Raw genomic sequence first — 144,179 nt, 5'->3', positions numbered from 1 at the left:
GCAGACCTAGGCTTCAATCTAGGGCGTTGCTCCATCAGATCAAATAGTTAGGGCCTAAGAAGTCAACGCCAGAAGCATAAAATACAATATAAACACGACAGCTTTTATATCGTATATAATGTATATTTGCAAACAGTGTGAAAGTAATGGTCATTTCTACGTTCCGGGCAACCTAGGCTTCACTCTAGGCCGTAGCTCCACCACATCGAATAGCTGCGGCCTTAAAAATCAACGCCTGAAGCATAAAATACAATAAGAATACAACAGTTTTTTCATCATATAACAGGAATAATTGCAACAAGCGTGAAGGTAATGGTCATTTCTACGTTTCGGGCAATCTAGGCTTCACTCTAGGGCGTTGCTCCACCAGAGCGAATAGCTAGGGACTTAGACGTCAACGCCAGAAGCATGAAATACATTATAAATACAACAGCTTTTCCTTTGTATAAAACGAATAATTGCAACCAGTGTGAAAGTTATGGTCATTTCTACGTTCCGAGCAACCTAGGCTTCACTCTAGGGCGTTGCTCCACGAGATCGTATAGTTAGAGCCTTAGAAGTCAACGCCAGAAGCATAAAATACGATAAAGATGCAACAGTTTTTCATCGTAAAAGACGAATAAATGCAACCAGTGTGAAGGTTATGGTCATTTCTACATTCCGAGCAACCTAGGCTTCACTTCAGGGCGTTGCTCCACCAGATCGAATGGTTAGGGCCTTAGAACTCAACGCCAGGAGCACAAAATACAATAAAGATGCAACAGTTTTTACATCGTATAACAGGAATAATTGCAACCAGTGTGAAGGTAATGGTATGTTCTAAGTTCCGGGCAACCTAGTCTCCACTCTAGGCGGTGCTCCACCAGATCAAATAGTTAGGGCCTAAGAAGTCAACGCCAGAAGCATAAAATACAATATAAATACAACAGCTATTCCATCGTATATAATGTATATTTGCAAACAGTGTGCAAGTAATGGTCATTTCTACGTTCCGGGCAACCTAGGCTTCACTCTAGGGCGTTGCTCCACCAGATCCAGTAGCTAGGGACTTAGAATTCATCGCCAGAAGCATAAAATACAATAAAAATACAACAGCTTCTCCATCGTATAAAACGAATAATTGCAGCCAGTGTGAAAGTTATGGTCATTTCTACGTTCCGGGCAACCTAGGCTTCACTCTAGGCCGTAGCTCCACCACATCGAATAGCTCCGGCCTTAAAAATCAACGCCTGAAGCATAAAATACAATAAGAATACAACAGTTTTTTCATCACATAACAGGAATAATTGCAACAAGCGTGAACGTAATGGTCATTTCTACGTTCCGGGCAATCTAGGCTTCACTCTAGGGCGTTGCTCCACCAGATCGAATAGTTAGGGCCTTGGAAGTCAACGCCAGAAGCATAAAAAACAATATAAATACAACAGCTTTTCCATCGTATAAAACGAATAATTGCAACCAGTGTGAAAGTTATGGACATTTCTACATTCCGGGCAACCTAGTCTTCACTCTTGGGCGGTGCTCCACCAGATCAAATAGTTAGGGCCTAAGAAGTCAACGCCAGAAGTATAAAATACAATATAAATACAACAGCTATTCCATCGTATATAATGTATATTTGCAAACAGTGTGAAAGTAATGGTCATTTCTACGTTCCGGGCAACCTAGGCTTCACTCTAGGCCGTAGCTCCACCACATCGAATAGCTCCGGCCTTAGAAATCAACGCCTGAAGCATAAAATACAATAAGAATACAACAGTTTTTTCATCATATAACAGGAATAATTGCAACAAGCGAGAAGGTAATGGTCATTTCTACGTTCCGGGCGACCTAGGCTTCACTCTAGGGCGTTGCTCCACCAGAGCGTATAGTTAGGGCCTTAGAAGTCAACGCCACAAGCATAAAATACAATAAAAATACAACAGTTTTTCCATCGTATAACAGGAATAACTGCAGCCAGTTTGAAAGTACTGGACATTTCTACGTTCCGGGTAACCTTGGTGTCACTCTAGGGCGTTGCTCCACCAGATCGAATAGCTAGGGACTTAGAATTCAACGCCAGAAGGATAAAATACAAAATAAATACAACAGCTTTTCCATAGTATAAAACGAATAATTGCAACCAGTGTGAAAGTTACTGACATTTCTACATTCCGAGCAACATAGGCTTTACTCTAGGGCGATGCTCCACCAGATCGAATAGTTAGGGCCTTAGAAGTCAACGCCAGAAGCATGAAGTACAATATAAACACAACAGCTTCTCCATCGTATAAAACGAATAATTGCAACCAGTGTGAAAGTTATGGTCATTTCTACGCTCCGAGCAACCTAGGCTTCACTCTAGGGCGTTGCTCCACGGGATCGTATAGTTAGAGCCTTAGAAGTCAACGCCAGAAGCATAAAATACGTTAAAGATGCAACAGTTTTTCATCGTCAAAGACGAATAAATGCAACCAGTGTGAAGGTTATGGTCATTTCTACATTCCGAGCAACCTAGGCTTCACTTCAGGGCGTTGCTCCACCAGATCGAATGGTTAGGGCCTTAGAACTCAACGCCAGGAGCACAAAATACAATAAAAATACGACAGTTTTTCCAACGTATAACAGGAATAATTGCAACCAGTGTGAAAGTTATGGTCATTTCTACATTCCGGCCGACCTAGGCTTCAATCTAGGGCGTTGCTCCACCAGATCGAATAGTTAGGGCCTTAGAATTCAACGCCAGAAGCATAAAATACAATACAAATACAACAGTTTTGCCATCGTATAACAGGAATAATTCCAACCAATGTGAAGGTAATGGTCTTTTCTACGTTCCGGGCAACCTGGGTTTCACTCTAGGGCGTTGCTCCACCATATCGAATAGTTAGGGCCTTAGAAGTCAACGCCAGAAGCATAAAATACAATAAAAATACAACAGTTTTTCCATCGTATAACAGGAATAACTGCAGCCAGTGTGAAAGTACTGGTCATTTCTACGTTCCGGGTAACCTTGGTGTCACTCTAGGGCGTTGCTCCACCAGATCGAATAGCTAGGGACTTAGAATTCAACGCCAGAAGGATAAAATACAAAATAAATACAACAGCTTTTCCATAGTATAAAACGAATAATTGCAACCAGTGTGAAAGTTATGGACATTTCTACATTCCGAGCAACATAGGCTTTACTCTAGGGCGTTGCTCCACCAGATCGAATAGTTAGGGCCTTAGAAGTCAACGCCAGAAGCATGAAGTACAATATAAATACAACAGCTTCTCCATCGTATAAAACGAATAATCGCAGCCAGTGTGAAAGTTATGGTCATTTCTACGTTCCGGCCAACCTAGGCTTCAATCTAGGGCGTTGCTCCATCAGATCAAATAGTTAGGGCCTAAGAAGTCAACGCCAGAAGCATAAAATACAATTTAAGTACGACAGCTTTTATATCGTATATAATGTATATTTGCAAACAGTGTGAAAGTAATGGTCATTTCTACGTTCCGGGCAACCTAGGCTTCACTCTAGGCCGTAGCTCCACCACATCGAATAGCTCCGGCCTTAAAAATCAACGCCTGAAGCATAAAATACAATAACAATACAACAGTTTTTTCATCACATAACAAGAATAATTGCAACAAGCGTGAACGTAATGGTCATTTCTACGTTCCGGGCAATCTAGGCTTCACTCTAGGGCGTTGCTCCACCAGAGCGTATAGCTAGGGACTTAGACGTCAACGCCAGAAGCATGAAATACATTATAAATACAACAGCTTTTCCATCGTATAAAACGAATAATTGCAACCAGTGTGAAAGTTATGGTCATTTCTACGTTCCGAGCAACCTGGGATTCACTCTAGGGCGTTGCTCCACGAGATCGTATAGTTAGAGCCTTAGAAGTCAACGCCAGAAGCATAAAATACGATAAAGATGCAACAGTTTTTCATCGTAAAAAACGAATAATTGCAACCAGTGTGAAGGTTATGGTCATTTCCACATTCCGAGCAACCTAGGCTTCACTTCAGGGCGTTGCTCCACCAGATCGAATAGTTAGGGCCTAAGAACTCAACGCCAGGAGCATAAAATACAATAAAGATGCAACAGTTTTTACATCGCATAAAAGGAATAATTGCAACCAGTGTGAAGGTAATGCTATGTTCTAAGTTCCGGGCAATCTAGTCTCCACTCTAGGGCGGAGCTCCACCAGATCAAATAGTTAGGGCCTAAGAAGTCAACGCCAGAAGCACAAAATACAATATAAATACAACAGCTATTCCATCGTATATAATGTATATTTGCAAACAGTGTGAAAGTAATGGTCATTTCTACGTTCCGGGCAACCTAATCTTCACTCTAGGGCGTTGCTCCACCAGATCCAGTAGCTAGGGACTTAGAATTCAACGCCAGAAGCATAAAATACAATAAAAATACAACAGTTTTTCCAACGTATAACAGGAATAATTGCAACCAGTCTGAAAGTTATGGTCATTTCTACATTCCGGCCGACCTAGGCTTCAATCTAGGGCGTTGCTCCACCAGATCGAATAGTTAAGGCCTTAGAAGTCAACGCCAGAAGCATAAAATACAATACAAATACAACAGTTTTGCCATCGTATAACAGGAATAATTCCAACCAATGTGAAGGTTATGGTCTTTTCTACGTTCCGGGCAACCAACGCTTCACTCTATGGCGGTGTTCCACCAGATCGTATAGCTAGGGACTTAGACGTCAACGCCAGAAGCATAAAATACAATATAAATGCAACAGCTTTGCCATCGTATAAAGTGAATAATTGCAAACAGTGTGAAAGTTATGGTCCTATCTACGATCCGAGCTACCTAGGCTTCACAGTAGGGCGTTGCTCCACCAGATCGAATAGCTAGGGACTTAGAATTCAACGCCAAAAGCATAAAATACAATAAAAATACAACAGTTTTTCCATCGTATAACAGGAATAATTGCAACCAGTGTGATAGTAATGGTCATTTCTACGTTCCGGGCAACCTGTGTTTCACTCTAGGGCGTTGCTCCACCAGATCGAATCGTTAGGGCCTTAGAAGTCAACGCCAGAAGCATAAAATACAATAAAAATACAACAGTTTTTCCATCGTATAACAGGAATAACTGCAGCCAGTGTGAAAGTACTGGTCATTTCTACGTTCCGGGTAACCTTGGTGTCACTCTAGGGCGTTGCTCCACCAGATCGAATAGCTAGGGACTTAGAATTCAACGCCAGAAGGATAAAATTCAAAATAAATACAACAGCTTTTCCATAGTATAAAACGAATAATTGCAACCAGTGTGAAAGTTATGGACATTTCTACATTCCGAGCAACATAGGCTTTACTCTAGGGCGATGCTTCACCAGATCGAATAGTTAGGGCCTTAGAAGTCAACGCCAGAAGCATGAAGTACAATATAAATACAACAGCTTCTCCATCGTATAAAACGAATAATTGCAACCAGTGTGAAAGTTATGGTCATTTCTACGTTCCGGCCGACCTAGGCTTCAATCTAGGGCGTTGCTCCATCAGATCAAATAGTTTGGGCCTAAGAAGTCAACGCCAGAAGCATAAAATACAATGTAAATACGACAGCTTTTATATCGTGTATAATGTATATTTACAAACAGTGTGAAAGTAATGGTCATTTCTACGTTCCGGGCAACCTAGGCTTCACTCTAGGCCGTAGCTCCACCACATCGAATAGCTCCGGCCTTAAAAATCAACGCCTGAAGCATAAAATACAATAAGAATACAACAGTTTTTTCATGATATATCAGGAATAATTGCAACAAGCGTGAAGGTAAAGGTCATTTCTACGTTCCGGGCAATCTAGGCTTCACTCTAGGGCGCTGCTCCACCAGATCGAATAGTTAAGGCCTAAGAAGTCAACGCCAGAAGCATAAAATACAATATAAATACGACAGCTTTTATATCGTATATAATGTATTTTTGCAGACAGTGTGAAAGTAATGGTCATTTCTACGTTCCGGGCAACCTAGGCTTCACTCTAGGGCGTTGCTCCACCTGATCGAATAGCTAGGGACTTAGAATTCAACGCCAGAAGAATAAAATGCATTACAAGTACAACAGTTTTTCAATCGTATAAAATGAATAATTGCAAAAAGTGTGAAAGTAATGGTCATTTCTACGTTCCGGGCAGCCTAGGCTTCTCTCTAGGGCGCTGCTCCACCAGATCGAATAGTTAGGGCCTTAGCAGTGAGCGCCAGAAGCATAAAATACAATAAAGGTGCAACAGTTTTTCCACCGTATAAGAGGAATATCTGCAACCAATGTGAAAGTACTGGTCGTTTCAACGTTCCGGGTAACCTAGGTTTCACTCTAGGGCGTTGCTCCACCAGGTCGAATAGCTAGGGACTTAGAAGTCAACGCCAGAAGCATAAAATGCAATATAAATACAACAGTTCTTCCATCGTATAACAGGAGTAATTGCAACCAGTGTGAAAGTAATGGTCATTTCAACGTTCCGGGCAACCCAGGTTTCACTCTAGGGCGTTACTTCACCAGATCGAGTAGTTAGGGTGTTAGAAGTCAACGCCAGAAGCATAAAATACAATAAAGATGCAACAGTTTTTCCATCGTGTAAAACGAATAATTGCAACCAGTGTGAAAGTAATGGTCATTTCTACGTTCCGGGGAACCTAGGCTTCAGTGTAGGGCGTTCCTCCACCAGATCGAATAGTTAGGGACTTAGAATTCAACCCCAGAAGCCTAAAATACAATATAAATACAACAGTTTTTCCATCGTATAAAGCGAATAATTGCAACCAGTGTGAAAGTTATGGTCATTTCTACGATCCGGGCAAACTAGGCTTCACTCTAGTGCGTTGTGCCACCATATCGAATAGTTAGGGCCTAAGAAGCCAACGCCAGAAGCATGAAATACATTATAAATACAACAGCTTTTCCATCGTATAAAACGAATAATTGCAACCAGTGTGAAAGTTATGGTCATTTCTACGTTCCGAGCAACCTGGGATTCACTCTAGGGCGTTGCTCCACGAGATCGTATAGTTAGAGCCTTAGAAGTCAACGCCAGAAGCATAAAATACGATAAAGATGCAACAGTTTTTCATCGTAAAAAACGAATAATTGCAACCAGTGTGAAGGTTATGGTCATTTCCACATTCCGAGCAACCTAGGCTTCACTTCAGGGCGTTGCTCTACCAGATCGAATAGTTAGGGCCTAAGAACTCAACGCCAGGAGCATAAAATACAATAAAGATGCAACAGTTTTTACATCGCATAAAAGGAATAATTGCAACCAGTGTGAAGGTAATGCTATGTTCTAAGTTCCGGGCAATCTAGTCTCCACTCTAGGGCGGAGCTCCACCAGATCAAATAGTTAGGGCCTAAGAAGTCAACGCCAGAAGCACAAAATACAATATAAATACAACAGCTATTCCATCGTATATAATGTATATTTGCAAACAGTGTGAAAGTAATGGTCATTTCTACGTTCCGGGCAACCTAATCTTCACTCTAGGGCGTTGCTCCACCAGATCCAGTAGCTAGGGACTTAGAATTCAACGCCAGAAGCATAAAATACAATAAAAATACAACAGTTTTTCCAACGTATAACAGGAATAATTGCAACCAGTCTGAAAGTTATGGTCATTTCTACATTCCGGCCGACCTAGGCTTCAATCTAGGGCGTTGCTCCACCAGATCGAATAGTTAAGGCCTTAGACGTCAACGCCAGAAGCATAAAATACAATATAAATGCAACAGCTTTGCCATCGTATAAAGTGAATAATTGCAAACAGTGTGAAAGTAATGGTCCTATCTACGATCCGAGCTACCTAGGCTTCACAGTAGGGCGTTGCTCCACCAGATCGAATAGCTAGGGACTTAGAATTCAACGCCAAAAGCATAAAATACAATAAAAATACAACAGTTTTTCCATCGTATAACAGGAATAATTGCAACCAGTGTGATAGTAATGGTCATTTCTACGTTCCGGGCAACCTGTGTTTCACTCTAGGGCGTTGCTCCACCAGATCGAATCGTTAGGGCCTTAGAAGTCAACGCCAGAAGCATAAAATACAATAAAAATACAACAGTTTTTCCATCGTATAACAGGAATAACTGCAGCCAGTGTGAAAGTACTGGTCATTTCTACGTTCCGGGTAACCTTGGTGTCACTCTAGGGCGTTGCTCCACCAGATCGAATAGCTAGGGACTTAGAATTCAACGCCAGAAGGATAAAATTCAAAATAAATACAACAGCTTTTCCATAGTATAAAACGAATAATTGCAACCAGTGTGAAAGTTATGGACATTTCTACATTCCGAGCAACATAGGCTTTACTCTAGGGCGATGCTTCACCAGATCGAATAGTTAGGGCCTTAGAAGTCAACGCCAGAAGCATGAAGTACAATATAAATACAACAGCTTCTCCATCGTATAAAACGAATAATTGCAACCAGTGTGAAAGTTATGGTCATTTCTACGTTCCGGCCGACCTAGGCTTCAATCTAGGGCGTTGCTCCATCAGATCAAATAGTTTGGGCCTAAGAAGTCAACGCCAGAAGCATAAAATACAATATAAATACGACAGCTTTTATATCGTGTATAATGTATATTTGCAAACAGTGTGAAAGTAATGGTCATTTCTACGTTCCGGGCAACCTAGGCTTCACTCTAGGCCGTAGCTCCACCACATCGAATAGCTCCGGCCTTAAAAATCAACGCCTGAAGCATAAAATACAATGAGAATACAACAGTTTTTTCATGATATATCAGGAATAATTGCAACAAGCGTGAAGGTAAAGGTCATTTCTACGTTCCGGGCAATCTAGGCTTCACTCTAGGGCGCTGCTCCACCAGATCGAATAGTTAAGGCCTAAGAAGTCAACGCCAGAAGCATAAAATACAATATAAATACGACAGCTTTTATATCGTATATAATGTATTTTTGCAGACAGTGTGAAAGTAATGGTCATTTCTACGTTCCGGGCAACCTAGGCTTCACTCTAGGGCGTTGCTCCACCTGATCGAATAGCTAGGGACTTAGAATTCAACGCCAGAAGAATAAAATGCATTACAAGTACAACAGTTTTTCAATCGTATAAAATGAATAATTGCAAAAAGTGTGAAAGTAATGGTCATTTCTACGTTCCGGGCAGCCTAGGCTTCTCTCTAGGGCGCTGCTCCACCAGATCGTATAGCTAGGGACTTAGAAGTCAACGCCAGAAGCGTAAAATACGATAAAGATGCAACAGTTTTTCCATCGTATAAAACAAATAATTGCGGCCAGTGTGATAGTTATGGTCATTTCTACATTCCGAGCAACCTAGTCTTCAACCTAGGGCGTTGCTCCACCAGATCGAATAGTTAGGGCCTTAGCAGTGAGCGCCAGAAGCATAAAATACAATAAAGGTGCAACAGTTTTTCCACCGTATAAGAGGAATATCTGCAACCAATGTGAAAGTACTGGTCGTTTCAACGTTCCGGGTAACCTAGGTTTCACTCTAGGGCGTTGCTCCACCAGGTCGAATAGCTAGGGACTTAGAAGTCAACGCCAGAAGCATAAAATGCAATATAAATACAACAGTTCTTCCATCGTATAACAGGAGTAATTGCAACCAGTGTGAAAGTAATGGTCATTTCAACGTTCCGGGCAACCCAGGTTTCACTCTAGGGCGTTACTTCACCAGATCGAGTAGTTAGGGTCTTAGAAGTCAACGCCAGAAGCATAAAATACAATAAAGATGCAACAGTTTTTCCATCGTGTAAAACGAATAATTGCAACCAGTATGAATGTTATGGTCATTTCTACTTTCAGGGCAAACTAGGCTTCACTCTAGTGCGTTGTGCCTCCAGATCGAATAGTTAGGGCGTAAGAAGTCAACGCCAGAAGCATAAAATGCAATATAAATACAACAGTTTTTCCATCGTATAAAGCGAATAATTGCAACCAGTGTGAAAGTAATGGTCATTTCTACGTTCCGGGGAACCTAGGCTTCAGTGTAGGGCGTTCCTCCACCAGATCGAATAGTTAGGGACTTAGAATTCAACCCCAGAAGCCTAAAATACAATATAAATACAACAGTTTTTCCATCGTATAAAGCGAATAATTGCAACCAGTGTGAAAGTTATGGTCATTTCTACGATCCGAGCAAACTAGGCTTCACTCTAGTGCGTTGTGCCACCATATCGAATAGTTAGGGCCTAAGAAGCCAACGCCGGAAGCATAAAATACGATATAAGTACAACACTTTTTCCATCGTATAAAACGAATAATTGCAGCCAGTTTGAAAGTAATGGCCATTTCTACGTTTCGGGCAACGTAGGCTTCGCCCTAGGGCGTTGCTCCACCAGATCGTATAGATAGGGACTAAGAAGTCAACGCCAGAAGCATAAAATACTACAAAAATACAACAGTCCTTCCATTGTATAACAGGAATAATTGCAACCAGTATGAAAGTAATGGTCATTTCTACGTTCCGGGCAACCCAGACTCCACTCTAGGGCGTTGCTCCACCAGATCGAATAGTCAGGGCCTAAGAAGTCGACGGCAGGAGCATAAAATACAATATAAATACAACAGTCCTTCCATCGTATAACAGGAATAATTGCAACTAGTGTGAAAGTACTGGTCATTTCTACGTTCCGGGTAACCTAGGCTTCACTCTAGGGCGTTGCTCCACCAGATCGAATAGTTAGGGCCTAAGAAGTCAACGCCAGAAGCATAAAATACAATAAAAATAAAACAGTCTTTCCATTCCATAAAGCGAATAATGCAACCAGCGTGAAAGTTAAGGTCATTTCTACGTTCCGTGCAACCTAGGCTTCACTCCAGGGCGTTGGTCCACCAGACCGAATTGTTTGGACCTAAGAAGTCAACGCCAGAAGCATAAAATACAATATAAATACAACAGTTTTTCCATCGTATAAAGCGAGTAATTGCAACCAGTGTGAAAGTTATGGTCATTTCTACGATTCGGGCAAACTAGGCTTCACTCTAGTGCGTTGTGCCACCAGATCGAATAGTTAGCGCCTGGGAAGTCAACGCCCGAAGCAAAAAATACAATAAAAATACACAATCTTTCCACTGTATAACAGGAATAATTGCAACCAGTATGAAAGTAATGGTCATTTCTACATTCCGGGCAACCTAGGCTTGACTCTAGGGCGTTGCTCCACCAAATCGAATAGCTAGGGCCTTAGAAGTCAGCTCCCGAAACATAAAATACAATAAAAATACAACAGCTTTTCCATCGTATAACAGGAATAATTGCAACCAGTATGAAGGTACTGGTCATTTCTACGTTCCGGGTAACCTAGGCTTCACTCTAGGGCGTTGCGCCACCAGATCGAATAGTTAGGGCCTAAGAAGTCAACGCCAGAACCATAAAATACAATATAAATAGAACAGTTTTTCCATTGCATAAAGTGAATAATGCAGCCAGTGTGGAAGCTATGGTCATTTCTACGTTCCGTGCTACCTAGGCTTCACTCTGGGGCGTTGGTCCACCAGAAAGAATAGTTTGGACCTAAGAAGTCAACGCCAGAAACATAAAATACATTATAAACACAACAGTTTTTCCATCGTATAATGCGAATAATTGCAACCAGTGTGAAAGTGATGGTCATTTCTACGGTCCGGGCAACCTAGGCTTCAGTCTAGGGCGTTGCTCCACCAGATCGAATATTAGGGCCTAAGAAGTCAACGCCAGAACCATAAAATACAATATAAATATAACAGTTTTTCCATTGCGTAAAGCGAATAATGCAACCAGTGTGAAAGTTACGGTCATTTCTACGTTCCGTGCAACCTATGCTTCACTCTAGGGCGTTAGTCCACCAGACCGAATAGTTTGGACCTAAGAAGTCGACGGCAGAAGCATAAAATACAATATAAATACAACAGTCCTTCCATCGTATAACAGGAATAATTGCAACCAGTGTGAAAGTTATGGTCATTTCTACGATCCGGGCAAACTAGGCTTCACTCTAGTGCGTTGTGCCACCAGATCGAATAGTTAGGGCTTAAGAAGACAACGCCAGAAGGTTAAAATACAATAAAAATGCAACAGTTTTTCCACCGTATGATACGAATAATTGCAACCAGTGTGAACGTAATGGTCATATCTGCGCTCCGGGCAACCTAGGCTTCACTCTAGGGCGCTGCTCCACCACAACGAATAGTTAGGGCCTTAGAAGTCAACGCCAGAAGAATAAAATACAATATAAATAGAACAGTTTTTCCATTGCGTAAAGCGAATAATGCAACCAGTGTGTAAGTTATGGTCATTTCTACGTTCCGTGCAACCTAGGCTTCACTCTAGGGCGTTGGTCCACCAGACCGAATAGTTTGGGCCTAAGAAGTCAACGCCAGGAACATAAAAGACGATATAAGTACAACAGTTTTTCCATCCTATAAAACGAATAATTGCAACCAGTTTGAAAGCAATGGCCATTTCTACGTTCCGGGCAACCTAGACTTCGCCCTAGGGCGTTGTTCCACCAGATCGAATAGTTAGGGCCTAAGAAGTCAACGCCAGAAGCATAAAATGCAATATAAATACAACAGTTTTTCCATCGTATAAAGCGAATAATTGCAACCAGTGTGAAAGTTATGGTCATTTCTACATTCCGGCCGACCTAGGCTTCACTCTAGGGCGTTGCACCACCAGATCGAATAGCTAGGGACTTAGAATTCAACGCCAGAAGCATAAAATACAATATAAGTTCAACAGTTTTTACATCGTATAAAAAGAATAATTGCAAACATTGTGAAAGTTATGGTCATTTCTAGATCGAGTAGCTAGGACCTTAGAAGGCGAAGCCAGAAGCAGAAAATACAATAAAAAGGCAACAGTTTTTTCATTGTATAGCATGAATAATTGCAACCAGTGTGACAGTAATGATCATTTCGGCGTTTCGGGCATCCTAGACTTAACTCTGAGGCATTGCTCCACCAGAGCGAATAGTTAGGGCCTAAGAAGTCAACGCCAGAGCCATAAAATACAATGCAAATACAACAGCTTTTCCATCCTATAAAACAAATAATTGCAACCAGTGTGAATGTTGTGGTCATTTCTACGTTTCGGGCAACCTAGTCTTCACTCTAGGGCGTTGCTCCACTGGATGGAATAGTTAGGGCCTTAGAAGCCAACGCCAGAAGCATAAAATACAATATAAATACAACAGTTTTTCCATCGTATAAAATGTATAATTGCAAACAGTGTGAAAGTAATGTTCATTTCTACGTTTCGGGCTACATAGGCTTCACTATTGGACGTTGCCCCACAAGATCGAATAGCTAGGACCTTAGAAGTCAACGCCAGGAGCATAAAATACAAAATAATTAGAACAGTTTTCCATTGTATAAAACGCATAATTGCAACCAGTGTGAAAGCTATGGTAATTTCTACGTTTCTGGCAACCTAGGCTTCACTCTGGGACGTTGCTCCACCAGATCGATTAGTTAGGGTCTTAGAAGTGAACGCCCGCGGCATAAAATACAAAATAAGTAGAACAGTTTTTCCATTGTTTATAACGAATAATTGCTACCAGTGTGAAATTTATGGTCGTTTCTACGTTCCGGGCAACCTAGGCTTAACCCTAGGGCGTTGTTCGACCAAATGGAATAGTTAGGGCCTAAGAAGTCAACGCCAGAAGCATAAAATACGATATAAATACAACAGCTTTTGCATCGTATAAAACGAGTAATTGCAACCTGTGTGACGGTTATGGTCATATCTACGTTCCGGGCAGCCTAGGCTTCACTGTGGGGCGTTATTCCACCAGATCGAATAGGTAGGGCCATACAAGTCAACGCCCGAAGCATAAAATACAATACATATACAACTGTTTTTCCATCGTATAGCAGGAATAATTGCAACCAGTGTGAAACTGATGGTCATTTCTGCGTTCCGGGCAACCTAGGCTTCACTGTAAGGAGTTGCTCCACGAGATCGAATAGCTAGGACCTTGGAAGTCAACGCCAGAAGCATAAAATACAGTAAAAATACAACAGCTTTTCCATCGTATAGCATGAATAATTGCAACCAGCGTGGAAGTAACGATCATTTCGACGTTTCGCTCAACCTAGGCTTCGCTCTACGGCGTTGCTCCACCACGTCGAATAGTTAGGGCCTTAGAAGTCAACGCCAGAAGCATAAAATAGAATATAAATACAACAGTTTTTCCATCCTATATAAAGAATAATTGCAACCAGTGTGAAAGTAATGGTCATTCCTACGCTTCGGGCAACATACGCTTCACTCTTGGACGTTGCCCCACGAGATCGAATAGCTAGGACCTTAGAAGTCAACTCCCGAAACAAAAATACAATAAAGATGCAACTGTTTTTCCATCGTATAACAGGAATAATTGCAACCAGTGTGAAAGCAACGGTCATTTCTACGTTCCGGGCAAACTAGGCTTCACTCTAGTGCGTTTGCCACCAGATCGAGTAGTTAGGGCCTAAGAAGTCAACGCCGGAAGCATATAATACGATATAAGTACGACATTTTTTCCATCGTATAAAACGAATAATTGCAACCCGTTTGAAAGTAATGGCCATTTCTACGTAGCGGGCAACGTAGGCTTCGCCCTAGGGCGTTGCTCCACCAGATCGAATAGCTAGCGACTTGGAGGTCAACTTCAGAAGCATAAAATACAATAAAAATGCAACAGACCTTCCATCGCATAACAGGAATAATTGCAACCAGTGTGAAAGTAATGGTCATTTCAACGTACCGGGCAACCTAGGCTTCGCTCTAGGGTGTTGCTCCACCAGATTTAATAGCTAGGGACTTGGAGGTCAGCGCCAGAAGCATAAAATATAATAAACACACAACAGTTGTTCCATCGTATAACAGGAATAATTGCAACCAGTGTGAAAGTAATGGGCATTTCTACGTTCCGTGCATACTAGGCTTCTCACTAGGGCGTTGCACCACCAGGTCGAATAGCTAGAGCCTTAGAAAACAACTCCAGACGCATAAGGTACAGTAAAGATACAACCGTTTTTGCATCTTATAAAAAGAATAATTGCAACCATTGTTAAAGTAATGGTCATTTCTACGCTCCGGGCAACATACCCTTCACCCATGGACGTTGCCCTACGAGATCGAATAGCTAGGACCTTAGAAGTCAACGCCTGAAACATAAAATACAATAAAAATACAACAGCTGTTCCATCGTATAACAGGAATAATTGCAACCAGTGTGATAGTACTGGTCATTTCTACGTTCCGGGTAACCTTGGCTTCACTCTAGGACGTTGATCCACCAGATCGAATAGTTAGGGCCTAAGAAGTCAACGCCAGAAGCATAAAATACTATAAAAATGCAGGAGTCCTTCCATCGTATACCAGGAATAAGTGCAACCAGTGTGAAAGTGATGGTCATTTCTACGTTCCGGGTAACCTTGGCTTCACTCTAGGGTGTTGATCCACCAGATGGAATAGTTAGGGCATAAGAAGTCAACGCCAGAAGCATAAAATATTATAAAAATACAACAGCTTTTCCATCGTATAAACCGAATAATTGCAACCAGTGTGAAAGTTATGGTCATATCTACGATCCGGGCAAACTAGGCTTCACTCTAGTGCGTTGTGCCACCAGATCGAATAGCTAGGGCCTAAGAAGTCAACGCCAGAAGCATAAAATACGATATAAGTACAACAGTTTTTCCATCGTATAAAACGAATAATTGCAACCAGTTTGAAAGTAATGGCCATTTCTACGTTCCGGGTAACCTAGGCTTCACTCTAGGGCGTTAGTCCACCAGATCGAATAGTTAGGGCCTTAGAAGTCAACGCCAGAAGCATGAAGTACAATATAAATACAACAGCTTTTCCATCGTATAAAACGAATAATTGCAACCAGTGTGAAAGTAATGGTCATTTCCACGTTCCGGGCAACATAAGCTTCACCCTTGGACGTTGCTCCACCAGGTCGAATACATAGGGCCTCAGAAGTTAACACCACAAGCATAAAACACAATATAAATACAACAGTTTTTCCATCGTACAACAGGAATAATTGCAACTAGTGGAAAGATATGGTCATTTCTACGTTCCGGGCAACCTAGGCTTCACACTAGGGCGTTGCTCCACCACATCGAATAGCCACGGCGTTAGAAGTCAACGTCAGAAGCATAAAATACAATATAAATATAACAGTTTTTCCATTGCATAAAGCGAATAATGCAACCAGTGTCAAAGTTATGGTCATTTCTACGTTCCGTGCAACCTAGGCTTCACACTAGGGCGTTGGTCCGCCAAACCGAATTGTTTGGACCTAAGAAGTCAACGCCAGAAATATAAAATACGATATAAGTACAACGGTTTTTCCATCGTATAAAACAAATAATTGCAACCAGTTTGAAAGTAATGGCCATTTCTACGTTCCGGGCAACCTAGGCTTCACTCTAGGGCGTTGCTCCACCAGATGGAATAGCTAGGGCCTTAGAAGTCAACGCCCGGAACATAAAATACATTAAATATACAACAGTTTTTCCATCGTATAACGGGAATAATTGCAACCAGTGTGAAGGTAATGGTCATTTCTACGTTCCGGGCAACCTAGGCTTCACTCTAGGGCGTTGCTCCACCAGATCAAATAGCTAGGGCCTTAGAAGTCAACGCCGAAACATAAAATACAATAAAAATACAACAGTTTTTCCATCGTATAACGGGAATAATTGCAACCTGTGTGAAAGTGATGGTCATTTCTACGTTCCGGGCAACCTAGGCTTCACTCTAGGGCGTTGGACCACCAGATCCAATAGTTAGGGCCTAAGAAGTCAACGCCAGAAGCATAAAATACAATAAAAATACAACAGCTTTTCCATCGTATAACAGGAATAATTGCAACCAGTGTGAAAGTACTGGTCATTTCTACGTTCCGGGTAACCTTGGCTTCACTCTAGGGCGTTGATCCACCAGATGGAATAGCTAGGGCCTTAGATGTCAACGCCCGGAACATAAAATACAATAAAAATACAACAGTTTTTCCATCGTATAGAGCGAATAATTGCAACCAGTGTGAAAGTACTGGTCATTTCTACGTTCCGGGTAACCTTGGCTTCACTCTAGGGCGTTGCTCCACCAGATGGAATAGCTAGGGCCTTAGAAGTCAACGCCCGAAATATAAAATACAATATAAATGCAACAGTTCTTCCATCGTATAAAGCGAATAATTGCAACCTGTGAGAAAGTTATGGTCATTTCTACGATCCGGGCAAAGGAGGCTTCACTCTAGTGCGGTGTGCCACCACAGCGAATAGCTAGGGCCTAAGAAGGCAACGCCAGAAGCATAAAATACTATAAAAATACAACAGTCCTTCCATCCTATAACAGGAATAAATGCAACCAGTGTGAAAGTAATGGTCATTTCTACGAACCGGGCAACCTAGGCTTCGCTCTAGGGTGTTGCTCCACCAGATTGAATAGCTAGGGACATAGAGGTCAGCGCCAGAAGCATAAAATATAATAAACATACAACAGTTGTTCCACCGTATAACAGGAATAGTTGCAACCAGTGAGAAAGTTATGGGCATTTCTACGTTCCGTGCAACCTAGGCTTCGCACTAGGGCGTTGCATTACCAGGTCGAATAGCTAGGGCTTAGAAAACAACTCCAGACGCATAAGATACAGTAAAAATACAACCGTTTTTCCGTCTTATAAAAAGAATAATTGCAACCATTGTGAAAGTAATGGTCATTTCTACGCTCCGGGCAACATACCCTTCACTCTTGGACGTTGCCCCACCAGATCGAATAGCTAGGGCCTAAGAAGTCAACGCCAGAAGCATAAAATACGATATAAGTACAACAGTTTTTCCATCGTATAAAACGAATAATTGCAACCAGTTTGAAAGTAATGGCCATTTCTACGTTCCGGTCAACCTAGGCTTCGCCCTAGGGCGTTGCTCCACCAGATCGAATAGCTAGGGTCTTGGAGGTCAACGCCAGAAGCATAAAATACAATAAAAATACAACAGTTTTTACATCGTATAACAGGAATAATTGCAACCAGTGTGAAAGTAATCGGCATTTCTACGTTCCGTGCAAGCTAGGCTTCACTCTATGGCGTTGCTCCACCAGATCCAATAGTTAGGGCCTAAGAAGTCAACGACAGAAGCATAAAATACTATAAAAATATAGCAGTCCTTCCATCGTATAACAGGAATAATTGCAACCAGTGTGAAAGTACTGGTCATTTCTACGTTCCGGGTAACCTTGGCTTCACTCTAGGGCGTTGATCCACCAGATCGAATAGTGTGGGCCTAAGAAGTCAACGCCAGAAGCATAAAATACTATAAAAATACAACAGTCCGTCCATCGTATAACAGGAATAATTGCAACCAGTGTGAAGGTAATGGTCATTTCTACGTTCCGGGCAACCTAGGCTTCACTCTAGGGCGTTGCTCCACCAGATGGAATAGCTAGGGCCTTAGAAGTCAACGCCCGAAACATAAAATACAATATAAATGCAACAGTTCTTCCATCGTATAAAGCGAATAATTGCAACCTGTGAGAAAGTTATGGTCATTTCTACGATCCGGGCAAAGGAGGCTTCACTCGAGTGCGGTGTGCCACCACAGCGAATAGCTAGGGCCTAAGAAGGCAACGCCAGAAGCATAAAATACTATAAAAATACAACAGTCCTTCCATCGTATAACAGGAATAATTGCAACCAGTGTGAAAGTAATGGTCATTTCTACGAACCGGGCAACCTAGGCTTCGCTCTAGGGTGTTGCTCCACCAGATAGAATAGCTAGGGACTTAGAGGTCAGCGCCAGAATCATAAAATATAATAAACATACAACAGTTGTTCCATCGTATAACAGGAATAGTTGCAACCAGTGAGAATGTAATGGGCATTTCTACGTTCCGTGCAACCTAGGCTTCGCACTAGGGCGTTGCACCACCAGGTCGAATAGCTAGGGCTTAGAAAACAACTCCAGACGCATAAGGTACAGTAAAAATACAACCGTTTTTCTGTCTTATAAAAAGAATAATTGCAACCATTGTGAAAGTAGTGGTCATTTCTACGCGCCGGGCAACATACCCTTCACTCCTGGACGTTGCCCCACGAGATCGAATAGCTAGGACCTTAGAAGTCAACGCCTGAAACATAAAATACAATAAAAATACATCAGTCGTTCCATCGTATAACAGGAATAATTGCAACCAGTGTGAAAGTACTGGTCATTTCTACGTTCCGGGCAACCTAGGCTTCACTCTAGGGCGTTGCTCCACCAGATCGAATAGCTAGGGCCTTAGAAGTCAACGCCGAAACATAAAATACAATAAAAATACAACATTTTTTCCATCCTATAACGGGAATAACTGCAACCAGTGTGAAAGTACTGGTCATTTCTACGTTCCGGGTAACCTTGGCTTCACTCTAGGGCGTTGATCCACCAGATCGAATAGTGTGGGCCTAAGAAGTGAACGCCAGAAGCATAAAATACTATAAAAATACAACAGTCCGTCCATCGTATAACAGGAATAATTGCAACCAGTGTGAAGGTAATGGTCATTTCTACGTTCCGGCAACCTAGGCTTCACTCTAGGGCGTTGCTCCACCAGATGGAATAGCTAGGGCCTTAGAAGTCAACGCCCGAAATATAAAATACAATATAAATGCAACAGTTCTTCCATCGTATAAAGCGAATAATTGCAACCTGTGAGAAAGTTATGGTCATTTCTACGATCCGGGCAAAGGAGGCTTCACTCTAGTGCGGTGTGCCACCACAGCGAATAGCTAGGGCCTAAGAAGGCAACGCCAGAAGCATAAAATACTATAAAAATACAACAGTCCTTCCATCGTATTACAGGAATAATTGCAACCAGTGTGAAGGTAATGATCATTTCTACGTTCCGGGCAACCTAGGCTTTCCCCTAGTTCGTTTCACCACCAGATCGGAAAGCTAGGGCCTCAGAAGTCAACGCCCGAAACATAAAATACACTAAAAATACAACAGTTTTTCCATCGTATAACGGGAACAGTTGCAACCAGTGTGAAAGTAATGGTCATTTCTACGCTCCGGGCAACATACCCTTCACTCTTGGACGTTGCCCCACCAGATCGAATAGCTAGGGCCTAAGAAGTCAACGCCAGAAGCATAAAATATGATATAAGTACAACAGTTTTTCCATCGTATAAAACGAATAATTGCAACCAGTTTGAAAGTAATGGCCATTTCTACGTTCCGGGCAACCTAGGCTTCGCCCTAGGGCGTTGCTCCACCAGATCGAATAGCTAGGGTCTTGGAGGTCAACGCCAGAAGCATAAAATACAATAAAAATACAACAGTTTTTACATCGTATAAGAGGAATAATTGCAACCAGTGTGAAAGTAATGGGCATTTCTACGTTCCGTGCAAGCTAGGCTTCACTCTATGGCGTTGCTCCACCAGATCGAATAGTTAGGGCCTAAGAAGTCAACGACAGAAGCATAAAATACTATAAAAATATAGCAGTCCTTCCATCGTATAACAGGAATAATTGCAACCAGTGTGAAGGTAATGGTCATTTCTACGTTCCGGGCAACCTAGGCTTCACTCTAGGGCGTTGCTCCACCAGATGGAATAGCTAGGGCCTTAGAAGTCAACGCCCGAAACATAAAATACAATATAAATCCAACAGTTCTTCCATCGTATAAAGCGAATAATTGCAACCTGTGAGAAAGTTATGGTCATTTCTACGATCCGGGCAAAGGAGGCTTCACTCTAGTGCGGTGTGCCACCACAGCGAATAGCTAGGGCCTAAGAAGGCAACGCCAGAAGCATAAAATACTATAAAAATACAACAGTCCTTCCATCGTATAACAGGAATAATTGCAACCAGTGTGAAAGTAATGGTCATTTCTACGAACCGGGCAACCTAGGCTTCGCTCTAGGGTGTTGCTCCACCAGATAGAATAGCTAGGGCTTAGAAAACAACTCCAGACGCATAAGATAAAGTAAAAATACAACCGTTTTTCCGTCTTATAAAAAGAATAATTGCAACCATTGTGAAAGTAATGGTCATTTCTACGCGCCGGGCAACATACCCTTCACCCTTGGACGTTGCCCCACGAGATCGAATAGCTAGGACCTTAGAAGTCAACGCCTGAAACATAAAATACAATAAAAATACAACAGTCGCTCCATCGTATAACAGGAATAATTGCAACCAGTGTGAAAGTACTGGTCATTTCTACGTTCCGGGCAACGTAGGCTTCACTCTAGGGCGTTGCTCCACCAGATCGAATAGCTAGGGCCTTAGAAGTCAACGCCGAAACATAAAATACAATAAAAATACAACAGTTTCTCCATCGTATAACGGGAATAATTGCGACCAGTGTGAAGGTAATGGTCATTTCTACGTTCCGTGCAACCCAGGCTCCACTCTAGGGCGTTGGTCCACCAGACCGAATAGTTAGGGCCTAAGAAGTCAGCGCCAGAAGCATAAAATACAATAAAAATACAACAGCTTTTCCATCGTATAACAGGAATAATTGCAACCAGTGTGAAAGTACTGCTCATCTCTACGTTCCGGGTAACCTTGGCTTCACTCTAGGGCGTTGTTCCACCAGATCGAATAGTGAGGGCCTAAGAAGTCAACGCCAGAAGCATAAAATGCTATAAAAATACAATAGTCCTTCCATCGTATAAAGCGAATAATTGCAACCAGTGTGAAAGTTATGGTCATTTCCACGATCCGGGCAAACTAGGCTTCAGTCTAGTGCGTTGTGCCACCAGATCGAATAGCTAGGGCCTAAGAAGTCAACGACAGATGCATAAAATACTATAAAAATATAGCAGTCCTTCCATCGTATAACAGGAATAATTGCAACCAGTGTGAAAGTACTGGTCATTCCTACGTTCCGGGTAACCTTGGCTTCACTCTAGGGCGTTGATCCACCAGATCGAATAGTGTGGGCCTAAGAAGTCCACGCCAGAAGCATAAAATACTATAAAAATACAACAGTCCGTCCATCGTGTAACAGGAATAATTGCAACCAGTGTGAAGGTAATGGTCATTTCTACGTTCCGGGCAACCTAGGCTTCACTCTAGGGCGTTGCTCCACCAGACGGAATAGCTAGGGCCTTAGAAGTCAACGCCCGAAACATAAAATACAATATAAATGCAACAGTTCTTCCATCGTATAAAGCGAATAATTGCAACCTGTGAGAAAGTTATGGTCATTTCTACGATCCGGGCAAAGGAGGCTTCACTCTAGTGCGGTGTGCCACCACAGCGAATAGCTAGGGCCTAAGAAGGCAACGCCTGAAGCATAAAATACTATAAAAATACAACAGTCCTTCCATCGTATAACAGGAATAATTGCAACCAGTGTGAAAGTAATGGTCATTTCTACGAACCGGGCAACCTAGGCTTCGCTCTAGGGTGTTGCTCCACCAGATAGAATAGCTAGGGACTTAGAGGTCAGCGCCAGAAGCATAAAATATAATAAACATACAACAGTTGTTCCATCGTATAACAGGAATAGTTGCAACCAGTGAGAATGTAATGGGCATTTCTACGTTCCGTGCAACCTAGGCTTCGCACTAGGGCGTTGCACCACCAGGTCGAATAGCTAGGGCTTAGAAAACAACACCAGACGCATAAGATACCGTAAAAATACAACCGTTTTTCCGTCTTATAAAAAGAATAATTGCAACCATTGTGAAAGTAATGGTCATTTCTACGCGCCCGGCAACATACCCTTCACCCTTGGACGTTGCCCCACGAGATCGAATAGCTAGGACCTTAGAAGTCAACGCCTGAAACATAAAATACAATAAAAATACACCAGTCGCTCCATCGTATAACAGGAATAATTGCAACCATTGTGAAGGTAATGGTCATTTCTACGTCCCGGGCAACCTAGGCTTCACTCTAGAGCGTTGCTCCACCAGATGGAATAGCTAGGGCCTTAGCTGTCAACGCCCGAAACATAAAATACAATAAAAATTCCAAATTTTTTCCAACGTATAACGGTAATAATTGCAACCAGTGTGAAGGTGATGGTCATTTCTACGTTCCGGGCAACCTAGGCTTCACTCTAGGGCTTTGGACCACCAGATGCAATAGTTAGGTCCTAAGAAGTCACCGCCAGAAGCATAAAATAGAATGAAAATACAACAGCTTTTCCATCGTATAACAGGAATAATTGCAACCAGTGTGAAGGTAATGGTCATTTCTACGTTCCGGGCAACATAGGCTTCACTCTAGGGCGTTGCTCCACCAGATGGAATAGGTAGGGCCTTAGAAGTCAACGCCCGAAACATAAAGTACAATATAAATACAACAGGTTTTCCATCGTATAACGGGAATAATTGCAACCAGTGTGAAAGTGATGGTCATTTCTACGTTCCGGGTTACCTTGGCATCACTCTAGGGCGATGATCCACCAGATCGAATAGTTAGGGCCTAAGAAGTCAACGCCAGAAGCATAAAATACTATAAAAATACAACAGTCCTTCCATCGTATAACAGGAATAATTGCAACCATTGTGAAGGTAATGGTCATTTCTACGTCCCGGGCAACCTAGGCTTCACTCTAGAGCGTTGCTCCACCAGATGGAATAGCTAGGGCCTTAGGTGTCAACGCCCGAAACATAAAATACAATAAAAATACAACAGTTTTTCCATCGTATAACGGTAATAATTGCAACCAGTGTGAAGGTGATGGTCATTTCTACGTTCCGGGCAACCTAGGCTTCACTCTAGGGCGTTGGACCACCAGATGCAATAGTTAGGGCCTAAGAAGTCACCGCCAGAAGTATAAAATAGAATGAAAATACAACAGCTTTTCCATCGTATAACAGGAATAATTGCAACCAGTGTGAAGGTAATGGTCATTTCTACGTTCCGGGCAACAGAGGCTTCATTCTAGGGCGTTGCTCCACCAGATGGAATAGCTAGGGCCTTAGAAGTCAACGCCCGAAACATAAAGTACAATATAAATACAACAGGTTTTCCATCGTATAACGGGAATAATTGCAACCAGTGTGAAAGTGATGGTCATTTCTACGTTCCGGGTTACCTTGGCATCACTCTAGGGCGTTGATCCACCAGATCGAATAGTTAGGGCCTAAGAAGTCAACGCCAGAAGCATAAAATACTATAAAAATACAACAGTCCTTCTATCGTATAACAGGAATAATTGCAACCAATGTGAAGGTAATGGTCATTTCTACGTTCCGGGCAACCTAGGCTTCACTCTAGGGCGTTGCTCCACCAGATCGAATAGCTAGGGCCTTAGAAGTCAACGCCGAAACATAAAATAGAATAAAAATACAACAGTTTTTCCATTGTATAACGGGAATAATTGCAAGCAGTGTGAAAGTGATGGTCATTTCTACGTTCCGGGCAACCTAGGCTTCACTCTAGTGCGTTGTGCCACCAGATCGAATAGTTAGGTCATAAGATGTCAACGCGAGAAGCATAAAATGCGATAGAAGTACAACAGCTTTTCCATCGTATAACAGGAATAATTGCAACCAATGTGAAACTACTGGTCATTTCTACGTTCCGGGTAACCTAGGCTTCACTCTAGGGCGTTGATCCACCAGATCGAATAGTTAGGGCCTAAGAAGTCAACGCCAGAAACATAAAATACTATAAAAATGCAGGAGTCCTTCCATCGTATAACAGGAATAATTGCAACCAGTGTAAAGGTAATGGTCATTTCTACGTTCCGGGCAACCTAGGCTTTACTCTAGTTCGTTGCTCCACCAGATCGAATAGCTAGGGCCTTAGAAGTCAACGCCCGAAACATAAAATACAATAAAAATACAACAGGTTTTCCATCGTATAAGAGGAATAATTGCAACCAGTGAGAAAGTTATGGTCATTTCTACGATCCGGGCAAAAGAGGCTTCACTCTAGTGCGGTGTGCCACCACAGCGAATAGCTAGGGCCTAAGAAGTCAACGGCAGAAGCATAAAATACTATAAAAATACAACAGTCCTTCCATCGTATAACTGGAATAATTGCAACCAGTGTGAAAGTAATGGTCATTTCTACGAACCGGGCAACCCAGGCTTCGCACTAGGGCGTTGCACCACCAGGTCGAATAGCTAGGACCTCAGAAAACAACTCCAGACGCATAAGATACAGTAAAAATACAACCGTTTTTCCATCTTATAAAAACAATAATTGCAACCATTGTGAAAGTAATGGTCATTTCTACGCGACGGGCAACATACCCTTCACTCTTGGACGTTGCCCCACGAGATCGAATAGCTAGGACCTTAGAAGTCAACGCCAGAAGCATAAAATACAATAAAAATACAACATCTTTTCCATCGTATAACAGGAATAATTGCAACCAGTGTGAAAGTACTGGTCACTTCTACGTTCCGGGTAACCTTGGCTTCACTCTAGGGCGTTGATCCACCAGATCGAATAGTGAGGGCCTAAGAAGTCAACGCCAGAAGCATAAAATACTATAAATACACAACAGTCGTTCCATCGTATAACAGGAATAATTGCGACCAGTGTGAAGGTAATGGTCATTTCTACGTTCCGTGCAACCTAGGCTCCACTCTAGGGTGTTGGTCCACCAGACCGAATAGTTAGGACCTATGAAGTCAACGCCAGAAGCATAAAATACAATATAAATGCAAGAGTTTTTACATCGTATAACGGGAATAATTGCAACCAGTGTGAATGTGATGGTCATTTCTACGTTCCGGGCAACCTAGGCTTCACTCTAGGGCGTTGGACCACCAGATCCAATAGTTAGGGCCTAAGAAGTCAACGCCAGAAGCATAAAATACAATAAAAATACAACAGCTTTTCCATCGTATAACAGGAATAATTGCAACCAGTGTGAAAGTACTGGTCATTTCTACGTTCCGGGTAACCTTGGCTTCACTATAGGGCGTTGATCCACCAGATGGAATAGCTAGGGCCTTAGATGTCAACGCCCGGAACATAAAATACAATAAAAATACAACAGTTTTTCCATCGTATAGAGCGAATAATTGCAACCAGTGTGAAAGTACTGGTCATTTCTACGTTCCGGGTAACCTTGGCTTCACTCTAGGGCGTTGATCCACCAGATAGAATAGTGAGAATAGGAAGTCAACGCCAGAAGCATAAAATACTATAAAAATGCAGGAGTCCTTCCATCGTATACCAGGAATAATTGCAACCAGTGTGAAAGTGATGGTCATTTCTACGTCCCGGGTAACCTTGGCTTCACTCTAGGGTGTTGATCCACCAGATGGAATAGTTAGGACATAAGAAGTCAACGCCAGAAGCATAAAATACTATAAAAATACAACAGTTTTTCCATCGTATAGAGCGAATAATTGCAACCAGTGTGAAAGTACTGGTCATTTCTACGTTCCGGGTAACCTTGGCTTCACTCTAGGGCGTTGATCCACCAGATAGAATAGTGAGGGCCTAGGAAGTCAACGCCAGAAGCATAAAATACTATAAATATACAACAGTCTTTCCATCGTATAACAGGAATAATTGCGACCAGTGTGAAGGTAATGGTCCTTTCTACGTTCCGTGCAACCTAGGCTCCACTCTAGGGCGTTGGTCCACCAGATAGAATAGCTAGGAACTTAGAGGTCAGCGCCAGAAGCATAAAATATAATAAACATACAACAGTTGTTCCATCGTATAACAGGAATAGTTGCAACCAGTGAGAAAGTAATGGTCATTTCTACGCGCCGGGCAACATACCCTTCACTCCTGGACGTTGCCCCACGAGATCGAATAGCTAGGACCTTAGAAGTCAACGCCTGAAACATAAAATACAATAAAAATACATCAGTCGTTCCATCGTATAACAGGAATAATTGCAACCAGTGTGAAAGTACTGGTCATTTCTACGTTCCGGGCAACCTAGGCTTCACTCTAGGGCGTTGCTCCACCAGATCGAATAGCTAGGGCCTTAGAAGTCAACGCCGAAACATAAAATACAATAAAAATACAACATTTTTTCCATCTTATAACGGGAATAATTGCAACCAGTGTGAAAGTACTGGTCATTTCTACGTTCCGGGTAACCTTGGCTTCACTCTAGGGCGTTGCTCCACCAGATGGAATAGCTAGGGCCTTAGAAGTCAACGCCCGAAATATAAAATACAATATAAATGCAACAGTTCTTCCATCGTATAAAGCGAATAATTGCAACCTGTGAGAAAGTTATGGTCATTTCTACGATCCGGGCAAAGGAGGCTTCACTCTAGTGCGGTGTGCCACCACAGCGAATAGCTAGGGCCTAAGAAGGCAACGCCAGAAGCATAAAATACTATAAAAATACAACAGTCCTTCCATCCTATAACAGGAATAAATGCAACCAGTGTGAAAGTAATGGTCATTTCTACGAACCGGGCAACCTAGGCTTCGCTCTAGGGTGTTGCTCCACCAGATTGAATAGCTAGGGACATAGAGGTCAGCGCCAGAAGCATAAAATATAATAAACATACAACAGTTGTTCCACCGTATAACAGGAATAGTTGCAACCAGTGAGAAAGTTATGGGCATTTCTACGTTCCGTGCAACCTAGGCTTCGCACTAGGGCGTTGCATTACCAGGTCGAATAGCTAGGGCTTAGAAAACAACTCCAGACGCATAAGATACAGTAAAAATACAACCGTTTTTCCGTCTTATAAAAAGAATAATTGCAACCATTGTGAAAGTAATGGTCATTTCTACGCTCCGGGCAACATACCCTTCACTCCTGGACGTTGCCCCACGAGATCGAATAGCTAGGACCTTAGAAGTCAACGCCTGAAACATAAAATACAATAAAAATACATCAGTCGTTCCATCGTATGACAGGAATAATTGCAACCAGTGTGAAAGTACTGGTCATTTCTACGTTCCGGGCAACCTAGGCTTCACTCTAGGGCGTTGCTCCACCAGATCGAATAGCTAGGGCCTTAGAAGTCAACGCCGAAACATAAAATACAATAAAAATACAACATTTTTTCCATCCTATAACGGGAATAACTGCAACCAGTGTGAAAGTACTGGTCATTTCTACGTTCCGGGTAACCTTGGCTTCACTCTAGGGCGTTGATCCACCAGATCGAATAGTGTGGGCCTAAGAAGTGAACGCCAGAAGCATAAAATACTATAAAAATACAACAGTCCGTCCATCGTATAACAGGAATAATTGCAACCAGTGTGAAGGTAATGGTCATTTCTACGTTCCGGCAACCTAGGCTTCACTCTAGGGCGTTGCTCCACCAGATGGAATAGCTAGGGCCTTAGAAGTCAACGCCCGAAATATAAAATACAATATAAATGCAACAGTTCTTCCATCGTATAAAGCGAATAATTGCAACCTGTGAGAAAGTTATGGTCATTTCTACGATCCGGGCAAAGGAGGCTTCACTCTAGTGCGGTGTGCCACCACAGCGAATAGCTAGGGCCTAAGAAGGCAACGCCAGAAGCATAAAATACTATAAAAATACAACAGTCCTTCCATCGTATTACAGGAATAATTGCAACCAGTGTGAAGGTAATGATCATTTCTACGTTCCGGGCAACCTAGGCTTTCCCCTAGTTCGTTTCACCACCAGATCGGAAAGCTAGGGCCTCAGAAGTCAACGCCCGAAACATAAAATACACTAAAAATACAACAGTTTTTCCATCGTATAACGGGAACAGTTGCAACCAGTGTGAAAGTAATGGTCATTTCTACGCTCCGGGCAACATACCCTTCACTCTTGGACGTTGCCCCACCAGATCGAATAGCTAGGGCCTAAGAAGTCAACGCCAGAAGCATAAAATATGATATAAGTACAACAGTTTTTCCATCGTATAAAACGAATAATTGCAACCAGTTTGAAAGTAATGGCCATTTCTACGTTCCGGGCAACCTAGGCTTCGCCCTAGGGCGTTGCTCCACCAGATCGAATAGCTAGGGTCTTGGAGGTCAACGCCAGAAGCATAAAATACAATAAAAATACAACAGTTTTTACATCGTATAAGAGGAATAATTGCAACCAGTGTGAAAGTAATGGGCATTTCTACGTTCCGTGCAAGCTAGGCTTCACTCTATGGCGTTGCTCCACCAGATCGAATAGTTAGGGCCTAAGAAGTCAACGACAGAAGCATAAAATACTATAAAAATATAGCAGTCCTTCCATCGTATAACAGGAATAATTGCAACCAGTGTGAAAGTACTGGTCATTTCTACGTTCCGGGTAACCTTGGCTTCACTCTACGGCGTTGATCCACCAGATCGAATAGTGTGGGCCTAAGAAGTCAACGCCAGAAGCATAAAATACTATAAAAATACAACAGTCCGTCCATCGTATAACAGGAATAATTGCAACCAGTGTGAAGGTAATGGTCATTTCTACGTTCCGGGCAACCTAGGCTTCACTCTAGGGCGTTGCTCCACCAGATGGAATAGCTAGGGCCTTAGAAGTCAACGCCCGAAACATAAAATACAATATAAATCCAACAGTTCTTCCATCGTATAAAGCGAATAATTGCAACCTGTGAGAAAGTTATGGTCATTTCTACGATCCGGGCAAAGGAGGCTTCACTCTAGTGCGGTGTGCCACCACAGCGAATAGCTAGGGCCTAAGAAGGCAACGCCAGAAGCATAAAATACTATAAAAATACAACAGTCCTTCCATCGTATAACAGGAATAATTGCAACCAGTGTGAAAGTAATGGTCATTTCTACGAACCGGGCAACCTAGGCTTCGCTCTAGGGTGTTGCTCCACCAGATAGAATAGCTAGGGCTTAGAAAACAACTCCAGACGCATAAGATAAAGTAAAAATACAACCGTTTTTCCGTCTTATAAAAAGAATAATTGCAACCATTGTGAAAGTAATGGTCATTTCTACGCGCCGGGCAACATACCCTTCACCCTTGGACGTTGCCCCACGAGATCGAATAGCTAGGACCTTAGAAGTCAACGCCTGAAACATAAAATACAATAAAAATACAACAGTCGCTCCATCGTATAACAGGAATAATTGCAACCAGTGTGAAAGTACTGGTCATTTCTACGTTCCGGGCAACGTAGGCTTCACTCTAGGGCGTTGCTCCACCAGATCGAATAGCTAGGGCCTTAGAAGTCAACGCCGAAACATAAAATACAATAAAAATACAACAGTTTCTCCATCGTATAACGGGAATAATTGCGACCAGTGTGAAGGTAATGGTCATTTCTACGTTCCGTGCAACCCAGGCTCCACTCTAGGGCGTTGGTCCACCAGACCGAATAGTTAGGACCTATGAAGTCAACGCCAGAAGCATAAAATACAATAAAAATACAACAGTTTTTCCATCGTATAACGGGAATAATTGCAATCAGTGTGAAAGTGATGGTCATTTCTGCGTTCCGGGCAACCTAGGCTTCACTCTAGGGCATTGGACCACCAGATCCAATAGTTAGGGCCTAAGAAGTCAGCGCCAGAAGCATAAAATACAATAAAAATACAACAGCTTTTCCATCGTATAACAGGAATAATTGCAACCAGTGTGAAAGTACTGCTCATCTCTACGTTCCGGGTAACCTTGGCTTCACTCTAGGGCGTTGTTCCACCAGATCGAATAGTGAGGGCCTAAGAAGTCAACGCCAGAAGCATAAAATGCTATAAAAATACAATAGTCCTTCCATCGTATAAAGCGAATAATTGCAACCAGTGTGAAAGTTATGGTCATTTCCACGATCCGGGCAAACTAGGCTTCACTCTAGTGCGGTGTGCCACCACAGCGAATAGCTAGGGCCTAAGAAGGCAACGCCTGAAGCATAAAATACTATAAAAATACAACAGTCCTTCCATCGTATAACAGGAATAATTGCAACCAGTGTGAAAGTAATGGTCATTTCTACGAACCGGGCAACCTAGGCTTCGCTCTAGGGTGTTGCTCCACCAGATAGAATAGCTAGGGACTTAGAGGTCAGCGCCAGAAGCATAAAATATAATAAACATACAACAGTTGTTCCATCGTATAACAGGAATAGTTGCAACCAGTGAGAATGTAATGGGCATTTCTACGTTCCGTGCAACCTAGGCTTCGCACTAGGGCGTTGCACCACCAGGTCGAATAGCTAGGGCTTAGAAAACAACACCAGACGCATAAGATACCGTAAAAATACAACCGTTTTTCCGTCTTATAAAAAGAATAATTGCAACCATTGTGAAAGTAATGGTCATTTCTACGCGCCGGGCAACATACCCTTCACCCTTGGACGTTGCCCCACGAGATCGAATAGCTAGGACCTTAGAAGTCAACGCCTGAAACATAAAATACAATAAAAATACACCAGTCGCTCCATCGTATAACAGGAATAATTGCAACCATTGTGAAGGTAATGGTCATTTCTACGTCCCGGGCAACCTAGGCTTCACTCTAGAGCGTTGCTCCACCAGATGGAAGAGCTAGGGCCTTAGCTGTCAACGCCCGAAACATAAAATACAATAAAAATTCCAAATTTTTTCCAACGTATAACGGTAATAATTGCAACCAGTGTGAAGGTGATGGTCATTTCTACGTTCCGGGCAACCTAGGCTTCACTCTAGGGCTTTGGACCACCAGATGCAATAGTTAGGTCCTAAGAAGTCACCGCCAGAAGCATAAAATAGAATGAAAATACAACAGCTTTTCCATCGTATAACAGGAATAATTGCAACCAGTGTGAAGGTAATGGTCATTTCTACGTTCCGGGCAACATAGGCTTCACTCTAGGGCGTTGCTCCACCAGATGGAATAGGTAGGGCCTTAGAAGTCAACGCCCGAAACATAAAGTACAATATAAATACAACAGGTTTTCCATCGTATAACGGGAATAATTGCAACCAGTGTGAAAGTGATGGTCATTTCTACGTTCCGGGTTACCTTGGCATCACTCTAGGGCGATGATCCACCAGATCGAATAGTTAGGGCCTAAGAAGTCAACGCCAGAAGCATAAAATACTATAAAAATACAACAGTCCTTCCATCGTATAACAGGAATAATTGCAACCATTGTGAAGGTAATGGTCATTTCTACGTCCCGGGCAACCTAGGCTTCACTCTAGAGCGTTGCTCCACCAGATGGAATAGCTAGGGCCTTAGGTGTCAACGCCCGAAACATAAAATACAATAAAAATACAACAGTTTTTCCATCGTATAACGGTAATAATTGCAACCAGTGTGAAGGTGATGGTCATTTCTACGTTCCGGGCAACCTAGGCTTCACTCTAGGGCGTTGGACCACCAGATGCAATAGTTAGGGCCTAAGAAGTCACCGCCAGAAGTATAAAATAGAATGAAAATACAACAGCTTTTCCATCGTATAACAGGAATAATTGCAACCAGTGTGAAGGTAATGGTCATTTCTACGTTCCGGGCAACAGAGGCTTCATTCTAGGGCGTTGCTCCACCAGATGGAATAGCTAGGGCCTTAGAAGTCAACGCCCGAAACATAAAGTACAATATAAATACAACAGGTTTTCCATCGTATAACGGGAATAATTGCAACCAGTGTGAAAGTGATGGTCATTTCTACGTTCCGGGTTACCTTGGCATCACTCTAGGGCGTTGATCCACCAGATCGAATAGTTAGGGCCTAAGAAGTCAACGCCAGAAGCATAAAATACTATAAAAATACAACAGTCCTTCTATCGTATAACAGGAATAATTGCAACCAATGTGAAGGTAATGGTCATTTCTACGTTCCGGGCAACCTAGGCTTCACTCTAGGGCGTTGCTCCACCAGATCGAATAGCTAGGGCCTTAGAAGTCAACGCCGAAACATAAAATAGAATAAAAATACAACAGTTTTTCCATTGTATAACGGGAATAATTGCAAGCAGTGTGAAAGTGATGGTCATTTCTACGTTCCGGGCAACCTAGGCTTCACTCTAGTGCGTTGTGCCACCAGATCGAATAGTTAGGTCATAAGATGTCAACGCGAGAAGCATAAAATGCGATAGAAGTACAACAGCTTTTCCATCGTATAACAGGAATAATTGCAACCAATGTGAAACTACTGGTCATTTCTACGTTCCGGGTAACCTAGGCTTCACTCTAGGGCGTTGATCCACCAGATCGAATAGTTAGGGCCTAAGAAGTCAACGCCAGAAACATAAAATACTATAAAAATGCAGGAGTCCTTCCATCGTATAACAGGAATAATTGCAACCAGTGTAAACGTAATGGTCATTTCTACGTTCCGGGCAACCTAGGCTTTACTCTAGTTCGTTGCTCCACCAGATCGAATAGCTAGGGCCTTAGAAGTCAACGCCCGAAACATAAAATACAATAAAAATACAACAGGTTTTCCATCGTATAAGAGGAATAATTGCAACCAGTGAGAAAGTTATGGTCATTTCTACGATCCGGGCAAAAGAGGCTTCACTCTAGTGCGGTGTGCCACCACAGCGAATAGCTAGGGCCTAAGAAGTCAACGGCAGAAGCATAAAATACTATAAAAATACAACAGTCCTTCCATCGTATAACTGGAATAATTGCAACCAGTGTGAAAGTAATGGTCATTTCTACGAACCGGGCAACCCAGGCTTCGCACTAGGGCGTTGCACCACCAGGTCGAATAGCTAGGACCTCAGAAAACAACTCCAGACGCATAAGATACAGTAAAAATACAACCGTTTTTCCATCTTATAAAAACAATAATTGCAACCATTGTGAAAGTAATGGTCATTTCTACGCGACGGGCAACATACCCTTCACTCTTGGACGTTGCCCCACGAGATCGAATAGCTAGGACCTTAGAAGTCAACGCCAGAAGCATAAAATACAATAAAAATACAACATCTTTTCCATCGTATAACAGGAATAATTGCAACCAGTGTGAAAGTACTGGTCACTTCTACGTTCCGGGTAACCTTGGCTTCACTCTAGGGCGTTGATCCACCAGATCGAATAGTGAGGGCCTAAGAAGTCAACGCCAGAAGCATAAAATACTATAAATACACAACAGTCGTTCCATCGTATAACAGGAATAATTGCGACCAGTGTGAAGGTAATGGTCATTTCTACGTTCCGTGCAACCTAGGCTCCACTCTAGGGTGTTGGTCCACCAGACCGAATAGTTAGGACCTATGAAGTCAACGCCAGAAGCATAAAATACAATATAAATGCAAGAGTTTTTACATCGTATAACGGGAATAATTGCAACCAGTGTGAATGTGATGGTCATTTCTACGTTCCGGGCAACCTAGGCTTCACTCTAGGGCGTTGGACCATCAGATCCAATAGTTAGGGCCTAAGAAGTCACCGCCAGAAGCATAAAATACAATGAAAATACAACAGCTTTTCCATCGTATTACAGGAATAATTGCAACCAGTGTGAAAGTACTGGTCATTTCCACGTTCGGGGTAACCTTGGCTTCACTCTAGGGCGTTGATCCACCAGATGGAATAGTTAGGGCCTAAGAAGTCAACGCCAGAAGCATAAAATACTATAAAAATACAACAGTCCTTCCATCGTATAACAGGAATAATTGCAACCTTTGTGAAGGCAATGGTCATTTCTACGTCCCGGGCAACCTAGGCTTCACTCTAGGGCGTTGCTCCACCAGATGGAATAGCTAGGGCCTTAGCTGTCAACGCCCGAAACATTAAATACAATAAAAATACAACAGTTTTTCCATCGTATAACGGGAATAATTGCAACCAGTGTGAAGGTGATGGTCATTTCTACGTTCCGGGCAACCTAGGCTTCACTCTAGGGCGTTGGACCACCAGATCCAATAGTTAGGGCCTAAGAAGTCACCGCCAGAAGCATAAAATAGAATGAAAATACAACAGTTTTTCCATCATATAACGGGAATAATTGCAACCATTCTGAAGGTAATGGTCATTTCTACGTCCCGGGCAACCTAGGCTTCACTCTAGGGCGATGGACCACCAGATCCAATAGTTAGGGCCTAAGAAGTCATCGCCAGAAGCATAAAATACAATAAAAATACAACAGTTTTTCCATCGTATAACGGTAATAATTGCAACCAGTGTGAAGGTGATGGTCATTTCTACGTTCCGGGCAACCTAGGCTTCACTCTAGGGCGTTGGACCACCAGATGCAATAGTTAGGGCCTAAGAAGTCACCGCCAGAAGCATAAAATAGAATGAAAATACAACAGCTTTTCCATCGTATAACAGGAATAATTGCAACCAGTGTGAAGGTAATGGTCATTTCTACGTTCCGGGCAACATAGGCTTCACTCTAGGGCGTTGCTCCACCAGATGGAATAGGTAGGGCCTTAGAAGTCAACGCCCGAAACATAAAGTACAATATAAATACAACAGGTTTTCCATCGTATAACGGGAATAATTGCAACCAGTGTGAAAGTGATGGTCATTTCTACGTTCCGGGTTACCTTGGCATCACTCTAGGGCGATGATCCACCAGATCGAATAGTTAGGGCCTAAGAAGTCACCGCCAGAAGCATAAAATAGAATGAAAATACAACAGCTTTTCCATCGTATAACAGGAATAATTGCAACCAGTGTGAAGGTAATGGTCATTTCTACGTTCCGGGCAACCTAGGCTTCACTCTAGGGCGTTGCTCCACCAGATCGAATAGCTAGGGCCTTAGAAGTCAACGCCGAAACATAAAATAGAATAAAAATACAACAGTTTTTCCATTGTATAACGGGAATAATTGCAAGCAGTGTGAAAGTGATGGTCATTTCTACGTTCCGGGCAACCTAGGCTTCACTCTAGTGCGTTGTGCCACCAGATCGAATAGTTAGGTCATAAGATGTCAACGCGAGAAGCATAAAATGCGATAGAAGTACAACAGCTTTTCCATCGTATAACAGGAATAATTGCAACCAATGTGAAACTACTGGTCATTTCTACGTTCCGGGTAACCTAGGCTTCACTCTAGGGCGTTGATCCACCAGATCGAATAGTTAGGGCCTAAGAAGTCAACGCCAGAAACATAAAATACTATAAAAATGCAGGAGTCCTTCCATCGTATAACAGGAATAATTGCAACCAGTGTAAAGGTAATGGTCATTTCTACGTTCCGGGCAACCTAGGCTTTACTCTAGTTCGTTGCTCCACCAGATCGAATAGCTAGGGCCTTAGAAGTCAACGCCCGAAACATAAAATACTATAAAAATACAACAGTCCTTCCATCGTATAACAGGAATAATTGCAACCAGTGTGAAAGTAATGGTCATTTCTACGAACCGGGCAACCCAGGCTTCGCACTAGGGCGTTGCACCACCAGGTCGAATAGCTAGGACCTCAGAAAACAACTCCAGACGCATAAGATACAGTAAAAATACAACCGTTTTTCCATCTTATAAAAACAATAATTGCAACCATTGTGAAAGTAATGGTCATTTCTACGCGACGGGCAACATACCCTTCACTCTTGGACGTTGCCCCACGAGATCGAATAGCTAGGACCTTAGAAGTCAACGCCAGAAGCATAAAATACAATAAAAATACAACATCTTTTCCATCGTATAACAGGAATAATTGCAACCAGTGTGAAAGTACTGGTCACTTCTACGTTCCGGGTAACCTTGGCTTCACTCTAGGGCGTTGATCCACCAGATCGAATAGTGAGGGCCTAAGAAGTCAACGCCAGAAGCATAAAATACTATAAATACACAACAGTCGTTCCATCGTATAACAGGAATAATTGCGACCAGTGTGAAGGTAATGGTCATTTCTACGTTCCGTGCAACCTAGGCTCCACTCTAGGGTGTTGGTCCACCAGACCGAATAGTTAGGACCTATGAAGTCAACGCCAGAAGCATAAAATACAATATAAATGCAAGAGTTTTTACATCGTATAACGGGAATAATTGCAACCAGTGTGAATGTGATGGTCATTTCTACGTTCCGGGCAACCTAGGCTTCACTCTAGGGCGTTGGACCATCAGATCCAATAGTTACGGCCTAAGAAGTCACCGCCAGAAGCATAAAATACAATGAAAATACAACAGCTTTTCCATCGTATTACAGGAATAATTGCAACCAGTGTGAAAGTACTGGTCATTTCCACGTTCGGGGTAACCTTGGCTTCACTCTAGGGCGTTGCTCCACCAGATCGAATAGCTAGGGCCTTAGAAGTCAACGCCGAAACATAAAATAGAATAAAAATACAACAGTTTTTCCATTGTATAACGGGAATAATTGCAAGCAGTGTGAAAGTGATGGTCATTTCTACGTTCCGGGCAACCTAGGCTCCACTCTAGGGTGTTGGTCCACCAGACCGAATAGTTAGGACCTATGAAGTCAACGCCAGAAGCATAAAATACAATATAAATGCAAGAGTTTTTACATCGTATAACGGGAATAATTGCAACCAGTGTGAATGTGATGGTCATTTCTACGTTCCGGGCAACCTAGGCTTCACTCTAGGGCGTTGGACCATCAGATCCAATAGTTACGGCCTAAGAAGTCACCGCCAGAAGCATAAAATACAATGAAAATACAACAGCTTTTCCATCGTATTACAGGAATAATTGCAACCAGTGTGAAAGTACTGGTCATTTCCACGTTCGGGGTAACCTTGGCTTCACTCTAGGGCGTTGATCCACCAGATGGAATATTTAGGGCCTAAGAAGTCAACGCCAGAAGCATAAAATACTATAAAAATACAACAGTCCTTCCATCGTATAACAGGAATAATTGCAACCTTTGTGAAGGCAATGGTCATTTCTACGTCCCGGGCAACCTAGGCTTCACTCTAGGGCGTTGCTCCACCAGATGGAATAGCTAGGGCCTTAGCTGTCAACGCCCGAAACATTAAATACAATAAAAATACAACAGTTTTTCCATCGTATAACGGGAATAATTGCAACCAGTGTGAAGGTGATGGTCATTTCTACGTTCCGGGCAACCTAGGCTTCACTCTAGGGCGTTGGACCACCAGATCCAATAGTTAGGGCCTAAGAAGTCACCGCCAGAAGCATAAAATAGAATGAAAATACAACAGCTTTTCCATCGTATAACAGGAATAATTGCAACCAGTGTGAAGGTAATGGTCATTTCTACGTTCCGGGCAACATAGGCTTCACTCTAGGGCGTTGCTCCACCAGATGGAATAGGTAGGGCCTTAGAAGTCAACGCCCGAAACATAAAGTACAATATAAATACAACAGGTTTTCCATCGTATAACGGGAATAATTGCAACCAGTGTGAAAGTGATGGTCATTTCTACGTTCCGGGTTACCTTGGCATCACTCTAGGGCGATGATCCACCAGATCGAATAGTTAGGGCCTAAGAAGTCACCGCCAGAAGCATAAAATAGAATGAAAATACAACAGCTTTTCCATCGTATAACAGGAATAATTGCAACCAGTGTGAAGGTAATGGTCATTTCTACGTTCCGGGCAACCTAGGCTTCACTCTAGGGCGTTGCTCCACCAGATCGAATAGCTAGGGCCTTAGAAGTCAACGCCGAAACATAAAATAGAATAAAAATACAACAGTTTTTCCATTGTATAACGGGAATAATTGCAAGCAGTGTGAAAGTGATGGTCATTTCTACGTTCCGGGCAACCTAGGCTTCACTCTAGTGCGTTGTGCCACCAGATCGAATAGTTAGGTCATAAGATGTCAACGCGAGAAGCATAAAATGCGATAGAAGTACAACAGCTTTTCCATCGTATAACAGGAATAATTGCAACCAATGTGAAACTACTGGTCATTTCTACGTTCCGGGTAACCTAGGCTTCACTCTAGGGCGTTGATCCACCAGATCGAATAGTTAGGGCCTAAGAAGTCAACGCCAGAAACATAAAATACTATAAAAATGCAGGAGTCCTTCCATCGTATAACAGGAATAATTGCAACCAGTGTAAAGGTAATGGTCATTTCTACGTTCCGGGCAGCCTAGGCTTTACTCTAGTTCGTTGCTCCACCAGATCGAATAGCTAGGGCCTTAGAAGTCAACGCCCGAAACATAAAATACAATAAAAATACAACAGGTTTTCCATCGTATAAGAGGAATAATTGCAACCAGTGAGAAAGTTATGGTCATTTCTACGATCCGGGCAAAAGAGGCTTCACTCTAGTGCGGTGTGCCACCACAGCGAATAGCTAGGGCCTAAGAAGTCAACGGCAGAAGCATAAAATACTATAAAAATATAGCAGTCCTTCCATCGTATAACAGGAATAATTGCAACCAGTGTGAAAGTACTGGTCATTTCTACGTTCCGGGTAACCTTGGCTTCACTCTAGGGCGTTGATCCACCAGATCGAATAGTGTGGGCCTAAGAAGTCAACGCCAGAAGCATAAAATACTATAAAAATACAACAGTCCGTCCATCGTATAACAGGAATAATTGCAACCAGTGTGAAAGTACTGGTCACTTCTACGTTCCGGGTAACCTTGGCTTCACTCTAGGGCGTTGATCCACCAGATCGAATAGTGAGGGCCTAAGAAGTCAACGCCAGAAGCATAAAATACTATAAATACACAACAGTCGTTCCATCGTATAACAGGAATAATTGCGACCAGTGTGAAGGTAATGGTCATTTCTACGTTCCGTGCAACCTAGGCTCCACTCTAGGGTGTTGGTCCACCAGACCGAATAGTTAGGACCTATGAAGTCAACGCCAGAAGCATAAAATACAATATAAATGCAAGAGTTTTTACATCGTATAACGGGAATAATTGCAACCAGTGTGAATGTGATGGTCATTTCTACGTTCCGGGCAACCTAGGCTTCACTCTAGGGCGTTGGACCATCAGATCCAATAGTTAGGGCCTAAGAAGTCACCGCCAGAAGCATAAAATACAATGAAAATACAACAGCTTTTCCATCGCATTACAGGAATAATTGCAACCAGTGTGAAAGTACTGGTCATTTCCACGTTCGGGGTAACCTTGGCTTCACTCTAAGGCGTTGATCCACCAGATGGAATAGTTAGGGCCTAAGAAGTCAACGCCAGAAGCATAAAATACTATAAAAATACAACAGTCCTTCCATCGTATAAAAGGAATAATTGCAGCCAGTGTGAAGGTAATGGTCATTTCTACGTTCCGGCAATCTAGGCTTCACTCTAGGGCGTTGCTCCACCAGATGGAATAGCTAGGGCCTAAGAAGTCAACGCCGGAAGCATAAAATACTATAAAAATATAACAGCCCTTCCATCGTATAACAGGAATAATTGCAACCAGTGTGAAAGTACTGGTCATTTCTACGTTCCGGGCAACCTAGGCTCTACTCTAGTTCGTTTCTCCACCAGATCGAATAGCTAGGGCCTTAGAAGTCAACGCCCGATACATAAAATACAATAAAAATACAACAGTTTTTCCATCGTATAAAGCGAATAATTGCAACCAGTGTGAAAGTTATGATCATTTCTACATTCCGGGCAAACTAGACATCACTCTAGTGCGTTGTGCCACCGGATCGAATAGATAGGGCCTAAGAAGTCAACGCCAGAATCATAAAATACGATAAAAAGACAACAGTCCTTCCATCGTATAACAGGAATCATTGCAACCATTGTGAAAGTAATGGTTATTTCTACGTTCCGGGCAACCTAGGCTTCACTCTAGGGCGTTGCTCCACCAGATCGAATAGTTAGGACCTATAAAGTCAACACCAGAAACATAAAATACGATATAAATGCAACAGTTTTTCCATCATATAAAGCGAATAATTGCAACCAGTGTGAAAGTAATGGTCATTTCTACATTCCGGGCAAACTAGACTCCACTCTAGTGCGTTGTGCCACCAGATGGAATAGTTAGGTCCTAAGAAGTCAACGCCAGAAGCATAAAATACGATATAAGTACAACAGGTTTTCCATCGTATAAAACGAATACTTGCAACTAGTGTGAAAGTAATGGCCATTTCTACGATCCAGGCAATATAGGCTTCGCCCTAGGGCGTTGAACACCAGATCGAATAGCTAGGGACTTGGAGGTCAACGCCAAGTGCATAAAATACAATAAAAATACAACAGTTTTTCCATCGTATAACGGGAATAATTGCAACCAGTGTGAAAGTACTGGTCAATTCTACGTTCCGGGTAACCTAGGTTTCACTCTAGGGCGTTGCTCCACCAGATGGAATAGCTAGGGCCTTAGAAGTCAACGCCCGAAGCATAAAATACAATATAAATGCAGCATTTTTTCCATCGTATAAAGCGAATAATTGCAACCAGTGTGAAAGTGATGGTCATTTCTACGTCCCGGGCAACCTAGGCTTCACTCTAGGGCGTTGCTCCACCAGATGGAATTGCTAGGGCCTTAGCAGTCAACGCCCGAAACATAAAATACAATAAAAATACAACAGTTTTTCCATCGTATAACGGGAATAATTGCAACCAGTGTGAAGGTCATGGTCACTTCTACGTTCCGGGCAACCTAGGCTTCACTCTAGGGCGTTGGACCACCAGATCCAATAGTTAGGGCCTAAGAAGTCACCGCCAGAAGCATAAAATAGAATGAAAATACAACAGCTTTTCCATCGTATAACAGGAATAATTGCAACCATTCTGAAGGTAATGGTCATTTCTACGTCCCGGGCAACCTAGGCTTCACTCTAGGGCGTTGCTCCACCAGATGGAATTGCTAGGGCCTTAGCAGTCAACGCCCGAAACATAAATTACAATAAAAATACAACAGTTTTTCCATCGTATAACGGGAATAATTGCAACCAGTGTGAAGGTCATGGTCACTTCTACGTTCCGGGCAACCTAGGCTTCACTCTAGGGCGTTGGACCACCAGATCCAATAGTTAGGGCCTAAGAAGTCACCGCCAGAAGCATAAAATAGAATGAAAATACAACAGCTTTTCCATCGTATAACAGGAATAATTGCAACCATTCTGAAGGTAATGGTCATTTCTACGTCCCGGGCAACCTAGGCTTCACTCTAGGGCGTTGCTCCACAAGATGGAATTGCTAGGGCCTTAGCAGTCAACGCCCGAAACATAAAATACAATAAAAATACAACAGTTTTTCCATCGTATAACGGGAATAATTGCAACCAGTGTGAAGGTCATGGTCACTTCTACGTTCCGGGCAACCTAGGCTTCACTCTAGGGCGTTGGACCACCAGATCCAATAGTTAGGGCCTAAGAAGTCACCGCCAGAAGCATAAAATAGAATGAAAATACAACAGCTTTTCCATCGTATAACAGGAATAATTGCAAGCATTGTGAAAGTAATGGTCATTTCTACGTTCCGGGCAACCTAGGCTTCACACTAGGGCGTTGCCCCACCAGACCGAATAGCTAGGGCCTTAGAAGTCATCGCCCGAAACATAAAATACAATAAAAATGCAACAGTTTTTCCATCGTATAAGGGGTATAATTGCAACCAGCGTGAAAGTCATGGTCATTTCTAGGTTCAGGGCAACCTAGGCTTCACTCTAGGGCGTTGGACCACCAGATCGAATAGTGAGGGCCTAAGAAGTCAACGCCAGAAGCATAAAATACTATAAAAATACAACAGTCCTTCCATCGTATAACAGGAATAACTGCAACCAGTGTGAAGGTAATGGTCATTTCTACGTTCCGGGCAACCTAGGCTTCACTCTCGGGCGTTGCTCCACCAGATGGAATAGCTAGGGCCTTAGAAGTCAACGCCCGAAACATAAAACACAATAAAAATACAACAGTTTTTCCATCGTATAACGGGAATAATTGCAACCACTGTGAAGGTGATGGTCATTTCTACGTTCCGGGCAACCTAGGCTTCACTCTAGGGCGTTGGACCACCAGATCCAATAGTTAGGGCCTAAGAAGTCACCGCCAGAAGCATAAAATACGATATAAATGCAACAGTTTTTCCATCATATAAAGCGAATAATTGCAACCAGTGTGAAAGTAATGGTCATTTCTACATTCCGGGCAAACTAGACTCCACTCTAGTGCGTTGTGCCACCAGATGGAATAGTTTGGTGCTAAGAAGTCAACGCCAGAAGCATAAAATACGATATAAGTACAACAGGTTTTCCATCGTATAAAACGAATACTTGCAACTAGTGTGAAAGTAATGGCCATTTCTACGATCCAGGCAATATAGGCTTCGCCCTAGGGCGTTGAACACCAGATCGAATAGCTAGGGACTTGGAGGTCAACGCCAAGTGCATAAAATACAATAAAAATACAACAGTTTTTCCATCGTATAACGGGAATAATTGCAACCAGTGTGAAAGTACTGGTCAATTCTACGTTCCGGGTAACCTAGGTTTCACTCTAGGGCGTTGCTCCACCAGATGGAATAGCTAGGGCCTTAGAAGTCAACGCCCGAAGCATAAAATACAATATAAATGCAGCATTTTTTCCATCGTATAAAGCGAATAATTGCTACCAGTGTGAAAGTTATGGTCATTTCTACGTTCCGGGCAACCTAGGCTTCACTCTAGGGCGTTGGACCACCAGATCCAATAGTTAGGGCCTAAGAAGTCACCGCCAGAAGCATAAAATACGATATAAATGCAACAGTTTTTCCATCATATAAAGCGAATAATTGCAACCAGTGTGAAAGTAATGGTCATTTCTACATTCCGGGCAAACTAGACTCCACTCTAGTGCGTTGTGCCACCAGATGGAATAGTTAGGTCCTAAGAAGTCAACGCCAGAAGCATAAAATACGATATAAGTACAACAGGTTTTCCATCGTATAAAACGAATACTTGCAACTAGTGTGAAAGTAATGGCCATTTCTACGATCCAGGCAATATAGGCTTCGCCCTAGGGCGTTGAACACCAGATCGAATAGCTAGGGACTTGGAGGTCAACGCCAAGTGCATAAAATACAATAAAAATACAACAGTTTTTCCATCGTATAACGGGAATAATTGCAACCAGTGTGAAAGTACTGGTCAATTCTACGTTCCGGGTAACCTAGGTTTCACTCTAGGGCGTTGCTCCACCAGATGGAATAGCTAGGGCCTTAGAAGTCAACGCCCGAAGCATAAAATACAATATAAATGCAGCATTTTTTCCATCGTATAAAGCGAATAATTGCTACCAGTGTGAAAGTTATGGTCATTTCTACGTTCCGGGCAACCTAGGCTTCGCCCTAGGGCGTTGCTGCACCATATCGAATAGCCAGCGTCTTGGTGGTAAACGCCAGAAGCATAAAATACAATAAAAATACAACAGTTTTTACATCGTATAACAGGAATAATTGCAACCAGTCTGAAAGTTATGGTCATTTCTACGATCCGGGCAACCTAGGCTTCACTCTACGGCGTAGGACCACCAGATCCAATAGTTAGGGCCTTAGAAGTCAACGCCCGAAGCATAAAATACAATAAAAATACAACAGTTCTTCCATCGTATAAAACGAATTATTGCAACCAGTTTGAAAGTAATGGCTATTTCTACGTTCCGGGCAACCTAGGCTTCGCTCTAGGTAGTTGCTCCACCAGATCGAATAGCCAGGGCCTAAGAAGTCAACGCCAGAATCATAAAATACGATAAAAAGACAACAGTCCTTCCATCTTATAAAAGGAATAATTGCAACCATTGTGAAAGTAATGGTCATTTCTACACTCGGGGCAACCTAGGCTTCACTCTAGGGCGTTGGTCCACCAGATGGAATAGCTAGGGCCTTAGAAGTCAACGCCAGAAACATAAAATACAATAAAAATACAACAGTTTTTCCATCGTATAAAGCGAATAATTGCAACCAGTGTGAAAGTTATGGTCATTTCTACATTCCGGGCAAACTAGACATCACTCTAGTGCGTTGTGCCACCGGATCGAATAGATAGGGCCTAAGAAGTCAACGCCAGAATCATAAAATACGATAAAAAGACAACAGTCCTTCCATCGTATAACAGGAATAATTGCAACCAGTGTGAAAGTACTGGTCATTTCCACGTTCCGGGTAACCTTGGCTTCACTCTAGGGCGTTGGTCCACCAGATGGAATAGTTAGGGCCTAAGAAGTCAACGCCAGAAGCATAAAATACTATAAAAATACAACAGTTTTTCCATCGTATAAAGCGAATAAGTGCAACCAGTGTGAAAGAAATGGTCATTTCTACGTACCGGGCAACCTAGGCTTCACTCTAGGGCGTTGCTCCACCAGATGGAATAGCTAGGGCCTAAGAAGTCATCGCCAGAAGTATAAAATACGATAAAAAGACAACAGTCCTTCCATCGTATAACAGGAATAATTGCAACCATTGTGAAAGTAATGGTCATTTCTACGCTCCGGGCAACCTATGCTTCACTCTAGGGCGTTGCTCCACCAGATGGAATAGCTGGGGCCCAAGAAGTCAACGCCATAAGCATAAAATACTATAAAAATACAACAGTCCTTCCATCGTATAACAGGAATAATTGCAACCAGTGTGAAGGTAATGGTCATTTCTACGTTCCGGGCAACCTAGGCTCTACTCTAGTTCGTTTCTCCACCAGATCGAATAGCTAGGGCCTTAGAAGTCAACGCCCGAAACATAAAATACAATAAAAATACAACAGTTTTTCCATCATATAAAGCGAATAATTGCAACCAGTATGAAGGTAATGGTCATTTCTACGTACCGGGCAACCTAGGCTTCGCTCTAGGGTGTTGCTCCACCAGACCGAATAGTTAGGACCTATGAAGTCAACGCCAGAAGCATAAAATACAATATAAATGCAACAGTTTTTCGATCGTATAAAGCGAATAATTGCAACCAGTGTGAAAGTTATGGTCATTTCTACATTCCGGGCAAACTAGACTTCTCTCTAGTGCGTTGTGCCACCAGATCGAATAGCTAGGGCCTAAGAAGGCAACGCCAGAATCATAAAATACGATAAAAAGGCAACAGTCCTTCCATCTTATAACAGGAATAATTGCAACCAGTGTGAAAGTGATGGTCATTTCTACACTCGGGGCAACCTAGGCTTCACTCTAGGGCGTTGCTCCACCAGATGGAATAGCTAGGGCCTTAGAAGTCAACGCCCGAAATATAAAATACAATAAAAATACAACAGATTTTCCATCGTATAACGGGAATGATTGCAAGCAGTGAGAAAGCGATGGTCATTTCTACTTTCCGGGCAACCTAGGCTTCACTCTAGGGCGATGGACCACCAGATCCAATAGTTAGGGCCTTAGAAGTCAATGCCCGAAGCATAAAATACAATAAAAATACAACAGTTTTTCCATCGTATAACAGGAATAATTGCAACCATTGTGAAAGTAATGGTCATTTCTACGCTCCGGGCAACATATCCTTCACCCTGGGACGTTGCCCAACGATATCGAATAGCTAGGACCTTAGAAGACAACGCCTGAAACATAAAATACAATAAAAATACAACAGTTTCTCCATCGTATAGCATGAATAGTTGCAACCAGTGTGAAACTAATGGCCATTTCCACATTTCGGGCAACCTAGGTTTGACTCTAGGGCGTTGCTCCACCAAATCGAATAGCTAGGGCCTTAGAAGTCAACGCCCGAAGCATAAAATACAATAAAAATTCAACAGCTTTTCCATCCTATAACAGAAATAATTGCAACCAGTGTGAAAGTACTGGTCATTTCTACGTTCCGGGTAACCTTGGCTTCACTCTAGGGCGTTGATCCACCTGATCGAATAGTTAGGGCCTAAGAAGTCAACGCCAGAAGCATAAAATACTATAAAAATACAACAGTCCTTCTATCGTATAACAGGAATAATTGCAACCAGTGTGAAGGTAATGGTCTATTCTACGTTCCGGGCAACCTAGGCTTCACACTAGTGCCTTGCTCCACCAGATCGAATAGCTAGGGCCTTAGAAGTCAACGCCCGAAGCATAAAATACAATAAAAATACAACAGTTTTTCCATCGTATAACGGGAATAATTGCAACCAGTGTGAAATTGATGGTCATTTCTACGTTCCGGGTAACCTTGGCTTCACTTTAGGGCGTTGATCCACCAGATCTAATAGGGAGGGCCTAAGAAGTCAACGCCAGAATCATAAAATACGATAAAAAGACAACAGTCCTTCCATCTTATAACAGGAATAATTGCAACCATTGTGAAAGTAATGGTCATTTCTACACTCGGGGCAACATAGGCTTCACTCTAGGGCGTTGCTCCACCAGATGGAATAGCTAGGGTCTTAGAAGTCAACGCCCGAAACATAAAATACAATAAAAATACAACAGTTTTTCCATCGTATAACGGGAATAATTGCAACCAGTTTGAAAGTAATGGCCATTTCTTCGTTCCGGGCAACCTAGGCTTCGCTCTAGGTAGTTGCTCCACCAGATCGAATAGCTAGGGCCTAAGAAGTCAACGCCAGAATCATAAAATACGATAAAAAGACAACAGTCCTTCCATCTTATAAAAGGAATAATTGCAACCATTGTGAAAGTAACGGTCATTTCTACACTGGGGGCAACCTAGGCTTCACTCTAGGGCGTTGGTCCACCAGATGGAATAGCTAGGGCCTTAGAAGTGAACGCCCGAAACATAAAATACAATAAAAATACAACAGTTTTTCCATCGTATAACTGGAATAATTGCAACCAGTGAGAAAGCGATGGTCATTTCTACGTTCCGGGCAACCTAGGCTTCACTCTAGGGCGACGGACCACCAGATCCAATAGTTAGGGCCTTAGAAGTCAATGCCCGAAGCATAAAATACAATAAAAATACAACAGTTTTTCCATCGTATAACAGGAATAATTGCAACCATTGTAAAAGTAATGGTCATTTCTACGCTGCGGGCAACATATCCTTCACCCTGGGACGTTGCCCCACGATATCGAATAGCTAGGACCTTAGAAGACAACGCCTGAAACATAAAATACAATAAAAATACAACAGTTTCTCCATCGTATAGCATGAATAATTGCAACCAGTGTGAAAGTAATGGCCATTTCCACATTTCGGGCAACCTAGGTTTGACTCTAGGGCGTTGCTCCACCAAATCGAATAGCTAGGGCCTTAGAAGTCAACGCCCGAAGCATAAAATACAATAAAAATTCAACAGCTTTTCCATCCTATAACAGGAATAATTGCAACCAGTGTGAGGGTAATGGTTTATTCTACGTTCCGGGCAACCTAGGCTTCACACTAGTGCGTTGCTCCACCAGATCGAATAGCTAGGGCCTTAGAAGTCAACGCCCGAAGCATAAAATACAATAAAGTACAACAGTTTTTCCATCCTATAACGGGAATAAGTGCAACCAGTGTGAAAGTGATGGTCATTTCTACGTTCCGGGCAACCTAGGCTTCACTCTACGGCGTTGGACCACCAGATCCAATACTTAGGGCCTAAGAAGTCAACGCCAGAAGCATAAAATACAATGAAAATACACCAGCTTTTCCATCGTATAACAGGAATAATTGCAACCAGTGTGAAGATACTGGTCATTTCTACGTTCCGGGTAACCTTGGCTTCACTCTAGGGCGTTGATCCACCAGATCGAATAGTTGGGGCCTAAGAAGTTAACGCCAGAAGCATAAACTACTAAAAAAATACAATAGTCCTTCTATCGTATAACAGGAATAATTGCAACCAGTGTGAAGGTAATGGTCATTTCTACGTACCGGGCAACATAGGCTTCGCTCCAGGGTGTTGCTCCACCAGACCGAATAGTTAGGACCTATGAAGTCAACGCCAGAAGCATAAAATACAATATAAATGCAACAGTTTTTTGATCGTATAACAGGAATAATTGCAACCATTGTGAAAGTAATGGTCATTTCTACGCTCCGGGCAACATATCCTTCACCCATGGACGTTGCCCCACGAGATCGAATAGCTAGGACCTTCGAAGACAACGCCTGAAACATAAAATACAATAAAAATACAACAGTTTCGCCATCGTATAGCATGAATAATTGCAACCAGTGTGAAATTAATGGCCATTTCCACATTTCGGGCAACCTAGGTTTGACTCTAGGGCGTTGCTCCACCAAATCGAATAGCTAGGGCCTTAGAAGTCAACGCCTGAAGCATAAAATACAATAAAAATTCAACAGCTTTTCCATCCTATAACGGGAATAAGTGCAACCAGTGTGAAAGTGATGGTCATTTCTACATTCCGGGCAAACTAGACTTCTCTCTAGTGCGTTGTTCCACCAGATCGAATAGCTAGGGCCTAAGAAGTCAACGCCAGAATCATAAAATACGATAAAAAGGCAACAATCCTTCCATCTTATAACAGGAATAAGTGCAACCAGTGTGAAAGTGATGGTCATTTCTACATTCCGGGCAAACTAGACTTCTCTCTAGTGCGTTGTTCCACCAGATCGAATAGTTAGGACCTATGAAGTCAACGCCAGAAGCATAAAATACAATATAAATGCAACAGTTTTTCGATCGTATAAAGCGAATAATTGCAACCAGTGCGAAAGTTATGGTCATTTCTACATTCCGGGCAAACTAGACTTCTCTCTAGTGCGTTGTTCCACCAGATCGAATAGCTAGGGCCTAAGAAGTCAACGCCAGAATCATAAAATACGATAAAAAGGCAACAATCCTTCCATCTTATAACAGGAATAATTGCAACCAGTGTCAAAGTAATGGCCATTTCTACACTCGGGGCAACCTATGCTTCACTCTAGGGCGTTGCTCCACCAGATGGAATAGCTAGGGCCTTAGAAGTCAACGCCCGAAACATAAAATACAATAAAAATACAACAGTTTTTCCATCGTATAACGGGAATAATTGCAACCAGTGAGAAAGCGATGGCCATTTCTACGTTCCGGGCAACCTAGGCTTCACTCTAGGGCGATGGACCACCTGATCCAATAGTTAGGGCCTTAGAAGTCAATGCCCGAAGCATAAAATACAATAAAAATGCAACAGTTTTTCCATCGTATAACAGGAATAATTGCAACCATTGTGAAAGTAATGGTCATTTCTACGCTCTGGGCAACATATCCTTCACCCTGGGACGTTGCCCCACGATATCGAATAGCTAGGACCTTATAAGACAACGCCTGAAACATAAAATACAATAAAAATACAACAGTTTCTCCATCGTATAGCATGAATAGTTGCAACCAGTGTGAAAGTAATGGCCATTTCCACATTTCGGGCAACCTAGGTTTGACTCTAGGGCGTTGTTCCACCAGATCCAATAGGTAGGGACTTAGAAGTCAACGCCCGAAACATAAAATACCATAAAAATACAACAGTTTTTCTATCGTATAACAGGAATAATTGCAACCAGTGTGAAAGTACTGGTCATTTCTACGTTCCGGGTAACCTTGGCTTCACTCTAGGGCGTTGATCCGCCAGATCGGTTAGCTAGGGCCTAAGAAGTCAACCCCAGAATCATAAAATACGATAAAAAGACAACAGTCCTTCCATCTTATAACAGGAATAATTGCAACCATTGTGAAAGTAACGGTCATTTCTACACTCGGGGCAACCTAGGCTTCACTCTAGGGCGTTGCTCCACCAGATGGAATAGCTAGGGCCTTAGAAGTCAACGCCCGAAACATAAAATACAATAAAAATACAACAGTTTTTCCATCGTATAACGGGAATAATTGCAACCAGTGAGAAAGCGATGGTCATTTCTACGTTCCGGGCAACCTAGGCTTCACTCTAGGGCGATGGACCACCAGATCCAATAGTTAGGGCCTTAGAAGTCAATGCCCGAAGCATAAAATACAATAAAAATACAACAGTTTTTCCATCGTATAACAGGAATAATTGCAACCATTGTGAAAGTAATGGTCATTTCTACGCTCCGGGCAACATATCCTTCACCCATGGCCGTTGCCCCACGAGATCGAATAGCTAGGACCTTAGAAGACAACGCCTGAAACATAAAATACAATAAAAATACAACAGTTTCTCGATCGTATAGCATGAATAATTGCAACCAGTGTGAAATTAATGGCCATTTCCACATTTCGGGCAACCTAGGTTTGACTCTAGGGCGTTGCTCCACCAAATCGAATAGCTAGGGCCTTAGAAGTCAACGCCAGAAGCATAAAATACAATAAAAATTCAACAGCTTTTCCATCCTATAACGGGAATAAGTGCAACCAGTGTGAAAGTGATGGTCATTTCTACGTTCCGGGCAACCTAGGCTTCACTCTAGGGCGTTGGACCACCAGATCCAATACTTAGGGCCTAAGAAGTCAACGCCAGAAGCATAAAATACAATGAAAATACACCAGCTTTTCCATCGTATAACAGGAATAATTGCAACCAGTGTGAAGGTACTGGTCATTTCTACGTTCCGGGTAACCTTGGCTTCACTCTAGGGCGTTGATCCGTCAGATCGAATAGTTGGGGCCTAAGAAGTTAACGCCAGAAGCATAAACTACTAAAAAAATACAATAGTCCTTCTATCGTATAACAGGAATAATTGCAACCAGTGTGAAGGTAATGGTCATTTCTACGTACCGGGCAACCTAGGCTTCGCTCTAGGGTGTTGCTCCACCAGACCGAATAGTTAGGACCTATGAAGTCAACGCCAGAAGCATAAAATACAATATAAATGCAACAGTTTTTCGATCGTATAAAGCGAATAATTGCAACCAGTGTGAAAGTTATGGTCATTTCTACGTTCCGGGTAACCTTGGCTTCACTCTAGGGCGTTGATCCACCTGATCGAATAGTTAGGGCCTAAGAAGTCAACGCCACAAGCATAAAATACTATAAAAATACAACAGTCCTTCTATCGTATAACAGGAATAATTGCAACCAGTGTGAAGGTAATGGTCTATTCTACGTTCCGGGCAACCTAGGCTTCACACTAGTGCGTTGCTCCACCAGATCGAATAGCTAGGGCCTTAGAAGTCAACGCCCGAAGCATAAAATACAATAAAAATACAACAGTTTTTCCATCGTATAACGGGAATAATTGCAACCAGTGTGAAATTGATGGTCATTTCTACGTTCCGGGTAACCTTGGCTTCACTCTAGGGCGTTGATCCACCAGATCGAATAGGGAGGGCCTAAGAAGTCAACGCCAGAAGCATAAAATACTATAAAAGTACAACAGTCCTTCCATCGTACATCAGGAATAGTTGCAACCAGTGTGAAGGTAATGGTCATTTCTACGTTCCGGGCAACCTAGGGTCCACTCTAGGGCGTTGTTCCACCAGATCCAATAGGTAGGGCCTTAGAAGTCAACGCCCGAAGCATAAAATACAATAAAAATACAACAGTTTTTCCATCGTATAACAGGAATAATTGCAACCAGTGTGAAAGTACTGGTCTTTTCTACGTTCCGGGTAACCTTGGCTTCACTCTAGGGCGTTGATCCACCAAATCGAATAGCTAGGGCCTTAGAAGTCAACGCCAGAATCATAAAATACGATAAAAAGACAACAGTCCTTCCATCTTATAACAGGAATAATTTCAACCATTGTGAAAGTAATGGTCATTTCTACACTCGGGGCAACCTAGGCTTCACTCTAGGGCGTTGCTCCACCAGATGGAATAGCTAGGGCCTTAGAAGTCAACGCCCGAAACATAAAATACAATAAAAATACTACAGTTTTTCCATCGTATAACGGGAATAATTGCAACCAGTGAGAAAGCGATGGTCATTTCTACGTTCCGGGCAACCTAGGCTTCACTCTAGGGCGTTGCTCCACCAGATCCAATAGGTAGGGCCTTAGAAGTCGACGCCCGAAGCATAAAATACAATAAAAATACAACAGTTTTTCCATCGTATAACAGGAATAATTGCAAGCAGTGTGAAGGTAATGGTCTATTCTACGTTCCGGGCAACCTAGGCTTCACACTAGTGCGTTGCTCCACCAGATCGAATAGCTAGGGCCTTAGAAGTCAACGCCCGAAGCATAAAATACAATAAAAATACAACAGTTTTTCCATCGTATAACGGGAATAATTGCAACCAGTGTGAAATTGATGGTCATTTCTACGTTCCGGGTAACCTTGGCTTCACTCTAGGGCGTTGATCCACCAGATCGAATAGGGAGGGCCTAAGAAGTCAACGCCAGAAGCATAAAATACTATAAAAGTACAACAGTCCTTCCATCGTACATCAGGAATAATTGCAACCAGTGTGAAGGTAATGGTCATTTCTACGTTCCGGGCAACCTAGGGTCCACTCTAGGGCGTTGGTCCACCAGATCCAATAGGTAGGGCCTTAGAAGTCAACGCCCGAAGCATAAAATACAATAAAAATACAACAGTTTTTCCATCGTATAACAGGAATAATTGCAACCAGTGTGAAAGTACTGGTCTTTTCTACGTTCCGGGTAACCTTGGCTTCACTCTAGGCCGTTGATCCACCAAATCGAATAGCTAGGGCCTTAGAAGTCAACGCCAGAATCATAAAATACGATAAAAAGACAACAGTCCTTCCATCTTATAACAGGAATAATTTCAACCATTGTGAAAGTAATGGTCATTTCTACACTCGGGGCAACCTAGGCTTCACTCTAGGGCGTTGCTCCACCAGATGGAATAGCTAGGGCCTTAGAAGTCAACGCCCGAAACATAAAATACAATAAAAATACAACAGTTTTTCCATCGTATAACGGGAATAATTGCAACCAGTGAGAAAGCGATGGTCATTTCTACGTTCCGGGCAACCTAGGCTTCACTCTAGGGCGTTGCTCCACCAGATCCAATAGGTAGGGCCTTAGAAGTCGACGCCCGAAGCATAAAATACAATCAAAAATACAACAGTTTTTCCATCGTATAACAGGAATAATTGCAAGCAGTGTGAAGGTAATGGTCTATTCTACGTTCCGGGCAACCTAGGCTTCACACTAGTGCGTTGCTCCACCAGATCGAATAGCTAGGGACTTAGAAGTCAACGCCCGAAGCATAAAATACAATAAAAATACAACAGTTTTTCCATCGTATAACAGGAATAATTGCAACCATTGTGAAGGTAATGGTCATTTCTACGCTCCGGGCAACATACCCTTCACCCTTGGACGTTGACCCACGAGATCGAATAGCTAGGACCTTAGAAGACAACGCCTGAAACATAAAATACAACAATTTCTCCATCGTATAGCATGAATAATTGCAACCAGTGTGAAAGTAATGGCCATTTCCACATTTCGGGCAACCTAGGTTTGACTCTAGGGCGTTGCTCCACCAAATCGAATAGCTAGGGCCTTAGAAGTCAACGCCCGAAGCATAAAATACAATAAAAATTCAACAGCTTTTCCATCCTATAACGGGAATAAGTGCAACCAGTGTGAAAGTGATGGTCATTTCTACGTTCCGGGCAACCTAGGCTTCACTCTAGGGCGTTGGACCACCAGATCCAATACTTAGGGCCTAAGAAGTCAACGCCAGAAGCATAAAATACAATGAAAATACACCAGCTTTTCCATCGTATAACAGGAATAATTGCAACCAGTGTGAAAGTACTGGTCTTTTCTACGTTCCGGGTAACCTTGGCTTCACTCTAGGGCGTTGATCCACCAGATCGATTAGCTAGGGCCTAAGAACTCAACGCCAGAATCATAAAATACGATAAAAAGACAACAGTCCTTCCATCTTATAACAGGAATAATTGCAACCATTGTGAGAGTAATGGTCATTTCTACACTCGGGGCAACCTAGGCTTCACTCTAGGTCGTTGCTCCACCAGATGGAATAGCTAGGGCCTTAGAAGTCAACGCCCGAAACATAAAATACAATAAAAATACAACAGTTTTTCCATCGTATAACAGGAATACTTGCAACCAGTGTGAAGGTAATGGTCTATTCTACGTTCCGGGCTACCTAGGCTTCACATTAGTGCGTTGCTCCACCAGATCGAATAGCTAGGGCCTTAGAAGTAAACGCCCGAAGCATAAAATACAATAAAAATACAACAGTTTTTCCATCGTATAACGGGAATAATTGCAACCATTGTGAAGGTAATGGTCATTTCTACGCTCCGGGCAACATACCCTTCACCCTTGGACGTTGCCCCACGAGATCGAATAGCTAGGACCTTAGAAGACAACGCCTGAAACATAAAATACAATAAAAATACAACAGTTTCTCCATCGTATAGCATGAATAATTGCAACCAGTGTGAAAGTAATGGCCATTTCCACATTTCGGGCAACCTAGGTTTGACTCTAGGGCGTTGCTCTGCCAAATCGAATAGCTAGGGCCTTAGAAGTCAACGCCCGAAGCATAAAATACAATAAAAATTCAACATCTTTTCCATCCTATAACGGGAATAAGTGCAACCAGTGTGAAAGTGATGGTCATTTCTACGTTCCGGGCAACCTAGGCTTCACTCTAGGGCGTTGGACCACCAGATCCAATACTTAGGGCCTAAGAAGTCAACGCCAGAAGCATAAAGTACAATGAAAATACACCAGCTTTTCCATCGTATAACAGGAATAATTGCAACCAGTGTGAAGGTAATGGTCATTTCTACGCTCCGGGCAACATACCCTTCACCCTTGGACGTTGCCCCACGAGATCGAATAGCTAGGACCTTAGAAGACAACGCCTGAAACATAAACTACAATAAAAATACAACAGTTTTTCCATCGTATAACGGGAATAATTGCAACCAGTGTGAAATTGATGGTCATTTCTACGTTCCGGGTAACCTTGGCTTCACTCTAGGGCGTTGATCCACCAGATCGAATAGGGAGGGCCTAAGAAGTCAACGCCAGAAGCATAAAATACTATAAAAGTACAACAGTCCTTCCATCGTACATCAGGAATAATTGCAACCAGTGTGAAGGTAATGGTCATTTCTACGTTCCGGGCAACCTAGGCTCCACTCTAGGGCGTTGTTCCACCAGATCCAATAGGTAGGGCCTTAGAAGTCAACGCCCGAAGCATAAAATACAATAAAAATACAACAGTTTTTCTATCGTATAGCAGGAATAATTGCAACCAGTGTGAAAGTACTGGTCATTTCTACATTCCGGGTAACCTTGGCTTCACTCTAGGGCGTTGATCCGCCAGATCGGTTAGCTAGGGCCTAAGAAGTCAACGCAAGAATCATAAAATACGATAAAAAGACAACAGTCCTTCCATCTTATAACAGGAATAATTGCAACCAGTGTGAAGGTAATGGTCATTTCTACGTTCCGGGGAACCGAGGCTTCACTCTAGGGCGTTGACCAACCAGATCGAATAGTTGGGGCGTAAGAAGTTAACGCCATAAGCATAAACTACTAAAAAAATACAATAGTCCTTCTATCGTATAACAGGAATAATTGCAACCAGTGTGAAAGTTATGGTCATTTCTACATTACGGGCAAACTAGACTTCTCTCTAGTGCGTTGTGCCACCAGATCGAATAGCTAGGGCCTAAGAAGTCAACGCCAGAATCATAAAATACGATAAAAAGGCAACAAGCCTTCCATCTTATAACAGGTATAATTGCAACCAGTGTGAAAGTAATGGTCATTTCTACACTCGGGGCAACCTAGGCTTCACTCTAGGGCGTTGCTCCACCAGATGGAATAGCTAGGGCCTTAGAAGTCAACGCCCGAAACATAAAATACAATAAAAATACAACAGTTTTTCCATCGTATAACGGGAATAATTGCAACCAGTGAGAAAGCGATGGTCATTTCTACGTTCCGGGCAACCTAGGTTTGACTCTAGGGCGTTGCTCCACCAAATCGAATAGCTAGGGCCTTAGAAGTCAACGCCCGAAGCATAAAATACAATAAAAATTCAACAGCTTTTCCATCCTATAACAGGAATAATTGCAATCAGTGTGAAGGTACTGGTCATTTCTACGTTCCGGGTAACCTTGGCTTCACTCTAGGGCGTTGATCCGCCAGATCGAATAGTTGGGGCCTAAGAAGTTAACGCCAGAAGCATAAACTACTAAAAAAATACAATAGTCCTTCTATCGTATAACAGGAATAATTGCAACCAGTGTGAAGGTAATGGTCATTTCTACGTACCGGGCAACCTAGGCTTCGCTCTAGGGTGTTGCTCCACCAGACCGAATAGTTAGGAACTATGAAGTCAACGCCAGAAGCATAAAATACAATATAAATGCAACAGTTTTTCGATCGTATAAAGCGAATAATTGCAACCAGTGTGAAAGTTATGGTCATTTCTACATTCCGGGCAAACTAGACTTCTCTCTAGTGCGTTGTTCCACCAGATCGAATAGCCAGGGCCTAAGAAGTCAACGCCAGAATCATAAAATACGATAAAAAGGCAACAATCCTTCCATCTTATAACAGGAATAATTGCAACCAGTGTGAAAGTAATGGTCATTTCTACCCTCGGGGCAACCTAGGCTTCACTCTAGGGCGTTGCTCCACCAGATGGAATAGCTAGGGCCTTAGAAGTCAACGCCCGAAACATAAAATACAATAAAAATACAACAGTTTTTCCATCGTATAACGGGAATAATTGCAACCAGTGAGAAAGCGATGGTCATTTCTACGTTCCGGGCAACCTAGGCTTCACTCTAGGGCGATGGACCACCAGATCCAATAGTTAGGGCCTTAGAAGTCAATGCCCGAAGCATAAAATGCAATAAAAATGCAACAGTTTTTCCATCGTATAACAGGAATAATTGCAACCATTGTGAAAGTAATGGTCATTTCTACGCTCCGGGCAACATATCCTTCACCCTGGGACGTTGCCCCACGATATCGAATAGCTAGGACCTTAGAAGACAACGCCTGAAACATAAAATACAATAAAAATACAACAGTTTCTCCATCGTATAGCATGAATAATTGCCACCAGTGTGAAAGTAATGGCCATTTCCACATTTCGGGCAACCTAGGTTTGACTCTAGGGCGTTGCTCTACCAAATCGAATAGCTAGGGCCTTAGAAGTCAACGCCCGAAGCATAAAATACAATAAAAATTCAACATCTTTTCCATCCTATAACGGGAATAAGTGCAACCAGTGTGAAAGTGATGGTCATTTCTACGTTCCGGGCAACCTAGGCTTCACTCTAGGGCGTTGGACCACCAGATCCAATACTTAGGGCCTAAGAAGTCAACGCCAGAAGCATAAAGTACAATGAAAATACACCAGCTTTTCCATCGTATAACAGGAATAATTGCAACCAGTGTGAAGGTACTGGTCATTTCTACGTTCCGGGTAACCTTGGCTTCACTCTAGGGCGTTGACCAACCAGATCGAATAGTTGGGGCGTAAGAAGTTAACGCCAGAAGCATAAACTACTAAAAAAATACAATAGTCCTTCTATCGTATAACAGGAATAATTGCAACCAGTGTGAAGGTAATGGTCTATTCTACGTTCCGGGCAACCTAGGCTTCACACTAGTGCGTTGCTCCACCAGATCGAATAGCTAGGGCCTTAGAAGTCAACGCCCGAAGCATAAACTACAATAAAAATACAACAGTTTTTCCATCGTATAACGGGAATAATTGCAACCAGTGTGAAATTGATGGTCATTTCTACGTTCCGGGTAACCTTGGCTTCACTCTAGGGCGTTGATCCACCAGATCGAATAGGGAGGGCCTAAGAAGTCAACGCCAGAAGCATAAAATACTATAAAAGTACAACAGTCCTTCCATCGTACATCAGGAATAATTGCAACCAGTGTGAAGGTAATGGTCATTTCTACGTTCCGGGCAACCTAGGCTCCACTCTAGGGCGTTGTTCCACCAGATCCAATAGGTAGGGCCTTAGAAGTCAACGCCCGAAGCATAAAATACAATAAAAATACAACAGTTTTTCTATCGTATAGCAGGAATAATTGCAACCAGTGTGAAAGTACTGGTCATTTCTACATTCCGGGTAACCTTGGCTTCACTCTAGGGCGGTGATCCGCCAGATCGGTTAGCTAGGGCCTAAGAAGTCAACGCAAGAATCATAAAATACGATAAAAAGACAACAGTCCTTCCATCTTATAACAGGAATAATTGCAACCAGTGTGAAGGTAATGGTCATTTCTACGTTCCGGGGAACCGAGGCTTCACTCTAGGGCGTTGACCAACCAGATCGAATAGTTGGGGCGTAAGAAGTTAACGCCATAAGCATAAACTACTAAAAAAATACAATAGTCCTTCTATCGTATAACAGGAATAATTGCAACCAGTGTGAAAGTTATGGTCATTTCTACATTACGGGCAAACTAGACTTCTCTCTAGTGCGTTGTGCCACCAGATCGAATAGCTAGGGCCTAAGAAGTCAACGCCAGAATCATAAAATACGATAAAAAGGCAACAAGCCTTCCATCTTATAACAGGTATAATTGCAACCAGTGTGAAAGTAATGGTCATTTCTACACTCGGGGCAACCTAGGCTTCACTCTAGGGCGTTGCTCCACCAGATGGAATAGCTAGGGCCTTAGAAGTCAACGCCCGAAACATAAAATACAATAAAAATACAACAGTTTTTCCATCGTATAACGGGAATAATTGCAACCAGTGAGAAAGCGATGGTCATTTCTACGTTCCGGGCAACCTAGGTTTGACTCTAGGGCGTTGCTCCACCAAATCGAATAGCTAGGGCCTTAGAAGTCAACGCCCGAAGCATAAAATACAATAAAAATTCAACAGCTTTTCCATCCTATAACAGGAATAATTGCAATCAGTGTGAAGGTACTGGTCATTTCTACGTTCCGGGTAACCTTGGCTTCACTCTAGGGCGTTGATCCGCCAGATCGAATAGTTGGGGCCTAAGAAGTTAACGCCAGAAGCATAAACTACTAAAAAAATACAATAGTCCTTCTATCGTATAACAGGAATAATTGCAACCAGTGTGAAGGTAATGGTCATTTCTACGTACCGGGCAACCTAGGCTTGGCTCTAGGGTGTTGCTCCACCAGACCGAATAGTTAGGAACTATGAAGTCAACGCCAGAAGCATAAAATACAATATAAATGCAACAGTTTTTCGATCGTATAAAGCGAATAATTGCAACCAGTGTGAAAGTTATGGTCATTTCTACATTCCGGGCAAACTAGACTTCTCTCTAGTGCGTTGTTCCACCATATCGAATAGCCAGGGCCTAAGAAGTCAACGCCAGAATCATAAAATACGATAAAAAGGCAACAATCCTTCCATCTTATAACAGGAATAATTGCAACCAGTGTGAAAGTAATGGTCATTTCTACCCTCGGGGCAATCTAGGCTTCACTCTAGGGCGTTACTCCACCAGATGGAATAGCTAGGGCCTTAGAAGTCAACGCCCGAAACATAAAATACAATAAAAATACAACAGTTTTTCCATCGTATAACGGGAATAATTGCAACCAGTGAGAAAGCGATGGTCATTTCTACGTTCCGGGCAACCTAGGCTTCACTCTAGGGCGATGGACCACCAGATCCAATAGTTAGGGCCTTAGAAGTCAATGCCCGAAGCATAAAATGCAATAAAAATGCAACAGTTTTTCCATCGTATAACAGGAATAATTGCAACCATTGTGAAAGTAATGGTCATTTCTACGCTCCGGGCAACATATCCTTCACCCTGGGACGTTGCCCCACGATATCGAATAGCTAGGACCTTAGAAGACAGCGCCTGAAACATAAAACACAATAAAAATACAACAGTTTCTCCATCGTATAGCATGAATAATTGCAACCAGTGTGAAAGTAATGGCCATTTCCACATTTCGGGCAACCTAGGTTTGACTCTAGGGCGTTGCTCCACCAAATCGAATAGCTAGGGCCTTAGAAGTCAACGCCCGAAGCATAAAATACAATAAAAATTCAACAGCTTTTCCATCCTATAACAGAAATAATTGCAACCAGTGTGAAAGTACTGGTCATTTCTACGTTCCGGGTAACCTTGGCTTCACTCTGGGCGTTGATCCACCTGATCGAATAGTTAGGGCCTAAGAAGTCAACGCCAGAAGCATAAAATACTATAAAAATACAACAGTCCTTCTATCGTATAAAAGGAATAATTGCAACCAGTGTGAAGGTAATGGTCTATTCTACGTTCCGGGCAACCTAGGCTTCACACTAGTGCGTTGCTCCACCAGATCGAATAGCTAGGGCCTTAGAAGTCAACGCCCGAAGCATAAAATACAATAAAAATACAACAGTTTTTCCATCGTATAACGGGAATAATTGCAACCAGTGTGAAATTGATGGTCATTTCTACGTTCCGGGTAACCTTGGCTTCACTCTAGGGCGTTGATCCACCAGATCGAATAGGGAGGGCCTAAGAAGTCAACGCCAGAAGCATAAAATACTATAAAAGTACAACAGTCCTTCCATCGTACATCAGGAATAATTGCAACCAGTGTGAAGGTAATGGTCATTTCTACGTTCCGGGCAACCTAGGGTCCACTCTAGGGCGTTGGTCCACCAGATCCAATAGGTAGGGCCTTAGAAGTCAACGCCCGAAGCATAAAATACAATAAAAATACAACAGTTTTTCCATCGTATAACAGGAATAATTGCAACCAGTGTGAAAGTACTGGTCTTTTCTACGTTCCGGGTAACCTTGGCTTCACTCTAGGGCGTTGATCCACCAAATCGAATAGCTAGGGCCTTAGAAGTCAACGCCAGAATCATAAAATACGATAAAAAGACAACAGTCCTTCCATCTTATAACAGGAATAATTTCAACCATTGTGAAAGTAATGGTCATTTCTACACTCGGGGCAACCTAGGCTTCACTCTAGGGCGTTGCTCCACCAGATGGAATAGCTAGGGCCTTAGAAGTCAACGCCCGAAACATAAAATACAATAAAAATACAACAGTTTTTCCATCGTATAACGGGAATAATTGCAACCAGTGAGAAAGCGATGGTCATTTCTACGTTCCGGGCAACCTAGGCTTCACTCTAGGGCGTTGCTCCACCAGATCCAATAGGTAGGGCCTTAGAAGTCGACGCCCGAAGCATAAAATACAATAAAAATACAACAGTTTTTCCATCGTATAACAGGAATAATTGCAAGCAGTGTGAAGGTAATGGTCTATTCTACGTTCCGGGCAACCTAGGCTTCACACTAGTGCGTTGCTCCACCAGATCGAATAGCTAGGGACTTAGAAGTCAACGCCCGAAGCATAAAATACAATAAAAATACAACAGTTTTTCCATCGTATAACAGGAATAATTGCAACCATTGTGAAGGTAATGGTCATTTCTACGCTCCGGGCAACATACCCTTCACCCTTGGACGTTGACCCACGAGATCGAATAGCTAGGACCTTAGAAGACAACGCCTGAAACATAAAATACAACAATTTCTCCATCGTATAGCATGAATAATTGCAACCAGTGTGAAAGTAATGGCCATTTCCACATTTCGGGCAACCTAGGTTTGACTCTAGGGCGTTGCTCCACCAAATCGAATAGCTAGGGCCTTAGAAGTCAACGCCCGAAGCATAAAATACAATAAAAATTCAACAGCTTTTCCATCCTATAACGGGAATAAGTGCAACCAGTGTGAAAGTGATGGTCATTTCTACGTTCCGGGCAACCTAGGCTTCACTCTAGGGCGTTGGACCACCAGATCCAATACTTAGGGCCTAAGAAGTCAACGCCAGAAGCATAAAATACAATGAAAATACACCAGCTTTTCCATCGTATAACAGGAATAATTGCAACCAGTGTGAAAGTACTGGTCTTTTCTACGTTCCGGGTAACCTTGGCTTCACTCTAGGGCGTTGATCCACCAGATCGATTAGCTAGGGCCTAAGAACTCAACGCCAGAATCATAAAATACGATAAAAAGACAACAGTCCTTCCATCTTATAACAGGAATAATTGCAACCATTGTGAGAGTAATGGTCATTTCTACACTCGGGGCAACCTAGGCTTCACTCTAGGTCGTTGCTCCACCAGATGGAATAGCTAGGGCCTTAGAAGTCAACGCCCGAAACATAAAATACAATAAAAATACAACAGTTTTTCCATCGTATAACAGGAATACTTGCAACCAGTGTGAAGGTAATGGTCTATTCTACGTTCCGGGCTACCTAGGCTTCACATTAGTGCGTTGCTCCACCAGATCGAATAGCTAGGGCCTTAGAAGTAAACGCCCGAAGCATAAAATACAATAAAAATACAACAGTTTTTCCATCGTATAACGGGAATAATTGCAACCATTGTGAAGGTAATGGTCATTTCTACGCTCCGGGCAACATACCCTTCACCCTTGGACGTTGCCCCACGAGATCGAATAGCTAGGACCTTAGAAGACAACGCCTGAAACATAAAATACAATAAAAATACAACAGTTTCTCCATCGTATAGCATGAATAATTGCAACCAGTGTGAAAGTAATGGCCATTTCCACATTTCGGGCAACCTAGGTTTGACTCTAGGGCGTTGCTCTGCCAAATCGAATAGCTAGGGCCTTAGAAGTCAACGCCCGAAGCATAAAATACAATAAAAATTCAACATCTTTTCCATCCTATAACGGGAATAAGTGCAACCAGTGTGAAAGTGATGGTCATTTCTACGTTCCGGGCAACCTAGGCTTCACTCTAGGGCGTTGGACCACCAGATCCAATACTTAGGGCCTAAGAAGTCAACGCCAGAAGCATAAAGTACAATGAAAATACACCAGCTTTTCCATCGTATAACAGGAATAATTGCAACCAGTGTGAAGGTAATGGTCATTTCTACGCTCCGGGCAACATACCCTTCACCCTTGGACGTTGCCCCACGAGATCGAATAGCTAGGACCTTAGAAGACAACGCCTGAAACATAAACTACAATAAAAATACAACAGTTTTTCCATCGTATAACGGGAATAATTGCAACCAGTGTGAAATTGATGGTCATTTCTACGTTCCGGGTAACCTTGGCTTCACTCTAGGGCGTTGATCCACCAGATCGAATAGGGAGGGCCTAAGAAGTCAACGCCAGAAGCATAAAATACTATAAAAGTACAACAGTCCTTCCATCGTACATCAGGAATAATTGCAACCAGTGTGAAGGTAATGGTCATTTCTACGTTCCGGGCAACCTAGGCTCCACTCTAGGGCGTTGTTCCACCAGATCCAATAGGTAGGGCCTTAGAAGTCAACGCCCGAAGCATAAAATACAATAAAAATACAACAGTTTTTCTATCGTATAGCAGGAATAATTGCAACCAGTGTGAAAGTACTGGTCATTTCTACATTCCGGGTAACCTTGGCTTCACTCTAGGGCGTTGATCCGCCAGATCGGTTAGCTAGGGCCTAAGAAGTCAACGCAAGAATCATAAAATACGATAAAAAGACAACAGTCCTTCCATCTTATAACAGGAATAATTGCAACCAGTGTGAAGGTAATGGTCATTTCTACGTTCCGGGGAACCGAGGCTTCACTCTAGGGCGTTGACCAACCAGATCGAATAGTTGGGGCGTAAGAAGTTAACGCCATAAGCATAAACTACTAAAAAAATACAATAGTCCTTCTATCGTATAACAGGAATAATTGCAACCAGTGTGAAAGTTATGGTCATTTCTACATTACGGGCAAACTAGACTTCTCTCTAGTGCGTTGTGCCACCAGATCGAATAGCTAGGGCCTAAGAAGTCAACGCCAGAATCATAAAATACGATAAAAAGGCAACAAGCCTTCCATCTTATAACAGGTATAATTGCAACCAGTGTGAAAGTAATGGTCATTTCTACACTCGGGGCAACCTAGGCTTCACTCTAGGGCGTTGCTCCACCAGATGGAATAGCTAGGGCCTTAGAAGTCAACGCCCGAAACATAAAATACAATAAAAATACAACAGTTTTTCCATCGTATAACGGGAATAATTGCAACCAGTGAGAAAGCGATGGTCATTTCTACGTTCCGGGCAACCTAGGTTTGACTCTAGGGCGTTGCTCCACCAAATCGAATAGCTAGGGCCTTAGAAGTCAACGCCCGAAGCATAAAATACAATAAAAATTCAACAGCTTTTCCATCCTATAACAGGAATAATTGCAATCAGTGTGAAGGTACTGGTCATTTCTACGTTCCGGGTAACCTTGGCTTCACTCTAGGGCGTTGATCCGCCAGATCGAATAGTTGGGGCCTAAGAAGTTAACGCCAGAAGCATAAACTACTAAAAAAATACAATAGTCCTTCTATCGTATAACAGGAATAATTGCAACCAGTGTGAAGGTAATGGTCATTTCTACGTACCGGGCAACCTAGGCTTCGCTCTAGGGTGTTGCTCCACCAGACCGAATAGTTAGGAACTATGAAGTCAACGCCAGAAGCATAAAATACAATATAAATGCAACAGTTTTTCGATCGTATAAAGCGAATAATTGCAACCAGTGTGAAAGTTATGGTCATTTCTACATTCCGGGCAAACTAGACTTCTCTCTAGTGCGTTGTTCCACCAGATCGAATAGCCAGGGCCTAAGAAGTCAACGCCAGAATCATAAAATACGATAAAAAGGCAACAATCCTTCCATCTTATAACAGGAATAATTGCAACCAGTGTGAAAGTAATGGTCATTTCTACCCTCGGGGCAACCTAGGCTTCACTCTAGGGCGTTGCTCCACCAGATGGAATAGCTAGGGCCTTAGAAGTCAACGCCCGAAACATAAAATACAATAAAAATACAACAGTTTTTCCATCGTATAACGGGAATAATTGCAACCAGTGAGAAAGCGATGGTCATTTCTACGTTCCGGGCAACCTAGGCTTCACTCTAGGGCGATGGACCACCAGATCCAATAGTTAGGGCCTTAGAAGTCAATGCCCGAAGCATAAAATGCAATAAAAATGCAACAGTTTTTCCATCGTATAACAGGAATAATTGCAACCATTGTGAAAGTAATGGTCATTTCTACGCTCCGGGCAACATATCCTTCACCCTGGGACGTTGCCCCACGATATCGAATAGCTAGGACCTTAGAAGACAACGCCTGAAACATAAAATACAATAAAAATACAACAGTTTCTCCATCGTATAGCATGAATAATTGCCACCAGTGTGAAAGTAATGGCCATTTCCACATTTCGGGCAACCTAGGTTTGACTCTAGGGCGTTGCTCTACCAAATCGAATAGCTAGGGCCTTAGAAGTCAACGCCCGAAGCATAAAATACAATAAAAATTCAACATCTTTTCCATCCTATAACGGGAATAAGTGCAACCAGTGTGAAAGTGATGGTCATTTCTACGTTCCGGGCAACCTAGGCTTCACTCTAGGGCGTTGGACCACCAGATCCAATACTTAGGGCCTAAGAAGTCAACGCCAGAAGCATAAAGTACAATGAAAATACACCAGCTTTTCCATCGTATAACAGGAATAATTGCAACCAGTGTGAAGGTACTGGTCATTTCTACGTTCCGGGTAACCTTGGCTTCACTCTAGGGCGTTGACCAACCAGATCGAATAGTTGGGGCGTAAGAAGTTAACGCCAGAAGCATAAACTACTAAAAAAATACAATAGTCCTTCTATCGTATAACAGGAATAATTGCAACCAGTGTGAAGGTAATGGTCTATTCTACGTTCCGGGCAACCTAGGCTTCACACTAGTGCGTTGCTCCACCAGATCGAATAGCTAGGGCCTTAGAAGTCAACGCCCGAAGCATAAACTACAATAAAAATACAACAGTTTTTCCATCGTATAACGGGAATAATTGCAACCAGTGTGAAATTGATGGTCATTTCTACGTTCCGGGTAACCTTGGCTTCACTCTAGGGCGTTGATCCACCAGATCGAATAGGGAGGGCCTAAGAAGTCAACGCCAGAAGCATAAAATACTATAAAAGTACAACAGTCCTTCCATCGTACATCAGGAATAATTGCAACCAGTGTGAAGGTAATGGTCATTTCTACGTTCCGGGCAACCTAGGCTCCACTCTAGGGCGTTGTTCCACCAGATCCAATAGGTAGGGCCTTAGAAGTCAACGCCCGAAGCATAAAATACAATAAAAATACAACAGTTTTTCTATCGTATAGCAGGAATAATTGCAACCAGTGTGAAAGTACTGGTCATTTCTACATTCCGGGTAACCTTGGCTTCACTCTAGGGCGGTGATCCGCCAGATCGGTTAGCTAGGGCCTAAGAAGTCAACGCAAGAATCATAAAATACGATAAAAAGACAACAGTCCTTCCATCTTATAACAGGAATAATTGCAACCAGTGTGAAGGTAATGGTCATTTCTACGTTCCGGGGAACCGAGGCTTCACTCTAGGGCGTTGACCAACCAGATCGAATAGTTGGGGCGTAAGAAGTTAACGCCATAAGCATAAACTACTAAAAAAATACAATAGTCCTTCTATCGTATAACAGGAATAATTGCAACCAGTGTGAAAGTTATGGTCATTTCTACATTACGGGCAAACTAGACTTCTCTCTAGTGCGTTGTGCCACCAGATCGAATAGCTAGGGCCTAAGAAGTCAACGCCAGAATCATAAAATACGATAAAAAGGCAACAAGCCTTCCATCTTATAACAGGTATAATTGCAACCAGTGTGAAAGTAATGGTCATTTCTACACTCGGGGCAACCTAGGCTTCACTCTAGGGCGTTGCTCCACCAGATGGAATAGCTAGGGCCTTAGAAGTCAACGCCCGAAACATAAAATACAATAAAAATACAACAGTTTTTCCATCGTATAACGGGAATAATTGCAACCAGTGAGAAAGCGATGGTCATTTCTACGTTCCGGGCAACCTAGGTTTGACTCTAGGGCGTTGCTCCACCAAATCGAATAGCTAGGGCCTTAGAAGTCAACGCCCGAAGCATAAAATACAATAAAAATTCAACAGCTTTTCCATCCTATAACAGGAATAATTGCAATCAGTGTGAAGGTACTGGTCATTTCTACGTTCCGGGTAACCTTGGCTTCACTCTAGGGCGTTGATCCGCCAGATCGAATAGTTGGGGCCTAAGAAGTTAACGCCAGAAGCATAAACTACTAAAAAAATACAATAGTCCTTCTATCGTATAACAGGAATAATTGCAACCAGTGTGAAGGTAATGGTCATTTCTACGTACCGGGCAACCTAGGCTTGGCTCTAGGGTGTTGCTCCACCAGACCGAATAGTTAGGAACTATGAAGTCAACGCCAGAAGCATAAAATACAATATAAATGCAACAGTTTTTCGATCGTATAAAGCGAATAATTGCAACCAGTGTGAAAGTTATGGTCATTTCTACATTCCGGGCAAACTAGACTTCTCTCTAGTGCGTTGTTCCACCATATCGAATAGCCAGGGCCTAAGAAGTCAACGCCAGAATCATAAAATACGATAAAAAGGCAACAATCCTTCCATCTTATAACAGGAATAATTGCAACCAGTGTGAAAGTAATGGTCATTTCTACCCTCGGGGCAATCTAGGCTTCACTCTAGGGCGTTACTCCACCAGATGGAATAGCTAGGGCCTTAGAAGTCAACGCCCGAAACATAAAATACAATAAAAATACAACAGTTTTTCCATCGTATAACGGGAATAATTGCAACCAGTGAGAAAGCGATGGTCATTTCTACGTTCCGGGCAACCTAGGCTTCACTCTAGGGCGATGGACCACCAGATCCAATAGTTAGGGCCTTAGAAGTCAATGCCCGAAGCATAAAATGCAATAAAAATGCAACAGTTTTTCCATCGTATAACAGGAATAATTGCAACCATTGTGAAAGTAATGGTCATTTCTACGCTCCGGGCAACATATCCTTCACCCTGGGACGTTGCCCCACGATATCGAATAGCTAGGACCTTAGAAGACAGCGCCTGAAACATAAAACACAATAAAAATACAACAGTTTCTCCATCGTATAGCATGAATAATTGCAACCAGTGTGAAAGTAATGGCCATTTCCACATTTCGGGCAACCTAGGTTTGACTCTAGGGCGTTGCTCCACCAAATCGAATAGCTAGGGCCTTAGAAGTCAACGCCCGAAGCATAAAATACAATAAAAATTCAACAGCTTTTCCATCCTATAACAGAAATAATTGCAACCAGTGTGAAAGTACTGGTCATTTCTACGTTCCGGGTAACCTTGGCTTCACTCTGGGCGTTGATCCACCTGATCGAATAGTTAGGGCCTAAGAAGTCAACGCCAGAAGCATAAAATACTATAAAAATACAACAGTCCTTCTATCGTATAACAGGAATAATTGCAACCAGTGTGAAGGTAATGGTCTATTCTACGTTCCGGGCAACCTAGGCTTCACACTAGTGCGTTGCTCCACCAGATCGAATAGCTAGGGCCTTAGAAGTCAACGCCCGAAGCATAAAATACAATAAAAATACAACAGTTTTTCCATCGTATAACGGGAATAATTGCAACCAGTGTGAAATTGATGGTCATTTCTACGTTCCGGGTAACCTTGGCTTCACTCTAGGGCGTTGATCCACCTGATCGAATAGTTAGGGCCTAAGAAGTCAACGCCAGAAGCATAAAATACTATAAAAATACAACAGTCCTTCTATCGTATAACAGGAATAATTGCAACCAGTGTGAAGGTAATGGTCTATTCTACGTTCCGGGCAACCTAGGCTTCACACTAGTGCGTTGCTCCACCAGATCGAATAGCTAGGGCCTTAGAAGTCAACGCCCGAAGCATAAAATACAATAAAAATACAACAGTTTTTCCATCGTATAACGGGAATAATTGCAACCAGTGTGAAATTGATGGTCATTTCTACGTTCCGGGTAACCTTGGCTTCACTCTAGGGCGTTGATCCACCAGATCGAATAGGGAAGGCCTAAGAAGTCAACGCCAGAAGCATAAAATACTATAAAAGTACAACAGTCCTTCCATCGTACATCAGGAATAATTGCAACCAGTGTGAAGGTAATGGTCATTTCTACGTTCCGGGCAACCTAGGCTCCACTCTAGGGCGTTGTTCCACCTGATCCAATAGGTAGGGCCTTAGAAGTCAACGCCCGAAGCATAAAATACAATAAAAATACAACAGTTTTTCCATCGTATAACAGGAATAATTGCAACCCGTGTGAAGGTACTGGTCTTTTCTACGTTCCGGGTAACCTTGGCTTCACTCTAGGGCGATGGACGACCAGATCCAATAGTTAGGGCCTTAGAAGTCAATGCCCGAAGCATAAAATACAATAAAAATACAACAGTTTTTCCATCGTATAACAGGAATAATTGCAACCATTGTGAAAGTAATGGTCATTTCTACGCTCAGGGCAACATATCCTTCACCCTGGGACGTTGCCCCACGATATCGAATAGCTAGGACCTTAGAAGACAACGCCTGAAACATAAAATACAATAAAAATACAACAGTTTCTCCATCGTATAGCATGAATAATTGCCACCAGTGTGAAAGTAATGGCCATTTCCACATTTCGGGCATCCTAGGTTTGACTCTAGGGCGTTGCTCCACCAAATCGAATAGCTAGGGCCTTAGAAGTCAACGCCCGGAGCATAAAATACAATAAAAATTCAACAGCTTTTCCATCCTATAAAAGAAATAATTGCAACCAGTGTGAAAGTACTGGTCATTTCTACGTTCCGGGTAACCTTGGCTTCACTCTAGGGCGTTGATCCACCTGATCGAATAGTTAGGGCCTAAGAAGTCAACGCCAGAAGCATAAAATACTATAAAAATACAACAGTCCTTCTATCGTATAACAGGAATAATTGCAACCAGTGTGAAGGTAATGGTCTATTCTACGTTCCGGGCAACCTAGGCTTCACACTAGTGCGTTGCTCCACCGGATCGAATAGCTAGGGCCTTAGAAGTCAACGCCCGAAGCATAAAATACAATAAAAATACAACAGTTTTTCCATCGTATAACGGGAATAATTGCAACCAGTGTGAAATTGATGGTCATTTCCACGTTCCGGGTAACCTTGGCTTCACTCTAGGGCGTTGATCCACCAGATCGGGTAGCTAGGGCCTAAGAAGTCAACGCCAGAAGCATAAAATACGATAAAAATACAACAGTCCTTCTATCGTATAACAGGAATAATTGCAACCAGTGTGAAGGTAATGGTCTATTCTACGTTCCGGGCAACCTAGGCTTCACACTAGTGCGTTGCTCCACCAGATCGAATAGCTAGGGCCTTAGAAGTCAACGCCCGAAGCATAAAATACAATAAAAATACAACACTTTTTCCATCGTATAACGGGAATAATTGCAACCAGTGTGAAATTGATGGTCATTTCTACGTTCCGGGTAACCTTGGCTTCACTCTAGGGCGTTGATCCACCAGATCGAATAGGGAGGGCCTAAGAAGTCAACGCCAGAATCATAAAATACGATAAAAAGACAACAGTCCTTCCATCTTATAACAGGAATAATTGCATTCATTGTGAAAGTAATGATCATTTCTACACTCGGGGCAACCTAGGCTTCACTCTAGGGCGTTGCTCCACCAGATGGAATAGCTAGGGCCTTAGAAGTCAACGCCCGAAACATAAAATACAATAAAAATACAACAGTTTTTCCATCGTATAACGGGAATAATTGCAACCAGTGAGAAAGCGATGGTCATTTCTACGTTCCGGGCAACCTAGGCTTCACTCTAGGGCGTTGGACCACCATATCCAATAGGTAGGGCCTTAGAAGTCAACGCCCGAGGCATAAAATACAATAAAAATACAACAGTTTTTCCATCGTATAACAGGAATAATTGCAACCAGTGTGAAAGTACTGGTCATTTCTACGTTCCGGGTAACCTTGGCTTCACTCTAGGGCGTTGATCCACCAGATCGAATAGTTGGGGCCTAAGAAGTTAACGCCAGAAGCATAAACTACTATAAAAATACAATAGTCCTTCTATCGTATGACAGGAATAATTGCAACCAGTGTGAAGGTAATGGTCATTTCTACGTACCGGGCAACCTAGGCTTCGCTCTAGGGTGTTGCTCCACCAGACCGAATAGTTAGGACCTATGAAGTCAACGCCAGAAGCATAAAATACAATATAAATGCAACAGTTTTTCTATCGTATAAAGCGAATAATTGCAACCAGTGTGAAAGTTATGGTCATTTCTACATTCCGGGCAAACGAGACTTCACTCTAGTGCGTTGTGCCACCAGATCGAATAGCTAGGGCCTAAGAAGTCAACGCCAGAATCATAAAATACGATTAAAAGACAACAGTCCTTCCATCTTATAGCAGGAATAATTGCAACCATTGTGAAAGTGATGGTCATTTCTACACTCGGGGCAACCTAGGCTTCACTCTAGGGCGTTGGTCCACCAGATGGAATAGCTAGGGCCTTAGAAGTCAACGCCCGAAACATAAAATACAATAAAAATACAACAGTTTTTCCATCGTATAACGGGAATAATTGCAACCAGTGAGAAAGCGATGGTCATTTCTACGTTCCGGGCAACCTAGGCTTCCCTCTAGGGCAATGGACCACCAGATCCAATAGGTAGGGCCTTAGAAGTCAACGCCCGAGGCATAAAATACAATAAAAATACAACAGTTTTTCCATCGTATAACAGGAATAATTGCAACCAGTGTGAAAGTACTGGTCATTTCTACGTTCCGGGTAACCTTGGCTTCACTCTAGGGCGTTGATCCACCAGATCGAATAGTTGGGGCCTAAGAAGTTAACGCCAGAAGCATAAACTACTATAAAAATACAATAGTCCTTCTATCGTATGACAGGAATAATTGCAACCAGTGTGAAGGTAATGGTCATTTCTACGTACCGGGCAACCTAGGCTTCGCTCTAGGGTGTTGCTCCACCAGACCGAATAGTTAGGACCTATGAAGTCAACGCCAGAAGCATAAAATACAATATAAATGCAACAGTTTTTCTATCGTATAAAGCGAATAATTGCAACCAGTGTGAAAGTTATGGTCATTTCTACATTCCGGGCAAACGAGACTTCACTCTAGTGCGTTGTGCCACCAGATCGAATAGCTAGGGCCTAAGAAGTCAACGCCAGAATCATAAAATACGATTAAAAGACAACAGTCCTTCCATCTTATAGCAGGAATAATTGCAACCATTGTGAAAGTGATGGTCATTTCTACACTCGGGGCAACCTAGGCTTCACTCTAGGGCGTTGGTCCACCAGATGGAATAGCTAGGGCCTTAGAAGTCAACGCCCGAAACATAAAATACAATAAAAATACAACAGTTTTTCCATCGTATAACGGGAATAATTGCAACCAGTGAGAAAGCGATGGTCATTTCTACGTTCCGGGCAACCTAGGCTTCCCTCTAGGGCAATGGACCACCAGATCCAATAGGTAGGGCCTTAGAAGTCAACGCCCGAGGCATAAAATACAATAAAAATACAACAGTTTTTCCATCGTATAACAGGAATAATTGCAACCAGTGTGAAAGTACTGGTCATTTCTACGTTCCGGGTAACCTTGGCTTCACTCTAGGGCGTTGATCCACCAGATCGAATAGTTGGGGCCTAAGAAGTTAACGCCAGAAGCATAAACTACTATAAAAATACAATAGTCCTTCTATCGTATGACAGGAATAATTGCAACCAGTGTGAAGGTAATGGTCATTTCTACGTACCGGGCAACCTAGGCTTCGCTCTAGGGTGTTGCTCCACCAGACCGAATAGTTAGGACCTATGAAGTCAACGCCAGAAGCATAAAATACAATATAAATGCAACAGTTTTTCTATCGTATAAAGCGAATAATTGCAACCAGTGTGAAAGTTATGGTCATTTCTACATTCCGGGCAAACGAGACTTCACTCTAGTGCGTTGTGCCACCAGATCGAATAGCTAGGGCCTAAGAAGTCAACGCCAGAATCATAAAATACGATTAAAAGACAACAGTCCTTCCATCTTATAGCAGGAATAATTGCAACCATTGTGAAAGTGATGGTCATTTCTACACTCGGGGCAACCTAGGCTTCACTCTAGGGCGTTGGTCCACCAGATGGAATAGCTAGGGCCTTAGAAGTCAACGCCCGAAACATAAAATACAATAAAAATACAACAGTTTTTCCATCGTATAACGGGAATAATTGCAACCAGTGAGAAAGCGATGGTCATTTCTACGTTCCGGGCAACCTAGGCTTCACTCTAGGGCGATGGACCACCAGATCCATTAGTTAGGGCCTTAGAAGTCAACGCCCGGAGCATAAAATACAATAAAAATACAACAGTTTTTCCATCGTATAACAGGAATAATTGCAACCATTGTGAAAGTAATGGTCATTTCTACGCTCCGGGCAACATACCCTTCACCCTTGGACGTTGCCCCACGAGATCGAATAGCTAGGACCTTAGAAGACAACGCCTGAAACATAAAATACAATAAAAATACAACAGTTTCTCCATCGTATAGCATGAATAATTGCAACCAGTGTGAAAGTAATGGCCATTTCCACATTTCGGGCAACCTAGGTTTGACTCTAGGGCGTTGCTCCACCAAATCGAATAGCTAGGGCCTTAGAAGTCATCGCCCGAAGCATAAAATACAATAAAAATTCAACAGCTTTTCCATCCTATAACGGGAATAATTGCAACCAGTGTGAAAGTGATGGTCATTTCTACGTTCCGGGCAACCTAGGCTTCACTCTAGGGCGTTGGATCACCAGATCCAATAGTTAGGGCCTAAGAAGTCAACGCCAGAAGCATAAAATACAATGAAAATACACCAGCTTTACCATCGTATAGCAGGAATAATTGCAACCAGTGTGAAGGTACTGGTCATTTCTACGTTCCGGGTAACCTTGGCTTCACTCTAGGGCGTTGATCCACCAGATCGAATAGTTGGGGCCTAAGATGTTAACGCCAGAAGCATAAACTACTAAAAAAATACAATAGTCCTTCTATCGTATAACAGGAATAATTGCAACCAGTGTGAAAGTTATGGTCATTTCTACATTACGGGCAAACTAGACTTCTCTCTAGTGCGTTGTGCCACCAGATCGAATAGCTAGGGCCTAAGAAGTCAACGCCAGAATCATAAAATACGATAAAAATGCAACAATCCTTCCATCTTAGAACAGGAATAATTGCAACCAGTGTGAAAGTTATGGTCATTTCTACACTCTGGGTGCAACCTAGTCTTCACTCTAGGGCGTTGCTCCACCAGATGGAATAGCTAGGGCCTTAGAAGTCAACGCCGGAAACATAAAATACAATAAAAATACAACAGTTGTTCCATCGTATAACGGGAATAATTGCAACCAGTGAGAAAGCGATGGTCATTTCTACGTTCCGGGCAACCTAGGCTTCACTCTAGGGCGATGGACCACCAGATCCAATAGTTAGGGCCTTAGAAGTCAATGCCCGAAGCATAAAATACAATAAAAATACAACAGTTTTTCCATCGTATAACAGGAATAATTGCAACCATTGTGAAAGTAATGGTCATTTCTACGTTCCGGGTAACCTTGGCTACACTCTAGGGCGTTGATCCACCAGATCGAATAGTTGGGGCCTAAGAAGTTAACGCCAGAAGCATAAACTACTATAAAAATACAATAGTCCTTCTATCGTATGACAGGAATAATTGCAACCAGTGTGAAGGTAATGGTCATTTCTACGTACCGGGCAACCTAGGCTTCGCTCTAGGGTGTTGCTCCACCAGACCGAATAGTTAGGACCTATGAAGTCAACGCCAGAAGCATAAAATACAATATAAATGCAACAGTTTTTCTATCGTATAAAGCGAATAATTGCAACCAGTGTGAAAGTTATGGTCATTTCTACATTCCGTGCAAACGAGACTTCACTCTAGTGCGTTGTGCCACCAGATCGAATAGCTAGGGCCTAAGAAGTCAACGCCAGAATCATAAAATACGATTAAAAGACAACAGTCCTTCCATCTTATAGCAGGAATAATTGCAACCATTGTGAAAGTGATGGTCATTTCTACTCTCGGGGCAACCTAGGCTTCACTCTAGGGCGTTGGTTCACCAGATGGAATAGCTAGGGCCTTAGAAGTCAACGCCCGAAACATAAAATACAATAAAAATACAACAGTTTTTCCATCGTATAACGGGAATAATTGCAACCAGTGAGAAAGCGATGGTCATTTCTACGTTCCGGGCAACCTAGGCTTCACTCTAGGGCGATGGACCACCAGATCCGTTAGTTAGGGCCTTAGAAGTCAACGCCCGGAGCATAAAATACAATAAAAATACAACAGGTTTTCCATCGTATAACAGGAATAATTGCAACCATTGTGAAAGTAATGGTCATTTCTACGCTCCGGACAACATACCCTTCACCCTTGGACGTTGCCCCACGAGATCGAATAGCTAGGACCTTAGAAGACAACGCCTGAAACATAAAATACAATAAAAATACAACAGTTTCTCCATCGTATAGCATGAATAATTGCAACCAGTGTGAAAGTGATGGTCATTTCTACGTTCCGGGCAACCTAGGCTTCACTCTAGGGCGTTGGATCACCAGATCCAATAGTTAGGGCCTAAGAAGTCAACGCCAGAAGCATAAAATACAATGAAAATACACCAGCTTTACCATCGTATAGCAGGAATAATTGCAACCAGTGTGAAGGTACTGGTCATTTCTACGTTCCGGGTAACCTTGGCTTCACTCTAGGGCGTTGATCCACCAGATCGAATAGTTGGGGCCTAAGATGTTAACGCCAGAAGCATAAACTACTATAAAAATACAATAGTCCTTCTATCGTATAACAGGAATAATTGCAACCAGTGTGAAGGTAATGGACATTTCTACGTACCGGGCAACCTAGGCTTCGCTCTAGGGTGTTGCTCCACCAGACCGAATAGTTAGGACCTATGAAGTCAACGCCAGAAGCATAAAATACAATATAAATGCAACAGTTTTTCGATCGTATAAAGCGAATAATTGCAACCAGTGTGAAAGTTATGGTCATTTCTACATTCCGGGCAAACTAGACTTCTCTCTAGTGCGTTGTGCCACCAGATCGAATAGTTAGGGCCTAAGAAGTCAACGCCAGAATCATAAAATACGATAAAAAGGCAACAGTTTTTCCATCGTATAACGGGAATAATTGCAACCAGTGAGAAAGCGATGGTCATTTCTACGTTCCGGGCAACCTAGGCTTCACTCTAGGGCGTTGATCCACCTGATCGAATAGTTAGGGCCTAAGAAGTCAACGCTAGAAGCATAAAATACTATAAAAATACAACAGTCCTTCTATCGTATAACAGGAATAATTGCAACCAGTGTGAAGGTAATGGTCTATTCTACGTTCCGGGCAACCTAGGCTTCACACTAGTGCGTTGCTCCACCAGATCGAATAGCTAGGGCCTTAGAAGTCAACGCCCGAAGTATAAAATACAATAAAAATACAACAGTTTTTCCATCGCATAACGGGAATAATTGCAACCAGTGTGAAAGTGATGGTTATTTCTACGTTCCGGGTAACCTTGGCTTCACTCTAGGGCGTTGATCCACCAGATCGAATAGGGAGGGCCTAAGAAGTCAACGCCAGAAGCATAAAATACTATAAAAACACAACAGTTTTTCCATCGTATAAAGCGAATAATTGCAACCAGTGTGAAAGTTCTGGTCATTTCTATGTTCTGGGTAACCTTGGCTTCACTCTAGAACGTTGATCCACCAGGTCGTATAGTTAGTGCCTAAGAAGTCAACGCCAGAAGCATAATATACTATAAAAATACATCAGTCCTTCCATCGTATAACAGGAATAATTGCAACCAGTGTGAAGGTAATGGTCCTTTCTACGTTCCGAGGATCCTAGGCATTACTCTAGTTCGTTTCCCCACCAGATGGGACAGCTAGGGCCTTAGAAGTCAGCGGCCGAATCATAAAATACAATAAAAATACAACAGTTTTTCCATCGTATAACGGGAATAATTGCAACCAGTGTGAAGGTGATGGTCATTTCTACGCTCTGGGCACCATAGCCTTCACTTTTGGACGTTGCGCCACGAGATCGAATAGCTAGGACCTTAGAATTCAACGCCAGTAGCATAAAATACAATATAAATACAACAGTTTTTCCTTCCTATAGCAGGAATAATTGCAACCAATGAGAAAGTAATGGTCATTTCTACGTTCCGGGCAACCTAGGCTTCACTCTAGCGTGTTGATCCACCAGATCGAACAGTTAGGGCCTCAGAAGTCAACGCCCGAAGCATTAAACACAATATAAATACAACAGCTTTTCCATCGTGTTAAACGAATAATTGCAACCTTTGTGAAAGTTAAGGTTATTTCTACGTTCCGGGCAACCTACGCTTCATTCTAGGCCGTTGCTCCACCACATCGAGTAGCTACGGCCTTAGTCGTCAACGCCAGGAGCATAAAATACAATGTAAATACAGCAGTTTCTCCATCGTATAAAACGAATAATTGCAACCAGCGCGAAAGTTATGGTCATTTCTACGTTTCGAGCAACCTAGGCTTCACTCTAGGGCGCTGCCACACCAAATCGAATAGTTACGGCCTTAGAAGACATCGCCAGAATCATAAAATACAATATAAGTACAACAGTTTTTCCATCGTATAGCAGGAATAATTGCAACCAATGTGAAAGTAATGGTCATTTCTACGTTCCAAGCAACATAGGCCTCACTGTAGGGCGTTGCTCCACCCCGTCAAATAGCAACGACCTTAGAAGACAACGCCTGAAGCATAAAATACAATAAAAATACAACAGTTTTTCCATCGTATAACAGGAATAATTGCAACCAGTGTGAAAGATATGGTCATTTCTACGTTCAAGGCAACCTGCACCTCACACTGCGGCGTTGCTGTATCACATCGAATAGTTAGCGCCTTTGAAGTCAATGACCGAAGCATAAGATACAAGATAAATACAACAGTCCTTCGATCGTATAACAGGAATAATTGCAACCAGCGTGAAAGTTATGGTCATTTCTACGCTTCGGGCTACCTAGGCTTCACTCTAGCGCGTTGCTCCACCAGATCGAACAGTTAGGGCCTCAGAAGTCAACGCCCGAAGCATAAAATACAATATAAATACAACAGCTTTTCCATCGTATTAAACGAATAATTGCAACCTTTGTGAAAGTTAAGGTTATTTCTATGTTCCGGGCAACCTACGCTTCATTCTAGGCCGTTGCTCCACCACATTGAGTAGCTACGGCCTTAGACGTCAACGCCAGGAGCATGCAATACAATGTAAATACAGCAGTTTCTCCATCGTATAAAACGAATAATTGCAACCAATGTGAAAGTAATGGTCATTTCTACGTTCCGAGCAACCTACGCTTCACTCTAGGGCGTTGCTACACCAGATCGAATAGTTACGGCCTTAGAAGTCAACGCCAGAAGCATAAAATACAATATAAGTACAACAGTTTTTCCATCGCATAGCAGGAATAATTGCAACCAATGTGAAAGTAATGGTCAATTCTACGTTCCGGGCAACCTAGGCTTCACTCTAGGGCGTTGCTCCATCACATCGAATATATACGGCCTTAGAAGTCAACGCCAGAAGCATCAAATACAATATAAATAAAACAGTTTTTCCATCGTATCAAATGAATAATTGCAAACAATGTGAAAGTAATGGTCATTTCTACGTTCCGGGCAACCTAGGCTTCACTCTAGGGCGTTGCTCCACCACGTCGAATAGCTGCGACCTTAGAAGACAACGCCTGAAGCATAAAATACCATAAAAATACTACAGTTTTTCCATCGTATAACAGGAATAATTGCAACCAGTGTGAACGATATTGCCATTTCTACGTTCCGGGCAACCTAGGCTTCACTCTAGGGCGTTGCTACACCAGACCGAATAGTTAGGGCCCAAGAAGTCATCGCCAGAAGCATGAAGTACAATATAAATACAACAGTTTTTCCATCGTATAAAACGAATAATTGCAACCAGCGTGAAAGTTATGGTTATTTCTACGTTTCGGGCAACCTAGGCTTCACTCTAGGGCGTTGCCACACCAAATCGAATAGTTACGGCCTTAGAAGTCAACGCCAGAAGCATAAAATACAATATAAGTACAACAGTTTTTCCATCGTATAACAGGAATAATCGCAACCAGTGTGAAGGATATGGTCATTTCTACGTTCCGGGCAACCTAGGCTTCACTCTAGGGCGTTGCTGCGCCAGATCGAATTGTTAGGGACTAAGAATTCAACGCCAGAAGCATAAAATATAATAAAAATACAACAGTCCTTCCATCGTGTTACAGGAGTAATTGCAACCAGCGTGAAATTTATGGTCATTTCTACGTTTCGGGCTACCTAGGCTTCACTCTAGGGCGTTGCTACACCAGGTCGAATAGTTACGGCCTTACAAGTCAACGCCAGAAGCATAAAATACAATATAAATACAACCGTTTTTCCTTCCTATAGCAGGAACAATTGCAACCAATGTGAAAGTGACGGTCATTTCTACGTTCCCGGCAACCTAGGCTTCACTCTAGGGCATTGCTCCACCAGATCGAATAGTTAGGGCCTAAGAAGTCGACGCCAGAAGCATAAAATACAAAATAAGTACAACCTGTTTTTCCATCGTATAGCTGGAATAATTGCAACCAATATGAAAGTAATGGTCATTTGTACGTTTCGGGCAACCTGCACCTCACACTGGGGCGTTGCTGTGCCACATCGAATAGTTAGGGCCTTAGAAGTCAATGACCGAAGCATAAAATACAATATAAGTACAACAGTTTTTCCATCGTATAGCAGGAGTAATTGCAACCAATGTGAAGGTAATGGTCATTTCTACGTTCCGGGCAACCTAGGCATCACTCTAGGGCGTTGCTCCACCACATCAAATAGATACGGCCTTAGAAGTCAACGCCAGAAGCATAAAATACAATATAAATAAAACAGTTTTTCCATCGTATATAATGAATAATTGCAAACAATGTGAAAGTAACGGTCATTTCTACGTTCCGGGCAATCTAGGCTTCACTCTAGGGCAATGCTCCGCCAGAACGAATAGTTAGGGCCTAAGAAGTCAACGCCAGAAACATAAAATACAATATAAATACAAAAGCTTTTCCATCGTATGAAACGAATAATTGCAAACATTGTGAAAGTACCGGTCATTTCTACGTTCCGGGCATCCTGAGATTCACTCTAGGGCGTTGCTGCACCAGATCGAATTGTTAGGGACTAAGAATTCAACGCCAGAATCATAAAATACAATATAAGTACAACAGTTTTTCCATCGTATAGCAGGAATAATTGCAACCAATGTGAAAGTACTAGTCATTTCTACGTTCAAGGCAACCTACGCTTCACTCTAGGGCATTGCTCCACCAGGTCGAATAGTTAGGGCCTAAGAAGTCAACGCCAGAATCATAAAATACAATACAAGTACAACAGCTTTTCCACTGTATAAAATGATTATTTGCAAACAGTGTGAAAGTAATGGTCAATTCTACATTCCGGGCAACCTAGGCTTCACTCTAGGGCGTTGCTCCACCACTTCGAATAGCTACGAACTTAGAGGACAACGCCTGAAACATAAAATACATTAAAAATACAATAGCTTTTCTATCGTATAACAGGAATAATTGCAACCAGTGTGAAAGATATGGTCATATCTACGTTCCGGGCATCCTAGGCTTCACTCTAGGGCGTTGCTGCACCAGATCGAATTGTTAGGAACTAAGAATTCAACGCCAGAAGCATAAAATACAATAGAAATACAACAGTCCTTCCATCGTATAGCAGGAATAATTGCAACCAGCGTGAAAGTTATGGTCATTTCTACGTTCCGGGTAACCTTGGCTTCACTCTAGGGCGTTGCTCCACCAGATCGAATAGCTACGGCCTAAGAAGTCAACGCCAGAAGCATAAAATACAATAAAAATACAACAGTTTTTCCATCGTATAACGGGAATAATTGCAACCAGTGAGAAAGCGATGGCCATTTCTACGTTCCGGGCAACCTAGGTTTGACTCTAGGGCGTTGCTCCACCAAATCGAATAGCTAGGGCCTTAGAAGTCAACGCCCGAAGCATAAAATACAATAAAAATTCAACAGCTTTTCCATCCTATAACAGAAATAATTGCAACCAGTGTGAAAGTACTGGTCATTTCTACGTTCCGGGTAACCTTGGCTTCACTCTAGGGCGTTGATCCACCTGGTCGAATAGTTAGGGCATAAGAAGTCAACGCCAGAAGCATAAAATACTATAAAAATACAACAGTCCTTCTATCGTATAACAGGAATAATTGCAACCATTGTGAAAGTAATGGTCATTTCTACACTCGGGGCAACCTAGGCTTCACTCTAGGGCGTTGCTCCACCAGATGGAATAGCTAGGGCCTTAGAAGTCAACGCCCGAAACATAAAATACAATAAAAATACAACAGTTTTTCCATCGTATAACGGGAATAATTGCAACCAGTGAGAAAGCGATGGTCATTTCTACGTTCCGGGCAACCTAGGCTTCACTCTAGGGCGTTGGACCACCAGATCCAATAGGTAGGGCCTTAGAAGTCAACGCCCGAAGCATAAAATACAATAAAAATACAACAGATTTTCCATCGTATAACAGGAATAATTGCAACCAGTGTGAAGGTAATGGTCTATTCTACGTTCCGGGCAACCTAGGCTTCACACTAGTGCGTTGCTCCACCAGATCGAATAGCTAGGGCCTTAGAAGTCAACGCCAGAATCATAAAATACGATAAAAAGGCAACAGCTTTTCCATCCTATAACAGAAATAATTGCAACCAGTGTGAAAGTACTGGTCATTTCTACGTTCCGGGTAACCTTGGCTTCACTCTAGGGCGTTGATCCACCTGGTCGAATAGTTAGGGCCTAAGAAGTCAACGCCAGAAGCATAAAATACTATAAAAATACAACAGTCCTTCTATCGTATAACAGGAATAATTGCAACCAGTGTGAAGGTACTGGTCATTTCTACGTTCCGGGTAACCTTGGCTTCACTCTAGGGCGTTGATCCGCCAGATCGAATAGTTGGGGCCTAAGAAGTTAACGCCAGAAGCATAAACTACTAAAAAAATACAATAGTCCTTCTATCGTATAACAGGAATAATTGCAACCAGTGTGAAGGTAATGGTCATTTCTACGTACCGGGCAACCTAGGCTTCGCTCTAGGGTGTTGCTCCACCAGACCGAATAGTTAGGACCTATGAAGTCAACGCCAGAAGCATAAAATACAATATAAATGCAACAGTTTTTCGATCGTATAAAGCGAATAATTGCAACCAGTGTGAAAGTTATGGTCATTTCTACATTCCGGGCAACCTAGGCTTCACTCTAGGGCGGTGGACCACCAGATCCAATAGCTAGGGCCTTAGAAGTCAACGCCCGAAGCATAAAATACAATAAAAGTTCAACAGCTTTTCCATCCTATAACAGAAATAATTGCAACCAGTGTGAAAGTACTGGTCATTTCTACGTTCCGGGTAACCTTGGCTTCACTCTAGGGCGTTGATCCACCTGATCGAATAGTTAGGGCCTAAGAAGTCAACGCCACAAGCATAAAATACTATAAAAATACAACAGTCCTTCTATCGTATAACAGGAATAATTGCAACCAGTGTGAAGGTAATGGTCTATTCTACGTTCCGGGCAACCTAGGCTTCACACTAGTGCGTTGCTCCACCAGATCGAATAGCTAGGGCCTTAGAAGTCAACGCCCGAAGCATAAAATACAATAAAAATACAACAGTTTTTCCATGGTATAACGGGAATAATTGCAACCAGTGTGAAATTGATGGTCATTTCTACGTTCCGGGTAACCTTGGCTTCACTCTAGGGCGTTGATCCACCAGATCGAATAGGGAGGGCCTAAGAAGTCAACGCCAGAAGCATAAAATACTATAAAAGTACAACAGTCCTTCCATCGTACATCAGGAATAATTGCAACCAGTGTGAAGGTAATGGTCATTTCTACGTTCCGGGCAACCTAGGGTCCACTCTAGGGCGTTGTTCCACCAGATCCAATAGGTAGGGCCTTAGAAGTCAACGCCCGAAGCATAAAATACAATAAAAATACAACAGTTTTTCCATCGTATAACAGGAATAATTGCAACCAGTGTGAAAGTACTGGTCTTTTCTACGTTCCGGGTAACCTTGGCTTCACTCTAGGGCGTTGATCCACCAAATCGAATAGCTAGGGCCTTAGAAGTCAACGCCAGAATCATAAAATACGATAAAAAGACAACAGTCCTTCCATCTTATAACAGGAATAATTTCAACCATTGTGAAAGTAATGGTCATTTCTACACTCGGGGCAACCTAGGCTTCACTCTAGGGCGTTGCTCCACCAGATGGAATAGCTAGGGCCTTAGAAGTCAACGCCCGAAACATAAAATACAATAAAAATACAACAGTTTTTCCATCGTATAACGGGAATAATTGCAACCATTGTGAAGGTAATGGTCATTTCTACGCTCCGGGCAACATACCCTTCACCCTTGGACGTTGCCCCACGAGATCGAATAGCTAGGACCTTAGAAGACAACGCCTGAAACATAAAATACAATAAAAATACAACAGTTTCTCCATCGTATAGCATGAATAATTGCAACCAGTGTGAAAGTAATGGCCATTTCCACATTTCGGGCAACCTAGGTTTGACTCTAGGGCGTTGCTCTGCCAAATCGAATAGCTAGGGCCTTAGAAGTCAACGCCCGAAGCATAAAATACAATAAAAATTCAACATCTTTTCCATCCTATAACGGGAATAAGTGCAACCAGTGTGAAAGTGATGGTCATTTCTACGTTCCGGGCAACCTAGGCTTCACTCTAGGGCGTTGGACCACCAGATCCAATACTTAGGGCCTAAGAAGTCAACGCCAGAAGCATAAAATACAATGAAAATACACCAGCTTTTCCATCGTATAACAGGAATAATTGCAACCAGTGTGAAGGTAATGGTCATTTCTACGTTCCGGGCAACCTAGGCTCCACTCTAGGGCGTTGTTCCACCTGATCCAATAGGTAGGGCCTTAGAAGTCAACGCCCGAAGCATAAAATACAATAAAAATACAACAGTTTTTCCATGGTATAACGGGAATAATTGCAACCAGTGTGAAATTGATGGTCATTTCTACGTTCCGGGTAACCTTGGCTTCACTCTAGGGCGTTGATCCACCAGATCGAATAGGGAGGGCCTAAGAAGTCAACGCCAGAAGCATAAAATACTATAAAAGTACAACAGTCCTTCCATCGTACATCAGGAATAATTGCAACCAGTGTGAAGGTAATGGTCATTTCTACGTTCCGGGCAACCTAGGGTCCACTCTAGGGCGTTGTTCCACCAGATCCAATAGCTAGGACCTTAGAAGACAACGCCTGAAACATAAAATACAATAAAAATACAACAGTTTCTCCATCGTATAGCATGAATAATTGCAACCAGTGTGAATGTAATGGCCATTTCCACATTTCGGGCAACCTAGGTTTGACTCTAGGGCGTTGATCCACCTGATCGAATAGTTAGGGCCTAAGAAGTCAACGCCACAAGCATAAAATACTATAAAAATACAACAGTCCTTCTATCGTATAACAGGAATAATTGCAACCAGTGTGAAGGTAATGGTCTATTCTACGTTCCGGGCAACCTAGGCTTCACACTAGTGCGTTGCTCCACCAGATCGAATAGCTAGGGCCTTAGAAGTCAACGCCCGAAGCATAAAATACAATAAAAATACAACAGTTTTTCCATCGTATAACGGGAATAATTGCAACCAGTGTGAAATTGATGGTCATTTCTACGTTCCGGGTAACCTTGGCTTCACTCTAGGGCGTTGATCCACCAGATCGAATAGGGAAGGCCTAAGAAGTCAACGCCAGAAGCATAAAATACTATAAAGGTACAACAGTCCTTCCATCGTACATCAGGAATAATTGCAACCAGTGTGAAGGTAATGGTCATTTCTACGTTCCGGGCAACCTAGGCTCCACTCTAGGGCGTTGTTCCACCTGATCCAATAGGTAGGGCCTTAGAAGTCAACGCCCGAAGCATAAAATACAATAAAAATACAACAGTTTTTCCATCGTATAACAGGAATAATTGCAACCAGTGTGAAAGTACTGGTCATTTCTACGTTCCGGGTAACCTTGGCTTCACTCTAGGGCGTTGATCCACCTGATCGAATAGTTAGGGCCTAAGAAGTCAACGCCAGAAGCATAAAATACTATAAAAATACAACAGTCCTTCTATCGTATAACAGGAATAATTGCAACCAGTGTGAAGGTAATGGTCTATTCTACGTTCCGGGCAACCTAGGCTTCACACTAGTGCGTTGCTCCACCAGATCGAATAGCTAGGGCCTTAGAAGTCAACGCCCGAAGCATAAAATACAATAAAAATACAACAGTTTTTCCATCGTATAACGGGAATAATTGCAACCAGTGTGAAATTGATGGTCATTTCTACGTTCCGGGTAACCTTGGCTTCACTCTAGGGCGTTGATCCACCAGATCGAATAGGGAAGGCCTAAGAAGTCAACGCCAGAAGCATAAAATACTATAAAGGTACAACAGTCCTTCCATCGTACATCAGGAATAATTGCAACCAGTGTGAAGGTAATGGTCATTTCTACGTTCCGGGCAACCTAGGCTCCACTCTAGGGCGTTGTTCCACCTGATCCAATAGGTAGGGCCTTAGAAGTCAACGCCCGAAGCATAAAATACAATAAAAATACAACAGTTTTTCCATCGTATAACAGGAATAATTGCAACCAGTGTGAAAGTACTGGTCTTTTCTACGTTCTGGGTAACCTTGGCTTCACTCTAGGGCGTTGATCCACCAGATCGATTAGCTAGGGCCTAAGAAGTCAACGCCAGAATCATAAAATACGATAAAAAGACAATAGTCCTTCCATCTTATAACAGGAATAATTGCAACCATTGTGAAAGTAATGGTCATTTCTACACTCGGGGCAACCTAGGCTTCACTCTAGGGCGTTGCTCCACCAGATGGAATAGCTAGGGCCTTAGAAGTCAACGCCCGAAACATAAAATACAATAAAAATACAACAGTTTTTCCATCGTATAACGGGAATAATTGCAACCAGTGAGAAAGCGATGGTCATTTCTACGTTCCGGGCAACCTAGGCTTCACTCTAGGGCGTTGGACAACCAGATCCAATAGGCAGGGCCTTAGAAGTCAACGCCCGAAGCATAAAATACAATAAAAATACAACAGTTTTTCCATCGTATAACAGGAATAATTGCAACCAGTGTGAAGGTAATGGTCATTTCTACGTACCGGGCAACCTAGGCTTCGCCCTAGGGTGTTGCTCCACCAGACCGAATAGTTAGGACCTATGAAGTCAACGCCAGAAGCATAAAATACAATATAAATGCAACAGTTTTTCGATCGCATAAAGCGAATAATTGCAACCAGTGTGAAAGTTATGGTCATTTCTACATTCCGGGCAAACTAGACTTCTCTCTAGTGCGTTGTGCCACCAGATCGAATAGCTAGGGCCTAAGAAGTCAACGCCAGAATCATAAAATACGATAAAAAGGCAACAAGCCTTCCATCTTATAACAGGTATAATTGCAACCAGTGTGAAAGTGATGGTCATTTCTACACTCGGGGCAACCTAGGCTTCACTCTAGGGCGTTGCTCCACCAGATGGAATAGCTAGGGCCTTAGAAGTCAACGCCCGAAACATAAAATACAATAAAAATACAACAGTTTTTCCATCGTATAACGGGAATAATTGCAACCAGTGAGAAAGCGTAGGTCATTTCTACGTTCCGGGCAACCTAGGTTTGACTCTAGGGCGTTGCTCCACCAAATCGAATAGCTAGGGCCTTAGAAGTCAACGCCCGAAGCATAAAATACAATAAAAATTCAACAGCTTTTCCATCCTATAACGGGAATAAGTGCAACCAGTGTGAAAGTGATGGTCATTTCTACGTTCCGGGCAACCTAGGCCTCACTCTAGGGCGTTGGACCACCAGATCCGATACTTAGGGCCTAAGAAGTCAACGCCAGAAGCATAAAATACAATGAAAATACACCAGCTTTTCCATCGTATAACAGGAATAATTGCAACCAGTGTGAAGGTACTGGTCATTTCTACGTTCCGGGGAACCGAGGCTTCACTCTAGGGCGTTGACCAACCAGATCGAATAGTTGGGGCGTAAGAAGTTAACGCCAGAAGCATAAACTACTAAAAAAATACAATAGTCCTTCAATCGTATAACAGGAATAATTGCAACCAGTGTGAAAGTTATGGTCATTTCTACATTACGGGCAAACTAGACTTCTCTCTAGTGCGTTGTGCCACCAGATCGAATAGCTAGGGCCTAAGAAGTCAACGCCAGAATCATAAAATACGATAAAAATGCAACAATCCTTCCATCTTATAACAGGAATAATTGCAACCAGTGTGAAAGTAATGGTCATTTCTACACTCGGGGCAACCTAGTCTTCACTCTAGGGCGTTGCTCCACCAGATGGAATAGCTAGGGCCTTAGAAGTCAACGCCGGAAACATAAAATACAATAAAAATACAACAGTTTTTCCCTCGTATAACGGGAATAATTGCAACCAGTGAGAAAGCGATGGTCATTTCTACGTTCCGGGCAACCTAGGCTTCACTCTAGGGCGATGGACCACCAGATCCAATAGTTAGGGCCTTAGAAGTCATTGCCCGAAGCATAAAATACAATAAAAATACAACAGTTTTTCCATCGTATAACAGGAATAATTGCAACCATTGTGAAAGTAATGGTCATTTCTACGCTCAGGGCAACATATCCTTCACCCTGGGACGTTGCCCCACGATATCGAATAGCTAGGACCTTAGAAGACAACGCCTGAAACATAAAATACAATAAAAATACAACAGTTTCTCCATCGTATAGCATGAATAATTGCCACCAGTGTGAAAGTAATGGCCATTTCCACATTTCGGGCAACCTAGGTTTGACTCTAGGGCGTTGCTCCACCAAATCGAATAGCTAGGGCCTTAGAAGTCAACGCCCGGAGCATAAAATACAATAAAAATTCAACAGCTTTTCCATCCTATAACAGAAATAATTGCAACCAGTGTGAAAGTACTGGTCATTTCTACGTTCCGGGTAACCTTGGCTTCACTCTAGGGCGTCGATCCACCTGATCGAATAGTTAGGGCCTAAGAAGTCAACGCCAGAAGCATAAAATACTATAAAAATACAACAGTCCGTCTATCGTATAACAGGAATAATTGCAACCAGTGTGAAGGTAATGGTCTATTCTACGTTCCGGGCAGCCTAGGCTTCACACTAGTGCGTTGCTCCACCAGATCGAATAGCTAGGGCCTTAGAAGTCAACGCCCGAAGCATAAAATACAATAAAAATACAACAGTTTTTCCATCGTATAACGGGAATAATTGCAACCAGTGTGAAATTGATGGTCATTTCCACGTTCCGGGTAACCTTGGCTTCACTCTAGGGCGTTGATCCACCAGATCGGGTAGCTAGGGCCTAAGAAGTCAACGCCAGAAGCATAAAATACGATAAAAAGACAACAGTCCTTCCATCTTATAACAGGAATAATTGCAACCATTGTGAAAGTAATGGTCATTTCTACACTCGGTGCAACCTAGGCTTCACTCTAGGGCGTTGCTCCACCAGACGGAATAGCTAGGGCCTTAGAAGTCAACGCCCGAAGCATAAAATACAATAAAAATACAACAGTTTTTCCATCGTATAACGGGAATAATTGCAACCAGTGAGAAAGCGATGGTCATTTCTACGGTCCGGGCAACCTAGGTTTGACTATAGGGCGTTGCTCCACCAAATCGAATAGCTAGGGCCTTAAAAGTCAACGCCCGAAGCATAAAATACAATAAAAATTCAACAGCTTTTCCATCCTATAACAGAAATAATTGCAACCAGTGTGAAAGTACTGGTCATTTCTACGTTCCGGGTAACCTTGGCTTCACTCTAGGGCGTTGATCCACCTGATCGAATAGCTAGGGCCTAAGAAGTCAACGCCAGAAGCATAAAATACTATAAAAATACAACAGTCCTTCTATCGTATAACAGGAATAATTGCAACCAGTGTGAAGGTAATGGTCTATTCTACGTTCCGGGCAACCTAGGCTTCACACTAGTGCGTTGCTCCACCAGATCGAATAGCTAGGGCCTTAGAAGTCAACGCCAGGCATAAAATACAATAAAAATACAACACTTTTTCCATCGTATAACGGGAATAATTGCAACCAGTGTGAAATTGATGGTCATTTCTACGTTCCGGGTAACCTTGGCTTCACTCTAGGGCGTTGATCCACCAGATCGAATAGGGAGGGCCTAAGAAGTCAACGCCAGAATCATAAAATACGATAAAAAGACAACAGTCCTTCCATCTTATAACAGGAATAATTGCAACCATTGTGAAAGTAATGGTCATTTCTACACTCGGTGCAACCTAGGCTTCACTCTAGGGCGTTGCTCCACCAGACGGAATAGCTAGGGCCTTAGAAGTCAACGCCCGAAACATAAAATACAATAAAAATACAACAGTTTTTCCATCGTATAACGGGAATAATTGCAACCAGTGAGAAAGCGATGGTCATTTCTACGGTCCGGGCAACCTAGGTTTGACTATAGGGCGTTGCTCCACCAAATCGAATAGCTAGGGCCTTAAAAGTCAACGCCCGAAGCATAAAATACAATAAAAATTCAACAGCTTTTCCATCCTATAACAGAAATAATTGCAACCAGTGTGAAAGTACTGGTCATTTCTACGTTCCGGGTAACCTTGGCTTCACTCTAGGGCGTTGATCCACCTGATCGAATAGCTAGGGCCTAAGAAGTCAACGCCAGAAGCATAAAATACTATAAAAATACAACAGTCCTTCTATCGTATAACAGGAATAATTGCAACCAGTGTGAAGGTAATGGTCTATTCTACGTTGCGGGCAACCTAGGCTTCACTCTAGGGCGTTGGACCACCAGATCCAATAGGTAGGGCCTTAGAAGTCAACGCCCGAGGCATAAAATACAATAAAAATACAACACTTTTTCCATCGTATAACGGGAATAATTGCAACCAGTGTGAAATTGATGGTCATTTCTACGTTCCGGGTAACCTTGGCTTCACTCTAGGGCGTTGATCCACCTGATCGAATAGTTAGGGCCTAAGAAGTCAACGCCAGAAGCATAAAATACTATAAAAATACAACAGTCCTTCTATCGTATAACAGGAATAATTGCAACCAGTGTGAAGGTAATGGTCTATTCTACGTTCCGGGCAACCTAGGCTTCACACTAGTGCGTTGCTCCACCAGATCGAATAGCTAGGGCCTTAGAAGTCAACGCCAGGCATAAAATACAATAAAAATACAACACTTTTTCCATCGTATAACGGGAATAATTGCAACCAGTGTGAAATTGATGGTCATTTCTACGTTCCGGGTAACCTTGGCTTCACTCTAGGGCGTTGATCCACCAGATCGAATAGGGAGGGCCTAAGAAGTCAACGCCAGAATCATAAAATACGATAAAAAGACAACAGTCCTTCCATCTTATAACAGGAATAATTGCAACCATTGTGAAAGTAATGGTCATTTCTACACTCGGGGCAACCTAGGCTTCACTCTAGGGCGTTGCTCCACCAGATGGAATAGCTAGGGCCTTAGAAGTCAACACCCGAAACATAAAATACAATAAAAATACAACAGTTTTTCCATCGTATAACGGGAATAATTGCAACCAGTGAGAAAGCGATGGTCATTTCTACGTTCCGGGCAACCTAGGCTTCACTCTAGGGCGTTGGACCACCAGATCCAATAGGTAGGGCCTTAGAAGTCAACGCCCGAGGCATAAAATACAATAAAAATACAACAGTTTTTCCATCGTGTAACAGGAATAATTGCAACCAGTGTGAAAGTACTGGTCATTTCTACGTTCCGGGTAACCTTGGCTTCACTCTAGGGCGTTGATCCACCAGATCGAATAGTTGGGGCCTAAGAAGTTAACGCCAGAAGCATAAACTACTATAAAAATACAATAGTCCTTCTATCGTATGACAGGAATAATTGCAACCAGTGTGAAGGTAATGGTCATTTCTACGTACCGGGCAACCTAGGCTTCGCTCTAGGGTGTTGCTCCACCAGACCGAATAGTTAGGACCTATGAAGTCAACGCCAGAAGCATAAAATACAATATAAATGCAACAGTTTTTCTATCGTATAAAGCGAATAATTGCAACCAGTGTGAAAGTTATGGTCATTTCTACATTCCGGGCAAACGAGACTTCACTCTAGTGCGTTGTGCCACCAGATCGAATAGCTAGGGCCTAAGAAGTCAACGCCAGAGTCATAAAATACGATTAAAAGACAACAGTCCTTCCATCTTATAGCAGGAATAATTGCAACCATTGTGAAAGTGATGGTCATTTCTACACTCGGGGCAACCTAGGCTTTACTCTAGGGCGTTGGTCCACCAGATGGAATAGCTAGGGCCTTAGAAGTCAACGCCCGAAACATAAAATACAATAAAAATACAACAGTTTTTCCATCGTATAACGGGAATAATTGCAACCAGTGAGAAAGCGATGGTCATTTCTACGTTCCGGGCAACCTAGGCTTCACTCTAGGGCGATGGACCACCAGATCCATTAGTTAGGGCCTTAGAAGTCAACGCCCGGAGCATAAAATACAATAAAAATACAAACAGGTTTTCCATCGTATAACAGGAATAATTGCAACCATTGTGAAAGTAATGGTCATTTCTACGCTCCGGGCAACATACCCTTCACCCTTGGACGTTGCCCCACGAGATCGAATAGCTAGGACCTTAGATGACAACGCCTGAAACATAAAATACAATAAAAATACAACAGTTTCTCCATCGTATAGCATGAATAATTGCAACCAGTGTGAATGTAATGGCCATTTCCACATTTCGGGCAACCTAGGTTTGACTCTAGGGTGTTGCTCCACCAAATCGAATAGCTAGGGCCTTAGAAGTCAACGCCCGAAGCATAAAATACAATAAAAATTCAACAGCTTTTCCATCCTATAACGGGAATAAGTGCAACCAGTGTGAAAGTGATGGTCATTTCTACGTTCCGGGCAACCTAGGCTTCACTCTAGGGCGTTGGACCACCAGATCCAATACTTAGGGCCTAAGAAGTCAACGCCAGAAGCATAAAATACAATGAAAATACACCAGCTTTTCCATCGTATAACAGGAATAATTGCAACCAGTGTGAAGATACTGGTCATTTCTACGTTCCGGGTAACCTTGGCTTCACTCTAGGGCGTTGATCCACCAGATCGAATAGTTGGGGCCTAAGAAGTTAACGCCAGAAGCATAAACTACTAAAAAAATACAATAGTCCTTCTATCGTGTAACAGGAATAATTGCAACCAGTGTGAAGGTAATGGTCATTTCTACGTACCGGGCAACATAGGCTTCGCTCCAGGGTGTTGCTCCACCAGACCGAATAGTTAGGACCTATGAAGTCAACGCCAGAAGCATAAAATACAATATAAATGCAACAGTTTTTTGATCGTATAACAGGAATAATTGCAACCATTGTGAAAGTAATGGTCATTTCTACGCTCCGGGCAACATATCCTTCACCCATGGACGTTGCTCCACGAGATCGAATAGCTAGGACCTTCGAAGACAACGCCTGAAACATAAAATACAATAAAAATACAACAGTTTCTCCATCGTATAGCATGAATAATTGCAACCAGTGTGAAATTAATGGCCATTTCCACATTTCGGGCAACCTAGGTTTGACTCTAGGGCGTTGCTCCACCAAATCGAATAGCTAGGGCCTTAGAAGTCAACGCCTGAAGCATAAAATACTATAAAAATTCAACAGCTTTTCCATCCTGTAACGGGAATAAGTGCAACCAGTGTGAAAGTGATGGTCATTTCTACATTCCGGGCAAACTAGACTTCTCTCTAGTGCGTTGTTCCACCAGATCGAATAGCTAGGGCCTAAGAAGTCAACGCCAGAATCATAAAATACGATAAAAAGGCAACAATCCTTCCATCTTATAACAGGAATAAGTGCAACCAGTGTGAAAGTGATGGTCATTTCTACATTCCGGGCAAACTAGACTTCTCTCTAGTGCGTTGTTCCACCAGATCGAATAGTTAGGACCTATGAAGTCAACGCCAGAAGCATAAAATACAATATAAATGCAACAGTTTTTCGATCGTATAAAGCGAATAATTGCTACCAGTGTGAAAGTTATGGTCATTTCTACATTCCGGGCAAACTAGACTTCTCTCTAGTGCGTTGTTCCACCAGATCGAATAGCTAGGGCCTAAGAAGTCAACGCCAGAATCATAAAATACGATAAAAAGGCAACAATCCTTCCATCTTATAACAGGAATAATTGCAACCAGTGTGAAAGTAATGGCCATTTCTACACTCGGGGCAACCTAGGCTTCACTCTAGGGCGTTGCTCCACCAGATGGAATAGCTAGGGCCTTAGAAGTCAACGCCCGAAACATAAAATACAATAAAAATACAACAGTTTTTCCATCGTATAACGGGAATAATTGCAACCAGTGAGTAAGCGATGGCCATTTCTACGTTCCGGGCAACCTAGGCTTCACTCTAGGGCGATGGACCACCAGATCCAATAGTTAGGGCCTTAGAAGTCAATGCCCGAAGCATAAAATACAATAAAAATGCAACAGTTTTTCCATCGTATAACAGGAATAATTGCAACCATTGTGAAAGTAATGGTCATTTCTACGCTCTGGGCAACATATCCTTCACCCTGGGACGTTGCCCCACGATATCGAATAGCTAGGACCTTAGAAGACAACGCCTGAAACATAAAATACAATAAAAATACAACAGTTTCTCCATCGTATAGCATGAATAGTTGCAACCAGTGTGAAAGTAATGGCCATTTCCACATTTCGGGCAACCTAGGTTTGACTCTAGGGCGTTGCTCCACCAAATCGAATAGCTAGGGCCTTAGAAGTCAACGCCCGAAGCATAAAATACAATAAAAATTCAACAGCTTTTCCATCCTATAACAGAAATAATTGCAACCAGTGTGAAAGTACTGGTCATTTCTACGTTCCGGGTAACCTTGGCTTCACTCTAGGGCGTTGATCCACCTGGTCGAATAGTTAGGGCATAAGAAGTCAACGCCAGAAGCATAAAATACTATAAAAATACAACAGTCCTTCTATCGTATAACAGGAATAATTGCAACCAGTGTGAAGGTAATGGTCTATTCTACGTTCCGGGCAACCTAGGCTTCACACTAGTGCGTTGCTCCACCAGATCGAATAGCTAGGGCCTTAGAAGTCAACGCCCGAAGCATAAAATACAATAAAAATACAACAGTTTTTCCATCGTATAACAGGAATAATTGCAACCAGTGTGAAAGTACTGGTCATTTCTACGTTCCGGGTAACCTTGGTCTCACTCTAGGGCGTTGATCCACCAGATCGATTAGCTAGGGCCTAAGAAGTCAACGCCAGAATCATAAAATACGATAAAAAGACAACAGTCCTTCCATCTTATAGCAGGAATAATTGCAACCATTGTGAAAGTAATGGTCATTTCTACACTCGGGGCAACCTAGGCTTCACTCTAGGGCGTTGCTCCACCAGATGGAATAGCTAGGGCCTTAGAAGTCAACGCCCGAAACATAAAATACAATAAAAATACAACAGTTTTTCCATCGTATAACGGGAATAATTGCAACCAGTGAGAAAGCGATGGTCATTTCTACGTTCCGGGCAACCTAGGCTTCACTCTAGGGCGTTGGACCACCAGATCCAATAGGTAGGGCCTTAGAAGTCAACGCCCGAAGCATAAAATACAATAAAAATACAACAGATTTTCCATCGTATAACAGGAATAATTGCAACCAGTGTGAAGGTAATGGTCTATTCTACGTTCCGGGCAACCTAGGCTTCACACTAGTGTGTTGCTCCACCAGATCGAATAGCTAGGGCCTTAGAAGTCAACGCCAGAATCAGAAAATACGATAAAAAGGCAACAGCTTTTCCATCCTATAACAGAAATAATTGCAACCAGTGTGAAAGTACTGGTCATTTCTACGTTCCGGGTAACCTTGGCTTCACTCTAGGGCGTTGATCCACCTGGTCGAATAGTTAGGGCCTAAGAAGTCATCGCCAGAAGCATAAAATACTATAAAAATACAACAGTCCTTCTATCGTATAACAGGAATAATTGCAACCAGTGTGAAGGTACTGGTCATTTCTACGTTCCGGGTAACCTTGGCTTCACTCTAGGGCGTTGATCCGCCAGATCGAATAGTTGGGGCCTAAGAAGTTAACGCCAGAAGCATAAACTACTAAAAAAATACAATAGTCCTTCTATCGTATAACAGGAATAATTGCAACCAGTGTGAAGGTAATGGTCATTTCTACGTACCGGGCAACCTAGGCTTCGCTCTAGGGTGTTGCTCCACCAGACCGAATAGTTAGGACCTATGAAGTCAACGCCAGAAGCATAAAATACAATATAAATGCAACAGTTTTTCGATCGTATAAAGCGAATAATTGCAACCAGTGTGAAAGTTATGGTCATTTCTACATTCCGGGCAACCTAGGCTTCACTCTAGGGCGGTGGACCACCAGATCCAATAGTTAGGGCCTTAGAAGTCGATGCCCGAAGCATAAAATACAATAAAAATGCAACAGTTTTTCCATCGTATAACAGGAATAATTGCAACCATTGTGAAAGTAATGGTCATTTCTACGCTCCGGGCAACATATCTTTCACCCTGGGACGTTGCCCCACGATATCGAATAGCTAGGACCTTAGAAGACAACGCCTGAAACATAAAATACAATAAAAATACAACAGTTTCTCCATCGTATAGCATGAATAATTGCAACCAGTGTGAAAGTAATGGCCATTTCCACATTTCGGGCAACCTAGGTTTGACTCTAGGGCGTTGCTCTGCCAAATCGAATAGCTAGGGCCTTAGAAGTCAACGCCCGAAGCATAAAATACAATAAAAATTCAACATCTTTTCCATCCTATAACGGGAATAAGTGCAACCAGTGTGAAAGTGATGGTCATTTCTACGTTCCGGGCAACCTAGGCTTCACTCTAGGGCGTTGGACCACCAGATCCAATACTTAGGGCCTAAGAAGTCAACGCCAGAAGCATAAAATACAATGAAAATACACCAGCTTTTCCATCGTATAACAGGAATAATTGCAACCAGTGTGAAGGTACTGGTCATTTCTACGTTCCGGGTAACCTTGGCTTCACTCTAGGGCGTTGACCAACCAGATCGAATAGTTGGGGCGTAAGAAGTTAACGCCAGAAGCATAAACTACTAAAAAAATACAATAGTCCTTCTATCGTATAACAGGAATAATTGCAACCAGTGTGAAAGTTATGGTCATTTCTACATTCCGGGCAAACTAGACTTCTCTCTAGTGCGTTGTGCCACCAGATCGAATAGCTAGGGCCTAAGAAGTCAACGCCAGAATCATAAAATACGATAAAAATGCAACAATCCTTCCATCTTATAACAGGAATAATTGCAACCAGTGTGAAAGTAATGGTCATTTCTACACTCGGGGCAACCTAGTCTTCACTCTAGGGCGTTGCTCCAGCAGATGGAATAGCTAGGGTCTTAGAAGTCAACGCCGGAAACATAAAATACAATAAAAATACAACAGTTTTTCCATCGTATAACAGGAATAATTGCAACCATTGTGAAAGTAATGGTCATTTCTACGCTCCGGGCAACATATCCTTCACCCTGGGACGTTGCCCCACGATATCGAATAGCTAGGACCTTAGAAGACAACGCCTGAAACATAAAATACAATAAAAATACAACAGTTTCTCCATCGTATAGCATGAATAATTGCCACCAGTGTGAAAGTAATGGCCATTTCCACATTTCGGGCAACCTAGGTTTGACTCTAGGGCGTTGCTCTACCAAATCGAATAGCTAGGGCCTTAGAAGTCAACGCCCGAAGCATAAAATACAATAAAAATTCAACAGCTTTTCCATCCTATAACGGGAATAAGTGCAACCAGTGTGAAAGTGATGGTCATTTCTACGTTCCGGGCAACCTAGGCTTCACTCTAGGGCGTTGGACCACCAGATCCAATACTTAGGGCCTAAGAAGTCAACGCCAGAAGCATAAAATACAATGAATATACACCAGCTTTTCCATCGTATAACAGGAATAATTGCAACCAGTGTGAAGGTACTGGTCATTTCTACGTTCCGGGTAACCTTGGCTTCACTCTAGGGCGTTGACCAGCCAGATCGAATAGTTGGGGCGTAAGAAGTTAACGCCAGAAGCATAAACTACTAAAAAAATACAATAGTCCTTCTATCGTATAACAGGAATAATTGCAACCAGTGTGAAGGTAATGGTCTATTCTACGTTCCGGGCAACCTAGGCTTCACACTAGTGCGTTGCTCCACCAGATCGAATAGCTAGGGCCTTAGAAGTCAACGCCCGAAGCATAAACTACAATAAAAATACAACAGTTTTTCCATCGTATAACGGGAATAATTGCAACCAGTGTGAAATTGATGGTCATTTCTACGTTCCGGGTAACCTTGGCTTCACTCTAGGGCGTTGATCCACCAGATCGAATAGGGAGGGCCTAAGAAGTCAACACCAGAAGCATAAAATACTATAAAAGTACAACAGTCCTTCCATCGTACATCAGGAATAATTGCAACCAGTGTGAAGGTAATGGTCATTTCTACGTTCCGGGCAACCTAGGCTCCACTCTAGGGCGTTGTTCCACCAGATCCAATAGGTAGGTCCTTAGAAGTCAACGCCCGAAGCATAAAATACAATAAAAATACAACAGTTTTTCTATCGTATAGCAGGAATAATTGCAACCAGTGTGAAAGTACTGGTCATTTCTACATTCCGGGTAACCTTGGCTTCACTCTAGGGCGTTGATCCGCTAGATCGGTTAGCTAGGGCCTAAGAAGTCAACGCAAGAATCATAAAATACGATAAAAAGACAACAGTCCTTCCATCTTATAACAGGAATAATTGCAACCAGTGTGAAGGTAATGGTCATTTCTACGTACCGGGCAACCTAGGCTTCACTCTAGGGCGTTGATCCACCAGATGGAATAGCTAGGGCCTTAGAAGTCAACGCCCGAAACATAAAATACAATAAAAATACAACAGTTTTTCCATCGTATAACGGGAATAATTGCAACCAGTGAGAAAGCGATGGTCATTTCTACGTTCCGGGCAACCTAGGCTTCACTCTAGGGCGATGGACCACCAGATCCAATAGTTAGGGCCTTAGAAGTCAATGCCCGAAGCATAAAATACAATAAAGATGCAACAGTTTTTCCATCGTATAACAGGAATAATTGCAACCATTGTGAAAGTAACGGTCATTTCTACGCTCCGGGCAACATATCCTTCACCCTGGGACGTTGCCCCACGATATCGAATAGCTAGGACCTTAGAAGACAGCGCCTGAAACATAAAACACAATAAAAATACAACAGTTTCTCCATCGTATAGCATGAATAATTGCAACCAGTGTGAAAGTAATGGCCATTTCCACATTTCGGGCAACCTAGGTTTGACTTTAGGGCGTTGCTCCACCAAATCGAATAGCTAGGGCCTTAGAAGTTAACGCCCGAAGCATAAAATACAATAAAAATTCAACAGCTTTTCCATCCTATAACAGAAATAATTGCAACCAGTGTGAAAGTACTGGTCATTTCTACGTTCCGGGTAACCTTGGCTTCACTCTAGGGCGTTGATCCACCTGATCGAATAGTTAGGGCCTAAGAAGTCAACGCCAGAAGCATAAAATACTATAAAAATACAACAGTCCTTCTATCGTATAACAGGAATAATTGCAACCAGTGTGAAGGTACTGGTCATTTCTACGTTCCGGGTAACCTTGGCTTCACTCTAGGGCGTTGATCCGCCAGATCGAATAGTTGGGGCCTAAGAAGTTAACGCCAGAAGCATAAACTACTAAAAAAATACAATAGTCCTTCTATCGTATAACAGGAATAATTGCAACCAGTGTGAAGGTAATGGTCATTTCTACGTACCGGGCAACCTAGGCTTCGCTCTAGGGTGTTGCTCCACCAGACCGAATAGTTAGGACCTATGAAGTCAACGCCAGAAGCATAAAATACAATATAAATGCAACAGTTTTTCGATCGTATAAAGCGAATAATTGCAACCAGTGTGAAAGTTATGGTCATTTCTACATTCCGGGCAACCTAGGCTTCACTCTAGGGCGGTGGACCACCAGATCCAATAGTTAGGGCCTTAGAAGTCGATGCCCGAAGCATAAAATACAATAAAAATGCAACAGTTTTTCCATCGTATAACAGGAATAATTGCAACCATTGTGAAAGTAATGGTCATTTCTACGCTCCGGGCAACATATCTTTCACCCTGGGACGTTGCCCCACGATATCGAATAGCTAGGACCTTAGAAGACAACGCCTGAAACATAAAATACAATAAAAATACAACAGTTTCTCCATCGTATAGCATGAATAATTGCAACCAGTGTGAAAGTAATGGCCATTTCCACATTTCGGGCAACCTAGGTTTGACTCTAGGGCGTTGCTCTGCCAAATCGAATAGCTAGGGCCTTAGAAGTCAACGCCCGAAGCATAAAATACAATAAAAATTCAACATCTTTTCCATCCTATAACGGGAATAAGTGCAACCAGTGTGAAAGTGATGGTCATTTCTACGTTCCGGGCAACCTAGGCTTCACTCTAGGGCGTTGGACCACCAGATCCAATACTTAGGGCCTAAGAAGTCAACGCCAGAAGCATAAAATACAATGAAAATACACCAGCTTTTCCATCGTATAACAGGAATAATTGCAACCAGTGTGAAGGTACTGGTCATTTCTACGTTCCGGGTAACCTTGGCTTCACTCTAGGGCGTTGACCAACCAGATCGAATAGTTGGGGCGTAAGAAGTTAACGCCAGAAGCATAAACTACTAAAAAAATACAATAGTCCTTCTATCGTATAACAGGAATAATTGCAACCAGTGTGAAAGTTATGGTCATTTCTACATTCCGGGCAAACTAGACTTCTCTCTAGTGCGTTGTGCCACCAGATCGAATAGCTAGGGCCTAAGAAGTCAACGCCAGAATCATAAAATACGATAAAAATGCAACAATCCTTCCATCTTATAACAGGAATAATTGCAACCAGTGTGAAAGTAATGGTCATTTCTACACTCGGGGCAACCTAGTCTTCACTCTAGGGCGTTGCTCCAGCAGATGGAATAGCTAGGGTCTTAGAAGTCAACGCCGGAAACATAAAATACAATAAAAATACAACAGTTTTTCCATCGTATAACAGGAATAATTGCAACCATTGTGAAAGTAATGGTCATTTCTACGCTCCGGGCAACATATCCTTCACCCTGGGACGTTGCCCCACGATATCGAATAGCTAGGACCTTAGAAGACAACGCCTGAAACATAAAATACAATATAAATACAACAGTTTCTCCATCGTATAGCATGAATAATTGCCACCAGTGTGAAAGTAATGGCCATTTCCACATTTCGGGCAACCTAGGTTTGACTCTAGGGCGTTGCTCTACCAAATCGAATAGCTAGGGCCTTAGAAGTCAACGCCCGAAGCATAAAATACAATAAAAATTCAACAGCTTTTCCATCCTATAACGGGAATAAGTGCAACCAGTGTGAAAGTGATGGTCATTTCTACGTTCCGGGCAACCTAGGCTTCACTCTAGGGCGTTGGACCACCAGATCCAATACTTAGGGCCTAAGAAGTCAACGCCAGAAGCATAAAATACAATGAATATACACCAGCTTTTCCATCGTATAACAGGAATAATTGCAACCAGTGTGAAGGTACTGGTCATTTCTACGTTCCGGGTAACCTTGGCTTCACTCTAGGGCGTTGACCAGCCAGATCGAATAGTTGGGGCGTAAGAAGTTAACGCCAGAAGCATAAACTACTAAAAAAATACAATAGTCCTTCTATCGTATAACAGGAATAATTGCAACCAGTGTGAAGGTAATGGTCTATTCTACGTTCCGGGCAACCTAGGCTTCACACTAGTGCGTTGCTCCACCAGATCGAATAGCTAGGGCCTTAGAAGTCAACGCCCGAAGCATAAACTACAATAAAAATACAACAGTTTTTCCATCGTATAACGGGAATAATTGCAACCAGTGTGAAATTGATGGTCATTTCTACGTTCCGGGTAACCTTGGCTTCACTCTAGGGCGTTGATCCACCAGATCGAATAGGGAGGGCCTAAGAAGTCAACACCAGAAGCATAAAATACTATAAAAGTACAACAGTCCTTCCATCGTACATCAGGAATAATTGCAACCAGTGTGAAGGTAATGGTCATTTCTACGTTCCGGGCAACCTAGGCTCCACTCTAGGGCGTTGTTCCACCAGATCCAATAGGTAGGGCCTTAGAAGTCAACGCCCGAAGCATAAAATACAATAAAAATACAACAGTTTTTCTATCGTATAGCAGGAATAATTGCAACCAGTGTGAAAGTACTGGTCATTTCTACATTCCGGGTAACCTTGGCTTCACTCTAGGGCGTTGATCCGCTAGATCGGTTAGCTAGGGCCTAAGAAGTCAACGCAAGAATCATAAAATACGATAAAAAGACAACAGTCCTTCCATCTTATAACAGGAATAATTGCAACCAGTGTGAAGGTAATGGTCATTTCTACGTACCGGGCAACCTAGGCTTCACTCTAGGGCGTTGATCCACCAGATGGAATAGCTAGGGCCTTAGAAGTCAACGCCCGAAACATAAAATACAATAAAAATACAACAGTTTTTCCATCGTATAACGGGAATAATTGCAACCAGTGAGAAAGCGATGGTCATTTCTACGTTCCGGGCAACCTAGGCTTCACTCTAGGGCGATGGACCACCAGATCCAATAGTTAGGGCCTTAGAAGTCAATGCCCGAAGCATAAAATACAATAAAAATGCAACAGTTTTTCCATCGTATAACAGGAATAATTGCAACCATTGTGAAAGTAACGGTCATTTCTACGCTCCGGGCAACATATCCTTCACCCTGGGACGTTGCCCCACGATATCGAATAGCTAGGACCTTAGAAGACAGCGCCTGAAACATAAAACACAATAAAAATACAACAGTTTCTCCATCGTATAGCATGAATAATTGCAACCAGTGTGAAAGTAATGGCCATTTCCACATTTCGGGCAACCTAGGTTTGACTTTAGGGCGTTGCTCCACCAAATCGAATAGCTAGGGCCTTAGAAGTTAACGCCCGAAGCATAAAATACAATAAAAATTCAACAGCTTTTCCATCCTATAACAGAAATAATTGCAACCAGTGTGAAAGTACTGGTCATTTCTACGTTCCGGGTAACCTTGGCTTCACTCTAGGGCGTTGATCCACCTGATCGAATAGTTAGGGCCTAAGAAGTCAACGCCAGAAGCATAAAATACTATAAAAATACAACAGTCCTTCTATCGTATAACAGGAATAATTGCAACCAGTGTGAAGGTACTGGTCATTTCTACGTTCCGGGTAACCTTGGCTTCACTCTAGGGCGTTGATCCGCCAGATCGAATAGTTGGGGCCTAAGAAGTTAACGCCAGAAGCATAAACTACTAAAAAAATACAATAGTCCTTCTATCGTATAACAGGAATAATTGCAACCAGTGTGAAGGTAATGGTCATTTCTACGTACCGGGCAACCTAGGCTTCGCTCTAGGGTGTTGCTCCACCAGACCGAATAGTTAGGACCTATGAAGTCAACGCCAGAAGCATAAAATACAATATAAATGCAACAGTTTTTCGATCGTATAAAGCGAATAATTGCAACCAGTGTGAAAGTTATGGTCATTTCTACATTCCGGGCAACCTAGGCTTCACTCTAGGGCGGTGGACCACCAGATCCAATAGTTAGGGCCTTAGAAGTCGATGCCCGAAGCATAAAATACAATAAAAATGCAACAGTTTTTCCATCGTATAACAGGAATAATTGCAACCATTGTGAAAGTAATGGTCATTTCTACGCTCCGGGCAACATATCTTTCACCCTGGGACGTTGCCCCACGATATCGAATAGCTAGGACCTTAGAAGACAACGCCTGAAACATAAAATACAATAAAAATACAACAGTTTCTCCATCGTATAGCATGAATAATTGCAACCAGTGTGAAAGTAATGGCCATTTCCACATTTCGGGCAACCTAGGTTTGACTCTAGGGCGTTGCTCTGCCAAATCGAATAGCTAGGGCCTTAGAAGTCAACGCCCGAAGCATAAAATACAATAAAAATTCAACATCTTTTCCATCCTATAACGGGAATAAGTGCAACCAGTGTGAAAGTGATGGTCATTTCTACGTTCCGGGCAACCTAGGCTTCACTCTAGGGCGTTGGACCACCAGATCCAATACTTAGGGCCTAAGAAGTCAACGCCAGAAGCATAAAATACAATGAAAATACACCAGCTTTTCCATCGTATAACAGGAATAATTGCAACCAGTGTGAAGGTACTGGTCATTTCTACGTTCCGGGTAACCTTGGCTTCACTCTAGGGCGTTGACCAACCAGATCGAATAGTTGGGGCGTAAGAAGTTAACGCCAGAAGCATAAACTACTAAAAAAATACAATAGTCCTTCTATCGTATAACAGGAATAATTGCAACCAGTGTGAAAGTTATGGTCATTTCTACATTCCGGGCAAACTAGACTTCTCTCTAGTGCGTTGTGCCACCAGATCGAATAGCTAGGGCCTAAGAAGTCAACGCCAGAATCATAAAATACGATAAAAATGCAACAATCCTTCCATCTTATAACAGGAATAATTGCAACCAGTGTGAAAGTAATGGTCATTTCTACACTCGGGGCAACCTAGTCTTCACTCTAGGGCGTTGCTCCAGCAGATGGAATAGCTAGGGTCTTAGAAGTCAACGCCGGAAACATAAAATACAATAAAAATACAACAGTTTTTCCATCGTATAACAGGAATAATTGCAACCATTGTGAAAGTAATGGTCATTTCTACGCTCCGGGCAACATATCCTTCACCCTGGGACGTTGCCCCACGATATCGAATAGCTAGGACCTTAGAAGACAACGCCTGAAACATAAAATACAATAAAAATACAACAGTTTCTCCATCGTATAGCATGAATAATTGCCACCAGTGTGAAAGTAATGGCCATTTCCACATTTCGGGCAACCTAGGTTTGACTCTAGGGCGTTGCTCTACCAAATCGAATAGCTAGGGCCTTAGAAGTCAACGCCCGAAGCATAAAATACAATAAAAATTCAACAGCTTTTCCATCCTATAACGGGAATAAGTGCAACCAGTGTGAAAGTGATGGTCATTTCTACGTTCCGGGCAACCTAGGCTTCACTCTAGGGCGTTGGACCACCAGATCCAATACTTAGGGCCTAAGAAGTCAACGCCAGAAGCATAAAATACAATGAATATACACCAGCTTTTCCATCGTATAACAGGAATAATTGCAACCAGTGTGAAGGTACTGGTCATTTCTACGTTCCGGGTAACCTTGGCTTCACTCTAGGGCGTTGACCAGCCAGATCGAATAGTTGGGGCGTAAGAAGTTAACGCCAGAAGCATAAACTACTAAAAAAATACAATAGTCCTTCTATCGTATAACAGGAATAATTGCAACCAGTGTGAAGGTAATGGTCTATTCTACGTTCCGGGCAACCTAGGCTTCACACTAGTGCGTTGCTCCACCAGATCGAATAGCTAGGGCCTTAGAAGTCAACGCCCGAAGCATAAACTACAATAAAAATACAACAGTTTTTCCATCGTATAACGGGAATAATTGCAACCAGTGTGAAATTGATGGTCATTTCTACGTTCCGGGTAACCTTGGCTTCACTCTAGGGCGTTGATCCACCAGATCGAATAGGGAGGGCCTAAGAAGTCAACACCAGAAGCATAAAATACTATAAAAGTACAACAGTCCTTCCATCGTACATCAGGAATAATTGCAACCAGTGTGAAGGTAATGGTCATTTCTACGTTCCGGGCAACCTAGGCTCCACTCTAGGGCGTTGTTCCACCAGATCCAATAGGTAGGGCCTTAGAAGTCAACGCCCGAAGCATAAAATACAATAAAAATACAACAGTTTTTCTATCGTATAGCAGGAATAATTGCAACCAGTGTGAAAGTACTGGTCATTTCTACATTCCGGGTAACCTTGGCTTCACTCTAGGGCGTTGATCCGCTAGATCGGTTAGCTAGGGCCTAAGAAGTCAACGCAAGAATCATAAAATACGATAAAAAGACAACAGTCCTTCCATCTTATAACAGGAATAATTGCAACCAGTGTGAAGGTAATGGTCATTTCTACGTACCGGGCAACCTAGGCTTCACTCTAGGGCGTTGATCCACCAGATGGAATAGCTAGGGCCTTAGAAGTCAACGCCCGAAACATAAAATACAATAAAAATACAACAGTTTTTCCATCGTATAACGGGAATAATTGCAACCAGTGAGAAAGCGATGGTCATTTCTACGTTCCGGGCAACCTAGGCTTCACTCTAGGGCGATGGACCACCAGATCCAATAGTTAGGGCCTTAGAAGTCAATGCCCGAAGCATAAAATACAATAAAAATGCAACAGTTTTTCCATCGTATAACAGGAATAATTGCAACCATTGTGAAAGTAACGGTCATTTCTACGCTCCGGGCAACATATCCTTCACCCTGGGACGTTGCCCCACGATATCGAATAGCTAGGACCTTAGAAGACAGCGCCTGAAACATAAAACACAATAAAAATACAACAGTTTCTCCATCGTATAGCATGAATAATTGCAACCAGTGTGAAAGTAATGGCCATTTCCACATTTCGGGCAACCTAGGTTTGACTTTAGGGCGTTGCTCCACCAAATCGAATAGCTAGGGCCTTAGAAGTCAACGCCCGAAGCATAAAATACAATAAAAATTCAACAGCTTTTCCATCCTATAACAGAAATAATTGCAACCAGTGTGAAAGTACTGGTCATTTCTACGTTCCGGGTAACCTTGGCTTCACTCTAGGGCGTTGATCCACCTGATCGAATAGTTAGGGCCTAAGAAGTCAACGCCAGAAGCATAAAATACTATAAAAATACAACAGTCCTTCTATCGTATAACAGGAATAATTGCAACCAGTGTGAAGGTAATGGTCTATTCTACGTTCCGGGCAACCTAGGCTTCACACTGGTGCGTTGCTCCACCAGATCGAATAGCTAGGGCCTTAGAAGTCAACGCCCGAAGCATAAAATACAATAAAAATACAACAGTTTTTCCATCGTATAACGGGAATAATTGCAACCAGTGTGAAATTGATGGTCATTTCTACGTTCCGGGTAACCTTGGCTTCACTCTAGGGCGTTGATCCACCAGATCGAATAGGGAAGGCCTAAGAAGTCAACGCCAGAAGCATAAAATACTATAAAGGTACAACAGTCCTTCCATCGTACATCAGGAATAATTGCAACCAGTGTGAAGGTAATGGTCATTTCTACGTTCCGGGCAACCTAGGCTCCACTCTAGGGCGTTGTTCCACCTGATCCAATAGGTAGGGCCTTAGAAGTCAACGCCCGAAGCATAAAATACAATAAAAATACAACAGTTTTTCCATCGTATAACAGGAATAATTGCAACCAGTGTGAAAGTACTGGTCTTTTCTACGTTCCGGGTAACCTTGGCTTCACTCTAGGGCGTTGATCCACCAGATCGATTAGCTAGGGCCTAAGAAGTCAACGCCAGAATCATAAAATACGATAAAAAGACAATAGTCCTTCCATCTTATAACAGGAATAATTGCAACCATTGTGAAAGTAATGGTCATTTCTACACTCGGGGCAACCTAGGCTTCACTCTAGGGCGTTGCTCCACCAGATGGAATAGCTAGGGCCTTAGAAGTCAACGCCCGAAACATAAAATACAATAAAAATACAACAGTTTTTCCATCGTATAACGGGAATAATTGCAACCAGTGAGAAAGCGATGGTCATTTCTACGTTCCGGGCAACCTAGGCTTCACTCTAGGGCGTTGGACAACCAGATCCAATAGGTAGGGCCTTAGAAGTCATTGCCCGAAGCATAAAATACAATAAAAATACAACAGTTTTTCCATCGTATAACAGGAATAATTGCAACCATTGTGAAAGTAATGGTCATTTCTACGCTCAGGGCAACATATCCTTCACCCTGGGACGTTGCCCCACGATATCGAATAGCTAGGACCTTAGAAGACAACGCCTGAAACATAAAATACAATAAAAATACAACAGTTTCTCCATCGTATAGCATGAATAATTGCCACCAGTGTGAAAGTAATGGCCATTTCCACATTTCGGGCAACCTAGGTTTGACTCTAGGGCGTTGCTCCACCAAATCGAATACCTAGGGCCTTAGAAGTCAACGCCCGGAGCATAAAATACAATAAAAATTCAACAGCTTTTCCATCCTATAACAGAAATAATTGCAACCAGTGTGAAAGTACTGGTCATTTCTACGTTCCGGGTAACCTTGGCTTCACTCTAGGGCGTCGATCCACCTGATCGAATAGTTAGGGCCTAAGAAGTCAACGCCAGAAGCATAAAATACTATAAAAATACAACAGTCCTTCTATCGTATAACAGGAATAATTGCAACCAGTGTGAAGGTAATGGTCTATTCTACGTTCCGGGCAGCCTAGGCTTCACACTAGTGCGTTGCTCCACCAGATCGAATAGCTAGGGCCTTAGAAGTCAACGCCCGAAGCATAAAATACAATAAAAATACAACAGTTTTTCCATCGTATAACGGGAATAATTGCAACCAGTGTGAAATTGATGGTCATTTCCACGTTCCGGGTAACCTTGGCTTCACTCTAGGGCGTTGATCCACCAGATCGGGTAGCTAGGGCCTAAGAAGTCAACGCCAGAAGCATAAAATACGATAAAAAGACAACAGTCCTTCCATCTTATAACAGGAATAATTGCAACCATTGTGAAAGTAATGGTCATTTCTACACTCGGGGCAACCTAGGCTTCACTCTAGGGCGTTGCTCCACCAGATGGAATAGCTAGGGCCTTAGATGTCAACGCCCGAAACATAAAATACAATAAAAATACAACAGTTTTTCCATCGTATAACGGGAATAATTGCAACCAGTGAGAAAGCGATGGTCATTTCTACGGTCCGGGCAACCTAGGTTTGACTATAGGGCGTTGCTCCACCAAATCGAATAGCTAGGGCCTTAAAAGTCAACGCCCGAAGCATAAAATACAATAAAAATTCTACAGCTTTTCCATCCTATAACAGAAATAATTGCAACCAGTGTGAAAGTACTGGTCATTTCTACGTTCCGGGTAACCTTGGCTTCACTCTAGGGCGTTGATCCACCTGATCGAATAGTTAGGGCCTAAGAAGTCAACGCCAGAAGCATAAAATACTATAAAAATACAACAGTCCTTCTATCGTATAACAGGAATAATTGCAACCAGTGTGAAGGTAATGGTCTATTCTACGTTCCGGGCAACCTAGGCTTCACACTAGTGCGTTGCTCCACCAGATCGAATAGCTAGGGCCTTAGAAGTCAACGCCAGGCATAAAATACAATAAAGATACAACACTTTTTCCATCGTATAACGGGAATAATTGCAACCAGTGTGAAATTGATGGTCATTTCTACGTTCCGGGTAACCTTGGCTTCACTCTAGGGCGTTGATCCACCAGATCGAATAGGGAGGGCCTAAGAAGTCAACGCCAGAATCATAAAATACGATAAAAAGACAACAGTCCTTCCATCTTATAACAGGAATAATTGCAACCATTGTGAAAGTAATGGTCATTTCTACACTCGGGGCAACCTAGGCTTCACTCTAGGGCGTTGCTCCACCAGATGGAATAGCTAGGGCCTTAGAAGTCAACGCCCGAAACATAAAATACAATAAAAATACAACAGTTTTTCCATCGTATAACGGGAATAATTGCAACCAGTGAGAAAGCGATGGTCATTTCTACGTTCCGGTCAACCTAGGCTTCACTCTAGGGCGTTGGACCACCAGATCCAATAGGTAGGGCCTTAGAAGTCAACGCCCGAGGCATAAAATACAATAAAAATACAACACTTTTTCCATCGTATAACGGGAATAATTGCAACCAGTGTGAAATTGATGGTCATTTCTACGTTCCGGGTAACCTTGGCTTCACTCTAGGGCGTTGATCCACCTGATCGAATAGTTAGGGCCTAAGAAGTCAACGCCAGAAGCATAAAATACTATAAAAATACAACAGTCCTTCTATCGTATAACAGGAATAATTGCAACCAGTGTGAAGGTAATGGTCTATTCTACGTTCCGGGCAACCTAGGCTTCACACTAGTGCGTTGCTCCACCAGATCGAATAGCTAGGGCCTTAGAAGTCAACGCCAGGCATAAAATACAATAAAAATACAACACTTTTTCCATCGTATAACGGGAATAATTGCAACCAGTGTGAAATTGATGGTCATTTCTACGTTCCGGGTAACCTTGGCTTCACTCTAGGGCGTTGATCCACCAGATCGAATAGGGAGGGCCTAAGAAGTCAACGCCAGAATAATAAAATACGATAAAAAGACAACAGTCCTTCCATCTTATAACAGGAATAATTGCAACCATTGTGAAAGTAATGGTCATTTCTACACTCGGGGCAACCTAGGCTTCACTCTAGGGCGTTGCTCCACCAGATGGAATAGCTAGGGCCTTAGAAGTCAACGCCCGAAACATAAAATACAATAAAAATACAACAGTTTTTCCATCGTATAACGGGAATAATTGCAACCAGTGAGAAAGCGATGGTCATTTCTACGTTCCGGGCAACCTAGGCTTCACTCTAGGGCGTTGGACCACCAGATCCAATAGGTAGGGCCTTAGAAGTCAACGCCCGAGGCATAAAATACAATAAAAATACAACAGTTTTTCCATCGTGTAACAGGAATAATTGCAACCAGTGTGAAAGTACTGGTCATTTCTACGTTCCGGGTAACCTTGGCTTCACTCTAGGGCGTTGATCCACCAGATCGAATAGTTGGGGCCTAAGAAGTTAACGCCAGAAGCATAAACTACTATAAAAATACAATAGTCCTTCTATCGTATGACAGGAATAATTGCAACCAGTGTGAAGGTAATGGTCATTTCTACGTACCGGGCAACCTAGGCTTCGCTCTAGGGTGTTGCTCCACCAGACCGAATAGTTAGGACCTATGAAGTCAACGCCAGAAGCATAAAATACAATATAAATGCAACAGTTTTTCTATCGTATAAAGCGAATAATTGCAACCAGTGTGAAAGTTATGGTCATTTCTACATTCCGGGCAAACGAGACTTCACTCTAGTGCGTTGTGCCACCAGATCGAATAGCTAGGGCCTAAGAAGTCAACGCCAGAATCATAAAATACGATTAAAAGACAACAGTCCTTCCATCTTATAGCAGGAATAATTGCAACCATTGTGAAAGTGATGGTCATTTCTACACTCGGGGCAACCTAGGCTTTACTCTAGGGCGTTGGTCCACCAGATGGAATAGCTAGGGCCTTAGAAGTCAACGCCCGAAACATAAAATACAATAAAAATACAACAGTTTTTCCATCGTATAACGGGAATAATTGCAACCAGTGAGAAAGCGATGGTCATTTCTACGTTCCGGGCAACCTAGGCTTCACTCTAGGGCGATGGACCACCAGATCCAATAGTTAGGGCCTTAGAAGTCAATGCCCGAAGCATAAAATACAATAAAAATACAACAGTTTTTCCATCGTATAACAGGAATAATTGCAACCATTGTGAAAGTAATGGTCATTTCTACGCTCAGGGCAACATATCCTTCACCCTGGGACGTTGCCCCACGATATCGAATAGCTAGGACCTTAAAAGGCAACGCCTGAAACATAAAATACAATAAAAATACAACAGTTTCTCCATCGTATAGCATGAATAATTGCCACCAGTGTGAAAGTAAAGGCCATTTCCACATTTCGGGCAACCTAGGTTTGACTCTAGGGCGTTGCTCCACCAAATCGAATAGCTAGGGCCTTAGAAGTCAACGCCCGGAGCATAAAATACAATAAAAATTCAACAGCTTTTCCATCCTATATCAGAAATAATTGCAACCAGTGTGAAAGTACTGGTCATTTCTACGTTCCGGGTAACCTTGGCTTCACTCTAGGGCGTTGATCCACCTGATCGAATAGTTAGGGCCTAAGAAGTCAACGCCAGAAGCATAAAATACTATAAAAATACAACAGTCCTTCTATCGTATAACAGGAATAATTGCAACCAGTGTGAAGGTAATGGTCTATTCTACGTTCCGGGCAACCTAGGCTTCACACTAGTGCGTTGCTCCACCAGATCGAATAGCTAGGGCCTTAGAAGTCAACGCCCGAAGCATAAAATACAATAAAAATACAACAGTTTTTCCATCGTATAACGGGAATAATTGCAACCAGTGTGAAAGTGATGGTCATTTCTACGTTCCGGGCAACCTAGGCTTCACTCTAGGGCGTTGGATCACCAGATCCAATAGTTAGGGCCTAAGAAGTCAACGCCAGAAGCATAAAATACAATGAAAATACACCAGCTTTACCATCGTATAGCAGGAATAATTGCAACCAGTGTGAAGGTACTGGTCATTTCTACGTTCCGGGTAACCTTGGCTTCACTCTAGGGCGTTGATCCACCAGATCGAATAGTTGGGGCCTAAGATGTTAACGCCAGAAGCATAAACTACTATAAAAATACAATAGTCCTTCTATCGTATAACAGGAATAATTGCAACCAGTGTGAAGGTAATGGACATTTCTACGTACCGGGCAACCTAGGCTTCGCTCTAGGGTGTTGCTCCACCAGACCGAATAGTTAGGACCTATGAAGTCAACGCCAGAAGCATAAAATACAATATAAATACAACAGTTTTTCCATCGCATTCCGGGAATAATTGCAACCAGTGTGAAAGTGATGGTCATTTCTACGTTCCGGGTAACCTTGGCTTCACTCTAGGGCGTTGATCCACCAGATCGAATAGGGAGGGCCTAAGAAGTCAACGCCAGAAGCATAAAATACTATAAAAATACAACAGTTTTTCCATCGTATAAAGCGAATAATTGCAACCAGTGTGAAAGTTCTGGTCATTTCTATGTTCTGGGTAACCTTGGCTTCACTCTAGAACGTTGATCCACCAGGTCGTATAGTTAGGGCCTCAGAAGTCAACGCCCGAAGCATTAAACACAATATAAATACAACAGCTTTTCCATCGTATTAAACGAATAATTGCAACCTTTGTGAAAGTTAAGGTTATTTCTACGTTCCGGGCAACCTAGGCTTCACTCTAGGGCGTTGCGCCACCACATCGAATATATACGGCCTTAGAAGTCAACGCCAGAACCATCAAATACAATATAAATAAAACAGTTTTTCCATCGTATCAAATGAATAATTGCAAACAATGTGAAAGTAATGGTCATTTCTACGTTCCGGGCAACCTAGGCTTCACTCTAGGGCGTTGCTCCACCACGTCGAATAGCTGCGACCTTAGAAGACAACGCCTGAAGCATAAAATACCATAAAAATACTACAGTTTTTCCATCGTATAACAGGAATAATTGCAACCAGTGTGAAAGATATTGCCATTTCTACGTTCCGGGCAACCTAGGCTTCACTCTAGGGCGTTGCTGCACCAGACCGAATAGTTAGGGCCCAAGAAGTCATCGCCAGAAGCATGAAGTACAATATAAATACAACAGTTTTTCCATCGTATAAAACGAATAATTGCAACCAGCGTGAAAGTTATGGTCATTTCTACGTTTCGGGCAACCTAGGCTTCACTCTAGGGCGTTGCCACACCAAATCGAATAGTTAGGGCCTTAGAAGTCAACGCCAGAAGCATAAAATACAATATAAGTACAACAGTTTTTCCATCGTATAACAGGAATAATCGCAACCAGTGTGAAGGATATGGTCATTTCTACGTTCCGGGCAACCTAGGCTTCACTCTAGGGCGTTGCTGCACCAGATCGAATTGTTAGGGACTAAGAATTCAACGCCAGAAGCATAAAATATAATAAAAATACAACAGTCCTTCCATCGTGTTACAGGAGTAATTGCAACCAGCGTGAAATTTATGGTCATTTCTACGTTTCGGGCTACCTAGGCTTCACTCTAGGGCGTTGCTACACCAGGTCGAATAGTTACGGCCTTACAAGTCAACGCCAGAAGCATAAAATACAATATAAATACAACCGTTTTTCCTTCCTATAGCAGGAACAATTGCAACCAATGTGAAAGTAACGGTCATTTCTACGTTCCCGGCAACCTAGGCTTCACTCTAGGGCATTGCTCCACCAGATCGAATAGTTAGGGCCTAAGAAGTCGACGCCAGAAGCATAAAATACAAAATAAGTACAACCTGTTTTTCCATCGTATAGCTGGAATAATTGCAACCAATATGAAAGTAATGGTCATTTGTACGTTTCGGGCAACCTGCACCTCACACTGGGGCGTTGCTGTGCCACATCGAATAGTTAGGGCCTTAGAAGTCAATGACCGAAGCATAAAATACAATATAAGTACAACAGTTTTTCCATCGTATAGCAGGAGTAATTGCAACCAATGTGAAGGTAATGGTCATTTCTACGTTCCGGGCAACCTAGGCATCACTCTAGGGCGTTGCTCCACCACATCGAATATATACGGCCTTAGAAGTCTACGCCAGAAGCATCAAATACAATATAAATAAAACAGTTTTTCCATCGTATCAAATGAATAATTGCAAACAATGTGAAAGTAATGGTCATTTCTACGTTCCGGGCAACCTAGGCTTCACTCTAGGGCGTTGCTCCACCACGTCGAATAGCTGCGACCTTAGAAGACAACGCCTGAAGCATAAAATACCATAAAAATACTACAGTTTTTCCATCGTATAACAGGCATAATTGCAACCAGTGTGAAAGATATTGCCATTTCTACGTTCCGGGCAACCTAGGCTTCACTCTAGGGCGTTGCTGCACCAGACCGAATAGTTAGGGCCTAAGAAGTCATCGCCAGAAGCATAAAATACAATATAAATACAACAGTTTTTCCATCGTATAGAACGAATAATTGCAACCAGCGTGAAAGTTATGGTCATTTCTACGTTTCAGGCAACCTAGGCTTCACTCTAGGGCGTTGCCTCACCAAATCGAATAGTTACGGCCTTAGAAGTCAACGCCAGAAGCATGAAATACAATATAAGTACAACAGTTTTTCCATCGTATAACAGGAATAATCGCAACCAGTGTGAAAGATATGGTCATTTCTACGTTCCGGGCAACCTAGGCTTCATTCTAGGGCGTTGATGCACCAGATCGAATTGTTAGGGACTAAGAAGTCATCGCCAGAAGCATAAAATACAATATAAATACAACAGTTATTCCATCGTATAAAACGAATAATTGCAACCAGCGTGAAAGTTATGGTCATTTCTACGTTTCGGGCAACCTCGGCTTCACTCTAGGGCGTTGCCACACCAAATCGAATAGTTACGGCCTTAGAAGTCAACGCCAGAAGCATAAAATACAATATAAGTACAACAGTTTTTCCATCGTATAACAGGAATAATCGCAACCAGTGTGAAAGATATGGTCATTTCTACGTTCCCGGCAACCTAGGCTTCACTCTAGGGCATTGCTCCACCAGATCGAATAGTTAGGGCCTAAGAAGTCAACGCCAGAATCATAAAATACAATATAAGTACAACAGTTTTTCCATCGTATAGCAGGAATAATTGCAACCAATGTGAAAGTACTGGTCATTTCTACGTTCAAGGCAATCTACGCTTCACTCTAGGGCATTGCTCCACCAGGTCGAATAGTTAGGGCCTAAGAAGTCAACGCCAGAATCATAAAATACAATACAAGTACAACAGCTTTTCCACTGTATAAAATGAATATTTGCAAACAGTGTGAAAGTAATGGTCAATTCTACATTCCGGGCAACCTAGGCTTCACTCTAGGGCGTTGCTCCACCTCTTCGAATAGCTACGAACTTAGAAGACAACGCCTGAAACATAAAATACATTAAAAACACAATAGCTTTTCCATCGTATAACAGGAATAATTTCAACCAGTCTGAAAGATATGGTCATTTCTACGTTCCGGGCATCCTAGGCTTCACTCTAGGGCGTTGCTGCACCAGATTGAATTGTTAGGAACTAAGAATTCAACGCCAGAAGCATAAAATACAATAAAAATACAACAGTCCTTCCATCGTATAGCAGGAATAATTGCAACCAGCGTGAAAGTTATGGTCATTTCTACGTTTCGGGCTACCTAGGCTTCACTCTAGGGCGTTGCTACACCAGATCGAATAGCTGCGACCTTAGAAGAAAACGCCTGAAGCATAAAATACAATAAAAATACTACAGTTTTTCCATCGTATAACAGGAATAATTGCAACCAGTGTGAAAGACATTGTCATTTCTACGTTCCGGGCAACCTAGGCTTCACTCTAGGGCGTTGCTACACCAGACCGAATAGTTAGGGCCTAAGAAGCCATCGCCAGAAGCATAAAATACAATATAAATACAACAGTTTTTCCATCGTATAAAACAAATAATTGCAACCAGTATGAAAGTTAAGGTCATTTCTACGTTCCGGGCGACCTGGCCCCACTCTAGGGCGTTGTTCCACCAGACCGACTAGTTAGGGCCTAAGAAGTCAACGCCAGAAGCATAAAATACAATAAAAATGCAACAGCTTTTCCATCGTATAAAATGAATAATTGCAACCAGCGTGAAAGTTACGGTCATTTCTACGTTTCGGGCAACCTAGGCTTCACTCTAGCGTGTTGCTCCACCATATCGAATAGTTAGGGCCTCAGAAGTCAACGCCCGAAGCATAAAACACAATATAAATACAAAAGCTTTTCCATCGTATTAAACGAATAATTGCAACCTTTGTGAAAGTTAAGGTTATTTATACTTTCCGGGCAACCTACGCTTCATTCTAGGCCGTTGCTCCACCACATCGAGTAGCTACGGCCTTAGACGTAAACGCCAGAAGCATAAAATACAATATAAATACAGCAGTTTCTCCATCGTATAAAGCGAATAATTGCAAACAGCGTGAAGGCTATGGTCATTTCTACGTTTCGGGCTACCTAGGCTTCACTCTAGGGCGTTGCTGCACCAGATTGAATTGTTAGGAACTAAGAATTCAACGCCAGAAGCATAAAATACAATAAAAATACAACAGTCCTTCCATCGTATAGCAGGAATAATTGCAACCAGTGTGAAGGTAATGGACATTTCTACGTACCGGGCAACCTAGGCTTCGCTCTAGGGTGTTGCTCCACCAGACCGAATAGTTAGGACCTATGAAGTCAACGCCAGAAGCATAAAATACAATATAAATGCAACAGTTTTTCGATCGTATAAAGCGAATAATTGCAACCAGTGTGAAAGTTATGGTCATTTCTACATTCCGGGCAAACTAGACTTCTCTCTAGTGCGTTGTGCCACCAGATCGAATAGTTAGGGCCTAAGAAGTCAACGCCAGAATCATAAAATACGATAAAAGGGCAACAGTTTTTCCATCGTATAACGGGAATAATTGCAACCAGTGAGAAAGCGATGGTCATTTCTACGTTCCGGGCAACCTAGGCTTCACTCTAGGGCGTTGATCCACCTGATCGAATAGTTAGGGCCTAAGAAGTCAACGCCAGAAGCATAAAATACTATAAAAATACAACAGTCCTTCTATCGTATAACAGGAATAATTGCAACCAGTGTGAAGGTAATGGTCTATTCTACGTTCCGGGCAACCTAGGCTTCACACTAGTGCGTTGCTCCACCAGATCGAATAGCTAGGGCCTTAGAAGTCAACGCCCGAAGCATAAAATACAATAAAAATACAACAGTTTTTCCATCGCATAACGGGAATAATTGCAACCAGTGTGAAAGTGATGGTCATTTCTACGTTCCGGGTAACCTTGGCTTCACTCTAGGGCGTTGATCCACCAGATCGAATAGTTGGGGCCTAAGATGTTAACGCCAGAAGCATAAACTACTATAAAAATACAATAGTCCTTCTATCGTATAACAGGAATAATTGCAACCAGTGTGAAGGTAATGGACATTTCTACGTACCGGGCAACCTAGGCTTCGCTCTAGGGTGTTGCTCCACCAGACCGAATAGTTAGGACCTATGAAGTCAACGCCAGAAGCATAAAATACAATATAAATACAACAGTTTTTCCATCGCATTCCGGGAATAATTGCAACCAGTGTGAAAGTGATGGTCATTTCTACGTTCCGGGTAACCTTGGCTTCACTCTAGGGCGTTGATCCACCAGATCGAATAGGGAGGGCCTAAGAAGTCAACGCCAGAAGCATAAAATACTATAAAAATACAACAGTTTTTCCATCGTATAAAGCGAATAATTGCAACCAGTGTGAAAGTTCTGGTCATTTCTATGTTCTGGGTAACCTTGGCTTCACTCTAGAACGTTGATCCACCAGGTCGTATAGTTAGGGCCTCAGAAGTCAACGCCCGAAGCATTAAACACAATATAAATACAACAGCTTTTCCATCGTATTAAACGAATAATTGCAACCTTTGTGAAAGTTAAGGTTATTTCTACGTTCCGGGCAACCTAGGCTTCACTCTAGGGCGTTGCGCCACCACATCGAATATATACGGCCTTAGAAGTCAACGCCAGAACCATCAAATACAATATAAATAAAACAGTTTTTCCATCGTATCAAATGAATAATTGCAAACAATGTGAAAGTAATGGTCATTTCTACGTTCCGGGCAACCTAGGCTTCACTCTAGGGCGTTGCTCCACCACGTCGAATAGCTGCGACCTTAGAAGACAACGCCTGAAGCATAAAATACCATAAAAATACTACAGTTTTTCCATCGTATAACAGGAATAATTGCAACCAGTGTGAAAGATATTGCCATTTCTACGTTCCGGGCAACCTAGGCTTCACTCTAGGGCGTTGCTGCACCAGACCGAATAGTTAGGGCCCAAGAAGTCATCGCCAGAAGCATGAAGTACAATATAAATACAACAGTTTTTCCATCGTATAAAACGAATAATTGCAACCAGCGTGAAGGTTATGGTCATTTCTACGTTTCGGGCAACCTAGGCTTCACTCTAGGGCGTTGCCACACCAAATCGAATAGTTAGGGCCTTAGAAGTCAACGCCAGAAGCATAAAATACAATATAAGTACAACAGTTTTTCCATCGTATAACAGGAATAATCGCAACCAGTGTGAAGGATATGGTCATTTCTACGTTCCGGGCAACCTAGGCTTCACTCTAGGGCGTTGCTGCACCAGATCGAATTGTTAGGGACTAAGAATTCAACGCCAGAAGCATAAAATATAATAAAAATACAACAGTCCTTCCATCGTGTTACAGGAGTAATTGCAACCAGCGTGAAATTTATGGTCATTTCTACGTTTCGGGCTACCTAGGCTTCACTCTAGGGCGTTGCTACACCAGGTCGAATAGTTACGGCCTTACAAGTCAACGCCAGAAGCATAAAATACAATATAAATACAACCGTTTTTCCTTCCTATAGCAGGAACAATTGCAACCAATGTGAAAGTAACGGTCATTTCTACGTTCCCGGCAACCTAGGCTTCACTCTAGGGCATTGCTCCACCAGATCGAATAGTTAGGGCCTAAGAAGTCGACGCCAGAAGCATAAAATACAAAATAAGTACAACCTGTTTTTCCATCGTATAGCTGGAATAATTGCAACCAATATGAAAGTAATGGTCATTTGTACGTTTCGGGCAACCTGCACCTCACACTGGGGCGTTGCTGTGCCACATCGAATAGTTAGGGCCTTAGAAGTCAATGACCGAAGCATAAAATACAATATAAGTACAACAGTTTTTCCATCGTATAGCAGGAGTAATTGCAACCAATGTGAAGGTAATGGTCATTTCTACGTTCCGGGCAACCTAGGCATCACTCTAGGGCGTTGCTCCACCACATCGAATATATACGGCCTTAGAAGTCTACGCCAGAAGCATCAAATACAATATAAATAAAACAGTTTTTCCATCGTATCAAATGAATAATTGCAAACAATGTGAAAGTAATGGTCATTTCTACGTTCCGGGCAACCTAGGCTTCACTCTAGGGCGTTGCTCCACCACGTCGAATAGCTGCGACCTTAGAAGACAACGCCTGAAGCATAAAATACCATAAAAATACTACAGTTTTTCCATCGTATAACAGGCATAATTGCAACCAGTGTGAAAGATATTGCCATTTCTACGTTCCGGGCAACCTAGGCTTCACTCTAGGGCGTTGCTGCACCAGACCGAATAGTTAGGGCCTAAGAAGTCATCGCCAGAAGCATAAAATACAATATAAATACAACAGTTTTTCCATCGTATAGAACGAATAATTGCAACCAGCGTGAAAGTTATGGTCATTTCTACGTTTCAGGCAACCTAGGCTTCACTCTACGGCGTTGCCTCACCAAATCGAATAGTTACGGCCTTAGAAGTCAACGCCAGAAGCATGAAATACAATATAAGTACAACAGTTTTTCCATCGTATAACAGGAATAATCGCAACCAGTGTGAAAGATATGGTCATTTCTACGTTCCGGGCAACCTAGGCTTCATTCTAGGGCGTTGATGCACCAGATCGAATTGTTAGGGACTAAGAAGTCATCGCCAGAAGCATAAAATACAATATAAATACAACAGTTATTCCATCGTATAAAACGAATAATTGCAACCAGCGTGAAAGTTATGGTCATTTCTACGTTTCGGGCAACCTCGGCTTCACTCTAGGGCGTTGCCACACCAAATCGAATAGTTACGGCCTTAGAAGTCAACGCCAGAAGCATAAAATACAATATAAGTACAACAGTTTTTCCATCGTATAACAGGAATAATCGCAACCAGTGTGAAAGATATGGTCATTTCTACGTTCCCGGCAACCTAGGCTTCACTCTAGGGCATTGCTCCACCAGATCGAATAGTTAGGGCCTAAGAAGTCAACGCCAGAATCATAAAATACAATATAAGTACAACAGTTTTTCCATCGTATAGCAGGAATAATTGCAACCAATGTGAAAGTACTGGTCATTTCTACGTTCAAGGCAATCTACGCTTCACTCTAGGGCATTGCTCCACCAGGTCGAATAGTTAGGGCCTAAGAAGTCAACGCCAGAATCATAAAATACAATACAAGTACAACAGCTTTTCCACTGTATAAAATGAATATTTGCAAACAGTGTGAAAGTAATGGTCAATTCTACATTCCGGGCAACCTAGGCTTCACTCTAGGGCGTTGCTCCACCTCTTCGAATAGCTACGAACTTAGAAGACAACGCCTGAAACATAAAATACATTAAAAACACAATAGCTTTTCCATCGTATAACAGGAATAATTTCAACCAGTCTGAAAGATATGGTCATTTCTACGTTCCGGGCATCCTAGGCTTCACTCTAGGGCGTTGCTGCACCAGATTGAATTGTTAGGAACTAAGAATTCAACGCCAGAAGCATAAAATACAATAAAAATACAACAGTCCTTCCATCGTATAGCAGGAATAATTGCAACCAGCGTGAAAGTTATGGTCATTTCTACGTTTCGGGCTACCTAGGCTTCACTCTAGGGCGTTGCTACACCAGATCGAATAGCTGCGACCTTAGAAGAAAACGCCTGAAGCATAAAATACAATAAAAATACTACAGTTTTTCCATCGTATAACAGGAATAATTGCAACCAGTGTGAAAGACATTGTCATTTCTACGTTCCGGGCAACCTAGGCTTCACTCTAGGGCGTTGCTACACCAGACCGAATAGTTAGGGCCTAAGAAGCCATCGCCAGAAGCATAAAATACAATATAAATACAACAGTTTTTCCATCGTATAAAACAAATAATTGCAACCAGTATGAAAGTTAAGGTCATTTCTACGTTCCGGGCGACCTGGCCCCACTCTAGGGCGTTGTTCCACCAGACCGACTAGTTAGGGCCTAAGAAGTCAACGCCAGAAGCATAAAATACAATAAAAATGCAACAGCTTTTCCATCGTATAAAATGAATAATTGCAACCAGCGTGAAAGTTACGGTCATTTCTACGTTTCGGGCAACCTAGGCTTCACTCTAGCGTGTTGCTCCACCATATCGAATAGTTAGGGCCTCAGAAGTCAACGCCCGAAGCATAAAACACAATATAAATACAAAAGCTTTTCCATCGTATTAAACGAATAATTGCAACCTTTGTGAAAGTTAAGGTTATTTATACTTTCCGGGCAACCTACGCTTCATTCTAGGCCGTTGCTCCACCACATCGAGTAGCTACGGCCTTAGACGTAAACGCCAGAAGCATAAAATACAATATAAATACAGCAGTTTCTCCATCGTATAAAGCGAATAATTGCAAACAGCGTGAAGGCTATGGTCATTTCTACGTTTCGGGCTACCTAGGCTTCACTCTAGGGCGTTGCTGCACCAGATTGAATTGTTAGGAACTAAGAATTCAACGCCAGAAGCATAAAATACAATAAAAATACAACAGTCCTTCCATCGTATAGCAGGAATAATTGCAACCAGTGTGAAGGTAATGGACATTTCTACGTACCGGGCAACCTAGGCTTCGCTCTAGGGTGTTGCTCCACCAGACCGAATAGTTACGACCTATGAAGTCAACGCCAGAAGCATAAAATACAATATAAATGCAACAGTTTTTCGATCGTATAAAGCGAATAATTGCAACCAGTGTGAAAGTTATGGTCATTTCTACATTCCGGGCAAACTAGACTTCTCTCTAGTGCGTTGTGCCACCAGATCGAATAGTTAGGGCCTAAGAAGTCAACGCCAGAATCATAAAATACGATAAAAGGGCAACAGTTTTTCCATCGTATAACGGGAATAATTGCAACCAGTGAGAAAGCGATGGTCATTTCTACGTTCCGGGCAACCTAGGCTTCACTCTAGGGCGTTGATCCACCTGATCGAATAGTTAGGGCCTAAGAAGTCAACGCCAGAAGCATAAAATACTATAAAAATACAACAGTCCTTCTATCGTATAACAGGAATAATTGCAACCAGTGTGAAGGTAATGGTCTATTCTACGTTCCGGGCAACCTAGGCTTCACACTAGTGCGTTGCTCCACCAGATCGAATAGCTAGGGCCTTAGAAGTCAACGCCCGAAGCATAAAATACAATAAAAATACAACAGTTTTTCCATCGCATAACGGGAATAATTGCAACCAGTGTGAAAGTGATGGTCATTTCTACGTTCCGGGTAACCTTGGCTTCACTCTAGGGCGTTGATCCACCAGATCGAATAGGGAGGGCCTAAGAAGTCAACGCCAGAAGCATAAAATACTATAAAAATACAACAGTTTTTCCATCGTATAAAGCGAATAATTGCAACCAGTGTGAAAGTTCTGGTCATTTCTATGTTCTGGGTAACCTTGGCTTCACTCTAGAACGTTGATCCACCAGGTCGTATAGTTAGTGCCTAAGAAGTCAACGCCAGAAGCATAATATACTATAAAAATACATCAGTCCTTCCATCGTATAACAGGAATAATTGCAACCAGTGTGAAGGTAATGGTCCTTTCTACGTTCCGATGATCCTAGGCATTACTCTAGTTCGTTTCCCCACCAGATGGGACAGCTAGGGCCTTAGAAGTCAACGGCCGAATCATAAAATACAATAAAAATACAACAGTTTTTCCATCGTATAACGGGAATAATTGCAACCAGTGTGAAGGTGATGGTCATTTCTACGCTCTGGGCACCATAGCCTTCACTTTTGGACGTTGCCCCACGAGATCGAATAGCTAGGACCTTAGAATTCAACGCCAGTAGCATAAAATACAATATAAATACAACAGTTTTTCCTTCCTATAGCAGGAATAATTGCAACCAATGAGAAAGTAATGGTCATTTCTACGTTCCGGGCAACCTAGGCTTCACTCTAGCGTGTTGATCCACCAGATCGAACAGTTAGGGCCTCAGAAGTCAACGCCCGAAGCATTAAACACAATATAAATACAACAGCTTTTCCATCGTGTTAAACGAATAATTGCAACCTTTGTGAAAGTTAAAGTTATTTCTACGTTCCGGGCAACCTACGCTTCATTCTAGGCCGTTGCTCCACCACACCGAGTAGCTACGGCCTTAGTCGTCAACGCCAGGAGCATAAAATACAATGTAAATACAGCAGTTTCTCCATCGTATAAAACGAATAATTGCAACCAGCGCGAAAGTTATGGTCATTTCTACGTTTCGGGCAACCTAGGCTTCACTCTAGGGCGCTGCCACACCAAATCGAATAGTTACGGCCTTAGAAGACATCGCCAGAATCATAAAATACAATATAAGTACAACAGTTTTTCCATCGTATAGCAGGAATAATTGCAACCAATGTGAAAGTAATGGTCATTTCTACGTTCCAAGCAACATAGGCCTCACTGTAGGGCGTTGCTCCACCCCGTCAAATAGCAACGACCTTAGAAGACAACGCCTGAAGCATAAAATACAATAAAAATACAACAGTTTTTCCATCGTATAACAGGAATAATTGCAACCAGTGTGAAAGATATGGTCATTTCTACGTTCCGGGCAACCTAGGCTTCACTCTAGGGCGTTGCTGCACCAGATCGAATTGTTAGGGACTAAGAATTCAACGCCAGAAGCATAAAATACAATATAAGTACAACAGTTTTTCCATCGTACAGCAGGAATAATTGCAACCAATGTGAAAGTACTGGTCATTTCTACGTTCCAGGCAAGATAGGCTTCACTCTAGGGCATTGCTCCACCAGGTCGAATAGTTAGGGCCTAAGAAGTCAACGCCAGAATCATAAAATACAATATAAATACAACAGCTTTTCCACAGTATAAAATGAATATTTGCAAACAGTGTGAAAGTAATGGTCAATTCTACATTCCGGGCAACCTGGGCTTCACTCTAGGGCGTTGCACCACCACATTGAGTAGCTACGGCCTTAGACGTCAACGCCAGGAGCATAAAATACAATGTAAATACAGCAGTTTCTCCATCGTATAAAACGAATAATTGCAACCAATGTGAAAGTAATGGTGATTTCTACGTTCCGAGCAACCTACGCTTCACTCTAGGGCGTTGCTACACCAGATCGAATAGTTACCGCCTTAGAAGTCAACACCAGAAGCATAAAATACAATATAAGTACAACAGTTTTTCCATCGTATAGCAGGAATAATTGCAACCAATGTGAAAGTACTGGTCATTTCTACGTTCAAGGCAACCTGCACCTCACACTGCGGCGTTGCTGTATCACATCGAATAGTTAGGGCCTTTGAAGTCAATGACCGAAGCATAAGATACAAGATAAATACAACAGTCCTTCCATCGTATAACAGGAATAATTGCAACCAGCGTGAAAGTTATGGTCATTTCTACGCTTCGGGCTACCTAGGCTTCACTCTAGGGCGTTGCTACACCAGATCGAATAGTTACGGCCTTAGAAGTCAACGCCAGAAGCATAAAATACAATATAAGTACAACAGTTTTTCCATCGTATAGCAGGAGTAATTGCAACCAATGTGAAAGTAATGGTCATTCCTACGTTCCGGGCAACCTAGGCTTCACTCTAGGCCGTTGCTCCACCACATGGAATAGATACGGCCTTAGAAGTCAACGCCAGAATCATAAAATACAATATAAGTACAACAGTTTTTCCATCGTACAGCAGGAATAATTGCAACCAATGTGAAAGAACTGGTCATTTCTACGTTCCAGGCAAGCTAGGCTTCACTCTAGGGCATTGCTCCACCAGGTCGAATAGTTAGGGCCTAAGAAGTCAACGCCAGAATCATAAAATACAATATAAATACAACAGCTTTTCCACAGTATAAAATGAATATTTGCAAACAGTGTGAAAGTAATGGTCAATTCTACATTCCGGGCAACCTGGGCTTCACTCTAGGGCCTTGCACCACCACATTGAGTAGCTACGGCCTTAGACGTCAACGCCAGGAGCATAAAATACAATGTAAATACAGCAGTTTCTCCATCGTATAAAACGAATAATTGCAACCAATGTGAAAGTAATGGTCATTTCTACGTTCCGAGCTACCTACGCTTCACTCTAGGGCGTTGCTACACCAGATCGAATAGTTACCGCCTTAGAAGTCAACACCAGAAGCATAAAATACAATATAACTACAACAGTTTTTCCATCGCATAGCAGGAATAATTGCAACCAATGTGAAAGTAATGGTCATTTCTACGCTTCGGGCTACCTAGGCTTCACTCTAGGGCGTTGCTACACCAGATCGAATAGTTACGGCCTTAGAAGTCAACGCCAGAAGCATAAAATACAATATAAGTACAACAGTTTTTCCATCGTATAGCAGGAGTAATTGCAACCAATGTGAAGGTAATGGTCATTTCTAAGTTCCGGGCAACCTAGGCGTTATTCTATTTTGTTTCTCCACCAGATCAAATAGCTAGGGCCTTAGAAGTCAACGCCCGAAACATAAAATACAATAAAAATACAACAGTTTTTCCATCGTATAACGGGAATCATTGCAACCAGTGTGATGGTGATGGTCATTTCAACGTTCCGGGCGACCTAGGCTTCACTCTAGGGCGTAGGTCCACCAGATCCAATAGTTAGGGCCTAAGAAGACAACGCCAGAATTATAAAGTACAATAAAAATACAACAGTTTTTCCATCGTATAAAACGAGTACTTGCAACCAGTGTGAAAGTAATGGCCATATCTACGTTCCGGGTAACCTTGGCTTCACTCTAGGGCGTTGATCCACCAGATGGAATAGCTAGGGCCTAAGAAGTCAACGCCAGAAGCATAAAATACTATAAAAATACAACAGTTTTTCCATCGTATAAAGCGAATAATTGCAACCAGTGTGAAAGTTCTGGTCATTTCTATGTTCTGGGTAACCTTGGCTTCACTCTAGAACGTTGATCCACCAGGTCGTATAGTTAGTGCCTAAGAAGTCAACGCCAGAAGCATAATATACTATAAAAATACATCAGTCCTTCCATCGTATAACAGGAATAATTGCAACCAGTGTGAAGGTAATGGTCCTTTCTACGTTCCGAGGATCCTAGACATTACTCTAGTTCGTTTCCCCACCAGATGGGAAAGCTAGGGCCTTAGAAGTCAACGGCCGAAACATAAAATACAATAAAAGTACAACAGTTTTTCCATCGTATAACGGGAATAATTGCAACCAGTGTGAAAGTGATGGTCATTTCTACGCTCTGGGTAACACAGCCTTCACTTTCGGACGTTGCCCCACGAGATCGAATAGCTAGGACCTTAGAAGTCAACGCCTGAAAATAAAATACAATAAAAATACAACAGTTTCTCCATCGTATAGCATGAACAGTTGCAACCAGTGTGAAAGTAATGGTCATTTCTACGCTTCGGGCTACCTAGGCTTCACTCTAGGGCGTTGCTACACCAGATCGAATAGTTACGGCCTTAGAAGTCAACGCCAGAAGCATAAAATACAATATAAGTACAACAGTTTTTCCATCGTATAGCAGGAGTAATTGCAACCAATGTGAAAGTAATGGTCATTCCTACGTTCCGGGCAACCTAGGCTTCACTCTAGGGCGTTGCTCCACGACATCAAATAGATACGGCCTTAAAAGTCAACGCCAGAAGCATAAAATACAATATAAATAAAACAGTATCTCCATCGTATATAATGAATAATTGCAAACAATGTAAAAGTAACGGTCATTTCTACGTTCCGGGCAATCTAGGCTTCACTTTAGGGCAATGCTCCACCAGAACGAATAGTTAGGGCCTAAGAAGTCAACGCCAGAAACATAAAACACAATATAAATACAAAAGCTTTTCCATCGTATTAAACGAATAATTGCATACATTGTGAAAGTACCGGTCATTTCTACGTTCCGGGCATCCTCAGATTCACTCTAGGGCGTTGCTGCACCAGATCGAATTGTTAGGGACTAAGAATTCAACGCCAGTAGCATAAAATACAATATAAATACAACAGTTTTTCCTTCCTATAGCAGGAATAATTGCAACCAATGTGAAAGTAATGGTCATTTCTACGTTCCGGGGAACCTAGGCTTCACTCTAGGCCGTTGCTCCACCACATGGAATAGATACGGCCTTAGAAGTCAACGCCAGAATCATAAAATACAATATAAGTACAACAGTTTTTCCATCGTACAGCAGGAATAATTGCAACCAGTGTGAAAGTTATGGTCATTTCTACGATCCGGGCAAAATAGGCTTCACTCTAGGGCGTTGCTCCACCACATCGAATATATACGGCCTTAGAAGTCAACGCCAGAAGCATAAAATACAATGAAAATACAACAGCTTTCCATCGTATAACAGGAATAATTGCAACCAGTGTGAAAGTACTGGTCATTTCTACGTTCCGGGTAACCTTGGCTTCACTCTAGGGCGTTGATCCACCAGATCGAATAGTTGGGGCATAAGAAGTTAACGCCAGAAGCATAAACTACTATAAAAATACAATAGTCCTTCTATCGTATAACAGGAATAATTGCAACCAGTGTGAAAGTTATGGTCATTTCTACGATCCGGGCAAAATAGGCCTCACTCTAGTGCGTCGTGCCACCACATCGAATAGCTAGCGCCTAAGAAGTCAACGCCAGAAGCATAAAATACTATAAAAATACAACAGTACTTCCATCGTATAACAGGAATAATTGCATCCAGTGTGAAAGTAATGGTCATTTCTACGAACCGGGCAACCTAGGATTCGCTATAGGGTGTTGCTCCACCGGATATAATAGCTAGGGACTTAGAGGTCAGCGCCAGAAGCATAAAATATAATAAACATACAACAGTTGTTCCGTCGTATAACAGGAATAATTGCAACCAGTGCGAAAGTAATGGGCATGTCTACGTTCCGTGCAACCTAGGCTTCGCACTAGGGCGTTGCACCACCAGGTCGAATAGCTAGGGCCTTAGAAAACAACTATAGACGCATAAGATACAGTAAAAATACAACGGCTTTTCCATCTTATAAAGAGAATAATTGCAACCATTGTGAAAGTAATGGTCATTTCAACGCTCCGGGCAACATACCCTTCACTCTTGGACGTTGCCCCACGAGATCGAACAGCTAGGACCTTAGAAGTCAACGCCTGAAACATAAAATACAATAAAGATACAACAGTTGTTCCATCGTATAACGGGTATAATTGCATGCAGTGTGAAGGTAATGGTCATTTCTAAGTTCCGGGCAACCTAGGCGTTATTCTATTTTGTTTCTCCACCAGATCAAATAGCTAGGGCCTTAGAAGTCAACGCCCGAAACATAAAATACAATAAAAATACAACAGTTTTTCCATCGTATAACGGGAATCATTGCAACCAGTGTGATGGTGATGGTCATTTCAACGTTCCGGGCGACCTAGGCTTCACTCTAGGGCGTAGGTCCACCAGATCCAATAGTTAGGGCCTAAGAAGACAACGCCAGAATTATAAAGTACAATAAAAATACAACAGTTTTTCCATCGTATAAAACGAGTACTTGCAACCAGTGTGAAAGTAATGGCCATATCTACGTTCCGGGTAACCTTGGCTTCACTCTAGGGCGTTGATCCACCAGATGGAATAGCTAGGGCCTAAGAAGTCAACGCCAGAAGCATAAAATACTATAAAAATACAACAGTTTTTCCATCGTATAAAGCGAATAATTGCAACCAGTGTGAAAGTTCTGGTCATTTCTATGTTCTGGGTAACCTTGGCTTCACTCTAGAACGTTGATCCACCAGGTCGTATAGTTAGTGCCTAAGAAGTCAACGCCAGAAGCATAATATACTATAAAAATACATCAGTCCTTCCATCGTATAACAGGAATAATTGCAACCAGTGTGAAGGTAATGGTCCTTTCTACGTTCCGAGGATCCTAGACATTACTCTAGTTCGTTTCCCCACCAGATGGGAAAGCTAGGGCCTTAGAAGTCAACGGCCGAAACATAAAATACAATAAAAGTACAACAGTTTTTCCATCGTATAACGGGAATAATTGCAACCAGTGTGAAAGTGATGGTCATTTCTACGCTCTGGGTAACACAGCCTTCACTTTCGGACGTTGCCCCACGAGATCGAATAGCTAGGACCTTAGAAGTCAACGCCTGAAAATAAAATACAATAAAAATACAACAGTTTCTCCATCGTATAGCATGAACAGTTGCAACCAGTGTGAAAGTAATGGTCATTTCTACGTACCGGGCAACCTAGGCTTCGCTGTGGGGTGTTGCTTCACCAGACCGAATAGTAAGGACCTATGAAGTCAACGCCTGAATCATAAAATACAATAAAAATACAACAGTTTTTCCATCGTATAACAGGAATAATTGCAACCAGTGTGAAAGATATGGTCATTTCTACGTTCCGGGCAACCTGGGCTTCACTCTAGTGCGTTGCTGCACCAGATCGAATTGTTAGGGACTAAGAATTCAACGCCAGTAGCATAAAATACAATATAAATACAACAGTTTTTCCTTCCTATAGCAGGAATAATTGCAACCAATGTGAAAGTAATGGTCATTTCTACGTAGCGGGCAAGCTAGGCTTCACCCTAGGCCGTTGCTCCACCACATCGAATAGATACGGCCTTAGAAGTCAACGCCAGAATCATAAAATACAATATAAGTACAACAGTTTTTCCATCGTATAGCAGGAATAATTGCAACCAATGTGAAAGTACTAGTCATTTCTACGTTCAAGGCAACCTACGCTTCACTCTAGGGCATTGCTCCACCAGGTCGAATAGTTAGGGCCTAAGAAGTCAACGCCAGAATCATAAAATACAATACAAGTACAACAGCTTTTCCACTGTATAAAATGAATATTTGCAAACAGTGTGAAAGTAATGGTCAATTCTACATTCCGGGCAACCTAGGCTTCACTCTAGGGCGTTGCTCCACCTCTTCGAATAGCTACGAACTTAGAAGACAACGCCTGAAACATAAAATACATTAAAAATACAATAGCTTTTCCATCGTATAACAGGAATAATTGCAACCAGTGTGAAAGATATGGTCATATCTACGTTCCGGGCATCCTAGGCTTCACTCTAGGGCGTTGCTGCACCAGATTGAATTGTTAGGAACTAAGAATTCAACGCCAGAAGCATAAAATACAATAAAAATACAACAGTCCTTCCATCGTATAGCAGGAATAATTGCAACCAGCGTGAAAGTTATGGTCATTTCTACGTTTCGGGCTACCTAGGCTTCACTCTAGGGCGTTGCTCCACCACGTCGAATAGCTTCGACCTTAGAAGACAACGCCTGAAGCATAAAATACAATAAAAATACTGCAGTTTTTCCATCGTATTAAACGAATAATTGCAACCAATGTGAAAGTAATGGTCATTACTACGTTCCGGGCAACCTACGCTTCACTCTAGGGCGTTGCTCCACCACATCGAATATATACGGCCTTAGAAGTCTACGCCAGAAGCATAAAATACAATATAAATACAACAGTTTTTCCATCGTATAGAACGAATAATTGCAACCAGCGTGAAAGTTATGGTCATTTCTACGTTTCGGGCAACCTAGGCTCCACTCTAGGGCGTTGCCACACCAAATCGAATAGTTACGGCCTTAGAAGTCAACGCCAGCAGCATGAAATACAATATAAGTACAACAGTTTTTCCATCGTATAACAGGAATAATCGCAACCAGTGTGAAAGATATGGTCATTTCTACGTTCCGGGCAACCTAGCCTTCACTCTAGGGCGTTGCTGCACCAGATCGAATTGTTAGGGACTAAGAAGTCATCGCCAGAAGCATAAAATACAATATAAATACAACAGTTATTCCATCGTATAAAACGAATAATTGCAACCAGCGTGAAAGTTATGGTCATTTCTACGTTTCGGGCAACCTAGGCTTCACTCTAGGGCGTTGCCACACCAAATCGAATAGTTAGGGCCTAAGAAGTCAACGCCAGAAGCATAAAATACAATATAAGTACAACAGTTTTTCCATCGTATAGCAGGAATAATTGCAACCAGTGTGAAAGATATGGTCATTTCTACGTTCCCGGCAACCTAGGCTTCACTCTAGGGCATTGCTCCACCAGGTCGAATAGTTAGGGCCTAAGAAGTCAACGCCAGAATCATAAAATACAATACAAGTACAACAGCTTTTCCACTGTATAAAATGAATATTTGCAAACAGTGTGAAAGTAATGGTCAATTCTACATTCCGGGCAACCTAGGCTTCACTCTAGGGCGTTGCTCCACCTCTTCGAATAGCTACGAACTTAGAAGACAACGCCTGAAGCATAAAATACCATAAAAATACTACAGTTTTTCCATCGTATAACAGGAATAATTGCAACCAGTGTGAAAGATATTGCCATTTCTACGTTCCGGGCAACCTAGGCTTCACTCTAGGGCGTTGCTACACCAGACCGAATAGTTAGGGCCCAAGAAGTCATCGCCAGAAGCATGAAGTACAATATAAATACAACAGTTTTTCCATCGTATAAAACGAATAATTGCAACCAGCGTGAAAGTTATGGTCATTTCTACGTTTCGGGCAACCTAGGCTTCACTCTAGGGCGTTGCCACACCAAATCGAATAGTTACGGCCTTAGAAGTCAACGCCAGAAGCATAAAATACAATATAAGTACAACAGTTTTTCCATCGTATAACAGGAATAATCGCAACCAGTGTGAAAGATATGGTCATTTCTACGTTCCGGGCAACCTAGGCTTCACTCTAGGGCGTTGCTGCACCAGATCGAATTGTTAGGGACTAAGAATTCAACGCCAGAAGCATAAAATATAATAAAAATACAACAGTCCTTCCATCGTGTTACAGGAGTAATTGCAACCAGCGTGAAATTTATGGTCATTTCTACGTTTCGGGCTACCTAGGCTTCACTCTAGGGCGTTGCTACACCAGGTCGAATAGTTACGGCCTTACAAGTCAACGCCAGAAGCATAAAATACAATATAAATACAACCGTTTTTCCTTCCTATAGCAGGAACAATTGCAACCAATGTGAAAGTAACGGTCATTTCTACGTTCCCGGCAACCTAGGCTTCACTCTAGGGCATTGCTCCACCAGATCGAATAGTTAGGGCCTAAGAAGACGACGCCAGAAGCATAAAATACAAAATAAGTACAACCTGTTTTTCCATCGTATAGCTGGAATAATTGCAACCAATATAAAAGTAATGGTCATTTGTACGTTTCGGGCAACCTGCACCTCACACTGGGGCGTTGCTGTGCCACATCGAATAGTTAGGGCCTTAGAAGTCAATGACCGAAGCATAAAATACAATATAAGTACAACAGTTTTTCCATCGTATAGCAGGAGTAATTGCAACCAATGTAAAGGTAATGGTCATTTCTACGTTCCGGGCAACCTAGGCATCACTCTAGGGCGTTGCTCCACCACATCAAATAGATACGGCCTTAGAAGTCAACGCCAGAAGCATAAAATACAATATAAATAAAACAGTTTTTCCATCGTATATAATGAATAATTGCAAACAATGTGAAAATAACGGTCATTTCTACGTTCCGGGCAATCTAGGCTTCACTCTAGGGCAATGCTCCACCAGAACGAATAGTTAGGGCCTAAGAAGTCAACGCCAGAAACATAAAATACAATATAAATACAAAAGCTTTTCCATCGTATGAAACGAATAATTGCAAACATTGTGAAAGTACCGGTCATTTCTACGTTCCGGGCATCCTGAGATTCACTCTAGGGCGTTGCTGCACCAGATCGAATTGTTAGGGACTAAGAATTCAACGCCAGTAGCATAAAATACAATATAAATACAACAGTTTTTCCTTCCTATAGCAGGAATAGTTGCAACCAATGTGAAAGTAATGGTCATTTCTACGTACCGGGCAAGCTAGGCTTCACCCTAGGCCGTTGCTCCACCACATCGAATAGATACGGCCTTAGAAGTCAACGCCAGAATCATAAAATACAATATAAGTACAACAGTTTTTCCATCGTATAGCAGGAATAATTGCAACCAATGTGAAAGTACTAGTCATTTCTACGTTCAAGGCAACCTACGCTTCACTCTAGGGCATTGCTCCACCAGGTCGAATAGTTAGGGCCTAAGAAGTCAACGCCAGAATCATAAAATACAATACAAGTACAACAGCTTTTCCACTGTATAAAATGAATATTTGCAAACAGTGTGAAAGTAATGGTCAATTCTACATTCCGGGCAACCTAGGCTTCACTCTAGGGCGTTGCTCCACCTCTTCGAATAGCTACGAACTTAGAAGACAACGCCTGGAACATAAAATACATTAAAAATACAATAGCTTTTCCATCGTATAACAGGAATAATTGCAACCAGTGTGAAAGATATGATCATATCTACGTTCCGGGCATCCTAGGCTTCACTCTAGGGCGTTGCTGCACCAGATTGAATTGTTAGGAACTAAGAATTCAACGCCAGAAGCATAAAATACAATAAAAATACAACAGTCCTTCCATCGTATAGCAGGAATAATTGCAACCAGCGTGAAAGTTATGGTCATTTCTACGTTTCGGGCTACCTAGGCTTCACTCTAGGGCGTTGCTCCACCACGTCGAATAGCTTCGACCTTAGAAGACAACGCCTGAAGCATAAAATACAATAAAAATACTGCAGTTTTTCCATCGTATTAAACGAATAATTGCAACCAATGTGAAAGTAATGGTCATTACTACGTTCCGGGCAACCTACGCTTCACTCTAGGGCGTTGCTCCACCACATCGAATATATACGGCCTTAGAAGTCTACGCCAGAAGCATCAAATACAATATAAATAAAACAGTTTTTCCATCGTATCAAATGAATAATTGCAAACAATGTGAAAGTAATGGTCATTTCTACGTTCCGGGCAACCTAGGCTTCACTCTAGGGCGTTGCTCCACCACGTCGAATAGCTGCGACCTTAGAAGACAACGCCTGAAGCATAAAATACCATAAAAATACTACAGTTTTTCCATCGTATAACAGGAATAATTGCAAGCAGTGTGAAAGATATTGCCATTTCTACGTTCCGGGCAACCTAGGCTTCACTCTAGGGCGTTGCTGCACCAGACCGAATAGTTAGGGCCTAAGAAGTCATCGCCAGAAGCATAAAATACAATATAAATACAACAGTTTTTCCACCGTATAGAACGAATAATTGCAACCAGCGTGAAAGTTATGGTCATTTCTACGTTTCGGGCAACCTAGGCTTCACTCTAGGGCGTTGTCACACCAAATCGAATAGTTACGGCCTTAGAAGTCAACGCCAGAAGCATGAAATACAATATAAGTACAACAGTTTTTCCATCGTATAACAGGAATAATCGCAACCAGTGTGAAAGATATGGTCATTTCTACGTTCCGGGCAACCTAGCCTTCACTCTAGGGCGTTGCTGCACCAGATCGAATTGTTAGGGACTAAGAAGTCATCGCCAGAAGCATAAAATACAATATAAATACAACAGTTATTCCATCGTATAAAACGAATAATTGCAACCAGCGTGAAGGTTATGGTCATTTCTACGTTTCGGGCAACCTAGGCTTCACTCTAGGGCGTTGCCACACCAAATCGAATAGTTACGGCCTTAGAAGTCAACGCCAGAAGCATAAAATACAATATAAGTACAACAGTTTTTCCATCGTATAACAGGAATAATCGCAACCAGTGTGAAAGATATGGTCATTTCTACGTTCCCGGCAACCTAGGCTTCACTCTAGGGCATTGCTCCACCAGATCGAATAGTTAGGGCCTAAGAAGTCAACGCCAGAATCATAAAATACAATATAAGTACAACAGTTTTTCCATCGTATAGCAGGAATAATTGCAACCAATGTGAAAGTAGTGGTCATTTCTACGTTCAAGGCAATCTACGCTTCACTCTAGGGCATTGCTCCACCAGGTCGAATAGTTAGGGCCTAAGAAGTCAACGCCAGAATCATAAAATACAATACAAGTACAACAGCTTTTCCACTGTATAAAATGAATATTTGCAAACAGTGTGAAAGTAATGGTCAATTCTACATTCCGGGCAACCTAGGCTTCACTCTAGGGCGTTGCTCCACCTCTTCGAATAGCTACGAACTTAGAAGACAACGCCTGAAACATAAAATACATTAAAAACACAATAGCTTTTCCATCGTATAACAGGAATAATTTCAACCAGTGTGAAAGATATGGTCATTTCTACGTTCCGGTCATCCTAGGCTTCACTCTAGGGCGTTGCTGCACCAGATTGAATTGTTAGGAACTAAGAATTCAACGCCAGAAGCATAAAATACAATAAAAATACAACAGTCCTTCCATCGTATAGCAGGAATAATTGCAACCAGCGTGAAAGTTATGGTCATTTCTACGTTTCGGGCTACCTAGGCTTCACTCTAGGGCGTTGCTACACCAGATCGAATAGCTGCGACCTTAGAAGAAAACGCCTGAAGCATAAAATACAATAAAAATACTACAGTTTTTCCATCGTATAACAGGAATAATTGCAACCAGTGTGAAAGACATTGTCATTTCTACGTTCCGGGCAACCTAGGCTTCACTCTAGGGCGTTGCTACACCAGACCGAATAGTTAGGGCCCAAGAAGTCATCGCCAGAAGCATGAAGTACAATATAAATACAACAGTTTTTCCATCGTATAAAACGAATAATTGCAACCAGCGTGAAAGTTATGGTCATTTCTACGTTTCGGGCAACCTAGGCTTCACTCTAGGGCGTTGCCACACCAAATCGAATAGTTACGGCCTTAGAAGTCAACGCCAGAAGCATAAAATACAATATAAGTACAACAGTTTTTCCATCGTATAACAGGAATAATCGCAACCAGTGTGAAAGATATGGTCATTTCTACGTTCCGGGCAACCTAGGCTTCACTCTAGGGCGTTGCTCCACCACGTCGAATAGCTGCGACCTTAGAAGACAACGCCTGAAGCATAAAATACAATAAAAATACTGCAGTTTTTCCATCGTATTAAACGAATAATTGCAACCAGCGTGAAAGTTATGGTCATTTCTAAGTTTGGGACAACGTAGGCTTCACTCTAGGGCGTTGCTACACCAGATCGAATAGTTACGGCCTTAGAAGTCAACGCCAGAAGCATAAAATACAATATAAGTACTACAATTTTTATATCGTATAGCGAGAATAATTGCAACCAATGTGAAAGTAATGGTCATTTCTACGTTCCGGGCAACCTAGGCTTCACTCTAGGGCGTCGCTCCACCACATCAAATAGGTACGGCCTTAGAAGTCAACGCCAGAAGCATAAAACACAATATAATTAAACAGTTTTTCCATCGTATATAATGAATAATTGCAAACAATGTGAAAGTGACGGTCATTTCTACGTTCTGGGCAATCTAGGCTTCACTCTAGGGCAATGCTCCACCAGAACGAATAGTTAGGGCCTAAGAAGTCAACGCCAGAATCATAAAATACAATATAAATACAAAAGCTTTTCCATCGTATAAAACGAATAATTGCAAACATTGTGAAGGTACCGGTCATTTCTACGTTCCAGGCATCCTCGGATTCACTCTAGGGCATTGCTCCACCAGATCGAATTGTTAGGGACTAAGAATTCAACGCCAGTAGCATAAAATACAATATAAATACAACAGTTTTTCCTTCCTATAGCAGGAATAACTGCAACCAATGTGAAAGTACTGGTCAATTCTACGTTCCAGGCAACCTAGGCTTCACTCTAGGGCGTTGCTCCACCACATCGAATAGATATGGCCTTAGAAGTCAACGCCAGAAGCATAAAATACAATATGATTAAACAGTTTTTCCATCGTATATAATGAATAGTTGCAAACAGTGTGACAGTAACGGGCATTTCTACGTTCCGGGCAACCTAGGCTTCACTCTAGGGCATTGCTCCACCAGATCGAATAGTTAGGGCCTAAGAAGTCATCGCCAGAATCATAAAATACAATAGAAATACAGCAGCTTTTCCACTGTATAAAATGAATATTTGCAAACATTGTGAAAGTAATGGTCATTTCTACGTTTCGGGCTTCCTGGGCTTCAGTCTAGGGCGCTGCTACACCAGATCGAATAGTTACGGCCTTAGAAGTCAACGTCAGAAGCATAAAATACAACATAAGTACAACAGTTTTTCCATCGTATAACAGGAATAATTGCAACCAGTGTGAAAGTTATGGTCATTTCTACGTTCCGGGCAACCTAGGCTTCACACAGGGGCGTTGCTCCACCAGATGTAATAGTTAGGGCCTTAGAAGTCAACGCCAGAAGCATAAAATACAATATAAATACAACAGTTTTTCCGTCGTATAAAACGAATAAATGCAACCAGTGTGAAGGTAATGGTCATTCCTACGTTCCGGGCAACCCACGCTTCTCTCTAGGGCATTGCCCCACCAGTTCGAAAAGTTAGGGCCCTAGAAGTCAACGGCAGAAGAATAAAATACAATATAAGTACAACAGCCTTTCCATCGTATAAAACGAATAATTGCAACCAGTGTGAATGTTATGGTCATTTCTACTTTCCGGGCAACCTAGGCTTCACCCTAGGGCGTTGCTCCAACAGATTGAATAGTTAGGGCCATAGAAGTCAACGCACGAAGCATAAAATACAAAATAAGTACAACAGTTTTTCCATCGTATAGCTGGAATAATTGCAACCAATGTGAAAGTAATGGTCATTTGTACGTTTCGGGCAACCTGCACCTCACACTGGGGCGCTGCTGTACCACATCGAATACTTAGGGCCTTAGAAGTCAATGACCGAAGCATAAAATACAATATAAGTACAACAGTTTTTCCATCGTATAGCAGGAGTAATTGCAACCAATGTGAAGGTAATAGTCATTTCTACGTTCCGGGCAACCTAGGCATCACTCTAGGGCGTTGCTCCACCACATCAAATAGATACGGCCTTAGAAGTCAACGCCAGAAGCATAAACTACAATATAAGTACAACAGCCTTTCCACTGTATAAAATGAATATTTGCAAACAGTGTGAATGTAATGGTCAATTCTACGTTTCGGGCAACCTAGGCTTCACTCTAGGGCGTTGCTACACAAGACCGAATAGTTAGGGCCTAAGAAGCCATCGCCAGAAGCATAAAATACAATATAAATACAACAGTTTTTCCATCGTATAAAACAAATAATTGCAACCAGTATGAAAGTTAAGGTCATTTCTACGTTCCGGGCGGCCTGGCCTCACTCTAGGGCGTTGTTCCACCAGACCGAATAGTTAGGGCCTAAGAAGTCAACGCCAGAAGCATAAAATACAATAAAAATGCAACAGCTTTTCCATCGTATAAAATGAATAATTGCAACCAGCGTGAAAGTTACGGTCATTTCTACGTTTCGGGCAACCTAGGCTTCACTCTAGCGTGTTGCTCCACCATATCGAATAGTTAGGGCCTCAGAAGTCAACGCCCGAAGCATAAAACACAATATAAATACAACAGCTTTTCCATCGTATTAAACGAATAATTGCAACCTTTGTGAAAGTTAAGGTTATTTATACTTTCCGGGCAACCTGCGCTTCATTCTAGGCCGTTGCTCCACCACATCGAGTAGCTACGGCCTTAGACGTCAACGCCAGAAGCATAAAATACAATATAGATACAGCAGTTTCTCCATCGTATAAAGCGAATAATTGCAACCAGCGTGAAGGTTATGGTCATTTCTACGTTTCGGGCTACCTAGGCTTCACTCTAGGGCGTTGCTGCACCAGATTGAATTGTTAGGATCTAAGAATTCAACGCCAGAAGCATAAAATACAATAAAAATACAACAGTCCTTCCATCGTATAGCAGGAATAATTGCAACCAGCGTGAAAGTTATGGTCATTTCTACGTTTCGGGCTACCTAGGCTTCACTCTAGGGCGTTGCTACACCAGATCGAATAGCTACGTCCTTAGAAGTCAACGCCAGAAGCATAAAATACAATGTAAATACAGCAGTTTCTCCAACGTATAAAGCGAATAATTGCAACCAGCGTGAAAGTTATGGTCATTTCTACGTTTCGGGCTACCTAGGCTTCACTCTAGGGCGTTGCTACACCAGATCGAATAGTTACGGCCTTACAAGTCAACGCCAGAAGCATAAAATACAATATAAATACAACAGTTTTTCCTTCCTATAGCAGGAATAATTGCAACCAATGTGAAACTGACGGTCATTTCTACGTTGCCGGCAACCTAGACTTCACTCCAGGGCATTGCTCCACCAGATCGAATAGTTCGGGCCTAAGAAGTCAACGCCAGAAGCTTAAAATCCAAAATAAATACAACAGTTCTTCCATCGTATAACAGGAGTGATTGCAACAAGTGCGAAGGTAATGGCCATTTCTACGTTCCGGGCAACCTAGGGTACACTCTGGTGCGTTGCTCCGCCACATCGAATAGCTACGGCCTTTGAAGTCAACGCCAGAAGCATGAAATGCAATATAAATAAAACAGTTGTTCCATCGTATAAAATAAATAATTGCATACAGTGTAAAAGTAATGGTCATTTCTACGTTCCGGGCAACCTAGGCTTCACACTATGGCGCGGCTCCGCCACATCCAATAGTTCCGGCCTTAGAAGTCAACGCCAGAAGCATAAAATACAATATAAATACAACAGCTTTTCCATCGTATAAAACGAATAATTGCAAACTTTCTGAATGTACCGGTCATTTCTACGTTCCGGGCATCCTCTGCTTCACTCTAGGGCGTTGCTGCACCAGATCGAATCGTTAGGGACTAAGAATTCAACGCCAGAAGCATAAAATACAATAAAAATACAACAGTCCTTCCATCGTATAACAGGAATAAATGCAACCAGCGTGAAAGTTATGGTCATTTCTAAGTTTGGGACAACGTAGGCTTCACTCTAGGGCGTTGCTACACCAGATCGAATAGTTACCGCCTTAGAAGTCAACGCCAGAAGCATAAAATACAATATAAATACTACAATTTTTATATCGTATAGCGAGAATAATTGCAACCAATGTGAAAGTAATGGTCATTTCTACGTTCCGGGCAACCTAGGCTTCACTCTAGGGCGTCGCTCCGCCACATCAAATAGGTACGGCTTTAGAAGTCAACGCCAGAAGCATAAAACACAATATAATTAAACAGTTTTTCCATCGTATATAATGAATAATTGCAAACAATGTGAAAGTGACGGTCATTTCTACGTTCTGTGCAATCTAGGCTTCACTCTAGGGCAATGCTCCACCAGAACGAATAGTTAGGGCCTAAGAAGTCAACGCCAGAATCATAAAATACAATATAAATACAAAAGCTTTTCCATCGTATAAAACGAATAATTGCAAACATTGTGAAAGTACCGGTCATTTCTACGTTCCAGGCATCCTCGGATTCACTCTAGGGCATTGCTCCACCAGATCGAATTGTTAGGGACTAAGAATTCATCGCCAGTAGCATAAAATACAATATAAATACAACAGTTTTTCCTTCCTATAGCAGGAATAATTGCAACCAATGTGAAAGTACTGGTCAATTCTACGTTCCAGGCAACCTAGGCTTCACTCTAGGGGGTTGCTCCACCACATCGAATAGATATGGCCTTAGAAGTCAACGCCAGAAGCATATAATACAATATAAATACAACAGTTTTTCCGTCGTATAAAACGAATAAATGCAACCAGTGTGAAGGTAATGGTCATTTCTACGTTCCGGGCATCCTAGGCTTCTCTCTAGGGCGTTGCTACACCAGATCGAATAGTTACGGCCTTAGAAATCATCACCAGAAGCATAAAATACAACATAAATCCAACAGCTTTTCCATTGTATAACAGGAATAATTGCAACCAGTGTGAAAGTGATGGTCATTTCTACATTCCGGGCAACCTACTCTTCAGTCTAGGACGTTGATCCACCTGATCGAATTGTTAGGGCCTAAGAAGTCAACGCCAGAAGCATAAAATACAATGAAAATACAACAGTCTTTGCATCGTATAACAGGAGTGATTGCAACAAGTGCGAAGGTAATGGTCATTTCTACGTTCCTGGTAACCTAGGGTACACTCTAGGGCGTTGCTCTGCCACATCGAATAGCTACCGCCTTAGAAGACAACGCCGGAAGCATAAAATGCAATATAAGTAAAACTGTTTTTCCATCGTATAAAATGAATAATTGCAACCAGTGAGAAAGTTATGGTCATTTCTACGTTCCGGGAAACCTAGGCTTCACTCAAGGGCGTTGCTCCACCAGATGTAATAGTTAGGGCCTTAGAAGTCAACGCCAGAATCATAAAATACAATATAAATACAAAAGCTTTTCCATCGTATATAATGAATAATTGCAAACAATGTGATAGTGACGGTCATTTCTACGTTCCGGGCAATCTGGGCTTCACTCTAGGGCAATGCTCCACCAGAACGAATAGTTAGGGCCTAAGAAGTCAACGCCAGAATCATAAAATACAATATAAATACAAAAGCTTTTCCATCGTATAAAACGAATAATTGCAAACATTGTGAAGGTACCGGTCATTTCTACGTTCCAGGCATCCTCGGATTCACTCTAGGGCATTGCTCCACCAGATCGAATTGTGAGGGACTAAGAAGTCAACGCCAGAAGCTTAAAATCCAAAATAAATACAACAGTTCTTCCATCGTATAACAGGAGTGATTGCAACAAGTGCGAAGGTAATGGCCATTTCTACGTTCCGGGCAACCTAGGGTACACTCTGGTGCGTTGCTCCGCCACATCCAATAGCTACGGCCTTTGAAGTCAACGCCAGAAGCATGAAATGCAATATAAATAAAACAGTTGTTCCATCGTATAAAATAAATAATTGCATACAGTGTAAAAGTAATGGTCATTTCTACGTTCCGGGCAACCTAGGCTTCACACTATGGCGCGGCTCCGCCACATCCAATAGTTCCGGCCTTAGAAGTCAACGCCAGAAGCATAAAATACAATATAAATTCAACAGCTTTTCCATCGTATAAAACGAATAATTGCAAACTTTCTGAATGTACCGGTCATTTCTACGTTCCGGGCATCCTCTGCTTCACTCTAGGGCGTTGCTGCACCAGATCGAATCGTTAGGGACTAAGAATTCAACGCCAGAAGCATAAAATACAATAAAAATACAACAGTCCTTCCATCGTATAACAGGAATAAATGCAACCAGCGTGAAAGTTATGGTCATTTCTAAGTTTGGGACAACGTAGGCTTCACTCTAGGGCGTTGCTACACCAGATCGAATAGTTACGGCCTTAGAAGTCAACGCCAGAAGCATAAAATACAATATAAGTACTACAATTTTTATATCGTATAGCGAGAATAATTGCAACCAATGTGAAAGTAATGGTCACTTCTACGTTCCGGGCAACCTAGGCTTCACTCTAGGGCGTCGCTCCGACACATCAAATAGGTACGGCCTTAGAAGTCAACGCCAGAAGCATAAAACACAATATAATTAAACAGTTTTTCCATCGTATATAATGAATAATTGCAAACAATGTGAAAGTGACGGTCATTTCTACGTTCTGTGCAATCTAGGCTTCACTCTAGGGCAATGCTCCACCAGAACGAATAGTTAGGGCCTAAGAAGTCAACGCCAGAATCATAAAATACAATATAAATACAAAAGCTTTTCCATCGTATAAAACGAATAATTGCAAACATTGTGAAAGTACCGGTCATTTATACGTTCCAGGCATCCTCGGATTCACTCTAGGGCATTGCTCCACCAGATCGAATTGTTAGGGACTAAGAATTCAACGCCAGTAGCATAAAATACAATATAAATACAACAGTTTTTCCTTCCTATAGCAGGAATAATTGCAACCAATGTGAAAGTACTGGTCAATTCTGCGTTCCAGGCAACCTAGGCTTCACTCTAGGGGGTTGCTCCACCACATCGAATAGATATGGCCTTAGAAGTCAACGCCAGAAGCATAAAATACAATATAAATACAACAGTTTTTCCGTCGTATAAAACGAATAAATGCAACCAGTGTGAAGGTAATGGTCATTTCTACGTTCCGGGCATCCTAGGCTTCTCTCTAGGGCGTTGCTACACCAGATCGAATAGTTACGGCCTTAGAAATCATCACCAGAAGCATAAAATACAACATAAATCCAACAGCTTTTCCATTGTATAACAGGAATAATTGCAACCAGTGTGAAAGTGATGGTCATTTCTACATTCCGGGCAACCTACTCTTCAGTCTAGGACGTTGATCCACCTGATCGAATTGTTAGGGCCTAAGAAGTCAACGCCAGAAGCATAAAATACAATGAAAATACAACAGTCTTTGCATCGTATAACAGGAGTGATTGCAACAAGTGCGAAGGTAATGGTCATTTCTACGTTCCTGGTAACCTAGGGTACACTCTAGGGCGTTGCTCTGCCACATCGAATAGCTACGGCCTTAGAAGACAACGCCGGAAGCATAAAATGCAATATAAGTAAAACTGTTTTTCCATCGTATAAAATGAATAATTGCAACCAGTGAGAAAGTTATGGTCATTTCTACGTTCCGGGAAACCTAGGCTTCACTCAAGGGCGTTGCTCCACCAGATGTAATAGTTAGGGCCTTAGAAGTCAACGCCAGAATCATAAAATACAGTATAAATACAAAAGCTTTTCCATCGTATATAATGAATAATTGCAAACAATGTGAAAGTGACGGTCATTTCTACGTTCCGGGCAATCTGGGCTTCACTCTAGGGCAATGCTCCACCAGAACGAATA

The sequence above is a fragment of the Calliopsis andreniformis genome, unplaced genomic scaffold, assembly GCF_051401765.1.
Source record: "Calliopsis andreniformis isolate RMS-2024a unplaced genomic scaffold, iyCalAndr_principal scaffold0004, whole genome shotgun sequence".
Classification (NCBI taxonomy): domain Eukaryota; kingdom Metazoa; phylum Arthropoda; class Insecta; order Hymenoptera; family Andrenidae; genus Calliopsis; species Calliopsis andreniformis.
Note: the sequence above shows the minus strand (reverse complement) of the source record.